Source organism: Myxine glutinosa, chromosome 8 (assembly GCF_964187855.1).
Source record: "Myxine glutinosa chromosome 8, kmMyxGlut1.1, whole genome shotgun sequence".
Classification (NCBI taxonomy): domain Eukaryota; kingdom Metazoa; phylum Chordata; class Myxini; order Myxiniformes; family Myxinidae; genus Myxine; species Myxine glutinosa.
The window spans coordinates 103348981-103485686 of record NC_136268.1 but is presented as its reverse complement, the minus strand read 5'-3'; the positions used below and the strand labels follow the sequence as shown (position 1 = coordinate 103485686).

At 46.4% G+C, this 136706-nt stretch overlaps 3 protein-coding genes and 1 long non-coding RNA gene across 30 annotated transcripts in view; 2 read left to right on the top strand and 2 right to left on the bottom strand.

Moving 5' to 3' along the window:
- Positions 1-7472: 7472 nt before the first annotated feature.
- On the top strand, positions 7473-10114 carry LOC137418159 (uncharacterized). Its single transcript, XR_010982569.2, has 3 exons — positions 7473-7653; positions 8884-9042; positions 9380-10114. It is a non-coding gene; the product is annotated as an uncharacterized LOC137418159 (long non-coding RNA).
- Positions 10115-16005: 5891 nt separating this feature from the next.
- Positions 16006-100875, bottom strand: ODR4 (odr-4 GPCR localization factor homolog). Of its 11 annotated transcripts, XM_078783621.1 has the most exons (15): positions 100776-100848; positions 100140-100255; positions 92867-93026; positions 90780-90923; positions 90552-90647; positions 89596-89702; positions 77177-77213; positions 76452-76589; positions 75866-75961; positions 75537-75611; positions 28944-29072; positions 28082-28181; positions 27119-27289; positions 16679-16789; positions 16006-16588 (listed from the first exon to the last, which is right to left on the bottom strand). In XM_078783621.1, the coding sequence occupies exons 3-15, from the start codon at positions 92966-92968 to the stop codon at positions 16521-16523; spliced, it is 1374 nt and encodes a 457-aa protein (XP_078639747.1). In that variant the 5' UTR covers positions 92969-93026; positions 100140-100255; positions 100776-100848; the 3' UTR covers positions 16006-16520. The 11 variants fall into 11 exon arrangements, with proteins under 11 accessions (XP_078639747.1, XP_067960263.2, XP_078639749.1 ...); XM_068104162.2 differs by lacking the exon at positions 100140-100255 and having other exon boundaries at positions 100776-100875; XM_078783623.1 differs by lacking the exon at positions 100140-100255 and having other exon boundaries at positions 92867-92959; positions 100776-100866.
- A 50-nt stretch (positions 100876-100925) lies between these two features.
- Positions 100926-109519, top strand: NELFE (negative elongation factor complex member E). Its single transcript, XM_068104165.2, has 10 exons — positions 100926-101089; positions 103306-103375; positions 104023-104168; positions 104395-104469; positions 104938-104978; positions 105125-105237; positions 105912-106053; positions 106271-106325; positions 108625-108727; positions 108888-109519. The coding sequence occupies exons 1-10, from the start codon at positions 101018-101020 to the stop codon at positions 108965-108967; spliced, it is 897 nt and encodes a 298-aa protein (XP_067960266.1). The 5' UTR covers positions 100926-101017; the 3' UTR covers positions 108968-109519.
- Positions 109520-120159: 10640 nt separating this feature from the next.
- Positions 120160-136706, bottom strand: part of LOC137418161 (uncharacterized) — a 183314-nt gene continuing 166767 nt past the window's right edge. For 11 of the 17 annotated variants that reach the window (XM_068104176.2, XM_068104175.2, XM_068104168.2 and 8 more), the window contains 10 exons: positions 133978-134608; positions 133118-133272; positions 128949-129230; positions 124267-124374; positions 123329-123543; positions 123040-123174; positions 122794-122932; positions 122624-122670; positions 121342-121405; positions 120160-120617 (listed from right to left, as the gene is read on the bottom strand). In XM_068104176.2, the coding sequence (XP_067960277.2) occupies positions 120511-120617; positions 121342-121405; positions 122624-122670; positions 122794-122932; positions 123040-123174; positions 123329-123543; positions 124267-124374; positions 128949-129230; positions 133118-133272; positions 133978-134608 (1883 nt within the window). In that variant the 3' untranslated portion in view covers positions 120160-120510. The remainder of the gene's footprint in view (positions 120618-121341; positions 121406-122623; positions 122671-122793; positions 122933-123039; positions 123175-123328; positions 123544-124266; positions 124375-128948; positions 129231-133117; positions 133273-133977; positions 134609-136706) is intronic. The other 6 variants (XM_068104171.2, XM_078783614.1, XM_078783616.1 and 3 more) reach the window with 1 other exon arrangement.

Here is a 136706-nt window from a genome sequence, read left to right as displayed (position 1 = left end):
TTTGGTGATTAATTTGTTAAAAGAACCATGTCACTGATTGTCTGTCACAGCAAGAAGTCAACAACAGGATTATAGTCTGACAAGGGCCTCTCACTCACTCACCGCAGGCAGGTTGGTGGTCTTTCCATCTTCTACCGACTCGTCTCTGGCCTTGCCCCCCCAGCTCTCTCTGGGCTCTGTCCCGCAAATATTCCTACAGGTCGCACAAGATCTGCCTGCCAACCCTCTTATGGTTAAACTGCCAAAATCAAGACTCTCTGCTCACCTTCACTCCTCTTTTCTCTCACCTCTGGAACAAACTCCCTCACTCTCTTCAATCCCACTCCACCCTCCAGGTCTTTAAAACAGCTGTTCACCACCATCTCTTATCTTCCCCCATCCAAAACCTTGATCTTTTCTACCCCCGCTAATTTCACCCCAATTCCACTTTTTTGAAATACCAACTTCTGTCCTGGAAGTCCTTGGTGTCCTTGTGTTTTATACTACTCCCTCCCCCCCACCCCCTTCCCACGACTCCTCCCCCCAAGCCCTCTCCCTTCCACACATCTCCCTGCTCTCAAATGTTGTGTTTGTGTGCTTCCCCCTCTCTCCCCATCTTGTCTTCCGCTCCCTCTTTTTATATATTTTGTTTGTCTGGTTGATTTGTTTGTGAAGTAAATGTTAGCTCTTTCACGAGCCTCGATTCAGTATACAAAAAAGAAAAAAAAGAAAAGAAAAAAAAAACCATCACAGGTGGCGTGGCAAAATGTACGGACAGGTGCATTTGATGATTGGCTTCACAGTCAGGTATACAAGGGTTGTTGCGATCTCTATTAGTGGAAAACAACTGCTGCACATCTCCAAAAGTTATTGCCGCTTCCGCTGGAGATGGTCCGTCAACTCGACAATGCTGTTTGTCATGGAGTGGTGGCTTTATGAAATTACGGCATGAAACAGCATGCTATTGCTCGGCAGTATGGCATCACTCAAGGTCAGGTGTCAAAGATCCTGAAACGAAATGCTCAGAGGGGTGTCCCTACTCCAATACCGAGGCCAGGACGTCCCCGCAGAACCACAAGGAGGGATGATCGCCAGCTGCACCGGTTAGTCCGCAATGGCCGTGCCAAGTCAGCTAATCGGCTTAGGGCTGAGTGGCAGCAACTGACAAATGTGCCTGCATCCAGAAGGCTAGTCAACCAACGACTGGCTCAAGCAGGCTATCGTGCCAGGCGTCCCCTGAGAAAGCCACGCCTGACCAGACAACACCGCCAGCGCCGATTGCAGTGGGCCAGAGAGCACCGTCAATGGCAGCCAGGACACTGGAATCACGTGATCTTCAGTGACGAGTCTAGATTTCTGGTCTATCGTCAAGATGGCCGCCTCCGAGTGCGCAGGCAAGTGCATGAAGCCTACAACAAAGATTGTATAGTGCCAAGAGTCCAAGCTGGAGGTGGTGGGGTGACCGTTTGGGCTGCTTTTCATGCAGGGGGCAAAACTGACCTGGTTGTTCTGAATGGAAACCTGAACCAGTTCAAGAACAGGGCCATTCTGGAAGAAACATTGCTTCCATTTACTCGTGCAGCCTTTCGAGGAAACTTTGTCTTCCAAGATGACAATGCACGGCCTCATCGTGCTCGCATGATCCAACACTTTCTTGCTGACCGTGGTGTAGAGCATATGGAGTGGCCTGCCATGTCCCCGGATATGAATCCGATAGAGAACTTGTGGGCAGAATTAACGCGTCGAATCGACCACTTGGACCAACAGCCGACCTCTGTGCGTGAATTGCAGCAGGCTATTGTCACTGCACGGCAAGCGATTCCTGTCCAAACCTTGGCAAATCTCGTGAACAGCATGCCTCAACGTGTACGTGCTCTCCTGAATGCTCGTGGGGGTTACACGAAGTACTGAACTCTAATTTTACTGTCCTTAATCCCAGTCGTAATTTAACTTTTGTTTTTGTTAAAAATATTTTTTCGCTAATGTGCAAAATAAAGAGATACTTCTGGAAAACGTACAGAAGTTTAACACAGAACTGTCCATGAATTGAGTTCGATATCAGTATACATCACTTTCAAGGATCAATTTATTTGTTTCGAAATGTCAAATGTGGTTTTTGTTTCTTTTAAAGGTCACGTTAACAAAATCTAGAATAATTTCAACATAATTCCAATGAACTTTTGGTTCTAAATCATCTTGAAAAGTAAGTTCACCCCCACAAAAAAAATATTCCATATTAAATGCCAAGTCTGTATACAGATACAGAAGCGCCATTTTGTGTAAGCTTTTACGAATCCCTCGTTTTTCAAATGTCTTTTACGCCTTCTTCTTCCTCGCTCTTTTCTCTTCCGGGTCACGATCCGATTTCCTGTCTCATTTTTACCATGAGCGCTTTTAACCTTTTAACCACAATAACCATTTCCCTTAAACAACAATACCCCTAATACTTAGAACCCACAATAATAATAACAGCAATAATAATAATAAGTGCCGAATCCATAACACTTCCCCCCCTCAAGAAAGAAAGTTTGAACACAGCGAAAACTTTCTTTGCCGGCAAACTCTTTATACAAAAAAAAAAAACTCGCAACCCCAAATCACCAATTCCCGTGAGCAACAATTATCAACATCTCAAAAATAAAGCAACAAAATTTTACAACCCACAGAGATTTCCAAGGTTAATTGACTCTGGACAAAGCGTCAGCCACGACATTGTCTCTGCCCTTTACATGTTCAATTTCCCCGTTGGACTCCTGCAAAGCCAAACTCCATCCCATCATCCTCTGATTTTACTTTTCCTTTCTTTTGAATGAAGGTTAAGGGGTAGTACTCAAAAACCCAAAGTCAAGCAAATCTACAGCACTTTTCCCGGGAGGCCGAGCTGAAAGCCAGGTTCCATGGTGGTTGGGTGGTGAGGCCTGGAAGTATTCACTACATGGACGCCTTTAGGAACGTGGAGTTCACGGTTAGTCCGTGCAGGAAAGTTCACTACATGGACGCCTTTAGGAACGTGGAGTTCACGGTTAGGCCGTGCAGGAAAGTTCACTACATGGACGCCTTTAGGAACGTGGCGTTCACGGTTAATCCGTGTAGGAATCTTGGCTCGGCTGCTCCGCAGCATTCAGTGCTTCAACTCTTTCTAACTTTCCTAACAATCACGGTTGGACCACTTGTCACGGTAGTCACATGATTAGCGGTCTCCTTCTCGGCCACCGCTCGGATAATCCTTCCTTCGGGGGCTGCCGTAACTCTGGGAGCCTCCATAATAATATCGATTGCGGCCACCACCAAAACTACGACTCCATGGTCCTCTTCTGTAGATCCCACGACACCTATGAAATGCCTTCCCTACTGTTATGGTCCGACCCTCCAACTCCTTGCTATTCAGATCCTTTTCTGCCTCTCTGGCGTCCTTTGAGTTTTCAAACGTGACAAAGCCAAACCCTCTTGACTTTCGTGTCTCCCTGTCTTTTATCAGCAGCACTTCCAAAAGCGGTCCATATTTGCTGAAGGCAGACTCCAGAACATCTTCCTTTGTTTTGGACTTCAGTCCACCTCCAAATAACTTGCTAAATTTGTCGCCATCCCTAACTGGTGTGGTGTTATTTTCCCTACTGGGCTTTTTAACAACTATCGGGTTACCATAAACTTGACCACCGGCCAAATCATTCCCGATAACAACAGATACTCCCTCTACAGGAAGCGTGGCTTGTAAACCGACGGTGACCGGTCCTGACACCAAATCAGACTCCAAATGGATGACATGAAGTGGAGCTCCAACACAGCCACCAATCCCCTGTAAACGAACACTATCACCAGTTGCCATCTCCTCTGACAATGGCATGATGCCTTCAAGTATTAAAGATTGATGAGCTCCTGTGTTCCTCAATACCCTCACAGGTCTCCGGTTAGTCGAGGCTCCATCCAGTGACACAAACCCCTCTGAAATAAATGGTTGGTAACCCTTTTGAGGGCGATTTCTCACAATGGCCATTGCATTTGGAGTTGTACTAGTCGAACTCCGCTCCTGATTTTCCCTTTTCATGGTGTAACACTGGGACATCAAGTGTCCAGGTTTATGGCAAAAAGCGCAAGTAGGCCCGGAGGAGAACCTCGTGGTCTGCCTCGACCCCCACCGGAGGATACGTCTGCCTTGGAACTGTTGTCTACTGATTTCTAGAAGTCGTGGTATCAGAGTGGTCCTCATAGTCATCTCGAGGCCGCCCCCATGAATTTTCGTTCTCCGCCCCTGATGTACCATAGCTCCCCTGGCTAGGTCTAGGCGAGAAGTTAGGTTTGTGGAACCCCATCCTGTGTGTTAAGGCATAGTCATCTGCCATGGTTGCTGCCTCATACAACTTTGGTACTTTCCTTTCCTCCAGATGTACTTTAATGTCCTCGTGGACACACTGCTGGAATTCCTCCACCAGGATCAATTGTCGCAATAGTTCGAAGTCTTTCCCAACCCCTTTTGAATCACACCACCTATCAAACATGGTTTCTTTCATTCTGGCAAACTCCACATGGGTCTCACTCTCCCTCTTCCTGGCATTCCGGAATTTTTGTCGGTAAGCTTCCGGGACCAATTCATAGGCTTTGAGAATATTTTTCTGCAATACCTCATAATCTGCACATTGGTCAATCGGTAAAGCCGAAAATATATCTTGAGCTTTATCCACGAGAACACTTTGCACTAACATAGTCCAGGACCCCACAGGCCACTTTAGCATTTGAGCCACTTTCTCAAAGTGTAAAAAAAAACTTGGCTACCTCCTTTTCATTGAAGGGTGGAACCAGCCTCACATGTCTGCCAACATCCCAGGTGTTCTGACTAGTTGTCGAACCAGTCGGCATGGATGGTACCTCACCTCGTTCTCTCATTAAATCCAGCTCCTTGGCTTTAATTTCCTGCTGAAGTGCCATTTTGTGTGCCTTTAACTCCCTTTCAGCTTTTTTCTCCTCTGCTTCGAGTTCTCTTGCAGCTCCCCTTTCCTCTGCTTTTTTGTCTTCTAACCTTTCCTGGAGTTCTCTTTCAACTCTCCTTTCCTCTGCTTTTTTCTCTTCTAACCTTTCCTGGAGTTCTCTTTCCTGTACTTTTAACCTTTCCTGGAGTTCTTTTTCAACTCTCCTTTCCTCTGCTTGTTTCTCTTCTCTTCTCTTCTCTCTTCTGATTTCCTTTCCTCTGCTTTTTCCCTTTCCTGGCTCTGTAATTGCATCTCCAGTTTCCGGAGCTCCACCTTTTCTTGTTCCTCAGGTAACCAATCCAAGGCTCCCTCTTCCGATGTTCCTTGTCCCACCAGAGATTGTATCACCACTGTCTGCATCTCTGCCTTCCTCATATTAGTTCGGACCTCCAAGCTAAAATGTTTGGCCAATTTCAAGAGGTCCGATTTTACTAATGCTCTGAACTGTGCTTCACTAGGGGTCACTGCAAACTTCTCTGCGTCAAACTCCATGGTGACTATTGTTAACACCTGTTAACCTTCACACAATAAAAAAAAATTAAAAACAAAATATATTTTTTTGTTTGTTTTTGGAAAAAATTGGGAATGTTGGAACAAGTTCCAAATTTGGGAATTCTGGGAATGTTAGGGAATTCTTTCCCGGACTAAATTTAGGGAATTTTATATCCTGGACGCAGACCCAATTTCGAGCCCACAAGTCAATTGGACGAGCCCCCAATTTCTGTTACGGGGTCCTCTGCAATCTCCTGGTCTCGGTAACCTCCGAACCCCGAGAGGAACCCCGGCAGAAAGATATAGATGTTATTCCGTGTCAAAATCAATCACTAATGAAACCATCCATGAAACCATCAAAGGAAACAATCCAAATCAATAAGGAAACCACACCCGTGGTTGTCAATGCACAAATATAATATTAAAAGCACACAAAAAGAACCATACAACAATGGTGGCAATCAACCCTACAATCAATATCTTAAGATGGTAACCCCAAACTCACGGCACTCCCAGGAAATGGAACCGAGCCCTCCTCAATGTCTCTATAACCCTCCAAGGCGAAGTTGATGCACTCCAGCGATCGTTGGAACAATGTCCGATCAAGAGCAACCGAGGCGTAGACGGTCGAAGCGACACAGAAGTCACGTGGTCCAACACCCAGCAAACTTGCGGTAGAAAGGGAACTCCCAAAGACGCGATCCAGACGTGCACCTGCACCGTTCAATCAGCGAACCGCAGTGCAATCTTCAGATGCCGCTTTATTGCACAGCTGTCCCTGGCAAACCACCGGAGGATAAGCCCAACCGACGCAACAAAAACCTTTTCCGATGAAGGTAGCGCGCGGGGCGAAATGGCGGACAGCTCTCACTCGAGCCGCGGCCTCGCGGCGAAGATTCTCTGGAACCTCACGCCTGTATCTGGCTTCGCAGGCTTTTCCACAATTCCAGCGATAACACCGATCGCCCGAGATTCCTTTCAAGGACTCAAAGTTCCCTCGCCATGTACGCTCGACCACGCTAGGTCCGGAGCTTTTCCGAATCGCTCGTTTTTCAACTGTCTTTTACGCCTTCTTCTTCCTCGCTCTTTTCTCTTCCGGGTCACGATCCGATTTCCTGTCTCATTTTTACCATGAGCGCTTTTAACCTCAATAACCATTTCCCTTAAACAACAATACCTCTAATACTTAGAACCCACAATCTATCTATAATTCCAGTAATCTCTGTGTGTCTGTGTGTCTGTGTGTCTGTGTGTCTGTGACCGCTGTTTCTCGACAACCACGGGTCCGATATACTTGAAACTTGCCAGGTATATTGCTGGGGACCCGAGGATGTGCCTTTTCAAGGTTTCATATTAATCGGACAATTACTTACCGAGCTATGTCCAAAAAACGATTCAACCAATCAGAGAGCAGCGAGCTATCACGTGTGCCGAACGTGGCGATCAGACTCTGCCTCGGACGGCACATTTGACAGCGTATTCATTTATTTCACGTTGGAAAACTATGTTGCCGTTAAACTATGTTTTAAAACGAATTCAAACTGCGATTAAATTAAAACGATTCATCGTAACTGCGATTTGCGAACTTCCGGACAGTGAAGACTGTCCGGCAGCACGCTTTCCGGCAGCCAATCACAGAACGCTTTGTTGCGTAGGCGTGGCCGATGTGAGACGAGCGGAGCTGAGCGCGTTACGAGCTGACCGCCATTACGGTACGTAATTCGATTTCTTATGCGCATTATTTCTCCCAATTCAGTCAGAGCGAAGGGCGGAAGCGAAGAGCGTTGTTTTTTTTGTTTACGGGCGTACGGGCGGGGTAGAGCGTACGGGTAGCGTTTTTTTTTTTTTTTGGCAAGGAACGGGCACCCACGTACGGGCAATGCCCTAGTAATAATAACAGCAATAATAATAATAAGTGCCGAATCCATAACTATGTGTGTGTGTGTGTGTGTGTGTGTGTGTGTGTGTGTGTGTGTGTGTGTGTGTGTGTGTGTGTATATATATCTCTGACCGACTCCTCTCTGGCCTTGCCCCCCCAGCCCTCTCTGGGCTCTGTCCCCCAAATATTCCTACAGGTCGCACAAGATCTGCCTGCAACCCTCTTATGGTTAAACTGCCAAAATCAAGACTTTCTGCTCACCTTCACTCCTTCATTCCTCTTTTCTCCCGCCCCTGGAACAAACTCCCTCACTCTCTTCAATCCCACTCTACCCTCCAGGTCTTTAAAACAGCTGTTCACCACCATCTCTTATCCTCCCCCATCCAAAACCTTGATATTTTCTACCCCCGCTAATTTCGGTCCCCATGTGTTTTATACCTCTCCCCCCCCCCCCCCTCCCCTTCCCACGCCTCCTGCCCCCAAGCCCTCTCCCTCCCACACTTCTCCCTGCTCTCAAATGTTGTGGTTGTGTGCTTCCCCTTCTCTCCCCATCTTGGCTTCCGCTCCCTCTTTTGTATATTTTGTTTGTCTTTTGATTTGTTTGTGAAATAAATGTTAGCTCTTTCACGAGCCTCGATTCAGTATACAAAAAAAAAAAAAAAAAAAAAAAGTGATTCTTCGCCATTGAGTGATAGAGCTAAAACCGATACCTAGCACGCACGATATCTCAAAAATATATGGACGGATTTGGACGAAACTTGGTGGAGAGGTTGGGTGTGTGACAAGGAAGAATTGCTTCAATTTTGGTGAAGATCTGAATATGGATTCGGATATGAGAATTATATAACTTTCATGTGATTCTTCACCATTGAGTGATAGAGCTAAAACCGATACCTAGCACGCACGATATCTCAAAAAGTTATGGACGGATTTGGTTCGGATACATGACAAGGACGAATTGATTCGATTTTGGTGAAGATTTGAATATGGATTCGGATGAGAATTATTTAATTTATCAGTGATTCTTCACCATTGGGAGATTGGGCAAAAAAAACGATATACAACATGATGTCTCAAAAGGTTATGGATGGATCTGGACGAAACTTGGTGGAAAGGTTGTGCGTGTGACAAAGAAGACCAAATCAATTCGATTTTGGTGGAGATCTGAATATGGATTCGGATATGAGATTTATTTAATCTTTAACTGATTCTTCACCATTGAGAGATCGGGTGAAAAGCGATATGTAACATGATGTTTAAAAAAGTTATGGACGAGTTATGACTAAACTTGGTGGACGAGTTGGTTAGGCGACAAGAACAAGCCAATTCGATTTTGGTTCAGGTCCGAATCCAGATCCGGCCTGTAAGTGGGATACAAAACATAAACTGTATAGGCTGGTGGAGGTATGCGCTCTACCGAGTGCCATTCTATTTGTGACTGTCCTCATTCATCCAGTGTCAATGCATCGAGGGCTCCACAAATTACTTTACATCTATGAATGAAATGGTGGTCTGCTTTGCCCCGGAGGTTGGTGAACGCGGCATGGTCAATATTTTTCTTCATTTCAGATGTCATCATGGGATAAGAAAAGTGTGGATGGGGTCATCAGCGCTGTCAGCAAGAATGTAAAGGGATATCTGAAGCCCTCCATCCAATTGAACGTTCCCAAGGCGACACAGAAGTGTCGTGCGAAAGGCATCAGCAATTCAGCCACAAAACCCAAGAAGGTGAGGCAGGTGTTCGAGTATTCAATTCCGATTAACATCTGCAATATGGTGATCATTTTTGGGTTTCTGAATGTCCATCCATACGGTGCAGACTTATTAAATGGCTTACCTGGTCGAGTTTCGTTTTGCAATGATGAGTCTTTGATGGGTTTGCAAAGTTTACATTTTGGACCACACCCAATCCTTAACGTCCAAGATTGGTGGTGATCAAGTTAAAAATCAAATGTAAATCGTCTCCAAAGTATGACCTGCGAGGTATCAAAATGTTTTTGGTCTAAGGACTATGACTTCTTACATTCCAATCACGGTCTCCTTGTTACTACTGTTTCTACTTCAGGTACCTCGGCATTGCAGAACGGTCTTCACAATGGAACAAGAGCAACATATTGTGGATCACATCATAGACATGGAAGCGAGTTTGCATGTTCTCACCACCAAAGACGTGCGCTACATCGCCTTTCACATGGCGGAAAGGAACTACATCCCACATCCGTTCAACAAGTACGTCGGCCTTGCGGGCGAAGATTGGCTGAAGGGATTTCAAAAACGACATCCGAATTTATACCTCCGCAGATCAAAGAAGAATACGTTGAGTATGATGAAAATACGACCTACCGACAAGGAAGAATGTGCTGAGTCACAACAGAAGGGAGAGAAAAATGGCCCCAAACACTACCAGAAAATTTCGACATGGCGCGTGGTGCCATCTGGAAAAGATAACTATTCGGAATCCCAGTGCCTGCACTGTGCGCATGAGATGCATGCAGGAAGTGAGAGGCGTGAAGGTGGCTTCACCTGCTGTCTTTGTTCTTGACGTCGGACTATGATTTTATTTTCTACGCAGTTCATTAATACTGTAATTGGCCAAAACACCTGGAGCATCCACAAGCGTTTTAATATTGTAGTGACGGCGTCATGCCCATGTATTTCTTTGCTGTGCTAAAGTGGAACACTGTACGATCACCAATTAAAATGTGCACCGGTTCATTAACCAAGAGTTAAAGCACAGGAGTAGCCAAACTCCTCTGGGGCCATTCTCTGCTTTGATTAATAAATTATTTATTTGAAATTACACTTGGCACACGTGCAATTAATATATTTGTGAGGGTGGGTGTGTGTGTGTGTTAGAGTGAGGTGTGGGTGCATGGCCTTTTATTTTATTTTTCCAATTCCATATACCTCTGCCAATTGCCCCCAAAAAATGTTCTACTGCATTACTGTCACACGAGGAAGGTCAACCTCACAAAAATTTTCAATTCTTAATCAAATTGAAGTTAAAATAGGAAATGACAGCATTTTGGCTGATCGACCATCGCATGTCGGGTGTCTCCCTTCGGCAGGTAGTCGCTTGGCTTGCCCCTCCATGCTTTGGTGTTGAATGAGGCTGATTCTCTGTGGAGAATCAAACTACCGTACTTGCATTTAAATATTATATATATATATTCCCAAGATGCAGAATATAAAGTAATATACAAAGGATCCAATGTCTCCACAGGACTACAGTGTAAGGAGTGGTCACAGGCTTTTGGCCCGTCATTGCCGTTTTGCACTCCCGAGTTATAAAAAATTGCTACAGCTTCAACGATCACCTTTATATTTTACTAAAATATAACTAACCAGATTTTCATCAGGTAACCCAATTTATTATAGAAAAATAGGACCGCAGTTGCTGAAGCTTACCTGGATTAGGAGCAACAGTCACTCAAACCCCCCACAAACCCTCTCAGACCCTGATATTTTAATGCCGTGAAAAAACTTTGGTACGTCATGGACGATTAACTTTGTAATCAAGTTTCATTGAAATTGTGTGTGTAGTTTTGGAGAAGAGAGCAAATACTTATTTTAGGGGGCAACCTCCTTCCCCCTCCCCCCCCTCCCCCCTCCCTGTAATCCCCCTTAATGAGTGCAGATTTTGATGCGGTTGGTTAATAAACCTTCGTTAGGCATCAGATATGAAGCTTGTGGCCGAGTTTCATCAAAATTGTGTGTAGTTTCGAAGAAGAGAGCAAATACCAATTTTGGGGGAGTCAACCCCCCCCCAACTCCCACAATCGGTGAAGACTGTGATGTGGTTAACACACCTTCGTTGGGCATCATCGCATCACACAAAATATTACCTTCACAACAACTACCTCTGCTATAACAGGATCACTACAGAATAATAAATATTACCTTGTACATATTACCTTCGCACCAACAACTACAGAGTTGGCTTAGCGGTTAGGGTGCCGGCTTGGGATCCTAGGATCCTGGGTTTGAATCCCGGTTGATGGCTGAATTAACGCCAGGAGGGTTGACTCAGCCTGTCATCCTTCCGAGGTCGGCAAATTGAGTACCAGGTCACTGATAATTCCGTGTTTGTCGCAAAAGGCGACTAACAGGGTTGGCGGCAGGAAGGGCATCCGGCCATAAAACATTGCTTCAAAAAGGGGACCACGATGCCCAAAAAAGGCCAACCCCTGGTCTGCAGGGGAAAAATGGGTGAAAAATGGCCTCTAAAGGTGGTTCAACAACTACACCTCCAATAACAGGATCGTTCCAGTAAAATAAATATTACCTTGTACGTATTATCTTCGCACCAACAACTACACCTCCAATAACAGGATCACTCCAGAAAAATTAATATTACCTTGTACATATTATCTTCGCACCAACTACACCTCCAATAACAGGATCACTCCAGAAAAATAAATATTACCTTGTACATATTACCTTTGCACCAACAACTACACCTCCAATAACAGGATCGCTCCAGAAAAATTAATATTACCTTGTACATATGACCTTCGCACCAACAACTACACCTCCAATAACAGGATCACTCCAGAAAAATAAATATTACCTCAACATGAACTTCACAACAACAACAACACGATCACTTTGGCGAAAGAAGCTGTTCGAGGCCTGAAGGCCAAAAGCCTAAGGCCCATATGTGCTATGACAGTGATTCTCAACTCGTTTCAGTCCATGGACCACCAGGCCAATCAAATTTTTTCGTGGACTACCTCCCTCTTGAGACATGACAAAAAAGACAACAAACATTTTAGTTTGAAATCTATTTCTCACGGCATGTGACTTTGGACAATGTTCCTGTGGACCACCGAAAAAGGTCACCATGGATCACCAGTTGAGAACCACAATGCTATGGCCTTCTCAAGGCCCATGATGGCTATCGGCTGCAACCTTTCGATATTATATTTTATAACCCTTGCTTTGCACTGAAGGGAAACAAATGGAAGGCATAACGATTGTGATTACTGCATAATGCTTCTGCAGATGGCTTGGGCCGACCCGAGCAGGAACATGGCGGCTGAGGCCATCTGTGCAGCAAATGGGTATAAGGCAGTCCTTCGATGGTCCGCCCACCGATTTACTAATACATACATACATAGTCCGTCCAAACATCCAATCAAAAACCACAGTTCGACTATTTAGTATATAGATGGGCCAAACTTGTTGAAAATTGGTTGGAGTGATCAAATGAAGATTCTCATCGCTGATCCTATAGACCCAGAGTTTTGATAACACAGTAAGAACAAACGTTTGTAGGGGATAATAGATCTGGGAGGTTTCCTCATTGCACAATGTAAAAATTAAATGACAACATGAATTCGCCCGTCATGTTTTATTTGGTTACATCTCTCAATTTACCGTTAAATAAATAGTGTAAAAGTTTGATGAATAAAAGTATTGTTATGAAAATGAGTTTCTCCATTTGGTTGTGTTTCGCTTTGCCTGAGTGGAATGGCTGTTGTTATGGGACTTAGAATTTAGTACATGCATGATTATTAGGGTAGCACATGCCTTACAGGTTATGGTACCCTACTGATTTTGTTACGCTTATTTTATCTTATTATTCCGCCGTTTTTGGACATTTATTTTCTTTTAAATTCATTTTCTCGGCAATCACTTGAGCGACTACTCATGCAGAATTGCAAATTCCGCAATGTATCCTCCGCAAAGAAAGATGGACCCACCAAGCGGTCATGGAGAAGGCCACACTGCACATTAACCTTTTGACTGTCATGTAGGTGTTCAATGACCACGTGAGGATTTTCAGAGCCCCAGATCCTCTTTGTGCTGGTTGACCTTCCCCGATACATGAAAGCAAGATTTATCTGTGAACATGACCTTTTTCAGGTAATCTTCGTCGTCCTCGATGCGACTGACCATTTCCAAGGCAAACACCTTGCGTTTGTGTCCGTCATCTAGTTTGAGTTCCTGCAGAATCTGCACCTTTATAAGCATAAAGCTTCAGTCTTTTATGCAAAATCCTGTGTACAGTGGTGGTTGGTAGTCCCTGTTCTCTGGATGTGTAATGGATTGATTTTCTGGGACTTTGTTGAAACGATTCACACACTCGTTCATCGTCTGCTGCACTTGTGCTTAGTCGACCGATACTTTTCTGTTTCTGACAACTTCCAGTCTCCTTAAACCTCTAGTACCACTCCCACTACTCATCTGCAATGGTGGATTCCTTCCATACCTTGTATGGAAAGAATGGAAGTGAAGGCAGCGTGAGGAGAGGGGAAGGCAGTGTTAGGGGAGGGTGGCGGAGCGTGAGGAGAGGGAAGAGGAAGGCAGCGTGGGGAGAGGAAAGAGGAAGACAGCGTGAGGAGAGGCGAAGGCAGTGTTAGGGGAGGGTGGTGGAGCGTGAGGAGAGGGAAGAGGAAGGCAGCGGGATGAGAGGGGAGGGGGAAAGCAGCATGAGGAGAGGAGAGGGCAGTGTGAGGGGAGGGGTAGGCAGCGTGAGCAGAGGGGAGGGGAAGGCAGCATAAGGAGAGGTGAGGTCCTCCCACCCCACCCCTTCTCCTCCCTCCACAGTCCCACCCCATTCCTATTCCTCCTTCCACCCATCCCACTCCTTCCCCTCCATCCTCACCTCTGGATTCCCACCTTAGGGGCATATATAATTATTATATTGCAAATAATACTGTCGTACAGTACAGTACAGTATTGAGGTTTTATAAGCACCCCCTTTTTGTAATTGTACAATCCACACTTTGAATCGGAAAATGGGTAAAGTGAAACACGCCCTAACTTCACGATGTAAGAATAGCACTCAAAGTTGAACATCAAAGTCATGTACAATCATCAAAATAAAAAAAGTAAAGCAAATGAAAGGTAAGAGTATGGTGAACAGTGGGATGTTCCATTATGAAACTGCTTGTAGAGTGCTCGCCAAGGAGCTTAAGCACTCGAGCAAGCACCTCCAATGAAACTGTTGAGATGCCATGAGTGTTCAACAATGTCCGAATTCGACAAATGAACACTTTTTTTAAGGAGTCGGAACTGCTGCTAAGGTCAATTCCGGAGTTGAAATTTTGAAATTTGCTTCACGTGAAGAGATTATCAAGCGTATCGCATGCTACATGTAAAACATGTGTGGAAATGAAAGGCACGAACACTGGCATTTATAAGCATTGTGATGTATACAGGAATATAGTGAACCGTTGGTATGACGATCAGCGACAGTACCATTCGTAGATATGAAGCTATTGTACAGAACCGGACCGACCTGTTCTGAGGCAAGTCATATTTGAGCTGAGCGGAAAAAATGGTGGAATTAAGATCCCGAGCTGAACGCAGGCTAACCAAAAGGTAAGCCTGTTTCTAGTTTTAGTGTAAATTTTAGCATAAATTATCTTCAAAAGGGTTATTTTAACACACCCAAACACCCCGTTTTCATTCATGCACTCCCTTGGAGGTCGAGAAGTAGGCATGAGAAGTTTGGGGGCCCTAGGTTTCATGGTTTTGGAGTTATGGAGGAAACTTATTTTATTATTATTATTATTTTGTTTTGTATACAAGATCGAGGCTCGTGTAAGAGCTAACATCCAAAACAAAAAAGGATAAACGGACAAACGGACAATAAAGGGAGCGGTAGACAAGATGGGGAGAGAGGGGGAAGCACACAAGTACAGCAGAGAACAGGGACAACGGAAGATCCGTGGGAGGGAGAGGGCTTGGGGGATTATTTTAATTAACTTTTGGAGTTATCTCCCTGAAGTTAGAAACTGTTCTTATTTGAAAATGGTACAAGTGGTTGGCCGTGCAGGTATAAGCCTAGGCATGTTGGGAGCATGCCCCAACTAGTCAGTTGTCGAGAGATTAAAAAGGTAAATATAAAGGAAGGTGCACACCAGGGAAGGACGGCGCCATTGAGGTCGCTTTGCTCGGAGGGTCGTCATCTGGGTGCAAGCCGAATCGGCCACTCGGCATGCCGTTCATGCGTGGCCTTGTGTGGGTGCATTTCGCACAAAGCTGCGAAACAGAGCACCATTGAAATTCACTGATCTTGTATGTTACGGTTCGTTCTGACATACCACGTGTATGTTCCTTAGAGCACACATCACATTCGTTGCACATTAATATTGTAAAGGTCTCTACTGCTCATTTACACTGTCAAGTTGATCATCACATGCTTGATGCACCATCTCAACATGTCCCCATTCTGCGACTGCTGCTATAGCTTGTGCCACGCATGTTGTGAACTCTTGTTTTTATTCCTCTGTTGACGAAGTCGCCGGAGGCATTATGTTTTCAGGTTGTCCGTCCGGCTGTCCGTCCGTGATAGGTTTTCGTTACCGCGATAACTTGAAAACGGCTGAAGGGATCTTAGTCAAACTTGGTGGAGTTATGTATAATGAGGTAAAGATGAACTGATTCGATTTTGGCTTCACGAGGTCAAAGGTCAGAGGTCATGTCAGGTAAAATGTGATAACTTGAGAACAGCTGCATGGATTTAAATCAAACTTGGTACAAGTATTATAATGACGTAATAATGTGGACGGAGGCATAATCGGTCGACGTCGTGACATCCAAGAGTGTAGTTCTACTTTGCCTTGGTCCCTGTGGGTGGCCACGACCCTTTGAGTACGTAAGACTAGAAAATTGTGGAAAAAGGAACTCGCAGAACAACCTGATAGAGCATACGTGGTGGAGAAACTGAAAGAGTCCAAATAATTCACGTTTTTCTTTATAAACTCTCATTACATTGTGAGAAATAACGAACTTATAGAAGTAACTTTTGACAAAGCAAATACTGTACTAGGCCTTGTTGGAAAGAACAAAATAACACAAAGCAACTGTACTCTTTACAAGCGATTGATCATTAAAATATTACGTTTTCGATAACCCATGCTGGTAAGAGGTAATACTCAAACGTGATGATTTACCATCTTTTCAAATGGAATCTCACATTCTGGAATCAAGACACCACAAACGCCACACGTGCTAGATTGGTACCGCTTAACATTTTTCGATGCTAGTCCTTTGTCTTCCTGTGCTGTATTATCTACGAGCTTCCTTATATATTTGTTCAGCCTCATCATCTCTAGCTTGCAGTGTTAGCACTTTAGGAATCATTCAGTGTGCAAGATAACCCTTCCCCACGTGATGACATCCCGCACAGGTAGTTGAAGACTGGAACAGTATTCCCCACGTGAGGAAATGGAAGGACAAGATCAAATCTTGGATCACTCCATGAAGAACAAGAGAAACAGTCCCATGGCGAGTATGGCTGTCAGCAGTGCGGCCAGGTGTCCTGCAGCGTACATGGCCGCAACCGATTAAAAATGGACAGAGCCAGATGGATCAAAAAGTGTGAAATAGAGTGAAGAGGGGGCTACCTTACCTCGGTTCCTAACAAGTCGCCTGTATGTGCTCAACTTCGGTGGCGGAAAATTGGATCTGGGAAGACAACTGGGCTCAGTGCATTTATCTTCTTGCTCCATGTCTGCCAAAACTACAATACACAAGGACAGATGATTATCAGCTTGATAGACAATCCTGAGTCTTACCTTCTCATGAAACACAGCACAACGCTACAAATACTACTGCAGTCAAATACTATACAGTATGTCAAGGTACTCCTGTACTTTCCCCATTATCGTGGGTTTCCTCTACTTTTAACACACCTAACCTTAATCCGAGTATACATCTAAATTAGAAGGTAAAATTCACGAGGAACGGTCAAAAGGTTAAAAAAAACAGGCATCTTTGCAGATCTTTTATAGGTGTTTGTTTATTCCTTGTCTCAATGAATCATTTCCAAGTATTTTTTTTTCTAAACGAGGCCTCAAACAAATAATTTATCCGTGATTCATCATTAACATATCTGGTGCCAAAAGGTCCGACTAGAACAGTCATTTGGAGTGAGTTCAGGACTATTATTGGCCATTTCCTTCGGGAACCACAACCACATGGTCTCTATAAATGCAATTCTCATCGCTTTGACTCAAACGTGAAGCCCGGCCAGCCGGTTGGTGGAAAAAAACTCAGGGCCAAACTTCCCCCTCGGCCGACACCACAAGATGGGATCAATTGTAGCCAATGAAGTACAGACTTGGCATTTAATATGGAATTTTTTTTTTTTCTTGACTTGGGATTAGTTTCTTAACTCAGTCTATCAATCTGGTGAGTTTCTTTTACGCTTCGGTGATTTCTTTGTTAAAAGAACCATGTCACTGATTGTCTGTCGCAGCAAGAAGTCAACAACAGGATTATATCACAGGTGGCGTGGCAAAATGTACGAACAGGTGCATTTGACGATTGGCTTCACAATTGGGTATACAAGGGTTGTTGCGTTCTGTATTAGTGGAAAACAACTGTTGCACGTCTACAAATGTTATTGCCGCTTCCTCTGGAGAAGGTCCGTCAACTCGACAATGCTGTTTGTCATGGAGTGGTGGCTTTACGAAATTCCAGCATGAAACAGCGTGCAATTGGTCGGCAGTATGGCATCACTCAAGGTCAGGTGTCAAAGATCCTGAAACTAAATGCTCAGAGGGGTGTCCCTACTCCAATACCGAGGCCAGGACGTCCCCGCAGAACCACAAGGAGGGATGATCGCCAGCTGCACCGGTTAGTCCGCAATGGCCGTACCAAGTCAGCTAATCGGCTTAGGGCTGAGAGGCAGCAACTGACAAATGTGCCTGTATCCATGAGGTTAGTCAACCAACGACTGGTTCAAGCAGGCTATCGTGTCAGGCATCCCCTGAGAAAGCCACGCCTGACCAGACAACACCGCCAGCGCCGATTGCAGTGGGCCAGAGAGCACCGTCAATGGCAGCCAGGACACTGGAATCACGTGATCTTCAGTGACGAGTTTAGATTTCTGGTCTATCGTCAAGATGGCCGCGTCCGAGTGTGCAGACAAGTGCATGAAGCCCACAACGAAGATTGTATAGTGCCAAGAGTCCAAGCTGGAGGTGGTGGGGTGACCATTTGGGCTGCTTTTCATGCAGGGGGCAAAACTGACCTGGTTGTACTGAATGGAAACCTGAACCAGTTCAAGTACAGGGCCATTCTGGAAGAAACATTGCTTCCATTTGCTCGTGCAGCCTTTCGAGGAAACGTTGTCTTCCAAGATGACAATGCACGGCCTCATCATGCTCGCATGATCCAACACTTTCTTGCTGACCGTGGTGTGGAGCATATGGAGTGGCCTGCCATGTCCCCGGATATGAATCCGATAGAGAACTTGTGGGCAGAATTAACGCGTCAAATCGACAACTTGGACCAGCAGCCGACCTCTGTGCGTGAATTGCAGCAGGCTATTGTCACTGCATGGCAAGCAATTCCTGTCCAAACCTTGGCAAATCTCGTGTACAGCATGCCTCGACGTGTACGTGCTCTCCTGAATGCTCGTGGGGGTTACAAGAAGTACTGAACTGTAATTTTACTGTCCGTAATCCCAGTCGTAATTTAACTTTTGTTTTTGTTAAAAATAAATTTGGCTAATGTGCAAAATAAAGAGATACTTCTGGAAAACGCACAGAAGTTTAACACAGTACTGTCCGTGAATTGAGTTCGATATCAGTTTACATCACTTTCAAGGATCAATTTATTTGCTTCGAAATGTCAAATGTGTTTTTTGTTTCTTTTAAAGGTCACATTAACAAAATCTAGAATAATTTCAACATAATTCCAATTAACTTTTGGTTCTAAGTCATGTTGAAAAGTAAGTTCACCCCCACAAAAAAAATATTCCATATTAAATGCCAAGTCTGTATTACTGGTAGTAGTAATAGTAGTCTCAAAGCTTTGAGATCGACATATAATGCATGTAAAACAGAGTAGGAGTACAGCAAGAGGAGTAAATAAGAAGAGGTGAATATGGTTGGAAGACAAAAATAAGGTTGAGAAGAGAGCGCATAGGAGTCAGATACAAAACGCAAAGCCATCAGCATCCACTTTGTGCTCAAACAAAACTTGACGAAAACAACAGCTATTGAAAAAAAAAATATATATATATATATACACACACACACACACACACACACACACACACAGACTTGCACGAGCAATAGCACGCTCTTTCATGCCGTAATTTCGTAAAGCCACCACTCCATGACAAACAGCATTGTCGAGTTGACGGACCATCTCCAGAGGAAGCGGCAATAACTTTTGGAGACGTGCAGCAGTTGTTTTCCACTAATTGTCAGGTTCACTATGTTAACAAATATAATTTCTTTCAAAATTTTGGGATTAGCAAACCTGTACATTTTTGGAATATTCAGAGCATGGAGAATCTGAAAATCAATGTTGGCATTTGCACAGACACCTGCATGGCCGCCATTTTGGATTTTGAAAATGGCTGCCATAAAATACATATTTTGCATGATCTCGGCTTCTAGTCAACCTAGAGACTTAATTAAATATGCTAATCCTATGTTTTCTGGGTCAAGGAATCCAATAAAGGCCTCAAAATAGTGCTCAGGATTATAGAAAAGCAACAAACAAAGGTAATTGAAAACCATTGTCTTTATATTTGTGATATAACTGTATTACATAATACATGATATTGCAAGTCCTTTGAAGTTATAGGTTGTTATAGGAAGTTATAGGTAGCATCAGATTGAACTTTAAGTCCTATACACAGGATCTACGAGGTCTATACCGTTCAGGAATATGCTTTTACAGATCTTCATCACTGTCCTGAGTGTCATTTTCGCAAAGGTAAACATTAATTTTTGGATTCCTCATGCTCTGAATATTCCAAAAATGTATAGTTTTGCTAATCTTCCAAAATTTTGAACGAAACAACATAGTGAACCTGACTATAATACAGAACGCAACAACCCTTGTATACCCGACTGTGAAGCCAATCGTCAAATGCACCTGTCCGTACATTTTGCCACGCCACCTGTGATATAATCCTGTTGTTGACTTCTTGCTGCGATAGACAATCGGTGACATGGTTCTTTTAACAAATAAATCACCAAAGTGTAAAAGAAACTCACCAGATTGATATACTGAGTTAAGAAAGTAAACCCAAGTCAAGAAAAAAAAAAAATTCCATATTAAATGCCGTCTATATATATATATATACTACATGACCAAAAGTATGTGGACACCCAAGCATTGAACATCTCATTCCAAAACCATGGGCATTAATATGGAGTTGGTCCCCTCTTTGTTGCTATAACAGCCTCCACTCTTCTGAAAAGGCTTTCCACTAGATGTTGGAACATTGCTGTGGGGATTTGCTTCCATTCAGCCACAAGATCATTAGTGAGGTCGGGCACTGATGTTGCGCGATTAGGCCTGGCTTGCAGTCGGCGTTTCAATTCATCCCAAAGGTGTTAGATGGGGTTGAGGTCAGGGTTCTGTGCAGGCCAGTCAAGTTCTCCCACACCGATCTTGACAAACCATTTCTGTATGGACCTCACTTTGTGCACGGGGGCATTGTCATACTGAAAAAGGAAAGGGCCTTCCCCAAACTGTTGCCACAAAGTGGGAGGCACACAATCGTCTGGAATGTCATTGTATGCTGTGGCGTTAAGATTTCCGATTTCCCTTCAATGGAACGAAGGGGCCCAGCCTGAACCATGAAAAACAGCCCCAGACCATTATTCCTCCTCCACCAAACTTTACAGTTGGCACGATGCATACGGGCAGGTAGCGTTCTCCTGGCATCCGCCAAACCCAGATTCGTCCGTCGGACTGCCAGATGTTGAAGCGTGATTCATCACTCCAGAGAACGTGTTTCCACTGCTCCAGAGTCCAATGGCGGCAAGCTTTACACCACTCCAGCCGACGCTTGGCATTGCGTATGGTTATCTTAGGCTTCTGTACGGCTGCTCGGCCATGGAAACCCATTTGATGAAGCTCCTGACGAACAGTTGTTGTGCTGACGTTGCTTCCAGAGGCAGTTTGGAACTTGGTCGTGGGTGTTGCATCCGATGACAGACGATTTTTACGCGCTATGTGCTTCAGCACTCGGCCGTCCCGTTCGGTGAGCTTGTGTGGCCTACCACTTCGCGGCTGAGCTGTTGTTGCTCCGAGACGTTTCCACTTCACAATAACAGCACTTACAGTTGACCGGGGCAGCTCTACCAGGGCATAAATTTGATGAACTGACTTGTTGGAAAGGTGGCATCCTATGATGGTGCCACGTTGAAAGTCACTGAGCTCTTCAGTACAGCCCATTTTACTGCCAATGTTTGTCTATGGAGATTGCATGGCTGTGTGCTTGATGATATACACCTATCAGTAATAGGTGTGGCTGAAACAGCCGAATCCACCAATTAGAAGGGGTGTCCGCATACTTTTGGTCATGTAGTGTGTGTATATATATATACACACATATACATAATTTCAAAACACACCTGGTCACAAGTGTGCCTGTATGACCGGGTCCTCAGTCGAGGTCCTCAGCATCATCCCGTTTCGGCCCTTCAAGCTCGATACGGTCAACTAAGGTGGGCCAGCAGGGGAACATACACCTCCACATGCAGCAGCTACAACTGGATGCGTACATACCCCACCCCCATCCAGTGAGAATACAGACTACAACAACAAAACCGCCTCCACTCCCAGAATCCACAGCCCCTCATCCACTTACTCACACACCAAAAAGAAAGCCAACAGACCAACTACCCTTACAACAAGCACCACTCAAACAAAAGCACATTCATGCAAAACCATACCCACTCCTGCAAAAAAAAAAAAAAAAAACACACACACACACACACACACACACACACACACACACACACACACACACACACACACACACACACACACACACACACACACACACACACACACACACACACACACACACACACACACACACACACACACACACACACACACACACACACACACACACACACACACACACACACACACACACACACACACACACACACACACACACACACACACACACACACACCTCCATTTCTCTTCCGTGCTCAATCACTACCCCTTTCGGCTGAAATGAACCACAACCTCAACCTTCGACGTGCCTTCATAATCTTCCTCCATATCCAAAGTGAGTCTTTCAAGGCAACCTCCTTCTTTCTGTCCCACACACGCCAAGCCGAGCAAGAAATGCAGAAAAGGAATTGCCAATATACCCTCTACACCCCACCTCAAATGGTTGACAAGAAACTCGCCAACCCTTCTCCCGACACTCTGCCTCCAACTCACTGTACTTTCCTCTCTTCCTCTCATGCACCTTCTCTCATGCATGTTCTCTTCCCAAGGTACAGACAATTCCCCGAAGATGACCTGTTTTGTTGCACCTGACCAGATGACAATGTCAGGCCACAACCTTGTCACATAGAACTCCTCTGGTAATACCAATTGTGGCTTTAGGTCTGCCACCACATGTGAATCACAAGCATCTGACAAACAGCCCTCTTGCTTTCCTCCTCCTCTTCTTTCCACCTTTTACCACTTAGCCCTCTTTGACAAACAACACCTCTCCCCCATTGGTCTCCTTCTCCACTCTTCTCTCTCTCTCGATCTCAGCACTTCTTCTTGCACCATCTGCACCACCACCGCCAGCACCTGATCATGCCGCCACTTGTATCTTCCTGCTGCTAATGCTACTGAACATGCACTCAGTACATGCTGCACCGTTCCCAAACCTCCACACAAAGACCATCTCTCCTCCTGCAACAACCCCCACAATCTCAAGTTTACTGGTGATGGAAGCCCACCATACGTTGCCACAACAGGAAATTCAACAATATTGGCTCTATCCTCCAAATCTCTTGCCACTTCAATGTCCTCACCCGCACACCTTCCCACTGAGTCCAAGCACCTTACTGTGCCTGTCCGACTGCTTTCACATATCTCCCCTCCTCCTCCTCCTTTCTTCTCACCTCCCTCTCAACCATCTTCCTCCTCTCTTTCACACATGTCTTTCCCCATCGCTCATGCTTCATCCACCCCAAGCCATGCTTCCCATGCTGTACCATCCCCACGACCTCCTCCTGTTGCAACCGCTCCTCCATCTCATCCACCTCTGTTCTTGCATTCCACTTCCGACCTCCCTTCTTCTCTGGGAGAGCATTCTTTACCACTGCATCACTTTTTTTTTCTTTTTTTTTTGTATACTGAATCGAGGCTCGTGATTGAATCCCGCAACATCATGAACTCCCACACCCTCACCACCTTAAACTCCTCGGTTAATGATGTCAAGGGAAACTGAAGTTTTCCACCCTGACCATGAAAGGCAATGTTCGTCAAACAGCGTGGCACTCCCAACCACCTCCTCACAAACCCGCTCACCACAACCTCCATCCTCTCCACATGCCCAATCGCAATATCATACATCATCAATGGGCACAATATTCGTGGCATCACTCCAAACTTCAAACACCATACCTTCAACTTACCTGGCAAACCACATCCATCAATCCTCTTCAAACCTCTCAAAAGCTTGTTTCTGACCTCCTCCACCCTTCCGACATCATTCAACTCCACTGTATACCATCTTCCCAAGCTCTTCACAGGGGCCGCCGTCAATGATGGAACCACCTCCCCTACCAGCTCAAACCACAGTCTCACCACCACACTCCTCGACTGTCTTCCTTTAAAGCCGATTCTTGCCCACTGCATCTGCAGGTGACCTTCCAACTCTTCCTTTGGTACCTTCAGTACGCCAGATCGAGACTGCTCTAACAGATCCTTCATAAACCGAAAAGGATTCTCAAAGAACCTCTTTCTCTTCCTCTGCCTCTCCTTTCTTCGCCTCTTCATCCTTTCCACTCTCTTCAACTTCACCAACCTCATCCTCACGTGCTTCGTCAACACCTCAAGCCCATTCCTCTTCCCTTCCACTGCCCTCTTCCATTCAAGCTCCTCAACTCCATTCTCAACTCATGGATCTCCCTCTGACACCTGCTCAAACGTGCCTCCTTCTCACCCCTCTCGACACACTCTTTCACTCCAAATGGGACACACGCATACTCAAACACAATCTCATTCATATTTCTCAATCTATCTTCCACCCTTCCTTTCAACCTCTGAAGTGCCCCACACACCACTCCATCCATTCTCTCCCATACTCCCTTTTCTCCCATAGCTGGCCATTTCACTCTCCTCCTCACATCCTCTCCCTGCTGAAGTAAAACCCCAGGACATACAACACTGTGGCTTGCTCCCTGGCTGTTTCTCCCAGTCGTCTTGCGTGTCCCCTTTTCAAAGGCACTGCGTTGCTGCACCTCCTCCTCGCCCACCTTACACACACAACCCATCTGGATCTGATGGATATGCAACCCTCTCACCAACTCAAATTCACGTCCACACCCACACTTCTCTCGAACCTGCCATGCCTCCTCACGCACACCATCACACCATAGACCAATATCTGTCACACGATCACTCCCACACACTTTCCGGGCCTGATGGATCCTCAACCCTCTGATGGATCCGAACTTACGTCCACACTGGCACCTTACCAGACTTGCATCCACAATCCGTTCTCGCTTGTCAAAATCAGTATGGGGGTCTTTATCCGTTTTACCTGTCCATTTGGGCCCATCTTTCGCCCCACCTCTCGGAGAGCCCTTGGGGTGTTCTCCATTTTTTTTTAACCTAAAAATACCATTTTGAAGGAATACATCTGTGATGATCTGGTGCACGAGAGGATCATCAGAGTGAGATATATATATATATATATAAGTATATATATAAGTATATATATATATATATATATATATATATATATATATTTATATATATATATATATATATATATATACAGACTTGGCATTTAATATGGAATTTTTTTTTTCTTGACTTGGGTTTACTTTCTTAACTCAGTATATCAATCTGGTGAGTTTCTTTTACACTTTGGTGATTTATTTGTTAAAAGAACCATGTCACTGATTGTCTGTCGCAGCAAGAAGTCAACAACAGGATTATATCACAGGTGGCGTGACAAAATGTACGGACAGGTGCATTTGATGATTGGCTTCACAGTCGGGTATACAAGAGTTGTTGCGTTCCGTATTAGTGGAAAACAACTGCTGCACGTCTCCAAAAGTTATTGACGCTTCCTCTGGAGATGGTCCGTCAACTCGACAATGCTGTTTGTCATGGAGTGGTGGCTTTACGAAATTACGGCATGAAACAGCGTGCTATTGCTCGGCAGTATGGCATCACTCAAGGTCACGTGTCAAAGATCCTGAAAGGAAATGCTCAGAGGGGTGTCCCTACTCGAATACCGAGGCCTGGACGTCCCTGCAGAACCACAAGGAGGGATGATCGCCAGCTGCACCGGTTAGTCCGCAATGGCCATACCAAGTCAGCTAATCGGCTTAGGGCTGAGTGGCAGCAACTGACAAATGTGCCTGTATCCAGAAGGCTAGTCAACCAACGACTGGTTCAAGCAGGCTATCATGCCAGGCGTCCCCTGAGAAAGAAACGCCTGACCAGACAACACCGCCAGCGCTGATTGCAGTGGGCCAGAGAGCACCGTCAATGGCAGCCAGGACACTGGAATCACGTGATCTTCAGTGACGAGTCTAGATTTCTGGTCTATCGTCAAGATGGCCACGTCCGAGTGTGCAGACAAGTGCATGCAGCCTACAACAAAGATTCTATAGTGCCAAGAGTCCAAGCTGGAGGTGGTGGGGTGACCGTTTGGGCTGCTTTTCATGCAGGGGGCAAAACTGACCTGGTTGTTCTGAATGGAAACCTGAACCAGTTCAAGTACAAGGCCATTCTGGAAGAAACATTGCTTCCATTTGCTCGTGCAGCCTTTCGAGGAAACTTTGTCTTCCATGATGACAATGCACGGCCTCATCTTGCTCGCATGATCCAACACTTTCTTGCTGACCGTGGTGTAGAGCATATGGAGTGGCCTGCCATGTCCCCGGATATGAATCCGATAGAGAACTTGTGGGCAGAATTAACGCGTCAAATCGACCACTTGGACCAGCAGCTGACATCTGTGTGTGAATTGCAGCAGGCTATTGTCACTGCATGGCAAGCAATTCCTGTCCAAACCTTGGCAAATCTCGTGAACAGCATGCCTCAATGTGTACGTGCTCTCCTGAATGCTCGTGGGGGTTACACGAAGTACTGAACTGTAATTTTACTGTCCGTAATCCCAGTCGTAATTTAACTTTTGTTTTTGTTAGAAAAAACAATTTGGCTAATGTGCAAAATAAAGAGATACTTCTGGAAAACGTACAGAAGTTTAACACAGTACTGTCCATGAATTGAGTTCGATATCAGTTTACATAACTTTCAAGGATCAATTTATTTGTTTCGAAATGTCAAATGTGGTTTTTGTTTCTTTTAAAGGTCACATTAACAAAGTCTAGAATAATTTCAACATAATTCTAATGAACTTTTGGTTCTAAGACATCTTGAAAAGTAAGTTCACCCCCACAAAAAAAATATTCCATATTAAATGCTATATATATATATATATATATATATATATAAAATTAGTCAGTGTTAGCTTCATATTTTCAAAATAAAGGTTTGTTGAAATTTTTATGACAAAAGCTTAGATGGTGAAAAGGTTATGGCCAGGACACTCACACACACAGACACACATGCACACGCGCAAGACTGCGAAACCTCATTTCCGGCTTTGCTGGCTGGCTAACAAGGAAGCAAAGCAGATGTGTGGGTGGAAAAATTCTGCCATCTTGCATTTATAAACAGATGGCCCTCATATTATTACAAGGAATGTACTCGTGGTAAAGAAAACAACAGACGAAAACAAAGCTGACAAGTGATTAAAGGACACATGATGTGTTGTCAAATCAAACGGTTTGGCACTTATTGAGCAGAGTCCTGTGGCTCTCATGCTGACCAGCGAGGGTCTCTGTAGAGACATCCAGCTGTTCTTCAGATACAGGGTGATCTAGCAGTTCTTTCACACGGCTCGTTACATCGGCAAGGCTCTCATCACCAAACAGGTAATCGCAGAACTCCACGTGAGGTGTCGGCACAAAAACACGGCGGGGCATCACGAGGCCTTGCTCTGCGAGCACAACAGTGGAAAAAGACCGAAATGGAGCATTAATTTCATCTCGTCTGTATGTGCTCAATGTTGATGGCAGGAAAGTGGATTGGAAAAGAGAACCAATTTCAGAACAAAATCATTCTAAACTCATCTGGGACACCAAGTTAAAGTTCTCATTAAATCTCGTAAAAAATATTTTTTAATGATCGTACTCGTTTCTGAGGATCATTACCTCATTGGTGTCCATAAACTTATTCTTCTTCTTTCGTATGTAGCAACGGGCTGTGGGTAGCATCATTGGCTGAGGGCGTGGTTGTGCCGCTGATGCAATGCACTCTGTAGGTTTTTGGCAGGAATTTGTTCATGGCAATACCTCACTTACTCTTTGCAAAGGACACCGTGGAGTCTTTAACATCCACCAACTAATGCCGACAGATGGGACACCCAGTTTAACATCCATCCAAGGATGGCACACATACTGATGAATCACTCTACATATGAAACCCAGATGACAGTTTATAGTTGGGTCAGAATTAGAACCCAGATCGGCCAATGGAGAGGCATCCTACCAGCCCTATCAATAAACTGAAAGCAGTCAAATAGTATGCTGAGATAATCACGTTGAGTTAGTTTTAAAATTTTTGGAGCACACGTGATAATCCAATAAGATATAAAACCGAAATGCACTTTGGTTTCCGTCTTTATTGATTTTTTTTTAATTTAATTTGATTTTTTTTAAAGTGCAAGCAGCGAGCACCAGGTGAATAAACTACAGACCTATGAGAGTGCCCGATTTTGTAGTTATCCTACCGAGAGATACATCACGTCTCCCTGATTCGTCGATCAGCAAATCCTCCATTAAAAGCTGGCACCTCGTCCAAAGGCTGCTCACAATGTCACGTTTCAGAGCCTATGGAGGTAAAAGTAAAACCCTCATTTTCAGCAAAGCTCAGCATCTCTCAAACATGATGGTGCTGAGACCATCGCCTCACCAATCAAGCAAAAAATTTGAATACATCTTAAATCTACAGCCAATGATGGAGAAGAAAAACAACAAGAGGTACAATTGCTTTGCAATACCTGTCCTCTACTGGTCCAATGAATGTTCTTGTTCCAAGCACTCAGCGATTGGGGGCCATATACAGTAGGACAAATGGTTTTAGGTATGCACAGCCACAGAATAAGTTGCAGTTTCTGTAACTTATCATAATAAAGCCAGGAACCAAATTTCAGTTTAATATGTTTAAGGGTATAGGGAAAAAGTTTGGAAAAATGACCCATGTATAATATGTGATATTTTCTAAGTCCAAAAAGGGCATAATTCCATGAAATATTGGCGGAATGCCCAGAAACTCAAACATGTTCTGTAAGTTATCAGAATGAAATGTTAAAGGATATGGGAAAAAAATCTGGAAAACCACAGGTGGGACAGACAGATGGAAGGACAGATGGAGAGCAAACCTATAATATGTGATATAATATGTGACCCTCCGGTGAAACTGGTAGTTGACCAATATCAAGCATCTATTCCCAGCAATCCTTTAGCTCGACATTTACTGCAATCACCAAGCACTCGTTGAAAGAGTGCGGCGATAATGACCATCAGCGACGACTTCGCTAACCATAATGGTTGAGAGGGGGAGAGGCACATTGTTGCTGGTTTAGTGAGTACCTTAAGTGCTTCGCCCACACAAGGCTTATGGCAATGCACGAAGGCCCGGCAGTGCAGGGAGCCGGTAAGAGTGAGAGCTCCGTCGTACCATGGCACTGCCTTTTGGCCATCTGCCACTTGTTCCCTTCTCTGAAAAGAAAACGTGGAGAGGGACAGAGGAAGCGGGACATGAGAACGTCGAGAGATTATTCGATTTCAACTGCCACCATTACCAGTCGACTAGTCAAATTTCACAAATTTAAATGTTTACAGATTCTTTTATTTTATACCATCAAGTTTAACGCATCTCAAAAAGAAAAAAATGACGTTCGTATGTAAGCCATCATTCATTATTATCTGTGTGCCAAGTTTGAACAAGGTCGGTAAATGTATGTCCGATAAATGGTTGGGGACTTGTTCAATGTCACGTTTTTTACAAGTAAAATGGTTGCCAGTCAGTCATCTTTGAAAGCATCGTGAAACAAAATAATGTGCATATTGTTGCGGATATGAGATTGGCATCCATCCATATCCGCTTGTAAATATTCCCCTATTTCCTCAGTACTTCCCAACTATCCCCAATTCCCCATTCCCTAGTCCCATTTTCTGTAAACAACACTCTGTAGACCCGACCTTCCCCTATTTCCCCCATTAAATGTCGCATCCAGGTCCACCGCATCTCACGTAGACAACTATAGGACATCTTGCTAGTTATTCTTAATCTATGTCAGTTAAGGACGCGTTTCCATTAATTCTGACTCTTCGTTGCACCAGAATGTGATTGTATGGCACCGTTAGGAAAGTTTAGGACCTCCCAATACCTCCCCGCAGCTCTTCCTCACGGTTCAGCAACAACAACAACAACAGCAACAACAACGGCGGCGGCGCGGGGAGTGCGCGTCCTCACTCCGGCTTGGTTAGCCGCCATCGAACATGTGCTCCGACGGGGTTACCACGTAGGGGCTCGCTGTCAGCTCCTCGTCAAGGGCGGAGCCCGGTAACCCCCCGCACCCAATAGAAGCGGCGGACCGATTCCATCTGGGGCGGAGCCAACGAGCCGAGGGCGTGTCACTCCCCGCTGAGCATGCGCAGGAAGAGGGAGGTGACGTCAGATGCACCCTCAGCAGAGAGAGAAGACGCCACCTCCGAGCGCGGCAATACCTCCCCGCATCTCTGGACTGGACCGAGCTGTATCCTGTCCCTGAGCCAAGGTGCACCTTGTGCTATCGACTGCCTGTCCTTCCCTGCCATCAATCCCTGTGTAAGTCAGTCTTGTTCCGTTTGTCTGTGGTCTGTCGGGGATAAGATAAGACTGTGTCTAAGTGCCCATCTTTTCTGTGCTTTACCTCTTACCTTGTAATCTACCCCTTTTCTGCATCACCAATTATATCCTCCTCCGGAGGTCTTGAGAACTGTACCCCTTGTGTCGTTTCATTTATCCCAGCCGTTGTGTCCTTTCCTTCATTGATTTAGCATAGCGCGACCAGGTCAACGTCGGGTGGAATCGGGTGAGTTGGGGAAGAATCGGGGGAATTGTTAGGTCGCGGAAATACCACCGCTCGGTAAATAACATCAAATCCGCGATCCGTAACAACTGGTGTCGAGGAGTGAGATCGGACCCGAAGCGCGCTTAACGCGCTCAAAATTACAAGTGACCGAAATTTGTTTTGTTTTAAAATAAAAACCCGAATTTTGAAAGTCGCGCTATGGCGGATCAAGACGGCTGGGTTCCGGTAGAGGAGAATGAGGCAGGGTCGATCCAGGACCAAATTGAGGGACAAGAGGAGAGCGAAGCAGTGAGGGCGGCAGGTTCGCAAAATGGCGCCTCGCACATGGCTGCGGCGGCCGCACCCGCTGCACAAGTGGGAGGGATGGCCCAAATGCAGGCCCTCATGGAGCAATTCATGGTGCAAATGCAGGTGTCCCTCAAACTGCAGAGTGAGCAATTGGGGGTAATGGGGAACCGGATGGATGCTCAGGGTGAGCGATTGGAGGGCCAAATGGGGGTAATGAGGGACGAAGCGAGGGGTACCGGTGAGGGGTTAGAACAAAGGATGGGGGCCCAGATCGGAGGTTTAGGGAGTAGAATAGAGGGATTAGACAATAGATTAGGGGAAATACAGGAGGGGTTAATGGGGGTAGAAAACAGAATGGCCGCTCAAGAGAATCAAATGGAAGGGATGCAAAAGGGGTTAGAGGGGTTAGAAAACAGTATGGAAGGCAAATTGAGGGACATGAGGGACCAAGCGGAAAGGGAAGTTAAACAAATGGGGCAGCAGATAGAGGGGGTCAGAATTGGGGTAGAAACTAAATTGGATGCTCACAGGGAGGAAATGGAGCAGATGAGGGTGGCATCTGGGCAGGAGATGCAAGTGATGGGAGAAGAGATCAGAAGAGGGGTGAGTGAGGAGGTCGGAGGAGTGCGCGAGGAGGTGAGGCACTGTAAGGAGCGCATGGAGAAGGAGGTGAGAAAGGGGACTGTAAAATTGCAAGGTGGTATAGAGGAGTTGACGCTGGGAGTAGAACAACTGACAGTGGGACAAAAGGAGTTGGGGGCCCAGGTAAAGAAGAACACAGCGGTAATAGAGGGTTTAAAATCGACACAGAAGGAGATGAAAAAGGACGTAGGGGTAATTAAAAAAGAGTGTCAGACGGTACATGAGGACCTGACGAGGAAAATGAACAAGGTGGTAGAGGTGATGGAGGTTAAAGAGCGGGAGGTGCGGGAGCACATAGAAAAAAATAAGGTGGAGTTAGAGGAAGAACTTAAGGGGGCGCACGAGGAGATGAAGCAGAAATTAGAAGAAGTGGAAGAAGGGGTGAGCGAAATTAAGAAGCGACGGAGAGAGGATAAGAAAGAGATAAAGGAGGAAGTAAAAGAATTGGTCCAAAGTCTGTGTTCGGATCGTGATGATGTGCTCATTAACCGGATGAGGGATTCGCAGGTGATGGAGGAGAAGCGAAGAGAAAGAGGACCCGGTGTAAGTGGTGACCAATATGGTCGTGCGTATGATGCGCCAGGTGATTTAATAAGCTTGGGGGTCGAGATAGCCCCGGATGTTCGTGAGAGGCCAAGAGTGAGGTGTATGGCTGGTCCGGAGGGTATGGAACGAGGGTGCGAGCGAGAGGGTCCGGTGATGGGAGAGGTGCGAGGTGTGGGTGAGCAAGGTTGTGGTGGTATGGAATGGGTAGCGGGTTGCGGAAGTGTGACCCATGCATCGACACCAACAGGGGTAGTTTTTAGAGGGACAGGGGAGGCACGAGAGCCCCTTGGGGGTAATGTACTGTGGGGGCCCGGCCGGTTCGGCCCCGCGCTGACCCCGCAAGGGGCGACGCACGGGGTCCGGCAGGCGGGCAACGACTCGTATACGAGGTGGTCCCACAAGGTCCCACTCGCGCCGTATGACGGTGGGTAAGGGTGGCATCCCTGCCACCCTTCCCATGAATGGGGGCAAATGCGCAATAGTTTATGGGGTGTATGGCAGTGAGAACTAGCCCGGGTGGGTTAGGATATCGTGTGTAGGGCCCTAGAAGATGACAGTAGGTAACGTTAAGGTTTAGATAGTGACTGATACCTGTAGTGGTGACGCAGGTAGTTTAGTGTGGATGATAATGACGAGGGAGCGCAATAGTTTAAAGGGACGACTGGGAAGCGCAAGTTTCAGAGGGGAGTAGTTAGATGAGATGATGCTGTGTGAGAACTGGACAGGTGTGTGGAGCAGTGTGTGAGTAGTGAGTGTTGTGGATCAGCGCGAATGCGCTTGGGGGAGAGAAGGGTGCAGGCGGCACCAAGTATGAGAGCACAGGTGTGCAAGTACAGGTGTGTGGAATACATGGAGTAAGTGGTACGGAGTGGTGTGCATGGTGCGAAGGTGTGGATGGGGGAAGAGTGGACCCCTTTTCACGAGTACCCGGGGAGGGTAGTTTAAAGAATAGGTAGAGGGTATAGGTAAATTGTGGTTGGATATTGGCATTTGTGGTGCGGTTGCAGAATGGTACTGTGGATGGGTGCATTAGTGTTGTGGAAATGGCTGGGCATGTAGCCTGTTAGTGTGTGTAGTTGGTTTGGGCACTCCACCACTGTGAGGATGTCGGCCAGGTGAGGCCGCAGGTGGGCTCTGGGAGCCGTTAGTGTCAGTGGGTGCCTGAGGATCCCGGGTGTGGATCGGGCAGCCCGTGCCAGAGAGGGCACTGAGAGGGTGAGAGTGCGCGAGGGCCTTCCCCAGTTAGTTAGGTTAGGGTGAGGAGCAGGTAAGCTCGGGTGGCAACTACAGTGGTGGAGGTGTGCAGGTGGGTAGACCTGCTGGGAGAGCTACACATCACAGCCCAGAAATTGTGCGAGGGCACCGGGAGATGAATCGGGGGGAGAGAGACCCCAAATTGAGAAGCACCACAGTTTGGTCAATGGGAATTGGTTTTTAGAACCCATAGTGTAAGTTGGCCAATGGATTGGCAGGGAAAGATCCCGGGTAATGTAAAGTTGTTAAAGTCATTTAGGAAATAGTTAGGATTGATGAACCTGTCGCCCCATAGGCAGCCACTTACCTGTGGTGATGATGACTCCACACCTGTGTTCCTTTGTTCTGTGTTGCAGGAAGGGAGAATTGCTGTGTGGATTTGTGAGACGCATCACGACGTGGATGAGACATTGGGGTGATTCCATCTCTCCCTCCTTAGGAGGGACTGATGATGAATTGGTGATGGCAAATTTGGATGTTGAGTTGGAGATGGCAAATTTTGATGAGAGTTGGAAATGGCAAATTTGATTGGTTAGGAGGGAGAGAAGACGAATTTGGTTTATGGGAGGAACGGGGAAGACAGTAGGGACGTTGTTGATGTGTAAAGTAGATGTTTATGGGTAGTGTTGTGTTTTGTGAATACAGTAAGGGGTAAGGGAGGGGCAATGTAGGTTACCTGGTGAGGGGGGGGTGGCGTACGGTAGGAACGTACCTGTCTCACCTGGTTCCCATGTGCCCCTAGTGTGCATTACCTAATGTTGCGTGCACTTTTGCGCCCTTACCACCTTACTCACTTGTTTTCTTTTGTCTCCCACCTCCGAGGATCTGGCTTTGGGGCAGAGAGAGAGGAGAGAGAGGTGCTGGCTCCGCAGTTGTGGGCCTGTACTTTCGCTGCTTGCTGCCTGGATCGATACACCATATGGACCGCAATTTTTGTGGCCGCCCACCATGGACCGCAGTTCTTTTGCGGGCAAGCACCACCCGTGGATGGACCTCTGGGTCAACGTGGCACCTATGCCATACAGGTGAACCACTTATAGTTGGCCCCCCTGACGGCCACAATTTAGAAATGGACGCGGTTGGCGCCTTTCTTTATTTCTAAGGAAGCCAGAAGGCCAAGTGCTCCATGAAGGCAAGACCAGCGGCAGAACATCGGCCGGCTGCGACACCACCGGTGACCATGGACACTTGATTGTGCATTTTTATGAACACTTTATTGGTGCAGCGGATGGTGCTGACTGTACATGATGGGGTGGTGCTTTTGGTGCTTGGATGGGGTGCTCTGCACATTATTAAAGGCCGTAGGGCCACAGGGCACTCGTGGGTTGGTGTATCGATGCTGGCATGCGTGCTCTCTCTCTCTATGCATAACATCTGCATGTGTTCCTCAAAGAACAGGTCCTGGGTCGTAGTGTAAATATCAGTCTTGTGTAAATAATGCTCCCTACCGGCTGTATGTTTAGTTTGAGAATGCTTTCCGCGATTCGGTTATCCTGTGGGTGTGTTTCTGTGAGGAGAAGGGTGCAACGTCGCAGGGGGACATATTTACTCATTTGTGAACATCTGTAAAACTGTCGCACTCAGGGTTGAGTTAATAGTAGAGGGAACTACATCTGAGTGCCACACTAAAGTAAGTAAAAATTTATCGGGTCGGAACGCCCCGAGGTAGAGAAGGGTGCAATGTTGCGGATATAAGATTGGCATCCATCCATATCCGCTTGTAAATATTCCCCTATTTCCTCAGTACTTCCCAACTATCCCCAATTCCCCATTCCCTAGTCCCATTTTCTGTAAACAACACTCTGTAGACCCGACCTTCCCCTATTTCCCCCATTAAATGTCGCATCCAGGTCCACCGCATCTCACGTAGACAACTATAGGACATCTTGCTAGTTATTCTTAGTCTATGTCAGTTAAGGACGCGTTTCCATTAATTCTGACTCTTTGTTGCACCAGAATGTGATTGTATGGCACCGTTAGGAAAGTTTAGGACCTCCCAATACCTCCCCGCAGCTCTTCCTCACGGTTCAGCAACAACAACAACAACAACAGCAACAACAACGGCGGCGGCGCGGGGAGTGCGCGTCCTCACTCCGGCTTGGTTAGCCGCCATCGAACATGTGCTCCGACGGGGTTACCACGTAGGGGCTCGCTGTCAGCTCCTCGTCAAGGGCGGAGCCCGGTAACCCCCCGCACCCAATAGAAGTGGCGGACCGATTCCATCTGGGGCGGAGCCAACGAGCCGAGGGCGTGTCACTCCCCGCTGAGCATGCGCAGGAAGAGGGAGGTGACGTCAGATGCGCCCTCAGCAGAGAGAGAAGACGCCACCTCCGAGCGCGGCAATACCTCCCCGCATCTCTGGACTGGACCGAGCTGTATCCTGTCCCTGAGCCAAGGTGCACCTTGTGCTATCGACTGCCTGTCCTTCCCTGCCATCAATCCCTGTGTAAGTCAGTCTTGTTCCGTTTGTCTGTGGTCTGTCGGGGATAAGATAAGACTGTGTCTAAGTGCCCATCTTTTCTGTGCTTTACCTCTTACCTTGTAATCTACCCCTTTTCTGCATCACCAATTATATCCTCCTCCGGAGGTCTTGAGAACTGTACCCCTTGTGTCGTTTCATTTATCCCAGCCGTTGTGTCTTTTCCATCATTGATTTAGCATAGCGCGACCAGGTCAACGTCGGGTGGAATCGGGTGAGTTGGGGAAGAATCGGGGGAATTGTTAGGTCGCGGCAATACCACCGCTCGGTAAATAACATCAAATCCGCGATCCGTAACAATATGTATAGCACCATGTATTGTCCATGTGCCAAGTATGAACACAATATATGTACTCGTATATATGTCCGAGATATGGCTATGGATGGATGCAAGCACAGACGGACGGATGGCCGAGACCCAATCAAAAAGCCCCCAGTTTGGACTAAGCCCAACGGGGGGAAATGATAAGAGGCAGTGTGTGTCAGTGTGTCTCCTCCATAAATGCAAAACCAAGAAACAAAGTGGCTCCAAACTTTGCATGCATACTTCTGAAACTCAATGAGAGTGCAAGAATGAAAACTCGGTGTTTGGGTGTGTTAAAACACCCTTTTTGAAGATCATGAACCGGCTTATTTCATTAAAACAAAAACACCGTTTATGCTTGGTCAGTCCGCTATCTGTCGCTCCGCGTCATACCTACGAATCCGCTTCATACCTATGAATCGCTGTATACATCACAATTGTAGGTGCTATCGTTTTCAAATTAAGAGCTTCGAGCGATTTTATGCATTATATAATGCGATTTTCCACAATGGCATCTCATGGTTCAATTAAAGTATATAATCAAAGTTTTGATATTTTTAAAAGAGAGCGGGAAATCATATAGATTTATAGCTTTGTAAAATAATGCCACAAAAGCAAACAGTTCCTTATCAACCGATGTTTATAAGCCATGGCAATACATTCGCAAGCGGTGTAATTGACTTTTTATCACAGTGGACGTCATTTTCAAAATTAAAATTACGAATGTCAAGGACAATATTAAGGTGATAAAATAAACGTGTTATTCTTGAACCATTTTGTTGGAGTGCTTGCTTGAGTGCTTAAGTCGCTTGGCGTGTGCTCTGCAATCTGCTTGGTAATGTAACACCACAGATTAACCATTCCCATACCTTTCCATCTATATAATAATAGCGTAAGGACTCGACTTTGTTATCCCTTTTACGCCGCACCCAGTGACCCGATGCCCACGGCACTAATGGATTTACGATCTACGAACCGCGCTCTTTGTTTATCACGTACAGCCATACTCGAAAAATCTGAATTAGCCGACGTTGGGGCCCAAAAGCATCCGATTAACTGCCGATACGACGCCATCTTACGACGCCATCGTATTGGCGTCTGCTGGGCGAAGGCGAAGCGAGCCGTCCGCTGATTGGACAGTCGAGTGGTGTGAACATGGGTGGTGTGAACCAAATGGTCTTTTTATTCCCTTGAACATTTTAAATTAGGATATATAAGGAAACGTCTTTGTCGTCATTTTAATAAAGTTAAATGGAGTGACGTTGCGATACTCGGGGTGCGTTGCATAAATCCTTGTAACTCAGAGAGGTGTAGCAGGTGGCGAGACGTAAGGAAGAGAATCACGGATAACCAAAGCGAGCTTTAACTCCGGGCGTTCAGTTCACATAGCGGACTTTACTATATATATGCGTGGGGGTGGGGGGGGGGGGGGTGAGGGGTGGGAGAAGAAGAAGAAGAAGAAGCGCTTACCTGAGTGATCCGCCGAGCAGTCTTCAAACATGCAAAAGTAACTCAAACGGGAACGGTTTTATAATGCACAAGAAAATAATAAAAGGATTTATTTTTGCAATTGCCGGTAACAAAGAAAAACACGTGATTAATAACTACTGTTCCTCAATGGAGCGCTCCTTCACCAGACCTGAACATACACAAAGGGATAAAATAACGTTGGAAAGGAATTGTGATTATTTAGTGCACTTAGCTGCGAGCGGCTTGTGGGGTCTCGTCAGGGTCGCCAAAAGTCATCCGGGGCGTTGGCGGGAACCTCCGGTCGTTGGCGCAAAGCATGCACGTTGGCCAGAACCAGGCCTCGATGTCCTCACATGCCACGGTGTGGACGAGCCTCTCCCGTCAGTTGCTTCTGTCAATCCCAGATACCAAATGAATAGGGGAACGAGGAGACGAGGCCGGCACACAACCACTTGCGCCGAGGTCCAGAACGCCAAGAGGAGAAGAGAATCATCAGCACACACTCGCAGGCAGGCACCAGAGCAAGAGAGAAAATGTCGGTCTACCATTGTTTTTATAATCCCGGCTCTGACGTCAACGTGCTCCTCCTCTACTCAGCGCAGGCCAGCAGCACCGGCCCAGCGCTCCACCAATGGCCGCGTCGCTTCTCCTTCATGCCATCGGTCCGTAGCCAATAAGCACGTCGCTTCTCCTCGCTCCTCCCTCTACCAATCGGCGGGCTTCGTCCTGCCTCGTGTCTTCCTATTGGTGGTGTCTCGTCCAATCGCTGCCCCTCTGGGTGTGTCTTTTGCCTGCTTGCTCAATGTTGCCATACAAGTTGGTGATGTAGCTGGTGATGTTTAACTGACTTGTTGGGTGGTTTTATTGTGGGGGGGGAAGGGGGGATATTTAATTAGTGTACTTGGGCCATTCTACCGGTATGTGTCTTGTGCAGTGCCATAAGGGACAACGGAATGATCACAAGGTTTTACGAACTGGGGAATTAACATAATCCCTACGATAATTAGCACAAGGGTCATCCTTGTATGATCACAAAGATACACTTACCCGACATTCGGCTAAACAGGTCCCTGACTTATGTACATCGAAGTGGTTCTTTCTACCCACGAACATCGGAGCACCTACCTATGGAGTTCTAGCTGAATCTATATATCACTACCCCAAAATTCATAACAATATTCTTCGATGTTTGGTCGTATGCACGGGAAGGGGTGGGTTGGGAGTCCAGGAGGAGGCAGAGGAAGAGGTGAGATGATGGAGGGGAAGGAGTGGGAGCCGTGGTTCCAGCTGCAGGACGAGTCTCATCTCTTAAGGGAAGTCCATGTTAGAATCTCTTTTAAAATGGTACATGCCGTTTGAAAAAGACGGGTAGTTTGCTATCCTGTTTGAATGGGATATACGGAGACGCTCAGAGACAGTTACACATTTATAATGAGTTTTATCCTTTATTAAAGATTTCGTTGTTTTGCGCCTGTTGTTAAGTTTGCCAAACCCTCATATTCTATGGTGCTGCCTTCGCTTCCCCTCCCCATACCCTGCCTTCTCCTCCCCTCACACTGCCTTCTCCTCCCCTCACACTGCCTTCCCCTCCCCTCTGGCTGCATTCCCCTATCATCATGCTGCCTTCCCCTCCCCTCTGGCTGCCTCCCCTATCCTCATGCTGCCTTCCCCTCCCCTCCGGCTGCCTTCTCCAATCCTCACGCTGCCTTTGCATCCCCTCCCCTCACGCTGCCTTCCCCACCCCTCACACTGCCTTCCCCTCCCCTCTGACTGCATTCCCCTATCATCATGCTGCCTTCCCCTCTCCTCACGCTGCCTTTGCTTCCCCTCTCTTCATGCTGCCTTCACCTCTCCTTATGCTGCTTTCCCCTCTCCCAAGTGACGGGAAAAGCGAGAAAAAGTATCCGTCCCCAGTGACGGGAAAAGCTTAAGTTAATCTATCAATTTAAATAATACTTAATGGTCTTTAAAAGGTCAATTGTGTTGCACTATTGGTTTCGCTCAGAGACAAAGGTCTGAGCTACTTATAAAAGAATTCAAAGGAAGATGATGTCATCACATTGGATCCCTTCCAATGTCAGAAGGTAATTGGAGACGTGGGGTGCTGATTTCTGCATGAGGTTGGCAGAATTTGCCCTTTGTTGGCAAACGCCTTTTGTTTGCATTTCGTTTAATAAATGAGCTGGCATAGAGACTGTGGATGAGACTGCGCCAGTCTGGAGAAGTGGTGTCCTTTGGAAGTGAGTTCGAGTCTGGTTGGGTTCTGGGGCTTGTGGTTCGCCTCTGTTGTCTGCCTGTCTGTCTGATTGTGAAGTCCATGGTGCGATTCCATGGAGGGCCAATTAAGCGCTCAGGTGCTGAAGTGATTTAACATCGGAATGCATCTCTCGGAGGACCACCAGCTGTTCCAGGGAGGTAAGGTGTGAAATATAGTGATGTGATCTTCACTGGAAATGTGGTTGAGAATGGAATGGCAGCAGGGAAGGAATTGTTGTTGTGGTGTGCAATATCATTGTGGAGAACGTCGGGTGGCGAGTGTGGACATGTTAATCGGCCAGGATGTTGCGGATCTCTGTTTTATGTTGTGGCCTGATTGTTGACAACATCATTGTCCCATTGTCAACAGAGGGCATCTCTAGACATACCAACAGAGGAGTGAGAAACAGTGAGTGAGAAACACTTGACGACAGTAAGACATATGAGAACTATTTTTATTTTCAATAAACGGACCAGGTTATTTTTTATTTGTTTATTTACGAAAAATAAATAAATAAAAAGGGGAGGTTAATGGCGGTTTATTGGATTGTTGAAGTAATGCTCCTTGTTCTAGTAGTAATTCTAGTTGAAATTCCAGTTGAAAAATGCTATTTGTCAGAGGGCATTTTTCAATTTTTACATTTTTTCAATCAGAATTTCAATGTAGATATTGGGATATTAATATTGGGATATTGGGATTCATAGTAGATATTGGGCAACTATTGGGCCAGGGATATTGGACCAGAGGCTGAAGCAGGTGCAGGGAACAGGTGGATGAGATGCTGAGAGAGGGATTAGGAAAATTGGTTTGTTTAAAATAATCGTTGGAATAATGGTTTCTGTTGGATGCAACAATTTTGGGCAATTGATTGATCCAAGAGATTGTGCCCGAACCAATAGAAGCATGGCCATCCACACCTTCCAAGCCGGAGACCAGGTGCTCGTGGAGCACTTCACTTGCAAGAACGCCCTGGAACCAAGGTGGACGGGACCATTCCAGGTATTGCTGACTACACCAACCGCAGTCTTTTGCGAGGGTAAGCCTTCCTGGATCCACGCTACGCACTGTAAGTTGGCCATTCAAGCACCAGACACTACACCCCAGTAATGATGTTTTAAGTCACAGGTATAATGCTACTGATAGCGGCAGCATCTATTGGTAGTGCGGTAAGGTGGGGCACAGATCACGAGTGGGACACACAAAACCTCACCGTGACAATGGGACAGGAGATATCATTACCATGTTTTGAGGAAAAATTGCACAAAAATTGGATAGGCGTGAGTTGGACGGTGTTGGATGGAAATCTATGGGAACAGGTACTGGGGAAGCAACTTGTGTCCCTTGGATGGGGCCGAGTCCGCACTAGAGTAGAGGCCCAACCAGGATACACCTGGGGAACACCTGATTTTAGACTACAGACACGCACACACCTAGAGAAAGGCATGACTATGAGGATTCGATGCCAAGCATGGTCTACGTGGTTATTCCGGTATGGCAATATCACGACCATCAAATTCATACTCACACCGCACCCCCAGGACGGGGCCCCAGTAAAAGATGCAAACACATATTGGAAAGTAGCAAGAGAGGTGGCGGCCATTCAGAATAGGACTCAGTGCTGATCATGCATGCAATTTCCCCATACCAGCACCACTGGAATACAAATGATATGGCTACCCTTGTCCCTTAATGATCTTTGCTCCCAGCCTATCGATTCCCCATGTTTAGTCACCACTTTGGAAAGAGAGGGGGTTAATTACGACAAGAGTTGTAATCGGCAGTTTAATTATCGCCCTTCAATGATTGCCCATGTGGCTGAGAGGCCTGCCCCCCGTCTGGGTCAAACCACAGAAAGGGATGGTCTGCCTCCAGGGCTCCGGCCACTTGCTTATGGGGGAATCAGAATGTGCCTACACTCTCCCCGGGAAGTTGGAAAAGGGGAGCACCGGGATTACATGACGAATAGTACAGCAAGATAAACACAACCACAATATAATCGGCGATATCATTTTCTAGGGGGGTTGGTAGGATCAACGGGGTGATAACGGGAATCCAGTGTTTATCCACCCACCTGGTTCCGCCCCATGGGACAATGTTTATATGCGACAGTAAGGCATACCCTTATTTACCAAATAATTGGGGAGGCACATGTTATCTTGGCTCGGTTCTTCCCGACGTCGAGATACTGGATAATCGAGATTCAAGATCCCTGAATATGCGACATAAGAGAGCAGTGTGGAACGAAGACGGAACCACAAAACTACACTGAGCAGGATGGGAAAAGGCGCTGAGTTTCTTTTTCCCAGGAGCAGGCACGGTTATGAATAGCTTTCGGATAGATAAGTTAGCCCTAGCTTTGGAAAAGGTGGCCAACGACACCGCCACTGCCCATGACGAATTATTGGACACAGTAGTTCATATGCGCACAATGGTAATGCAGAATCGGGTGGCTTTGGATATGCTGTTGGTGGAGAAAGGAGGAATAGGCAGAGTAGTAGAAGGAAAATGTTGCACGTACAAACCAGATCCATCCGAAGGGGTGTCAGCCGCGATAATAAGATTGAGAAAGACTAGCCACGCTTTGACTGTTGATCGAATGGCATGTGAAAACTCTGAATGCTGACTGGCTTACCAATTGGTTTACAGGATGGACAGGCACGATAGATAAGTGGTTGTTGACCGCACTTGCGGTGATAATTGGGGTAGTAATTTGGGGGGCACTAATGAAGGCCTTAGTGGTCATGTGTGTAAGCAAATACTTTTCAGGATGGACGTCGAAGAAACCGCCAGCGAAGACCATGGTCCTGGCCGTCGACCTGAACGAGTCCTGGGCCGTCGACCTGAACGAGCCCCTGGGCAACGCTGATGTGTTCGTCGCTTCTGAAGATTGTGATGATTTTGTTGATCCCCTGCAGGAATTAGCTGATGCTTCTTATGTTTTACAAGCTCACAGCTGCGCAACCCCGGTCGACCTGCCTCCGGGTCTGGCTGCGACTCTGGGTCTGGCTCCAGAAGGACCCGAGACTCTGGATCCTGACGCCGAGCACGCGTCTATGGACGACTTTGACACAAAGGAAGTTTCTCTCCTTTCTTTGAATTGTTATGCTCTGTACTCTGACCAGGAGCAGATGACACAAGATATTGATGATGTTATGTATTCCCCAGAACAACAGCATGTACGGGCTCTCATGAACATGGACCTCGATTAACTTCGAAGATCTGCAATGACTGCGTTTGTGCGAGGTTGGGGGAGCCAGTTCCGCAGGGGAGGTTGCTGGCCCTCTGTGGAGCACATCCTCATTCGGACCAGACGTCTTCGTTGCGGATCTGAAACGTCAATGGACTTCCATGTTCTACAACACGCGCGATCGCGACACACCTTTCAAGTGTGCATACGTGGCGCTATGGGCGCGTGGCATGCCCTTGGAAGGACACACATACAACACTATTCTTACTTGCTTATGAATAAAGCCCGCTGAGGCCTTGTCTCTTCGATACGTTGCCTCGTAGAGACAAAATTGGGGAGATGTCGAGATCATGCATTTAGTTATGCCTTTTGACTTATCTAATTACTGTTTGCTTCACAATGAAATGTAGAATTAAGCTTATTATCCTTTTACATGGCTTTTTGATTCGTTTTACAGCCACAACCAAACTTGCTTCATGCTTCAATAATGCTGTTGATTACACTTTCCGAAACTGCTCGCACTGTTGAAAGCCTCCCCCAGAGGACATATCTTTCACAATCCCACCCTTGTTCAAACCAAGGTTCGGGTTAACATCTATGCTCTTCTCCTACATTTTTCCCTTGGCTCAGTATGCCAAACAAGATAGGACAAGGGTGGGGGCTGTTAGTCCACTCTCCCTTTGTTCAAAGTGCTGAGCATGTAGAAATAGCGGAGATTTCTATCTCACTTGAATTTATAGAAGAAACGCCTTGCCGAGTGACTTTCAGAGTGTGTCTTGCACCTTCTCTGCTTGTTTGAGCTTGATGTGTCTTGACCGCTCTCTGCAGCTGTGTATTGTCTTTCAATAAATGCCTATTACTCTTTAATTGTTGTGGAACCTGGTTCGATTCCCAACATCCATATATATACTGTATACAGTGTATATATATATATATATATATATATATATATATATATATATATATATATATATATATATATATATATATATATATATATATATATATATACTACTGTGTTCAAAAAGTATCCGACCTTTATTTTTCGTGCGTAAAAAAAAAGAAGCTAGGGAGGCGTTGATTGGGGCACGTATGTAGGCGATCTTAATGCACACGCGTTAATTTTTTCCCACCTGCAGAAGCTGTCATTCGACGGCAGACCGCCGATGAGTGAGGACATGTAAGTGAGCGCCGTCGGATTTTCGTTTTTGACAAAATGACGGAAAAACTTGAACAACGCTACTGCATCAAATTTTGTGTAAAGCTTGGCGATTCCCAAGTGGAAACGATCCGCAAGATTCAACACCGTTCATTCCATTATGAAGGAGGATTTGGGCTTCAGGAGAATCTCAGCGAAGTTCGTACCAAAGCTGCTAACGATTGAGCAGAAGCAACTCCGTTTGGAGATCGCACAGGACATGCTGGAGACTGTGAACAGCGATCCCAGCTTCCTCAACACAGTGATCACTGGCGATGAGTCCTGGGTTTATGGGTACGACCCAGAAACCAAGTTGCAGTCATCACAATGGAAGCATCCAACATCCCCGAGGCCAAAAAACACAAAATTTGATGCAGTAGCGTTGTTCAAGTTTTTCCGTCATTTTGTCAAAAACGAAAATCCGACGGCACTCACTTACATGTCCTCACTCATCGGCGGTCTGCCGTCGAATGACAGCTTCTGCAGGTGGGAAAAATTCACGCGTGTGCATTAGGATCGCCTACATACGTGCACCAATCAACGCCTCCCTAGCTTCTTTTTTTTTTTACGCACGAAAAATAAAGGTCGGATATTTTTGAACACACTACGTATATATATATATATATATATATATATATATATATATATATATATATATATATATATATATATATATCTCTATATATATATATCTCTATATATATATATATATATATACAGTGATCCCTCGTTTATCGCGGGGGTTACGTTCCAGAACCCCCCGCGATAGACAAAAATCCGCGAAGTAGCGACCATATTTTTATTTTATTATTTATCTATAATTTAAAGCTTTATGACCCTCCCCACACTCTTATTAACCTTTCCCACACTCTTATTAACCTTTCCCATACTCTTATAAACACTTCCTATACTCTTAAACACTTTTTACACTCTTAAACATACGTAATTTTAACAACATATAAAATTCTAATGGGTACTCACCATTGAAGATACTGTAGCGACCCATGGGTCCCCCAAGCAAGACCAGCATCAAAATCTCCTTGCTCCAGCCGGTGACGTCACCGGCGGGGATCCGCGGCGCAAGAGTGGCTGGTCATGTGACCACCAAAGCGTGCCGCGCGTGCGGGTATAATCAGCTACACCTGTTGATCACGTGACCACCGAAGCACGCCACGCTTGAGAGGCGTGGCTTTCGGTTTCGGTTTCTGGTTGTGCTTTATAATGCAGCCCGATAAACGGGCTTTTCAGTGTTCCCGAGTTGGTTTTGAGAATAAATATCTTCTCGGACGAGTTTGTGTCTTGCCCGTCATTTCGTCCGTATCAAGCAAGAGCTCCGGCTCTTCAATACTACAACTTGCGTGATGAAGATGATGATGAATTAGCTGTGCAGTACTGATGACGATGAAGGTGATGACGATGATGAATGTACTGCACAGCCAGAAAGAGCATTACAGTTACCCATTACGTGGGTAACTAGCGCAAGTGGAAGCTGCCGCATCTGCGTTTTCCATACGCACGACTCTTTGTCTCTTTGTCTTCCCTTCTACTGTACACTATGTACAGTATTTTATTTCTTGTAATATGTTTTAATTACTGTATTTTTCTTATTTTTTTACGTTTTTTTATTTTTTAGGCTAGAAAATGCTTATTTTACCACAAAAATATTTAAAATAATAGTATATAAAAATACATTTATACCGCAAAATCCCGCATATAGCGAAAAATCCGCGATATAATTTTACATATACTAGCGAGAAAAACCCGCGATGTACCGAAGCCGCGAAAAGTGAACCGCGATATAGCGAGGGACGACTGTATATATATATATATATATATATATATATATATATATATATATATATATATATATATATATATATATATATATATATATATATATATATATATATATATATATATATATATATATATATATATATATATATATATATTAGGGTGGTGCTCAAAATAATTTTTTTTAAATATTTACTGGGACATGGCTTTATGTTGTTCCTTTTGTTCCAAAATGAAAAGACACCAAATATGAAAGCAATCTGATTTTATTTAGGGGTGCCACATCAGCCTTCAAACTAAAGGTGTCTACAAAACTTTTCTATATATGGATCGAAAGCAAAACCAGAAGTTTGTTTTATGAAAATCCACCCTCCACTCACTTTCTTTGTATTCTAGCAAACACAAGTTACAATAGCTGCACAAATAGCACTATATTGCTATGAAAACTCAAATTCAATGATAACAATCCAAATGTTCAGTTCATAAAATGAAGAGACACCATATCACATAATATTAAAAAACCCAAATATAATGAGAAATGTAACTCCTATTTCTGGGCCTGTTTCACCACTGTTGCCTTCTTGGCATCGGGGTACATCTTCCTGTGAGCAGCAACAACTTGGAGCAGAGCTTGCTTTTGCTCTTCATCCTTTGTAAGGAGCTTATTGTAGTCTTGTATCAATGCGACACCCCTTTCTGCCCTGTCGTTCACCACGACTAAGCCACTGGCGGCTTTCTTTGCTTCCTGAAAGCTGGTTTCTTGCTCCCATGAACCAGAATCCTTATCCATCCAATCAGTTGGGGTCCCTAGGATGCTGAAGAAATGCTTGGTGTGTTTTGTTATGAGGCCAGCGATTGACAGGGCGGTTCCTCGTTTGATAGCTGGTCTCTTTGGAGAGGGGTTTTCACCGTCATTTTTCAATGCTTCAATCATATTGATCTTGCTTTCTTTGTCAATTCTGGTGTCAAAGAATGCAAATGCCACTAGTACTGGGCTCATGTACCACGTGTGGCGGCCAAGTGCCTTCAAGGCTGCCTGAGCCATCTTCTGATTGATTTGTTCAAACTTTTCCAACTTCTTGAAGAGGTTAATGTCATTCAGGGGTGCCTCAATAGCTTGTGGAGCCCGAAACCAAGCCTGTACATACACAAGGCAGACAAAAATGTTGAAGGCTCGGAGTTCTCTCGCCTCTCGAAGTGTCAAGTGGAACTCTGACCGAAACATGAACACCTGTAGTGAATATAGTGCTTTTGCCATCCATCTGGCTCTGTGCATTGCTCCTGGAGCCATGATCCGGCTTCCACGAGGTGGGATTCCTCCCATGTAGATGACAGTCAGTTCTAGGAGTTCACGATAATCATCTCGTGGCTGCTGATCTTTCAAACACACAAGAACGTTTTTGCTTCCAACACAGTGTCTACAGATCCCATTGAAGCCTTCCTCTCTGAGAATTGATCGTGAAGAAACTTCCTGTCCTCGGGGTTGGTGATTATGACCTCCGAATCTGCATGCCTAAGATCAAACGTCTTCCCCAAGGAGGCCTTGAAGGATGCTTCCTTTTTCTCTTGGGTCGCACCACCCCGCTTTGCACCTTTTTGGAGTCTCCTCCATTCTTCATATAGCCTCTCAAAACGATGGATGCAGTGCTGCTTCGTCGTTGTAGGTAGGTGAGCTTTTTCCCAGAACTTCACAACCTCTTCAATGGTGAGGGTTGCACTCTCCCGGGCAGTGCGATTCTCCTTCTTCAGGTGATGGAAAAACAGGACAAGAGATTGCAGTCGGGAGCTTGGCACCTTTGATGGCATCTCCAGAAGTGGACCCAATGAGATACACATTATCCTGAGCCCGAGTTTTCAATGAAACACTGGTACTAGCACATGCCATATCTGCAAAATAAGCAAGAATGTGGGTAAAATCCTGTTAATTCTTACTCCACAGGGTCACTCTCTACAAAAGAGCCACAGTCAATAAGTTAGGCCTACATATTACACACTAAAAAAGCGTACCCCTGACCCCGGGAACCTGTACAAAACATGCATGAAAATTGCCCAGATAGTGATCATAGGAAGTCTCAAAACTGTATGTATAATATATTGTATATATATAATGTATAATGTGTATTTATGTATATTTATTATTTAATGTATATTTACTATATATTTATTTTTAATATTATATTTAATGTATATATATAATTATGTATTTATTTTGATCTTGATCGCCTTGATCTTGATCGCCTTAACTTGATCCCCTTGATCGCCCCAGGTTGTGCCCGTAGATTCCTATTTTTTTTTTTTTTTTTTTTTTTTTTGTGTATATACAGCCCAAAAAATGGGAATTCCTATTTTTGCATGGGGGAAAATTCATCACTGATGTGGCACCCCTAAATATTATTGGATTCCATTCAAATTTGGTGTGGTTTCCTTTGACACCAAAAGGAACAAAAATAGACCATGTCCCGGAGAAAATCTGCATTTTGATTTTTTGAAGCCCACCCTAAATTATATATATATATATATATATATATACAGTGGAACCTTGACTTACGAGTTTAATTCGTTCCGTGACCGAGCTCGTAACTCAAATTGCTCGTATCTCAAATCAAATTTCCCCATTGAAATGCATTGAAATGCTATTAATCCGTTCCAGCCCGCCAAAAACCACACCAATTTTTTTTTAAATATACAGTATATATAAAAATATCTCGCGCTTTATATTTCACCTGTATGCAGCATACAAGTTGGCAGGATGGCCTGGACTGGAGGTACGCACACTTGACTCTAAAGTCTAAACTGTCCAGCCTGGGTTTGAATCCCGACCCAGCTATAACCTGTCATGGGTGAATCACAGGCAGGGTGATTCATCAATGTGTGTACCGCTAAACTGGGCGCCCCGTTTGCGTCCCATTAGTTGTTGGATGTTAAGGATCTCACCGTGTTTTCCACAAAGAGAAGGCGAGCTATCGCCGGCATTCTGAACAAGTTGTGGCCTGGCATGCTCTTCTCCTCTGCCGTTATATACGTCCTCCTCGACACCTCGCTCATGTTTTTCGACGATTGCGTGTTTTATATCCAAGCACATCATCCTCTTCTTCTTCTCAGCACTGCACTTGCCACTCACTTTCTTAGGCCCCATGGTTAAAACTAAGAAATTTTCCGAAATAACCAAAATGCGAAAAAAAAAATGCAGCGCTGTACGACAGAGATACGTACTGTACTTGCACGGCAAGATAACCACGTGACCAGAACCCACCTGGCGGCGTGAACTCGAAATAACCAAAATGCGAAAAAAAAATGCAGCGCGATACGACAGAGATACGTACTGTACGTGCACGGCAAGATAACCACGTGACCAGAACCCACCTGGCGGCGTGAACTCGAAATAACCAAAATGCGAAAAAAAAAATGCAGCGCTATACGACAGAGATACGTACTGTACGTGCACGGCAAGATAACCACGTGACCAGAACCCACCTGGCGGCGTGAACTCGAAATAACCAAAATGCGAAAAAAAAAATGCAGCGCTATACGACAGAGATACGTACTGTACGTGCACGGCAAGATAACCACGTGACCAGAACCCACCTGGCGGCGTGAACTCGAAATAACCAAAATGCGAAAAAAAAAATGCAGCGCTATACGACAGAGATACGTACTGTACGTGCACGGCAAGATAACCACGTGACCAGAACCCACCTGGCGGCGTAAACTCAAAATAACCGAAATGCGAAAACTAAAATGCAGCGCTATACGACAGAGATACTGTACTTGAACGGCAAGATAACCACGTGACCGGGTGGCGAAAGCTCGTAACTCGGATCTCGGCTCGCATCTCAAAGCAATAAACCGCCGGAGCGACAGCTCGTATCTCGAAAAACTCGTAAGTTGGGGCACTCGTAAGTCAAGGTTCCACTGTATATATATATATATATTGTTGCGGATATGGGATTTGCATCCATCCATATCCGCTTGTAAATATTCCCCTATTTCCTCAATACTTCCCAACTATCCCCAATCCCCCATTCCCTAGTCCCATTTTCTGTAAACAACACTCTGTAGACCCGACCTCCCCCTATTTCCCCCATTAAATGTCGCACCCAGGTTCACCGCATCTCATGTAAGACAACTATAGGACATCTTGCTAGTTATTCTCAGTCTATGTCAGTTAAGGACTCGTTTCCATTAATTCTGACTCTTCGTTGCACCAGAATGTGATTGTATGGCACCGTTAGGAAGTTTAGGACCTCCCAATACCTCCCCGCAGCTCTTCCTCACGGTTCAGCAACAACAACAACAACAACAGCAGCAGCGGCGGGCGCGGGGAGTGTGCGTCCTCACTCCGGCTTGGTTGGTAGGGGGTGTTGGGAAGGCACCAGGCCTTTCCAACGAGCCGCCATCGAACATGTGCTCGACGGGGTTACCAAATAGGGGCTCCCTGTCAGCTCCTCGTCAAGGGCGGAGCCCGGTAACCCTCGCACCCAATAGAAGCGGCGGACCGGTCCCATCTGGGGCGGAGCCAACCAGCCGAGGGCGTGTCACTCCCCGCTGAGCATGCGCAGGAAGAGGGAGGTGACGTCAGATGCGCGCTGAGCTTGGAGAAAGAAAGACGCCACCTCCGAGCGCTGTGAGGCCTCCCTGCATCTCTTGGACCGTGCTTGATCCTGTCCCCGAGCCAAGGTGCACCTTGTGCTATCGAACTACCTGTCCTTCCCTGCCATCAATCCCTGTGTAAGTCAGCCTTGTCCCGTTTGTCTGTGGTCTGTCTGGGATAAAATAAGATTGTATTTAAGTGCCTATCTCTTCTGTGTCTTTACCTCACTACCTTGTAATCTACCCCTTTTCTCCCCCACTGTAATTATATCCTCCTCCGGAGGTCTTGAGAACTGTACCCCTTGCGTCGTTTCATTTATCCCAGTCGTTGTGTCCTTTCCAATCATTGATTTAGCGTAGCGCGATTTGGCCAACGTTCGGGTGGAATCGGGTGAGTTGGGGAAGAGTCGGGGAATAACTGTTAGGTCGCGGTAATACACCACCGCTCGGTCGAAATAACATCTAACCGCGATCCGTAACAATATGTATATATATATATTGTTGTGGATTTGAGAATTGTTGTGTTTTTTTTATTATGGCTGTAAGTGTAATGAAGATCGTTGTAAAATATCACCCTCCTTCCTCCATTTGGTGTATAAAGGTCAAAGGTCGTGCCCGTAGTTATTCCATATACAATCACGTAGCAAATCATAGATTTCCTCCTTGTTCAGTAGTTATCTCCTTATTATGTGTATTAGATTAAGGCTTTGTCTTCCATTAATTAACACTCCATTGCACCGAATTCAAATAAGGTAGATTCCCTTCACATTCCCCCTTTGTCATCAATTGCCAACTGAATTGGGCGGTTTTCTGCATTCGCCGCTGCTGCTTTGGGACCGTGTTTTTTCGCTGCAAGACTCCATTGAGCACGAGGTCATCTCGGAGCGGAAGGTGGGAGGAGTCAGCCCAGTGCCAGGAACAAGGCGTGGCCTTGCCAACGCCTCTTCTGGGGGCGGGATCGGTGGGCCAATCAGGGCCGAGGCGAGCTCGCCGATGGGCGTGTCCTGGAGGCCGGCGGCTTGATCGCCCCAGGCGCAATAAAAGCGCGCGCGGAAGCCTTTGAGAGAGAGAGAGAGAGATGCGGCAGATGAGTTCAGAGGCAGTACCACGAGCAGTACCATGCACCTTTGACTCCCCCCAGCAGCTTTGACTCCACCAGGCAGCGTTGGCTCCACCAGGCAGCTTCGACCCGTTACCACGCGGGAACCAGGATCGGTGGCATCGGTGGCCGTCGAGGTCCAGCCCGACGTCCCGTGCGGGATCAAGCCCGAACCATCTGCTTCAGTTGAACCTTCCTCTCCCTCCAGCCATCCACCTCCTGCCATTCCTGTCATCATTCCCCATGTAAGTGTGATTGTAGTCTGTCTTTTGTCTTCTCCTTGGGGTTAAGTAAGACTGTAATAGGTAAGCTAATTTGCACTGTGTCGTCTTCTTCTTCTGTATTTTATTTTTATTATCCTTCCTTCTTCCTTGGTTTCTTTAATTGTGTAAATAGTAGTAATAAATAATATTCGTATTTCCAACCTTTTGCCTTCTTCTTCTTCACATCCGTTCGTCTTTGAGGTTTCCACATTGGACACCTGTGGCACGATTTGGCCAACGTTCAAGGATCGGGTTAGTTCCTTGTTAATAGTTCATGCCGCGGTTGCTAAAACCGCTCGGCAATTAACATCTGTCCGCGGTACGAATGGGGCTGTGCACCTGCCTTTCCGGAGGTAGCTAGGCAGCGTCAGGGACCACGTCGGTCATTCATAAATGAGGGGATTAATCCCCCCTCGATAAGGGGAACAGAGGCCGACGTTGGGTTCCGTAACAATTGGTGTCTGGGAGTGATATTCGAGGCCCGAACCAAATTTTTAAACATCTAAAAAAAAAAATGTGGTCAAAATTTGGAGCGGCCGAGATTGTAATAACATCTAAATTTAAGTCGTGCCATGGATGGTCAAGGCGATCGGATGCCGGTGGGGGAATTAGATGGGTTAGGGGTAACCCAGGACCACAGGGAGGAAATGGAGGAGAGCAATGGTGATGTGGTAGCGGGGGTATCAGGTGCACAAGATGGCGCCCCTCGCACACGTCGTTGGAGAGGCACAAAATGGCGCCTCGCACGAGCGCGCGGTAGCCGAGCCCGCTGTACCAACGGGCTTTGACATGCAGCAGTTCATGGCACGGGTCAGCGAATACATGGCGGAGTCGAAGTGCGACAACGAAAAAAGACACGGAAATGAAAGAATTAAGGGACGAAGCGCGGGGTACCAGTGAGCAATTAAGAGAGGGGTTGAACAACAAATTTGAGGGCCTCGGAAGCAAATTGGAGGGACTCGGAGGCAAATTTGAGGGACTCGGAAGCGGATTAGGGGACAAACTGGGGGGCATGGTTGGCCAAGCCAAAGAAATTAATGAGGGGTTGGAGAGGGACAGAGACCGCAGGTTGGGCGAGCAGGTCCCACGGGTGCACGAGGAGGTAAAGCGGGTCGAGGAGCACTGGTTGGGTGAAGTGGAGAAAAGCACGGGTAAACTGACGGGTATAGAGATCGCGACCCGGGGTATGGGGAAGCCGGCGACCGCTGAGGTACAAGTGGGAATTTTAATAAAGCCAGCGGTCGTTGAGGTGAATAAAGAAAGAGCAATAGTTATGGTTGAAATTGAAAAGACGACGGAGGTAGCCCGGGAATTGAAGGGAGAGATGGATATTGCTCAAAGTCTGAATACCGTACTTGCTAATCCTTATAAAGATTTGCAGGTGCGTGTGGAGAAAAGGATCCCCCAGGTGAGTCGTGCTGTATGTTGTGCGGGTAGATTTTGTAGAAAGGTGTTAAGCGCGAAGAGAATTGTCGCGCGATTGGGATCGATATGGCACCCGGGCGTTGGTGAAGGGTCCCGTGTGAGTAAAAATGGCGCGCTTGTGGAGAAAAAGTGTGCATCGGGGAATGTGCGTGTTACAAAGCGCGAGTGTGAAACCGAGTGCGAGCGGGAATGCACGTCGGGGTGTACGGGGTGTGACACAGGGAGTGAGAGCGAAACGGAGTGTACGTGCAAGGGTGAGAGTGACCCGGAGAGTGAGTTGGTGGTGGAGCGGGTGCGAGGATGCACGCTTGGGATGAGTGTGCGAGGAAGCACACCTGAGTTGGTTGTGGCGCGTGTGCGGGAGGGCACATGGGGTGGATGCAAGTTAGTTAGTGGGTGGATGCAAGAGTGCATGCCTATGCTGAGTGTTACGGAGGACGTAACGGCGGAGAGGTGTGGAACGAAGTGTGCGAACGGCGAGTGTGTGCAAGAAGGTGCGCGGGAGGTGTGGTGTGTAACAGGGAGTGCGTTGGTGGAATGGACGGAGTGTGTGGAATGTATGGGCGGCGTTGGAACGCCGGGTTTTGTGAGTGTCAAAAGGGTCGCGTGTGCGTGTGGGCATGCGAGTAAGGCATCGACGTTGAACGGGGTAGCGTTTAGGGTGACGGATAGCCGACGCGGGCGCTCGGTGGGCTTTGTTGGATGCGAAGCTTCGCGCGGATCGATGCTGCGTCGCCCCGCTTCGGAGCGTCGCGCACGATTCAGGTCGGGCCCGCACTCAATGGTCGGAGCCGCGTCAGAGCGGCGATCGGCGCGATTCCGGGGGAGGGGAGCCGGGTCGGACCTTCGCCCCCTGGCGGGGACGGGGTTCCGACCGGGCGAGCCTCGGTCGTCGGGCCGGAGACCGCAAGGTTCCGCGCCGCGATGATGCGTGGAATCTCAGCCCGAGCATGCCTCCTCCCCAGAATCGTGAATGCCGGACGGATCCAACCGCCGGCAACGAACCACCCGCATTCATTGCTCGACTTGGCGAAGCCAAGTTCTGAGCATGTAAAGACGCACCGAGGCTCGAGGTAAAGGAAATTTGGTAGGGATAGGAAATTTGTGGATGGCAAAAATTGATAGTGAGACATGCCCGATGTGGTGGGATGGCAACTCTGCCATCTCTCACACGGGGGCAAAGGAGCTATAGTTTTATGGGGTTGGCAGTGTAAACTCGCCGAGGGAGGGTTAGGATATAATGTATAGGGACCTAGAAATGACCATAGGTAACGGTAAGGTTAGGTAGCAACATTGGACAGGTAGTGGGGACATAGAGAGGGTAGTTGGATGATACTGACGAGGGAGCGCAATTATGTAAGGGGCGACGGGGAAGCGCGAGTTTTAGCAGGGCACCAGGTAGATCAGATGATGCTGTGTATGTGTGAGTATTGATATCGAGCAAATGAGGAATTGCTAGGCAATGCTCGGGAGAGATGTGTGTGTGAGCGTGGGAAAATCTGGGTGCCTGAGGCAATGGTTTTGAGGATCGAAAGTGTATTGAGCATGGAAGTGTGTGGAGCAGTGTATGAGTAATGGTGATGTGTGTTGTGTTGACTGAATGGTCCTGGAGGAAGGAGGGTGCAGAAAGCACCAGCAGTGATTGCACAGGTGTGCAACTACAGGTGTATGGAGAATGGTTGTGTGGAATACGTGGAGTATGGAATATATGGACTGTGGAATGGATGGTTGTGGAGTGAGTATGGTGGAAACTGTGGAGTGGAGTGCATGGTGCGAAGGTGTGTATGGGGAGGATGGACCCCATCACGAATACCCGGGGAGGGTAGTTTAAGAGTTAGGTAGAGGGTACAGGTAAATTGTGGTTGGATATTGGCATCTGTGGTGCGTGGTGGAAGAATGGTGTTTGGATGGGTGCATTAGTGTCGTGGAAATGGCTGGGCGTGTGGCCTGTTAGTATGTGTAGTTGAATGGGCACTCCACAACTGTGAGGATGTCGGCCAGGTGAGGCCGCAGGTGGGCTCTGGGAGCCGGTAGAGTTGTGGATGGGGCCCGAGGATCCGGAGGACGGACCCGGGTAGCCCAGTGCCAGAGGGCACCGAGTGGGGAGAGCGCCAGAGGGCCTTCCCCAGGTAGATAGGTAGGGTTAAGGAGCAGGTAAGCTCGGAGGCAACTGCAGTGGTGGAGGTGTGCAGGTGGGTAGACCTGCTGGGAGAGCCACACGACCCAGTCCTGAAATTGTGCAAGGGCACAGGGAGTTGAATCGGAGGAGTGAGACCCCAAATTGATGAAGCACCACAGTTTTGTCAATGGGAATTTGGTTCTTAAAACCGCATTGTGTAAGTTGGCCAATGGATTGGCAGGGAAAGACCCCGGGTAGTGTAAAGTGTATTAAAGTCATTTAGGAAGTAGTTAGGATTAAGAATCTCCTCGCACCATATACATCCACTCACCTGAGGCGATGACGTAACTCCACACCATGCCATGTTTTATTATTTTTTTGTGCAAATGTTTGATTGGATTGTGGGACGCATCATGACGTGGGTGTGACATTGTGCTTTGTTGTTCCATCTCTCCCTCCTTATGAGGATTGATGATGAATTGGTGATGGCAAATTTTGGTTTGAGGGATTGTGGGGACGAATTTGGTATAGGGGAAATATGGGGAAGACGTGACGGTAGCGACGAATTTGTAAATGTGTTAGATTTGTTTTGTACATATGGGGTAAGGGCAAGGGTCGAGTAGGTAACAGGGGGGGTGACGTACGGTAGGGACGAGCTTTCTCACTTCGCTCTCCGTACGCACCTCATCTTGCATTGCCTTGTTGATGTATACCCTTGTGACCTTACCCCTCGCTCACCAGTCTTCCCCCCCCCCCCCCCCCCTTGTCTTCCACCCGAGGACTGGGCGCCACTGGGTGCCGAGGGGAGCGTGCGGGAGTCCACCATTGTGTGCCCGAATTCTCCCGCAACCAGCTGTCTGCATCGATGCACCACTTATGGACCACATGTCTGTGGCTGAGCACCACTTATGGACCCCACGGGTTGGGGCATGGCCCCTCTGCTGGAACCGGCCATGATGGCCCGAGATCTTGCTGGCGGACCTTGGTAACATGGCACCTATGCCATACAGGTGAACCACACATAGTCGGCCCTGTGGGCCATAAATAAAAAGAACAGTGGACACGTTTTGTGCATGTGATTTTATTATGTCCAAATAGGCCGCCAGCAAAGAAGAAAGACAACATCTGGAAGAACGACAATGGCCAGCAGAGGGAGCCGAAGAGGAAGACCGGCACCAGGGGTTTGTTGTTTTTTTAAAATTATTATTGAACTGTGGTGACTGTGCACCGATTGGTGCTTGATGGTGCTTTGGTGCGTTTTTGGTGCTTTATGGTTCGTCGATGCAGGGCAGGCTGTCTCCCCCCCCCCCCCAAAGAACAATCACAGGTCCTGGGTTGCGTTTTGTAAATACAAGTAACGTTAACTGTAAATAATGCTCCCCCATCGTTCATGTTGTAGTTTGAAGACAATTCCGCAATTCGGTTAGCTGTGGGCGTAAATCTGTTAGGCAGGGTGCAATGGAGCAGCGGGACATATTTATTTGTTTTAAAACTGTCACACTCAGGGTCAGGTTAAATGTAGAGGGAGCTACATCTACGTGCCACACTAAAGGTAACAGTTTAATAGGCCCGGGACGTGCCTAAGAGGAGGAGGGTGCAGTGTTGTGGATTTGAGAATTGTTGTGTTTTTTTATTTTTTTATTATGGTTGTAAGTGTAATGAAGATCGTTGTAAAATATCACCCTCCTTCCTCCATTTGGTGTATAAAGGTCAAAGGTCGTGCCCGTAGTTATTCCATATACAATCACGTAGCAAATCATAGATTTCCTCCTTGTTCAGTAGTTATCTCCTTATTATGTGTATTAGATTAAGGCTTTGTCTTCCATTAATTAACACTCCATTGCACCGAATTCAAATAAGGTAGATTCCCTTCACATTCCCCCTTTGTCATCAATTGCCAACTGAATTGGGCGGTTTTCTGCATTCGCTGCTGCTGCTTTGGGACCGTGCTTTTTCGCTGCAAGACTCCATTGAGCACGAGGTCATCTCGGAGCGGAAAGTGGGAGGAGTCAGCCCAGCGCCAGGAACAAGCCGTAGCCTTGCCAACGCCTCCTCTGGGGGCGGGATTGGTGGGCCCTCGCGGCCAATCAGGGCCGAGGCGAGCTCGCCGATGGGCGTGTCCTGGAGGCCGGCGGCTTGATCGCCCCAGGCGCAATAAAAGCGCGCGCGGAAGCCTTTGAGAGAGATAGAGAGAGATGCGGCAGATGAGTTCAGAGGCAGTACCACGAGCAGTACCACGCAGCTTTGACTCCCCCCAGCAGCTTTGACTCCACCAGGCAGCGTTGGCTCCACCAGGCAGCTTCGACCCGTTACCACGCGGGAACCAGGATCGGTGGCATCGGTGGCCGTCGAGGTCCAGCCCGACGTCTCGTGCGGGATCAAGCCCGAACCATCTGCTCCAGTTGAACCTTCCTCTCCCTCCAGCCATCCACCTCCTGCCATTCCTGTCATCATTCCCCATGTAAGTGTGATTGTAGTCTGTCTTTTGTCTTGTCCTTGGGGTTAAGTAAGACTGTAATAGGTAAGCTAATTTGCACTGTGTCCTCTTCTTCGTCTGTATTTTATTTTATTATCCTTCCTTCTTCCTTGGTTTCTTTAATTGTGTAAATAGTAGTAATAAATAATATTCGTATTTCCAACCTTTTGCCTTCTTCTTCTTCACATCCGTTCGTCTTTGAGGTTTCCACATTGGACACCTGTGGCACGATTTGGCCAACGTTCAAGGATCGGGTTAGTTCCTTGTTAATAGTTCGTGCCGCGGTTGCTAAAACCGCTCGGCAATTAACATCTGTCCGCGGTACGAACGGGGCTGTGCACCTGCCTTTCCGGAGGTAGCTGGGCAGCGTCAGGGACCACGTCGGTCAGTCGTAAACGAGGGGATTAATCCCCCCTCGAAAAGGGGAACAGAGGCCGAAGTTGGGTTCTGTAACAATATATATATCTATATATATATCTATATCAATATATATATCTATATATATATATATCTATATATATATCTATATATATATCTATATATATATATATCTATATATATATACAATGCATATATATATATATATATATATATATATATATATATATATATATATATATATATATATATATATATATTTATATATATATATATATATTGTTACGGACGCGGTTTAGATGTTATTTTGACCGAGCGGTTGCTATGACCGCGACCGAACAGTTATTCCCCGACTAGACCCCGATTGCACCCAGACGTTGACCAAATCGCGCTATGCTAAATCAATGATGGAAAGGACACAACGACTGGGATAGATGAAACGACGCAAGGGGTACAGTTCTCAAGACCTCCGGAGGAGGGTATAATTACAGTGGTGGAGAAAAGGGGGTAGATTACACGGCAGAGTGAGGTAAAAGACACAGAAGAGATGGGCACTTAATAACCGTCTTATCTTATCCCAGACAGACCACAGACAAACGGAACAAGGCTGACTTACACAGGGATTGGACAGGTAGTCGATAGCACAAGGTGCACCTTGGCTCGGGGACAGGATAAAGCACGGTCCAGTCCAGAGATGCGGGGAGGCCTCACAGCGCTCGGAGGATACGTCTTGCTTGCTCCAAGCTCAGCGTGCATCTGACGTCACCTCCCTCTCCCTGCGTATGCTCAGCGGGGAGTGACACGCCCTCGGCTGGTTGGCTCCGCCCCCCTGGGGCCGGTCCGCCGCTTCCATTGGGTGCGGGGGTTACCGGGCTCCGCCCTTGACGAGGAGCTGACAGGGAGCCCCTATTTGGTAACCCCGTCGAGCACATGTTCGATGGCGGCTCGTTGGGGAGGCCTGCTGCCCTCCCAACACCCCCTACCAACCAAGCCGGAGTGAGGACGCGCACTCCCCGTGCACGCCGCCGCCGTTGCTGTTGTTGTTGTTGTTGTTGCTGAACCGTGAGGAAGAGCTGCGGGGAGGTATTGGGAGGTCCTAAACTTCCAAACGGTGCCATACAATCACATTCTGGTGCAACGAAGGGTCAGAATTAATGGAAACGAGTCCTTAACTGACATAGACTAAGAATAACTAGCAAGATGTCCTATAGTTGTCTTACATGAGATGCGGTGAACCTGGGCACGACATTTAATGGGGGAAATAGGGGGAGGTCGGGTCTACAGAGTGTTGTTTACAGAAAATGGGACTAGGGAATGGGGGATTGGGGATAGTTGGGAAGTATTGAGGAAATAGGGGAATATTTACAAGCGGATATGGATGGATGCAAATCCCATATCCGCAACATTGCACCCTTCTCTACCTCGGGGCGTCCCGACCCGATAAATTTTTACCTACTTTAGTGTGGCACTCACATGTAGTTCCCTCTACTATTAACTCAACCCTGAGTGCGACAGTTTTACAGATGTTCACAAATGAGTAAATATGTCCCCCTGCGACGTTGCACCCTTCTCCTAACAGAAACACACCCACAGGATAACCGAATCGCGGAAAGCATCCTCAAACTAAACATACAGCCGGTAGGGAGCATCATTTATACAAGACTACAATGATATTTGCACAACGATCCAGGACCTGTTCTTTGAGGAACACATGCAGATGTTATGCATAGGGAGAGCACGCATGCCAGCATCGATACACCAACCCACGAGTGCCCTGTGGCCCTACGGCCTTTAATAATGTGCAGAGCACCCCGTCCAAGCACCAAAAGCACCACCCCATACGCACAGTCAGCACCATCCGGTGCACCAATAAAGTGTTCAATAACAATGCACAATTAAGTGTCCATGGTCACCGGTGGTGTCGCAGCCGGCCGATGTTCTGCCGCTGGTCTTGCCTTCTTGGAGTGCACTTGGCCTTCTGGCTTCTTTAGAAATAAAGAAAGGTGCCAACCGCGTCCATTTCTTAATTGTGGCCGTCAGGGGGCCAACTAAAAGTGGTTCACCTGTATGGCATAGGTGCCACGTTGACCCAGAGGTCCATCCACGGGTGGTGCTGGACCGCAAAAGAACTGCGGTCCATTGTGGGCAGCCACAAAAATTGCGGTCCATATGGTGTATCGATCCAGGCAGCAAGCAGCGGAAGTACAGGCCCACAACTGCGGAGCCAGCACCTCTCTCTCCTCTCTCTCTGCCCCAAAGCCAGATCCTCGGAGGTGGGAGACAAAAGAAGACAAGTGAGTAAGGTGGTAAGGGCGCAAAAGTGCACGCAATTCAAGGTAATGCACACTGGGGGCACATGGGAACCAGGTGAGACAGGTACGTTCCTACCGTACGCCCCCCCCCCCCCCACCAGGTAACCTACATTGCCCCTCCCTTACCCCTTACTGTATCCACAAAACACAACACTACCCATAAACATCTACTTTACACATCAACAAACGTCCCTACTGTCTTCCCCGTTCCTCCCATAAACCAAATTCGTCTTCTCTCCCTCCTAACCAATCAAATTTGCCATTTCCAACTCTCATCAAAATTTGCCATCTCCAACTCAACATCAAAATTTGCCATCACCAATTCATCATCAGTCCCTCCTAAGGAGGGAGAGATGGAATCACCCCAATGTCTCATCCACGTCGTGATGCGTCTCACAAATCCACACGGCAATTCTCCTTTCCTGCAACACAGAACAAAGGAACACAGGTGTGGAGTCATCATCATCACCTCAGGTAAGTGGCTGCGTATGGTGCGACAGGTTCATCAATCCTAACTATTTCCTAAATGACTTTAACAACTTTACATTACCCGGGGTCTTTCCCTGCCAATCCATTGGCCAACTTACACTATGGGTTCTAAAAACCAATTCCCATTGACCAAACTGTGGTGCTTCTCAATTTGGGGTCTCACTCCCCCGATTCAACACTCGGTGCGCCCGCACAATTTCGGTGGCTGGGTCGTGTGACGCTCCCAGCTGGTCCGCCCACCTGCACACCTCCACCACTGTTGTTGCCTACCAAGCTCACCTGCTCCTCACCCTAACCTAACTAACTGGGGAAGGCCCTCTCGCACTCTCACCCCCTCAGTGCCCTCTCTGGCACGGGCTGCCCGATCCACACCCGGGATCCTCAGGCACCCCCTGACACTAACGGCTCCCAGAGCCCACCTGCGGCCTCACCTGGCCGACATCTAACAGTGGCGGAGTGCCCAACCATTCACACTCATATTAACAGGCCACACGACCAGCCAATTTCACCACACCAATGCACCCATCCACAATACCATTCTGCAACCGCACCACAAATGCCAATATCCAACCACAATTTACCTATACCTTCTAACTATTCTTTAAACTACCCTCCCCGGGTACTCGTGAAAAGGGGTCCACTCTTCCCCCATCCACACCTTCGCACCATGCACACCACTCCGTACCACTTACTCCAACTCTCTCCACACCACTCATTCTCTGCTCCATATATTCCACACACCTGCACTTGCACACCTGTGCTCTCATACTTGGTGCCGCCTGCACACTTCTCTCCCCCAAGCGCATTCGCGCTGATCCACAACACTCACTACTCATACACTGCTCCACACACCTGTCCAGTTCTCACACAGCATCATCTCATCTAACTACTCCCCTCTGAAACTTGCGCTTCCCAGTCGTCCCTTTAAACTATTGCGCTCCCTCGTCATTATCATCCACTCTAATCTACCTGCGTCCCCTCTACAGGTATCCTTGTCACTAACTAACCTTAACGTTACCTAATGTCATCTTCGCTAGATCCCTACACACGATATATCCTAACCCTCCCGGGCTAGTTTTCACTGCCATCAACCCCATAATCTATAGCGCATTTGCCCCCCACTTTTTGTGAGGGATGACCGAGTTGCCATCCCACCACATCGGGCATCTCCCACTACCAATTTTGCACATCAAATTTCAACAAATCAAAAATTTGCCAATCACTACCCATCATCTGCCAATCATTACTGCCAATCCTTTGCCAATCATCAAATTTTGTTTTTTTCTAATTTTGGGTCCAAAACACTAACCTCATCACCCGTCTACTTATTAGATCCTCTCGGTGCGCCAATTCCCTTCTAAAGCTCGGCTTCGTACAGCCGAGCAATGAATGCGGGTTGTTTGGTGCCAGCGGCTGGATACGTCCCGCATTCGGTGCAGGGAAGGAGGTTTACCCGGGCCGAGGTCCCATGTACCACCTCGGCGTGGAGCCATCCAATGTCCCGATCTCGACCTGCCGGCACGTCTCAACAAAATGTGGTCGCCATGACGACCCTTCCTATCGGGCTGCCCGCTCCGCCTAGTGGAGCACGGACGCGGCCATTCAAAGCGAGGCCCAGCGTGGATCGCGTACGGCGGTCCTTTCGAACCCGCCGTGGCTCGGATCCCCGCTGGTTCTCGCGGCACGTGAAGCCCGGCACGCACCGAGGGCCCGATTCGGCTATAAGTCGCTCTAACCGCTAACCCGGTTACCGTCGATGCCTCACCTGCAGCTGCATGCTTACACGCATACGCTACCCCTTTCTTGCTCATACATCCAGCCGTTTCCCTGCTCTTGGTCATTGCACCTTCTCTTACACACCCAGGTACACTCATTCCACTCACAGACTTGGTCACACACCTGACCACCGAACACCTTGGCACACATTCGTCGCTCGCACGCCTCACCAACACACCTCTTCGCGCCCCCTCCTCGGTCACCTCCTCTGTGATGATCACAGGTGTGCTCTCACTCGCACACCCAACCATGTGCCTCACTACCAATTCCAGCGTGCATTCCCACACACGCTCTACCATTCCAGGTGTGCTTCCTTTCTCACCTGTCACAACCAACTCACGCTCCGTGTCACTCTTACTACTCTCACCTCCACTCTTGACAGCGCACTCACCCTTACTCTCGACAGCGCACTCTTTTCTCATGCACCCGTCCGTTACACACCTTTCTCGCGCACACTCTCCCGTTACACCCTCTGTAACACTCACCACAGGTGTACACTCTTCCTTACTTTTGACAGCGCAGTCTTTCCCCATGCACCCCAGAGTCGGACTTTCTCGCACACCTCCTTTTTCGCACACCAGACCTGTCGCACACTTCACCAACGGCCTCTCACGAACACCCGGGTCCATCTCGACCCCCAAGCTTATTAAATCACCTGGCGCATCATACGCACGACCATATTGGTCACCACTTACACCGGGTCCTCTTTCTCTTCGCTTCTCCTCCATCACCTGCGAACCCCTCATCCGGTTAATGAGCACATCATCACGATCCGAACACAGACTTTGGACCAATTCTTTTACTTCCTCCTTTATCTCTTTCTTATCCTCTCTCCGTCGCTTCTTAATTTCGCTCACCCCTTCTTCCACTTCTTCTAATTTCTGCTTCACCTCCTTCATCTCCTCGTGCGCCCCCTTAAGTTCTTCCTCTAACTCCACCTTATTTTTTTCTATGTGCTTCCGCACCTCCCGCTCTTTAACCTCCATCACCTCTACCACCTTGTTCATTTTCCTCGTCAGGTCCTCATGTACCGTCTGACACTCTTTTTTAATTACCCCTACGTCCTTTTTCATCTCCTTCTGTGTCGATTTTAAACCCTCTATTACCGCTGTGTTCTTCTTTACCTGGTCCCCCAACTCCTTTTGTCCCACTGTCAGTTGTTCTACTCCCAGCGTCAACTCCTCTATACCACCTTGCAATTTTACAGTCCCCTTTCTCACCTCCTTCTCCATGCGCTCCTTACAGTGCCTCACCTCCTCGCGCACTCCTCCGACCTCCTCACTCACACCTCTTCTGATCTCTTCTCCCATCACTTGCATCTCCTGCCCAGATGCCACCCTCATCTGCTCCATTTCCTCCCTGTGAGCATCCAATTTAGTTTCTACCCCCATTCTGACCCCCTCTATCTGCTGCCCCATTTGTTTAACTTCCCTTTCCGCTTGGTCCCTCATGTCCCTCAATTTGCCTTCCATACTAGTTTCTAACCCCTCTAACCCCTTTTTCATCCCTTCCATTTGATTCTCTTGAGCGGCCATTCTGTTTTCTACCCCCGTTAACCCATGTTTCACCCCTTCTATCCCATTGTCTAACCCCTCAAATTTCTTGTCTAATCCCTCAAATTTCTTGTCTAATCCCTCAAATTTCTTGTCTAATCCCTCAAATTTCTTGTCTAATCCCTCACCGGTACCCCTCGCTTCGTCCCTCATTACCCCCATTTGGCCCTCCAATCGCTCACCCAGTCGCTCAATTTGGCTCCCCATACTCATCTGTACAGCTGCCTGTAGCTGCGCAATGAGGGCCTGCATGTCAATCCCTCCCACTTGTGCAGCGGGCGCGGCCGCCGTAGCCATCTGCGAGGCGCCATTTTGCGCGGCCGTAACCTTGTGCGCGAGGTCGCCATTTTGCGAACCTGCCACCCTCACTGCTTCGCTGTCCTCATGTCCCTCAATTTGGTCCTGGATAGACCCTGCCTCACTCTCCTCTACCGGAACCCAGCTGTCTTGATCTGCCATAGCGCGACTTTCAAAATTCGGGTTTTTTTTGTAAAACAAAATCAAATTTCGGTGACTTTATAATTTTTGACCAAATTCTTTTCTAGATGTTTTTTTTTAAATTTGGTTCGGGCCTCGAATCTCACTCCTCGACACCAATTGTTACGGGTAATAACACAATTGGTGTCCAAAATTTGGGCTAAATAAATTTAGTCCCAGGTTCGAATCCCAACTCCTGACACCAATTGTTACGGACGCGGTTTAGATGTTATTTTGACCGAGCGGTTGGTATGACCGCGACCGAACAGTTATTCCCCGACTAGACCCCGATTCCACCCAGACGTTGACCAAATCGCGCTATGCTAAATCAATGATGGAAAGGACACAACGACTGGGATAGATGAAATGACGCAAGGGGTACAGTTCTCAAGACCTCCGGAGGAGGGTATAATTACAGTGGTGGAGAAAAGGGGGTAGATTACACGGCAGAGTGAGGTAAAAGACACAGAAGAGATGGGCACTTAATTACCGTCTTATCTTATCCCAGACAGACCACAGACAAACGGAACAAGGCTGACTTACACAGGGATTGACGGCAGGAAGGGACAGGTAGTCGATAGCACAAGGTGCACCTTGGCTCGGGGACAGGATAAAGCACGGTCCAGTCCAGAGATGCGGGGAGGCCTCACAGCGCTCGGAGGGTACGTCTTGCTTGCTCCAAGCTCAGCGCGCATCTGACGTCACCTCCCTCTCCCTGCGCATGCTCAGCGGGGAGTGACACGCCCTCGGCTGGTTGGCTCCGCCCCCCTGGGGCCGGTCCGCCGCTTCCATTGGGTGCGGGGGTTACCGGGCTCCGCCCTTGACGAGGAGCTGACAGGGAGCCCCTATTTGGTAACCCCGTCGAGCACATGTTCGATGGCGGCTCGTTGGGGAGGCCTACTGCCCTCCCAACACCCCCTACCAACCAAGCCGGAGTGAGGACGCGCACTCCCCGTGCACGCCGCCGCCGTTGCTGTTGTTGTTGTTGTTGATGTTGCTGAACCGTGAGGAAGAGCTGCGGGGAGGTATTGGGAGGTCCTAAACTTCCTAACGGTGCCATACAATCACATTCTGGTGCAACGAAGGGTCAGAATTAATGGAAACGAGTCCTTAACTGACATAGACTAAGAATAACTAGCAAGATGTCCTATAGTTGTCTTACATGAGATGCGGTGAACCTGGGCACGACATTTAATGGGGGAAATAGGGGGAGGTCGGGTCTACAGAGTGTTGTTTACAGAAAATGGGACTAGGGAATGGGGGATTGGGGATAGTTGGGAAGTATTGAGGAAATAGGGGAATATTTACAAGCGGATATGGATGGATGCAAATCCCATATCCGCAACAATATATATATATATATATATATACAGTGTATATATATTGTTACGGTTCTCCGCCGCCCTTCTTCCCCTTACCAAGGGGGGATTAATCCCCTTGTTGTCCCCCGTCGCACAGCGTAGCGAAAGGGGGACTATGGCTTTCCCCTCCGTCCGTGTGTGTGTGTTTGCGTGCGGGCGTGCGTAAGCGAAGGACCGCATTCGAATTTGGTGTGTGGGTGCAACCCACGTCAAAATCCAAGATGGCCGCCGCCATGTATGTCTGATGCCATGTATGTCTTAACCTTGTGAGATGAATATCTTGAAAAATAAGCGAAGTACCAACTTCTAATTTGGTGTGTGGGTGTATCTCGGCATAAGGAAGAACGCTATTGAAAATTGGGTCGCCACGTCAAAATCCAAGATGGCCGCCACCATATATATGTCTGAAACTTGTGAGCGAAATATCTCGAAAAATAAACGAAGTACCAACTGCTAATCTGGTGTGTGGGTGTATCTAGGCACAAGGAAGAACGCTGTTTAAAATTGGGTCACCACGTCAAAATCCAAGATGGCCACCGCCATGTATGTCTGAACCTTGTGAGATGAATATCTTGAAAACTAAGCGAAGTAGTTTTCATCTGTTTGCCGTCTGTGGATCGTCTGTTTGCCGTGTCGCGAGCAAGGCCTTTGCCGCGTCGCGAACGATTTGAAATCGAAGTTAAGTGATTGTTCCCATTTGTATTTTCGTTATAACTGTATTTATTTATGGTGTTGTACGTATATTGTGTCCCGACGAAGATTTTTCGGTGCAAATCTTTCATACCTGTATTGAAAATCGTGTTAATTCGTGTCGTGTCTTGAGGCCTTGTACAGTGTGCACTGTACAACCTTGAGGCTTTGTTTTTCTCTCAGTGGTCCGTCGTTTGTGATCCAATAACTTTCGTTCTCTGTATTCCCAGTCTTTTCACCCATAGCCTACTTCCTTGTGTAAATCTCAACTCAAAAAACAAACAAAAAAAAAAAAAAACAAATATTTCCTTCTCTGTTCTCATTCGTTTATTCATTCTTATTCGTTCGTTCGTTCTTCGACCACGTGTTTCTCCCCCATTTCCACAGATAGTTTTCACTCATTAACCTTCAATGTTTACACTTTCCCCTCAAGTTATGTATTCCGTCGTATTTTATAACACCTTTTTCTTCTTCTTCTTTAAAAGGCTGCTTTCGACTTGCTCACCAAATCAATTCATCCCCAAAAAAATATCCATCTCCTATAGTGCCTTTTTTCTACATTCCCTAAACTCTCCTGCACTCCATCCTCCATCCAGCGTCCTTAAACATATTTTTAACTCGAAGGTCACAAGAAACTCATTTTGCAATAAATGTTCGTTTCCCATAAATCGTACACTTTCAAAAATCCAATCTCACCCCTCCCCTCCAAATCTTCCCCATAACCCCTCCCCTCCAAATCTTCCCCATCACCCCTCCCCTCCAAATCTTCCCCATCACCCATCCCTTTCAAATCTCCCCCCTTGCCCCCTCCCTCCTAAACTACCCCCTCACCCCTCCCCGCCAAGACGCCCCCTCGCCCCTCCCCTCCTAGACTCCTGCCTCACCCCTCCCCTCCAAATCTCCCCCATATCCCATCCCTTTCAAATCCCTCCCCTTGTCCCTTCCCTCCCAAACTCCCCCCTCACCCCTCCCCTTCAAATCTCCCCACCCTCATTGCTTCTCAATTTCCCCCCTCTCACTCCCCCTCCTCAAAGCGTCTTCCCCGCTTCTTCCCCCTTCAAACTCTCACCTCCATCTCCCCCAACCTTCTGCCTCGCTCTTCCCCCTCCTCAAATAACACCTCATTGTGGCTCACCCAATCACCATCAAACCTTTTGTCCGCCCCATCCTTCCCTTTCTCCAAGCTATTCTGAAATTTCTGACACACCTTCATCAGCTCTCCCTACCTCTTCCACCTCTTCCACATCTTACCCTACCCCTCCTCCCCCCTGTTCTGTATCTGATGCTCCCCCTTCCTCTTCATTAACGGTATGGACCTCAAACATCCGGGGCCTTCGTTCAAACTTAACTGATCTCTCCATACAGGTTGCTTCTGTCAAACCAGACGTGATCTGCTTAACAGAAACTTTCCTCCTTTATGATGTCTCTGATTCCATAGTATCTCTCCCGGGCTACTCCCTCCTCCGGTATGATAGACCTGAGCCTCGTCCTGGAGGCGGGGTTGCTATCTTTATCAAAAACTCTCTTCCTCACTCGCCCTGCACTGCACTCTCTCCACCTCACCCCCAGGAATACCTCTGGCTACGGCTTCCCCTTCGCTCCCACCTCTTGTTCATATGTGTGTTGTACCGTCCACCAAACAGTGATGACTCCATCTACATCTCGCTGTCTGATGATATGGACCAACTTCTATCTACTCATCCCAACTCTCTCTTCCTCATATGTGGTGATTTCAACTGTCATCATGCCAGTTGGCTGGGTGTGGGTACCTCTCTCACCAGCCATGGCTCCTCAGCAAAGGACTTCTGCGACTCACTGAGACTGACACAATCTGTCAATTTCCCGACCCGGATCTCAGTCAACGGAACATCTTCTCTTCTGGACTTGGTTATGACTAACTTCCCTGAAAATGTCTGCTGCTCTTCTTCTACTCCGATCGGATCATCTGATCATGTCCTTGTTAAAGTGGACATCTCTCTGACCATCCTCAGGGAGCCTGCTCAGCGTCGACGAGTCTGGCATTTCACTCAGGCCAACTGGCACGGTCTTCAAGCAGCCATCAATCATCTGGACTGGTCTCCCATCTCTACCACCTCTGACATCAACTCATCCTGGGAATTCTTCCAAAGTAAATTGCTCTCTCTCATGCACAGATTTATCCCATCTCGTCTTCAGTTGTCATACCCTTCCTCCCGTCCATGGTACACGGAATCTTGTGGTGAGGCTGTTGCCCAGAAACAACTTGCCTTCGTCTCCTGGAAAGCAAATCCAACGGAAGGAAATCTCATTTCCTTTCACAAAGCCCGAAACAAGTGTGTGTCCACCCTCAGGAGAGCCAGGAAACAATATCTCTCCGTTCTCAAGACCGAACTCTCTTATCTGTCTCCCTCTTCCAAATCCTGGTGGCGTCTGGTCAAATCCGTTTCTGGTGTTTGTTCCCCCTCCATCCCCTCCCTTACCTCAAACGGCTACACAGCTGACTCCGCACGTGAAAAAGCTGAATGCCTCAACTCTGTGTTTGCCTCTAAATCTTGTGTCCCAAACCCATCCCTCTCTGTACCCACCATACCCAGTCGTACCCTGCTGCTCCTGGACTCCGTGTCCTTTCCTCCTGACAAGGTGGAAAAGTTTCTGTCAACCCTCGACTCTGATTCTGCAACTGGACCCGACGGCATCAGCCCACGGGTCCTAAAATCCTGCTCTGCTGCTCTATCTCACCCTCTCTCTGTTCTCTTCACCCTCTCTTTTGCTCAAGGTCAACTGCCATCTGCTTGGAAATCAGCCAACATCACCGCTTTGCACAAAAAAGGTGCAAAAACAGATCCTAGCAACTACAGACCAATCAGCCTTCTCCCAATTATCAGCAAAGTCATGGAATCCATCATTGCTTCGGATATGAAATCTTTCCTCTTCTCCAATGGCTTGATCTCTGATCATCAATTTGGTTTCAGACCAGGTCACTCTACTCTGGACATGCTGCTTCTGCTGTCTCAACAATGGATGGAGGTCCTCAATGCCAAACAGGAAATTAGAGCTGTCTCCCTCGACATATCACATGCCTTCGACACGGTCTGGCACCCCGCTCTGCTCACCAAACTCTCCTCCTTTGGTATCCATGGAAATCTCCACGCATGGCTGGCGGACTTCCTCTCTAGTCGTCGTCAACGTGTGGCCCTGAATGGGTTTCTCTCATCTCCTCTTCCTGTTCAGGCTGGAGTTCCCCAAGGCAGTGTTCTGGGCCCCGTGCTTTTTCTGGTCTTCATCAATGATCTCTCTGACTCTCTCGAAAATCCTCTCTATCTCTTTGCTGATGACTCCACTCTCTGCCGCTCCATTCCTCTTCCCTCAGATCGGCAGTCTGCTGCCTCCTCACTCTCTGAAGACCTGGACAAAATCACAGACTGGTCAAACAAGTGGAACATGTCTTTCAATCCTGACAAATCTCACACTCTTACTATGTCTCTCCGAAAAGATCGACTGGACAACCCTCCCATCTACTTTCTCAACAATCCTCTCCAAGAAGTTCTGTCGCTCAAGATTTTGGTTCTCACTATCTGCCATGATCTTTCTTGGGAAAACCACATTTCCAAGCTGGCCTCCAAAGCCAGTCGCCGACTGGGCATCCTCCGTCATGCGAAGTCCTTCCTCGGCACACCTGAGCTCCTCACCACATACAAGGCTTTCATCCGCAGCTCAATGGAATACTGTTCTCCCCTATGGGCCGGTGCTCCTGCCTCACACCTAACTCGGCTTCACGCTGTTGAAACCAAAGCTTTCAGAATTATTGGAATCTCCCGCGATGAAGCTATCTCTGAGGGCCTTTCACTCACTCACCGCAGGCAGGTAGGTGGTCTTTCTGTCTTCTACCGACTCCTCTCCGGCCTTGCACCCCCAGCTCTCTCTGTGCTCTGTCCCCCAAATATTCCTACAGGTCGGACAAGATCTGCCAGCAACCCTCTGATGGTTAAACTGCCGAAATCTCGGCTCTCTGCTCACCTTCACTCTTTCATGCCTCTTTTCTCCCGCCTCTGGAACAAACTCCCTCACTCCCTTCAATCCCACTCCTCCCTCCAGGTCTTTAAAACAGCTGTTCACCACCATCTCTTATCTTCCCCCATCCAAAACCTTGATCTTTTCTACCCCCGCTAATTCACCCCAGATCCACCTTGTTTGAAATTCCAACTTCTTTCCTGGAAGTCCAGGCAGTGTCCATATGTTTTATACCTCTCCCACCGCCCCCTTCCCATGCCCCCCCCCCCCCCCCCAAAGCCCTCGCCCTCTCTCAGATCTCTCGATGTCTCCATGTCTCTCGGTCCCTGCTCTCAAATGTTGTGTTTGTGTCCTTCCCCCTCTCTCCCCATCTTGTCTACCGCTCCCGATGTTATATGTTTTATGTGTCGGTTTGTCTTTGTGTGTGATTAATGTTCGCTCTTTCACGAGCCTCGATCTTGTATACAAAAAAAAAAAAAAAAAAAAAAAAAAAGTACCAACTTCTAATTTGGTGTGTGGGTGTATCTCGGCATAAGGAAGAACGCTATTGTAAATTGGGTCGCCACGTCAAAATCCAAGATGGCCACCACCATATATATGTCTGCAACTTGTGAGCGTAATATCTTGAAAAATAAGCAAAGTACCAACTTCTAATCTGGTGTTTGGGTGTATCGAGGCACAAGGAAGAACGCTATTGTAAATTGGGTCGCCACGTCAAAATCCAAGATGGCCACCGCCATGTATGTCTGAACCTGGTGAGCGGAATATCTTGAAAAATACGTGAGGTACCAACTTCTAATCTGGTGTGTGGGTGTATCTAGGCATACGGAAGAACGCTATTGAAAATTGGGTGGCCATGTCAAAATCCAAGATGGCCGCCTCCATGTATGTCTGAACCTTGTGAGCGAAATATCATATCATAGCATGTTTTCTGCGTCTTCCACTTTGTCAACTCACATCACTTCACCGACGGGGGACCTAGGCGTAACGCTCGTTCTTTCTGGGCTTGACGGAACCGAGACTTGAAACGTCCCTTCCGGGCAAACGCAAAGTAGGGTTTCAGGACCAACTCTCGCTCGTACCTAATTCCCTGCGCCGCCACGGAAGCGAGGAAGCAAGGATCGCACAAGCCATGTGTGGTTTGGGTACGCCGAGCGGATTGAGTACTACGTGGTCCGTGCAGTTTAGTAGTGGAACCCGATTCGAGTGGTTCTATTCGTACCATGCTTAGCCAATGAGGAAACCACAGGAACGAACAAATGGAAAAAGGAAGAACACAGGTTTAATTATTCCCACACGTATATACAATGATCGGGGACGCAGAGACACAGGGCAGCACTTAATCAGTCTTATCTTATCCCCCGGACTCGGGCCCGTCACACTCACACAGGGAATTGCAGATGGATTGATGTTCAGCCAGACGCGTCGGCGAACAAAACCAGTCATATCTTTTTAACGCGTGGTTCGGTTTTTACAAAATAAACTTTTTCTTGAAGGGCTGAACCGTGCACTCACAACGATACCGAGTTTGACCCTGGGAGAGCCGTTTTGCGCCGGCAAAGGCGCCTTGTTTTCCGTGATGACCATGTCGTGCTGCATAGATTACCATAAATTATAATATATTACCGGCGGCGCGTTCCGTGACGTCACGGCTCACTTAATTGCAATTATCTCTGGGATTCCTTGGCCGAATCGTACCAACTTCTATATATATAAAGCAGTAAAGTATGTTTGTTTGTCCTCTTATAACTCGAGAACTACTCATCGCAGAGAAAAACCAAAGGCATATTCGGAATCAGTACGTCTCAGAGCAACTACAGCACACCTTAAATTTTAAAAAACTTCGGGTTTTAAAATTAGCGTATTAGCGCAGAAGCGCTAGCAGAAGAGGGAGGGAATCGAAGGGAGGGAGCGCAGCGCTCCCTCTAGCGCTTCGCAGCGCCAGCGCTTCTGTTAGCGTAATTAGCGTATTTCGGAACGTTAATTTTTCAGCTTCATTATTCGGAATCAGTACGTCCCAGAGAAACTTCGTAATGTTAATTTTTTCAACTTCATCCGATTGACATGGGACCAATGGCATGTGACAGAGAGTGAAACATACATGCCACATTTATTTGACGACAATGAGTTCCGACTTCCGGGTTCGTGCCGCCAACCCTGTTAGGTGCCTCTTGCGGCACACAGGGAATTACCAGTGAACTGGTACTCAATTTGCCGACCTCGGTAGGATGACAGGCTGAGTCAACCACCCTGGTGTTAAGGGGCAGGAGGGGAGGGGGAAGAGGAGGGAGGGAGGGGAACGGGAGGGGGAGGGGGGGAAGGGGGAGGGGGGAGGGGGAGGGGGAAGGGGGAGGGCAGGGGGGAGGGGAGGGGGAGGTGAAGGGGGGGAGTGGAGAAGGGGGAGGGGGAGGGGGGGAGGGGGGAGTGGAGGAGGGAGGGGAGGGGGAGGGGCCCTTCTTCCCCCGGGCACCCCCACACCCTCCCCTCCCCCATTCCCTTCCCCCCCTTCCCCCTCCCCCTCCCCTCCTCCCACTTCCCCCTCCCCCCCTCCCCCTCGTTCCCCTCCCCTCCTCTTCCCCCTCCCCTCCTCCTCCCCCACCAGCAATGCGGGTACTTCTGCTAGTGTGTGTATATATATATATATATATATATATATATATATATAGTATATATATATATATATATATATATATATATATTGTTGTGGATATGAGAATGGTTTTTTTTTGTTGTTGTTGTTGTGTAAATAGTTGTAAAAATATCGCCCTCCTTACTCCAGTGTTGTATAAAGGTCAAAGGGCGTTCCCGTAGTTAATTCCATAAAGCATACACGAAGGAACCATATATCCATGTTCAGTAGTTATATCCTTATTATGTGTATTAGGCTAAGGATTTGTCTTCATTAATTTGACACTCCATTGCACTGCATTAAATAAAGTAGATCCCTCCGACATGGCATCTTCCAAGTGCCAGGTTTAGCCACTTTGCTGCATTTCATCTGCCGTCCACTTTGCTGCAATTGCCAACTGCATTTTGGGCGGTTTTCTTCATTGCCATTGCTGCCCTTTGGCTGGGGCTAGCGCGAATCGCCCCCAAAACCACCATTGGCCACGAGGCAAGGTCGGGGAAGAAGGGCGTGTCTCCACCTCGTCATAGACGGGAGGAGTGAACCAGCCCTTGCCGACCAACCCAGAACGAGGGGTTGGCTTTAGAGGGCGGAGAGAGAACGTTTGGGGGAGGTTCGCAAAAGGGTCAAGGGTGGGGCTTATATAACCCGAGGCAGAGGCCCCCAGAGAGAGTCGAGGAGGGAGGAGATCAGAACACCGAAAAGCCTGGAAGTTGTTGTTGGACTAAGCAAGAGAGGAAGTTGTTGGACTGGGTTGGACTAAGAAAGAGAGAGGAGAGAACCCGTCACGCCAGACCCCCCACCAGCAGCGTTGGCTCCACCAAGCAGCTCCGACCCGTTACCCCGCGCACACGACAGGATCGGTGGCATCGGCGGCCGTCGAGGTCCAGCCCGACGTCCCATGCGGGATCAAGCTTCAGCCAGCTCCGTGCCTTCCTCCCCCTCCAGCCACCCACCTCCTTCCAGCCAATCCTGCCTGCAATTTCCCCATTCGTGTACGTGAGTTTGTTCTGTGTGTCTTGTCCCAGGGTATTAATTAAGCCTGTTTAGATAAGCTAGCGATTTTCACTGCGTCTCTGAGTTCTTCTGTAAATTATTTTATTATCCTTCCTTCTTCCTTGGTTACTTTTGGGTGTAAATAGAAATAAATTATATTGGTATTTCTTACCCGTTTGTCTTTCTTTCTTCTTTACATCCTTCGCTTTAGTCTTTTCCCCATTGAATATCTGTGGCGCGATTCGGCCAACGTTCAGGAATCGGGTTAGTCGGGGTAACTGTTCGGGCGCGGCGGCCATCCGCTCGGCAAACAACATCCTAGCCGTGTCCGTAACAATATATATATATATATATATATATATATATATATATATATATATATATATATATATATATATATATATATATATATATATATATATATATATATATATATATATATATATATATATATATATATATATATATATATATATATATATATATATATATATATATATATATATGTGTGTGTGTGTGTGTGTGTGTGTGTGTGTGTGTGTGTGTGTGTGTGTGTGTGTGTGTGTGCGTGCGTGCGTGTGTGGTGGAAACAGCACCACCTTTGATGGTAGCCGCTATTACAAATAATCTTCCTTTATCTTATGATGGAGTATATGATGTGTTGTGATCAATAAAATTTCCTTCAAAAATGACAAAAATTAGAAAGTGCTTTTAAAAGAATGTGCCGCAGCACATTAACCACCAAAGGTGGGCCAAGAAGTGCCGCTGGTGCTCATATTGTTTCATACTACAAACGGCAAGCAGAAACTAGCGATGAAAAATGTTTACTTGTGCAGCCATCAGAACGTTTAGTAACACACATTTACTTAGACACACACACAGCCAATGATTTGTTGTTCTTTCAGATTGTATAATTTCAAGTGGCCAAACATCAGTATCCCTATTCACATGTGGATCAAACGCATGTAATTGAGCCTCCGATAAATGCCATTCCACGATTGTTGTTTTAATGGCGGGTGCTGCTCGACTCAGTTACGTCCACATGGACATGCTGTATGAAGTCTCACCGGTGGCAAAAGCAGTGTGACCAACAGGGGGTCAATTGCTCCACTCCTCTTTCCCTTTCCCCTTCCTGGCTTCACCTGTCACGTCACACAGCAAACGAGGTTAAAAGCCCTCCATAAAAGGAAGTACACACACATGACACGTCGTGATATAGCTTATGTAGTTGCTAATTCCAGCACAAAACTAGCGGTCTTTGTTGGTGGCACAAGATAATACAAACGAAAGACTAAAATGGTTTGAGGTAAACATTTTGTTTTATCGATAGCATATGAAATATGGTAATGTATGCTAAACTGGTCAAACGATGTGTGTTCTGTTTTCTTGAACTCACTTGAGCTCCTGTGAGGAGATCATCGTCAGAACGGTAAGAGCCATTAATGAGGCAAACACCTGCCATGACATCATGTGCCCAGGCCCGCAGCCCAGTCTGGTGAAGGAACAGCAGCAATGGATGACCGGCTACAAAAGGCTAAATAGATATATCTACCGGTTCACTGCATGAGTTTATTCCTTAGTCTTGTTTGCCTGTCCTGGTGCACCTACAGAATAATGTTTGCATGAATGCGCGCAAACACACTACTGCCAGTGTCAGCATCTCATCCTGAATCTTTGTTTACAACGTAGCCTTTTGTGTTTAAATACCAAAAGTAAATTTGAAGATATCGATTCAAATCGAGTTCAGTTACGATGAGCAAAGTGAAACATCGCGTTTCTGGTACGGAGGATGGATGAGATTGAAATTTAACATGGGTGTGATGTACACGTGAGCACGGGCATGGCCCAGCCGGGATGCAGGAATGGAACGTAGTCCGGCAGAGATGCATTAACATTTCGAAATGCACAAATAAAGTGTAAATGAAGGTCTGACAGGAGAACACCAAAGGATAACTAGATCATGAAAGGAGCGAAACACACACCTTCAGGTCTTGATTGATGTTCGAGAGACAATGGCGGTTACAGGGGATCTGCAGGTGAACCCTCAAATTGCAATGAAGTTCTGTACCACGGGAAGCATGTAACGACTGAAATTTCCACTCCGCTGGACACGCATTGCACTGCGCAACAAACAAAGTTACAAAACAACATGAAATCAAAACATCCCACAATAACCGTCCATCGTCATTTCACTAAAAGTGACAAAACCGTGCTGCCTAGTTTCCCCGCACATTAGGCCAAAGCAAGCCTTTGTACCCTAAACAGCCAAAAGGACTCTCTCACTGCCTTCAACGAGGTAAAGAGATCTGTGGTGTACCATCCCAACTTTCCTATGGGGTATCAAATCATTCCCTGAGGGTGCCAACCTAAATGGACCACAACATACAAACTACCACCATTTTGTTGGCCAGACCAGGCAGGTAGGTAGGGGGTTGGTTGATCCCATACTTTTGACGGACTGTCGGGGCACTGACAACAAGTGCACGGCTAGAAACGGATCCTCGACAGGTCACCCCTCCATTGCAGGGTATGGAAATATCCACAGAGCCATGTAACAGTACCTCAGTAGCTTAATTCATATACGGCTGACTGATCACAACAATAAGGTTTCGTTGTGTACATGTGTGGAGATGCTTGAGCTGGTGATACGTGCATTCTTCAAAACACAAACAAGATGTACAAATATCGGATTTAATGAAATGCTTACTTTGGGATCACTGATGTCATACGAACGAACCGTGATTCTGTCAAGAGTAGTTAAGGACCTCGAGTCAGGGGGTTCCACATTGAGGTTCCAACTTTACCATGAGATCTTAAGGCTGATGGTGTCGAGGCAATTAAATAAAAAAGTAAATTGCGGCCAATGCGGCATTAAATCGAGACTTGGAGGAGGCAGAGTGAAACCTCGAGTCTAATAACAGACCTTAAAACTTTCAAGCAATTACTACATTTCGTGTAAATATCATTATTTGTTAATTATGTACTAAGAGGGCTTCACATGAGATTTTCAACCAAGCAGGACAAGGAGTTGTTTTCCTCAAACGAGTTCTTAAAGGGGGAAGTTTAAAAAAAAATCCTGTTTTGCTTTAAATTGAGCTGCATGGTACCAGGAAGTCTGTGTGTTATCATGTAGATTGTAGATGGACGGTAGATGCAAGGCAAGTTGCCTTGCTGCTGCACCTGTACTGTATTGGCTAGAGGCAATACATATTAGTTGGTAGATGTAAAGGCCCTAACCAGTGTTGCATCAAAGCCGGAAATGCAGCATCATTCAAAAGTTCACAATGAGACACAATTCTAAAGGACGTACCGCTTTGCCTTGTGGTAAATTATGCACATACAGGTTTTAAGTGTTCATTTCAAGTTTGGACAAGCCATGCCATTACTTTTGGTAACACTGTACATGTCATCCATATATAATGTAGGGGATATGTATGTGTATGTTGTATCTATTCCGAGTGGATTTGACCAAGGAAGCTGAAATTTACAGGGATTAATGAGGGCACCCTGAAGTTGTGTACGATTCGCTTCATTCCATCATGTTTTGGAAAAATAAATTCGCCCATCTTGGCAATTTATTCCTTTGGGGTAGACGGGGATGCAATCGGAACTAGAACTGCACTTAGTAGAGCGGATACCTCTGCCTGACGGAACAGTTTATGTATTGTATCCCAAAGAGAGGCCGGATCTGGATCCGGACCTGAACTAAAATATAATCGCTTGTGTTTGTCTCCTAACCAACTCATCCATAGTTTTATCAGAATCCATCCCAGACAACATTTTGAAATATCATGCTATATTTCGTCTTTGGCCCTATCACTCAATGGTGAAGAATCACTTAGAGAATTAAAAAATAAATCTCGTATCCGGATCCCTATTCATATCCGGATCCCTTCACCAAAATCAAATTGATTCTTCCTTGTCACACACCCAACCTGTCCACCATGTTTTGTCCGAAACCGTCCTTAACTTTTTGAGATATCATAAGACATATAGTTTTTTGGGCCTATCTCTCAATGGTGAGATCTCAATGGTTGGGCCTATCTTCCTTGAGATCTCGCGAGATCTTGTCGGGGCAGTCACGGTTTTTCGAAGCTGTTCCACGATCTCACGCACGCTCGAAGTTAAGTAATTGTCACATTTGTATTTTTGTCGAAACTGTATTTATCTTACGTGTGTGTACCTTTTGCGTGTCCCTCGAAGATTTAATTATCGGTGTTAATCTTTCATACCTGTAAAAAATAGTCGAGTATTTCGTGCCACGCGGCCTAGTTGTTGAAGCTTCCGACCTTGAGGCTTTTTTTTTTTTTTTTTTTTGTATACAAGATCGAGGCTCGTGAAAGAGCGAACATTAATCACACAGAAAGACAAACCGACACATAAAACATATAACATCGGGAGCGGTAGACAAGATGGGGAGAGAGGGGGAAGGACACAAACACAACATTTGAGAGCAGGGCCGAGAGACATGGAGACATCTGAGATCTGAGAGAGGGCGAGGGCTTTGGGGGGGGGGGGGCATGGGAAGGGGGCGGTGGGAGAGGTATAAAACATATGGACACTCCCAGGACTTCCAGGAAAGAAGTTGGAATTTCAAACAAGGTGGATCTGGGGTGAATTAGCGGGGGTAGAAAAGATCAAGGTTTTGGATGGGGGAAGATAAGAGATGGTGGTGAACAGCTGTTTTAAAGACCTGGAGGGAGGAGTGGGATTGAAGGGAGTGAGGGAGTTTGTTCCAGAGGCGGGAGAAAAGAGGAATTAAAGAGTGAAGGTGAGCAGAGAGCCGAGATTTCGGCAGTTTAACCATCAGAGGGTTGCTAGCAGATCTTGTGCGACCTGAAGGAATATTTGGGGGACAGAGCACAGAGAGAGCTGGGGGTGCAAGGCCAGAGAGGAGTCGGTAGAAGACAGAAAGACCACCTACCTGCCTGCGGTGAGTGAGTGAAAGGCCCTCAGAGAATAGCTTCATCGCGGGAGATTCCAATAATTCTGAAAGCTTTGGTTTCAACAGCGTGAAGCCGAGCTAGGTGTGAGGCAGGAGCACCGGCCCATAGGGGAGAACAGTATTCCATTGAGCTGCGGATGAAAGCCTTGTATGTGGTGAGGAGCTCAGGTGTGCCAAGGAAGGACTTCGCACGACGGAGGATGCCCAGTCGGCGACTGGCTTTGGAGGCCAGCTTGGAAATGTGGTTTTCCCAAGAAAGATCATGGCAGATAGTGAGACCCAAAAGCTTGAGCGACAGAACTTCTTGGAGAGGATTGTTGAGAAAGTAGATGGGAGGGTTGTCCAGTCGATCTTTTCGGAGAGACATAGTAAGAGTGTGAGATTTGTCAGGATTGAAAGACATGTTCCACTTGTTTGACCAGTCTGTGATTTTGTCCAAGTCTTCAGAGAGTGAGGAGGCTGCAGACTGCCGATCTGAGGGAAGAGGAATGGAGCGGCAGAGAGTGGAGTCATCAGCAAAGAGATAGAGAGGATTTTCAAGAGAGTCAGAGAGATCATTGATGAAGACCAGAAAAAGCACGGGGCCCAGAACACTGCCTTGGGGAACTCCAGCCTGAACAGGAAGAGGAGATGAGAGAAACCCATTCAGGGCCACACGTTGACGACGACTAGAGAGGAAGTCCGCCAGCCATGTGTGGAGATTTCCATGGATACCAAAGGAGGAGAGTTTGGTGAGCAGAGCGGGGTGCCAGACCGTGTCGAAGGCACGTGATATGTCGAGGGAGACAGCTCTAATTTCCTGTTTGGCATTGAGGACCTCCATCCATTGTTGAGACAGCAGAAGCAGCATGTCCAGAGTAGAGTGACCTGGTCTGAAACCAAATTGATGATCAGAGATCAAGCCATTGGAGAAGAGGAAAGATTTCATATCCGAAGCAATGATGGATTCCATGACTTTGCTGATAATTGGGAGAAGGCTGATTGGTCTGTAGTTGCTAGGATCTGTTTTTGCACCTTTTTTGTGCAAAGCGGTGATGTTGGCTGATTTCCAAGCAGATGGCAGTTGACCTTGAGCAAAAGAGAGGGTGAAGAGAACAGAGAGAGGGTGAGATAGCGCGGCAGAGCAGGATTTTAGGACCCGTGGGCTGATGCCGTCGGGTCCAGTTGCAGAATCAGAGTCGAGGGTTGACAGAAACTTTTCCACCTTGTCAGGAGGAAAGGACACGGAGTCCAGGAGCAGTAGGGTACGACTGGGTATGGTGGGTACAGAGAGGGATGGGTTTGGGACACAAGATTTAGAGGCAAACACAGAGTTGAGGCATTCAGCTTTTTCACGTGCGGAGTCAGCTGTGTAGCCGTTTGAGGTAAGGGAGGGGATGGAGGGGGAACAAACACCAGAAACGGATTTGACCAGACGCCACCAGGATTTGGAAGAGGGAGACAGATAAGAGAGTTCGGTCTTGAGAACGGAGAGATATTGTTTCCTGGCTCTCCTGAGGGTGGACACACACTTGTTTCGGGCTTTGTTAAAAGGAAATGAGATTTCCTTCCGTTGGATTTGCTTTCCAGGAGACGAAGGCAAGTTGTTTCTGGGCAACAGCCTCACCACAAGATTCCGTGTACCATGGACGGGAGGAAGGGTATGACAACTGAAGACGAGATGGGATAAATCTGTGCATGAGAGAGAGCAATTTACTTTGGAAGAATTCCCAGGATGAGTTGATGTCAGAGGTGGTAGAGATGGGAGACCAGTCCAGATGATTGATGGCTGCTTGAAGACCGTGCCAGTTGGCCTGAGTGAAATGCCAGACTCGTCGACGCTGAGCAGGCTCCCTGAGGATGGTCAGAGAGATGTCCACTTTAACAAGGACATGATCAGATGATCCGATTGGAGCAGAAGAAGAGCAGCAGACATTTTCAGGGAAGTTAGTCATAACCAAGTCCAGAAGAGAAGATGTTCCGTTGACTGAGATCCGGGTCGGGAAATTGACAGATTGTGTCAGTCCCAGTGAGTCACAGAAGTCCTTTGCTGAGGCGCCATGGCTGGTGAGAGAGGTACCCACACCCAGCCAACTGGCATGATGACAGTTGAAATCACCACATATGAGGAAGAGAGAGTTGGGATGAGTAGATAGAAGTTGGTCCATATTATCAGACAGCGAGATGTAGATGGAGTCATCACTGTTTGGTGGACGGTACAACACACTTATGAACAAGAGGTGGGAGCGAAGGGGAAGCCGTAGCCAGAGGTATTCCTGGGGGTGAGGTGGAGAGAGTGCAGTGCAGGGCGAGTGAGGAAGAGAGTTTTTGATAAAGATAGCACCAGCACCTGGATGAGGATTTGACAGCTAGAAGTTGGTTGCCATTCGACGTTTGTTTGAGAGATACGATAAATATCTTTTGCAGGGAAAGGAGGGGTGAAGGGAGAGAGGGGCGACATTGGGGCGAGAGGAGGTGGGGCAAATATATTTTGTGCCGTGGCTAATAATACCCCCGTCTGCAGCAGGGATCAGTAAACCACATGCGCTGTGGCATGTGTACAGACAGGGTGGGAGGGGGGAGAATTGTGCTCATAACCTGACCCTGGGTACGAGCAGCATGCATGCATACCTTGGTGGAGGTGGAGTGAAAAGAGAGAGGGGAAAGAGACAGTGGTGAGAGAGGGGGAGAGACAGGGAGGGGTGGTGGGGGAGAGACAGAGAGGGGTGGTGGGGGAGAGACAGGGAGGGGTGGTGGGGGAGAGACAGAGAGATGGGTGGTGGTGGGGGAGAGACAGGGAGGGGTGGTGGGGGAGAGACAGGGAGGGGTGGTGGGGGGAGAGACAGGGAGGGATGGTGGGGGGAGAGACAGAGGGGTGGTGGGGGAGAGACAGGGAGGGGTGGTGGGGGAGAGACAGAGGGATGGTGGGGGGAGAGACAGAGGGATGGTGGGGGGAGAGACAGAGGGATGGTGGGGGGAGAGACAGAGGGATGGTGGGGGGAGAGACAGAGGGATGGTGGGGGGAGAGACAGAGGGATGGTGGGGGGGAGAGACAGAGGGATGGTGGGGGGAGAGACAGAGGGATGGTGGGGGGGAGAGACAGGGAGGGGTGGTGGGGGAGAGACAGGGAGGGGTGGTGGGGGAGAGACAGGGAGGGGTGGTGGGGGAGAGACAGGGAGGGGTGGTGGGGGAGAGACAGGGAGGGGTGGTGGGGGAGAGACAGGGAGGGGTGGTGGGGGGGAGAGACAGGGAGGGGTGGTGGGGGGGAGAGACAGAGGGATGGTGGGGGGGAGAGACAGGGAGGGGTGGGGGGGAGAGACAGAGGGGTGGTGGGGGTGAGAGACAGGGAGGGGTGGTGGGGGAGAGACAGAGAGGGGTGGTGGGGGAGAGACAGGGAGGGGTGGTAGGGGAGAGACAGGGAGGGGTGGTGGGGGAGAGACAGAGGGATGGTGGGGGGAGAGACAGAGGGATGGTGGGGGGAGAGACAGAGGGATGGTGGGGGGAGAGACAGAGGGATGGTGGGGGGAGAGACAGAGGGATGGTGGGGGGAGAGACAGAGGGATGGTGGGGGGGAGAGACAGAGGGATGGTGGGGGGAGAGACAGAGGGATGGTGGGGGGAGAGACAGAGGGATGGTGGGGGGAGAGACAGAGGGATGGTGGGGGGAGAGACAGAGGGATGGTGGGGGGAGAGACAGAGGGATGGTCTCCTTGGTTCTCTTGGTTCTCTCCGGGCATCCAAAGCGGTTATTTTTTCATTCCTGTGTTTGTCAAATTTCAACTCGTTATTTTATCGTCCATGCGTTATTGTTTGTTTATAGTTAGTTTTGGTTTGAATTTCCTGTAACTCGTAATTAATTAATCATGTTCTGCTCCGCGTGTGCGGCCTTGTACCCCCGTCGGTGTTTGTTAACTTAAGTCCCCTACATCGTGTTTTGCTTGGCTCTTAGTTTTTTCCCTTCTACCCCGAACATAATACTCTTTGTCTAACGTTTTAAATCCCCACCCCTCCCCCCAAAATAAATAAATAAATAAATAAATAACCAAAAACATTTATTTTCCTTTCTCCACGTGTGCTGTTTGTCTCATCCTGTACTTTCTGTCCAGGTGTGCTGTTCGCCCCGCCCCCATTATCTCCTTGCCATCCACCTTTTTCCCTGTTCACGCGACTCGTGGTGGTCCCTCTCGGCTCTCCCCCCGTTGGTATTTTGTGCATATAGGATTGTTCACGGTTCTGTTTAAATATTATTTAAATATGTTTAAACTTTCCCCTTCAGTGTTTTATTCAGTGGTATATTACAACACGCTGTTTTTCTTCCTATTTAAAAGGCTTTTCTCAATTTCCTCTCCAACTCATTCCACGTCAAAAAAAAGAAATTCAATCTCTTATACGTCTACCTCACTACATGGTCTAAATTCACATTCATTCCACCCCTCCTCCATCGTTCTGAATCGGATTGCTAACTTGAAAATCACAACAAACCCAATTTGTCATCAATGTTCATCTTTCATTAATCATCCACTTTCTAAACTCCCCTCCAAATCCCCCCCCTTGCACCTACACTCCTAAACTCCCCCCTTGCCCCTCCACTCCTAAACTCCCCCCTTGCCCCTCCACTCCTAAACTCTCCCCTTGCCCCTCCACTCCTGAACTCCCCCCTTGCCCTTCCCCTCCTAAACTCCCCCCTTGCCCCTCCCCTCCTAAACTCCCCCCTCACTCCTCCCCTTCAAAACTCCCCCCAACCCCTCCCATTCAAATCTCCCCCCATACCATGCCTCTCCAATTCTCCCTCCTCCCCCCTCCTCCTCAAAGCTGCCTCCTCCCCACTTCGTCTCCCTTCTATCTCATACCTCCACCCCCCCCCCCCCCCCCCCCGACCTTCTACTTTCCTCTGCCCCCCCTCAAACAACGCCTCACTGTGCCTCATCCCTTCACCATCAAACCTTTCATCCTCCTCATCCTTCCCTTTCTTGGAACTCTTCTGTAATCTCTGACACACTATCAACTGCTCTCCCTACCTCCCCCTCTCATCCTTCATCTTACCCTACTCCTCCCCTCCCCTGTCCTGTACCCGATGCTCCCCCTCTCTCTTCATTAACGGTATGGACCTCAAACATCCGGGGCCTTCGCTGAAACCTGACTGATCTCTCCAAACAGGTTGCTTCTGACAATCCAGACTTGATCTGCTTAACAGAGACTTTCCTCCTTCAAGATGTCTCTGATTCCTTAATATCTCTTCCTGGTTACTCCCTCCTCCGGTATGATATACCTGAGCCTCATCCTGGTGGTGGGGTGGCTATCTTTATCAAAAACTCTCTTCCTCACTCTCCTTGCACTGCCCTCTCTCCTCCTCACCCCCAGGAGTACCTCTGGCTACGGCTTCCTCTCCGCTCCCACCTTTTGTTCATTTGTGTTCTGTACCGTCCTCCAAACAGTGATGACTCCATTTACATTTCACTGTCTGACAACATGGACCAACTTCTATCCACTCATCCCAACTCTCTCTTCCTCATATGTGGTGACTTCAACTGTCATCATGCCAGCTGGTTGGGTGTGGGTTCCTCTCTCACCAGTCATGGCACCTCAGCAAAGGACTTCTGTGACTCACTGGGATTGACACAATCTGTCAATTTCCCGACCCGGATCTCAGCCAATGGAGTATCTTCTCTTCGAGAGTTGGTTATGACAAACTTCCCTGCTAATGTCTGCTGCTCTTCTTCTGCTCCAATCGGTTCTTCTGATCATGTGCTTGTCAAAGTGGACATCTCTCTGGCCATTCTCAGAGAGCCTCCTCAGCGTCGACGAGTCTGGCATTTCACTCAGGCCGACTGGGACGGTCTTCAAGCAGCCATCAATCGTCTGGATTGGTCTCCCATCTCCACTGCCTCTGACATCAATTCTTCCTGGGAATTCTTCCAAAGCAAACTGCTCTCTCTCATGCACAGATTTATCCCATCTTGTCTTCAGTTGTCTTACCCTTCCTCCCATCCATGGTACACTGAATCTTGTGGCGAGGCAGTTGCCCTGAAACAACTTGCCTTTGCCTCTTGCAAGGCTAATCCAACTGAAGGCAATCTCAGTTCCTTCCACCAAGCTCGGAACAAGTGTGTGTCTACCCTCAGGAGTGCCAGGAAGCACTATCTCTCCACACTCAAGAATGAACTCTCAAACCTGTCTCCTTCCTCCAAATCCTGGTGGCGTCTGGTCAAATCCGTTTCTGGCGTTTGTTCCCCCTCCATCCCCTCCCTTACCTCAAATGGCCACACAGTTGACATCGCACGTGACAAAGCCAAATGCCTCAACTCTGTGTTTGCCTCAAAATCTTTCATCCCAAACCGATCTCTCTCTGTTCCCACCTTTCCCAGTCGAACCCAACTGCTCCTGGACTCTGTGGCCTTCTCTCCTGACAAGGTGGAGGAGTTTTTGTCTAACCTCGACTCTGATTCTGCAACTGGACCAGACGGCATCAGCCCACGGGTCCTAAAATCCTGCTCTGCCGCTCTATCTCACCCTCTCTCTGTTCTTTTCACCCTATCTTTTGCTCAAGGTCATCTGCCAGCATCCTGGAAATCAGCAAACATTACCGCTTTGCACAAAAAAGGTGCAAAAACAGATCCTTGCAACTACAGACCAATCAGCCTGCTCCCAATTGTCAGCAAAGTCATGGAATCCATCATTGCTTCGGATATGAAATCTTTCCTCTTCTCCAATGGCTTGATCTCTGATCATCAATTTGGTTTCAGACCAGGTCACTCTACTCTGGACATGCTGCTTCTGCTGTCTCAACAATGGATGGAGGTCCTCAATGCCAAACAGGAAATCAGAGCTGTCTCACTTGACATATCACGTGCCTTCGATACGGTCTGGCACCCAGCTCTGCTCACCAAACTCTCCTCCTATGGTATCCATGGAAATCTCCATGCATGGCTTGCGGACTTCCTCTCTGGTCGTAGTCAACGTGTGGCCCTGAATGGATTTCTCTCATCTCCCCTTCCTGTTCAGGCTGGAGTTCCCCAAGGCAGTGTTCTGGGCCCTGTGCTTTTTCTGGTCTTTATCAATGATCTCTCCGACTCTCTGGAAAATCCTCTCTATCTCTTTGCTGATGACTCCACTCTCTGCCGCTCCATTCCTCTTCCCTCAGATCGGCAGTCTGCAGGCTCCTCACTCTCTGAAGACCTGGACAAAATCACAGACTGGTCAAACAAGTGGAACATGTCTTTCAATCCTGACAAATCTCACACTCTTACTATGTCTCTCCGAAAAGATCGACTGGACAACCCTCCCATCTACTTTCTCAACAATCCTCTCCAAGAAGTTCTGTCGCTCAAGCTTTTGGGTCTCACTATCTGCCATGATCTTTCTTGGGAAAACCACATTTCCAAGCTGGCCTCCAAAGCCAGTCGCCGACTGGGCATCCTCCGTCGTGCGAAGTCCTTCCTTGGCACACCTGAGCTCCTCACCACATACAAGGCTTTCATCCGCAGCTCAATGAAATGCTGTTCTCCCCTATGGGCCGGTGCTCCTGCCTCACACCTAGCTCGGCTTCACGCTGCTGAAACCAAAGCTTTCAGAATCATTGGAATCTCCCGCGATGAAGCTATCTCTGAGGGCCTTTCACTCACTCACCGCAGGCAGGTAGGTGGTCTTTCTGTCTTCTACCGACTCCCCTCCGGCCTTGCTCCCCCAGCTCTCTCTGTGCTCTGTCCCCCAAATATTCCTACAGGTCGCACAAGATCTGCCAGCAACCCTCTGATGGTTAAAGTGCCGAAATCTCGGCTCTCTGCTCACCTTCACTCTTTCATTCCTCTTTTCTCCCACCTCTGGAACAAACTCCCACACTCCCTTCAATCCCACTCCTCTCTCCAGGTCTTTAAAACAGCTGTTCACCACCATCTCTTGTCTTCCCCCTTCCAAAACCTTGATCTTTTCTACGCCCACTAATTCACCCCAGATCCACCTTGTTTGAAATTCCAACTTCTTTCCTGGAAGTCCTGGCAGTGTGCATATGTTTTATACCTCTCCCACCCCACCCCTTCCCATGCCTCCCCCCCCCAAAGCCCTCTCCCTCCCACAGATCTCTCGATGTCTCCATGTCTCTCGGTCCGTGCTCTCAAATGTGTTTGTGTCCTTCCCCCTCTCTCCCCATCTTGTCTACCACTCCCGATGTTATATGTTTTATGTGTCGGTTTGTCTTTCTGTGTGATTAATGTTCGCTCTTTCACGAGCCTCGATCTTGTGTACAAAAAAAAAAAAAAAAAATCACTTAAAAAATTATCCGATCCAGATCCAGATCTTCACCAAAGTCTAATCATTTCATCCTTGTCACATGCCCAACCTCCCCCAAATTTGGTCTGAATCTGTTCACAATTTTTTGGAGATATCCTATTCACAGAAAAAAGGAAACAGACAGGAGTGAAAACATAACCTCCACCCACCTTTTTTGGTGGAGGTAATTTTCTGAGCTATACAACTACGATGGAGCGAAACATCGGTTGTGCTTGCTTCAGCGAATACTATATGCACATAAACAGTACACATGTGCTTGCTTCATATACATAACCTGGGGGTTTTTCAAATTTATTTTCGGGAGTAATCGAGGCTGCGGCCTGTTGCCCATCCACCACCTAAACAAATAGAAGATCATGTTGCACGCTTGGAACAATATCACTTTTAGAGGAGTGAGTACTCTGCTATGGTATATCGATAATCATCTTACTATAATTCACCAAATTGTCGCCTTTTACGACAAGCAGGGAATTACCAGTGAACTGGTACTCAATTAGCCGACCTCCGAAGGATGACAGGCTGAGTCAACCCCCGTGGCGTTAATTCAGCGATCGACCGGGATTCGAACCCAGGATCCTTGAATCCTAAGCTGGCATCCTAGCCACTAGCCCAACACCAGGGACTAAAAAAAAAAAAAATGGCCTCTAAACGATGGTTATAATTCACCAAATGTCCGTCCGTCTGTCCGTCCGTTCGAAGGTACCGCAAAAACGGCTGAAACGATTGCAACGATATTTTGGGTGGGTAATCCTGGGATCTCCTGGAGTAAAATAGGGTATATTGTTTTTCCAATTTCAGCTTTGGCCTCCAGCATTTTCAGGTTTGGACTCCCGCATACCGTTATTTTCCCGGGTGCCGCACAAACGGCTGCACTGATCGCTGCACAGCTGCACCGATCAGACCCGGTGACCTCGGACAAAGACATTTTATAAGGACATGGGTTGAATCCCTGCTTGAGAGAATGCCAACCCCCTCCCCACCATCACGGTCGTCTCTCCAACTCACAATCCGACGAGATATGCGGAAAGGACAACCCAAAACCAATTATCTTCTTTTTGATTCGTATATAAACATCATTAAAAGTAAATAATGACCTCGGCCAAAGTTTAAATGACGTGGGTTTAATCTCTACATGAGAGAATTCCACATAGCTATTTGGGCAGTGTATAAGCTAACAGATCGCTGTCTCCATCGATCTTGCCAAGGCCGTAACACCTATCGGCTCAAAATTCTTTTAACTGTTGTCTTGGTAGTTTCTACAATGAAGGAAACATTAATAATGTTGTTAAAAGTTTATTTTGTGATTAATTTGTGGTTGGAATGAAAAAAGAGATCGAGTTCAAGTGAATGACGACATGCCGTGATGGTTTCTACTTTCTGAACATGAACTTCGCGGATCGCAATATGCAGATTCGCCACGGACCCACAATCGATGTTTCTACACATGAACGTACCCGTTTGTTTGCAAATGGGTACGTTTTTCATGGAAGTCCTTCACGAACTTGCTGTCCATGTCTGACGTGCGACTGAAGGTGCGACAGGAATGTGGAATTTATTGGTTTCATGCTTTAGCATTCGCCGTATCTGCATTGCCTGTTTGCTTCCGGCCTACAACCTGTGCGTAGCACGGGTATCTCACTCGTAAAGAAAATGACAATACCCTACCCCCTCGCCCCAGCCTCTCCCGGCTGCTCACATCGGGAGCAGGTGCTTCTAGTTACAGCAATGCTGTGTGAGGAGCTTATTTTTGGTCAATCAAAGTGAAACAACAATGGAAAAATAGAAGGCGATAACAATATTCAAACTCGTGGTGCCAGGTTGAGATGTGCTTGAGAAGAAAAGGTGTGACGAGAGCACAAGAAGCATTGCACAGAAAACAAAGACAGAGAAGCAAAGCAAATCGGTATTTAAGGATACTTCTTGCTCTTCGTGCAGAGGTGCATCGCCACTCTCTCTTGCACATCGTCATCTCCACGTTTCCAAAGGGAGTTTGCATTCACTGCATGTTCCACTGCAAACAACATCTGCACAAAACGGACAAGCATATTCACAAGAAATGAAACGGGAAGCAATGACTTTACATTTCCTCAAAGCAATGCCATCAACACCAAAAGTTTGCTGCTTAACCCTGCGTTAGTGCTATGAGGTATCTCAAGCCCCTTTTGCATGTTACCAACCATGTGCAAGGCCCTTTTCCTTTTATTTATTTATTTTTTTTATTATTATTATTATTTATTTTTTTATTTTTTTTGTATACAAGATCGAGGCTCGTGAAAGAGCGAACATAAATCACACAGAAAGACAAACCGACACATAAAACATATAACATCGGGAGCGGTAGACAAGATGGGGAGAGAGGGGGAAGGACACAAACACAACATTTGAGAGCAGGGACCGAGAGACATGGAGACATCGAGAGATCTGAGAGAGGGCGAGGGCTTTGGGGGGGGGAGGGGCATGGGAAGGGGGCGGTGGGAGAGGTATAAAACATATGGACACTGCCAGGACTTCCAGGAAAGAAGTTGGAATTTCAAACAAGGTGGATCTGGGGTGAATTAGCGGGGGTAGAAAAGATCAAGGTTTTGGATGGGGGAAGATAAGAGATGGTGGTGAACAGCTGTTTTAAAGACCTGGAGGGAGGAGTGGGATTGAAGGGAGTGAGGGTGTTTGTTTGCATGAAGGGATATTTAAAGAATTAAGGTACAAGTGGTTTGTATAACGTGGAATGTACGTGGATGATGGAATACCACAGATACTGCACCAAAGCTGACAATGATTGAGAGCAATTTGTCAATCAAGTTATGATATGGTGCAGTGAAACATCAAATACATTCAAGTCCTGTGCATTGTAATGCAAAAGAAGGCATTCTTGCCTTTCGCAGTGCGCCCTGCACGTCTTCCTCCATTTCTGAAGCGCACAAAAGGAATACCCCAATGACACACAGACCTCCCGGCAACATCCTGGTCAACTGGAGGAAAAACATGGCAGTTTGCTTCGAGCGAAGCACATGGGGGGCAGCATGTGCAGAGAGGTAGCTGTCAAGGATGGGTGGATGATGGTGAGCGAGGAGTGTCATTGATCTCAGAAAAGAACAACTGACCTGTCTCGCATGCCCGACCACCCACTCGGTCTCCTTCTTCTGCCACTTGCCCAAACTGGCTTCACCTACGCCGGGATCATTCTCCGACATATTCAGGTTTGGTGTGCAGGCTGCGTGGAAGATGTAATCCTTTTGGGGAGAACACTGTCACAACACCAAAACAAGAAGAGCAATCAGAGATGGCAGACCCTTGCCAGGACATGTTTTTAGTGTTTTTTAAAGGCTTTTGTGTTAAAACAAATATGGCGGCCGAACCACGTGGCTGATGACGTCATCAATTTTTTTTCTCCACCAATTTATCCGAAGCGTTCAACAAATTTCATTTTCATCGGATGAAGTTTTGCACTTGTCGAATTATGACGTCATAATGGAAGCACGCACCTATGACATCATCATTAACATATGTTATTCCCCATGAAGAGTTCTTCACAATGAGCCATGTCTCAGTTCTTTTCTATTCAGCGCATTCGGAGATATAGAGGTGCAAGTTTTTAGGTTTTTCCAAGATGACGCACGTACCACGTGACCTATAACATCATAATTATCATTTTAAAATTCTACAGGAGGAGGTGCACCGATTGTGAAAATTTCCTGTCAATTGGACCAACAGTTGTAGAGAAAATCATATTTATTCTGTGTGGAGAAACAAACAGACAAACAAACAGACAAACAACCAGACAGACAAACAAACAGACAAATAAACAAACAGACAAACAAACAGACAAAAAACAGACAAACAGACAAAAAACAGACAAACAGACAGACAAACAGACAGACAAACAGACAAACAAACAGACAAACAAACAAACAAATGAAAAATCGGTCAGAGACCGAGGACTTGCCGGAATGTACATTTTTTTTTGATTTGCCAACCACTCCCGGCCATCACGGTCATCTCTCCAACGCACAATCCCACGAGATATGCGGAAAGGACGACCGAAAACCAATTATCTTTTTAAGATTTGCTTTTGTTAAGGCTTTTGTGTTAAAACAAATATAGCGGCCGAACCACGTGACCGATTACGTGATCATTATTTGTTTTCTAAACTAATTTATTCCTAGATTATGCTCAATAAATTTCTTCTTGATCGGATGAAGTTTGTACTTGTCGAATTGTGACATCATAATGGAGGCACCTATGACATCATCATTAACATATTTTATTCCCCATGGAGAGTTCTTTACAATGAGCCATGTCTCAATAGTTTCTATTCGGCACTTTCGGAGATATAGAGGTGCAAAGTTTTTCAATTTTTTCAAGATGGCGACCGAACCACGTGACCGCGATGACGTCATCATTATTTGTTTTCTAAACCAATTAATTCCCAGATTATGCTCAAGAAATTGCATCTTGATCGGATGAAGTTTTGTACATGTCGAATTATGACGTCATAATGAAGGCACCTATAACATCATCATTAACATATTTTATTCCCCATGGAGAGTTCTTTACAATGAGCCATGTCTCAATTTTTTCTATTCAGCACTTTCGGGGATATGGAGGTGCAAAGTTTTTCGGTATTTCCAAGATGGCGGCCGAACCACGTGACCGATGACATCATCAATTTTTTTTTCTCCACCAGTTTATGCTGACATGGTGCTCAAGAAATTGCATCTTGATTGGATGAAGTTTTGTACTTGTCGAATTATCGAATTTTGACGTCATAATGGAGGCCTTAGGCCGAGAGAGTTAAAAATTGGGCACAGTCTATTCCAGGGCAAGACAAATATGTGTGTAAAGTATGGCGATTCTATGTGCAACGGTGTAGACGTAGTACTGCGCACAAACAGACAGACAGACAAACCAACCAACCAACATACTTGCCGGAATTTTTTCCGGCAAGTAACAAACAGACAAACAAACAGACAGACAGACAAAAGGACTCAAATGCAATACCCTCTCCTCTGACGAAGGTAATAAACAGCACTATACACCCAGATTGTGGCTTCAGGCTTCAGGATGGCTGAACCCCTTTACCCCGGCATCCCCCTTTCCTTCCCCAATCAACAATACAAAGTGAAAACATAACATTCCCACAATATTCACACTTAAGGGATTCCTTTGTCCATCTCTCCCTGAGACTCACTTGACCAACAAACAGGCCGGCCTGTCTCTGGATTCCGTCCTCTTTTGCGGCTCGAAGCAGGTACTGCCGGAGCTCTTCTTCTGCCAAATAGCTCTTAACCATAGTGGGAGTAGAAGGGAACGATGCTCAACCAAACACCCAACTCAGACAGCGCCGTGACCTTGGGCAACATAAAAGTTAATCATCAGTAGCCACAGACATTTAATCATCAGCAAGAGAAAGGTTAGGATGAGAAAATGATTGGAGAGAGAGCCTGGAACAGGGACCTGCACCCAAATGTTGCAGGAATTGTGTGAACCAGCCAAAAGGCTTTATCAACCTTTCAGTAACTGTGAGTTTTGTAAAAAAAAAACAAAAGGTTTTCAGATTCACAAGTGTATGGAAGACTCACTGTGTTGGCCTGATGAAGCCCCAACAAGGGCGAAACCAGGTCGGTAACTGTGAGTTTTGTATACACTTGTGACAGTATCTGAACAAAGATCTAAATTATGACGCACTGCTGGATAGGCAAGGCGTACTTACGTGGTGGTGACGTCACGGCATGCGCTCATTAGGTTGGAGAACTGAAATTATAGATTCTGATATATATACAGTGCATTCAGAAAGTATTCAGACCCCTTCACTTTTTTCACATTTTGTTATGTTGCAGCCTTATGCTGCAATCGTTTAAATTCATTTTTTCCCTCATCAATCTACACTCAATACCCCATAATGACAAAGAGAAAACAGGATTTTAGAAAGTTTTGCAAATTTATTAAAAAGAAAAAACTGAAATATCACATTGACATAAGTATTCATACCCTTTGCTATGACACTTGAAATTTAGCTCAGGTGCCTCCCATTTCTCTTGATCATCTTTGAGATGTTTCTACACCTTGATTTGAGTCCACCTGTGGTAAATTCAATTGATTGAACATGAATTGGATAGGCACACACCTGTCTATATCAGGTCTCACAGCTGACAATGCATATCAGAGCAAAAACCAAGCCATGAGGTCGAAGGAACTGCGTGCAAAGCTCAGAGACAGGATTGTGTCGAGGCATCTCCTTTCTCTCATCTCCCCTTCCTGTTCAGGCTGGAGTTCCCCAAGGCAGTGTTCTGGGCCCTGTACTTTTTCTGGTCTTCATCAATGATCTCTCTGACTCTTTTGAAAATCCTCTCTATCTCTTTGCTGATGATTCCAATCTCTGCCGCTCCATTCCTCATCCCTCAGATCGGCAGTCTGCAGCCTCCTCACTCTCTGCAGACCTTGACAAAATCACAGACTGGTCAAACAAGTGGAACATGTCTTTCAATCCTGACAAATCTCACACTCTTACTATGTCTCTCCGAAAAGACCGACTGGACAACCCTCCCATCTACTTTCTCAACAATCCTCTCCAAGAAGTTCTGTCGCTCAAGCTTTTGGGTCTCACTATCTACCAGGATCTTTCTTGGCAAAACCACATTTCCAAGCTGGCCTCCAAAGCCAGTCGCCGACTGGGCATCCTCCGTCGTGCGAAGTCCTTCCTTGGCACACCTGAGCTCCTCATCACATACAAGGCTTTCATCCGCAGCTCAATGGAATACTGCTCTCCCCTCTGGGCTGGGCTCCTGCCTCACACCTAACTCGTCTTCACGCTGTTGAAACCAAAGCTTTCAGAATCATTGGAATCTCCCGCGATGACGCTATCTCCGAGGGCCTTTCACTTACTCACCGCAGGCAGGTTGGTGGTCTTTCCGTCTTCTACCGACTCCTCTCCGGCCTTGCTCCCCCAGCTCTCTCTGGGCTCTGTCCCCCAAATATTCCTGCAGGTCGCACAAGATCTGCCTGCAACCCTCTTATGGTTAAACTGCCAAAATCAAGACTCTCTGCTCACCTTCACTCCTTCATTCCTCTTTTCTCCCGCCTCTGGAACAAACTCCCTCACTCTCTTCAATCCCACTCCTCCCTCCAGGTCTTTAAAACGGCTGTTCACCACCATCTCTTATCTTCCCCAATCCAAAACCTTGATCTTTTCTACCCCTGGTATTTCACCCCAAATCCACTTTTTTGAGGTGACTTTTGTCTTCTTTCCTGGAAGTCCTTGGTGTCCTTGCGTTTTATACCTATCCTGCCTCCCCCCAGGCCCTCTGCCTCCCACACATCTCCCGATGTCCCTGCCCTCAAATGTTGTGTTTGTGTGCTTCCTCCCCTTCTCTCCTCATCTTGTCGACCGCTCCCACTTTTATGTGCTTTGTTTACTTGTTTGTTTGATAAATGTTAGCTCTTTCACGAGCCTCGACTCTGTAATAAATAAATAAATAAAAAAACTTGTAGATGATCTTCCGGACAGTCGAATGATTGATTTCAAATTGTTTGGAGATCTTTTTAAATCCCTTCCCAGACTCGTAGGCATCTATAACCTTCTTTATGAAGGCCTCAGAGAGCTCTTTTGATCTATGCATGGTGATGCCACACACTTCAACAACAAAGAGCAAACCAAACTTAATGTCTGAGGTTTAAATAAGACAGGTTCTCCAAGATCCTCTCCAACGATGTTCTAGTCATTTGCACTTGAGCTGGTGCACCTGATTCTAATTTTAGGTATTTGAAATGATAAATGTAGGGGTGTACTTACTTTTTCCACATGCGAAATTTGCATTGATGTTTATTTTAATTATACAATGGACTACAAAATGTAAATGTTTCATGGTATTTGTTATATTATATCATCTTTATCTATCAATATTGTTGAAATGAAGATCAAATAGCTGTATGTTGAAATATGTTGAAAAAGTCAAAACTTTACTTACTTTTTCACGTGACTGTATATACAGACTTGGCATTTAATATGGAATATTTTTTTTGTGGGGGTGAACTTACTTTTCAAGATGACTTAGAACCAAAAGTTCATTGGAATTATGTTGAAATTATTCTAGATTTTGTTAATGTGACCTTTAAAAGAAACAAAAACCACATTTGACATTTCGAAGCAAATACATTGATCGTTGAAAGTGATGTAAACTGATATCGAACTCAATTCACGGACAGTACTGTGTTAAACTTCTGTACATTTTCCAGAAGTATCTCTTTATTTTGCACATTAGCCAAAAAAAAATTCAACAAAATCAAAAGCTAAATTACGACTGGGATTACGGACAGTAAAATTACAGTTCAGTACTTTGTGTAACCCCCACGAGCATTCAGAGGAGCACGTACACGTCGAGGCATGCTGTTCACGAGATTTGCCAAGGTTTGGACAGGAATCGCTTGCCATGCAGTGACAATAGTCTGCTGCAATTCACGCACAGAGGCAGGCTGCTGGTCCAAGTTGTCGATTTGACGCGTTAATTCTGCCCACAAGTTCTCTATCGGATTCATATCCGGGGACATGGCAGGCCACTCCATATGCTCTACACCACGGTCAGCAAGAAAGTGTTGGATCATGCGAGCACGATGAGGCCGTGCATTGTCATCTTGGAAGACAAAGTTTCCTCGAAAGGCTGCACGAGCAAATAGAAGCAATGTTTCTTCCAGAATGACCCTGTACTTGAACTGGTTCAGGTTTCCATTCAGGACAACCAGGTCAGTTTTGCCCCCTGCATGAAAAGCAGCCCAAACGGTCACCCCACCACCTCCAGCTTGGACTCTTGACACTATACAATCTTCGTTGTGGGCTTCATGCACTTGTCTGCGCACTCGGACGCGGCCATCTTGACGATAGACCAGAAATCTAGACTCGTCACTGAAGGTCACGTGAATCCAGTGTCCTGGCTGCCATTGACGGTGCTCTCTGGCCCACTGCAATCTGCGCTGGCTGTGTTGTCTGGTCAGGCGTGGCTTTCTCAGGGGACGCCTGGCACGATAGCCTGCTTGAACCAGTCGTTGGTTGACTAGCCTTCTGGATACAGGCACATTTGTCAGTTGCTACCACTCAGCCCTAAGCCGATTAGCTGACTTGGTACGGCCATTGCAGGCTAACCGGTGCAGCTGGCGATCATCTCTCCTTGTGGTTCTGCGTGGACGTCCTGGCCTCGGTATTGGAGTAGGGACACCCCTCTGAGCATTTCGTTTCAAGATCTTTGACACCTGACCTTGAGTGATGCCATACTGCCAAGCAATAGCACGCTGTTTCATGCCACAATTTCGTAAAGCCACCACTCCATAACAAACAGCATTGTCAAGTTGACGGACCATCTCCAGAGGAAGCGGCAATAACTTTTGTAAACGTGCAGCAGTTGTTTTCCACTAATACAGAACGCAACAACCCTTATATACCCGATTGTGAAGCCAATCGTCAAATGTACCTGTCCTTACATTTTGTGAAATGTCCCTGTCCTGTCCTGTGATATAATCCTGTTATTGACTTCTTGTTGCGAAAGACAATCAGTGACGTGGTTCTTTCAACAAAGACATCACCGAAGGGTAAAATAAACTCACCAGATTGATATACTGAGTTCAGAAAGTAAACCCAAGTCAAGAAAAAAAATATATTCCATATTAAATGCCAAGTCTGTATAAACGCGAGTTGTCTGTGTGTTTGTCCGCGTTTTATTCAGAGATGGCTGAACGGATCTTCATCAAACTTTCAGAGGCTCATCAGTGAGTGTCTGGGAGTATTTTAGGCAAAAAAATAAAATAAAATAATAATTTAAAAAATTGAAGAAAAAAAAGTTCGTTTTTTTGGAGTTAAAAAAAAAAGAAATTAAAAGAAAACGCTCGATAGTGCCGAAGCCTTTTTAAATTGATGACAGTTCTACACAAGTACACATTCACATAAATAAATACAAAACAATTACCAGACATTTGAATGCACATAAATCAAACAATTCCAGAAGTGTACGAATTTGGTAGTACAGCTTCTTGTTCCTTCCTTATCGGCATCACACTTAACTCAGAAACGTGCGCCACATTCACTCAGAAACATGAGCCATTCCCCTTCCTCTTCTGCCCAGGCCCAGAAATTGTAATCCAGACTTGCAATGGAAGAGTATGCATGTAAAACATACCCGTTTTTCATAGCAATGTACAATTAGTTGTATGGTGTACATCTAAACTATTCCAAATTACATACATGTACATAATAATAATAACAATGATTGATCGATCGATCGATCGTTTTAAGGCCATTTTCCCCGCGAGAGCGGGGGTTAGCCTTGCGGGCCCCATGACAATCATGGTTCCCTGTTTGAGGCAATGTTTTTATGGCCGGATGCCCTTCCTGACGCCAACCCTTGGTCACGCTCTTACGATGTGCAGGGATACGGTGTACCTATTCTAAATCGGGGTACACACCGTGATCATTCATCCCAGCAAGCTGGTACTCAATTTGCCGACCTCGGAAGGATGACAGGCTGAGTCAACCCCCCTGGTGTTAATTCAGCGATCGACCGGGATTCGAACCCAGGATCCTAGGATCCCAAGCCGGCACCCTAACCGCTAAGCCAATAATAATAACAATAATGACAGTATTTATATAGCGCCTTAGCATGAAATGAACAAAGCGCTTCACAACATATCTTGAAGACTACAACTTACATTACACAATCTTAGAAGAATAAGACTTAAAGCTACTTTTCAAAAAATACAATTAAGTTACTTTGGAAATAAATGTGTTTTGAGTTTTGATTTGAAAGTTTTTATGTTGTGTGAGGTCCGAATAGTTACAGGTAGTTTGTTCCAGAGGGCAGGTACCGAGTTGCAAAAGGCTTTGTCCCTGTATGGCATACGAGTTCTATTACAGACAAGGAGAGTCTTATTAGCGTGTGATCTTAAGTATTTGGCGTCATTAGAATGAGTGTGAGTATTAAAGACAATACTCACATTATTAAGTATTATTGAAGACAACAAACAAAGCGAGACAATAAAATAGAGCGTTCCTCGTATGTATTCAATGCAAGGCCAGAACACGCGAAGATCGGACAGGAAACAACATGGCGTCCACAGACCACGTGACCAATTTTTTTCGGACTCTTCATGTCGCAACTCTCTCTATACAGGGACTCTATCCCCCCCTCCCCTCCCCTTGTCCCCCTCTCCCCTTTTCCTCCCCCCCCTCCCCACCCCTTTCCCCCCCTCCCCTCGCCCCCTCCCCTTTCCCCCCTCCCCTCGCCCCCTCCCCTTCCCCCCCCTCCCCTCGCCCCCTCCCCTCCCCTCCCCTTTCCCCCCCTCCTCCCCTCCCCTCCCCCCCCTCCCCCCCTCCCCTCCCCTCCTTTCCCCCCTCCCCCCCTCCCCTTCCCCCCCCTCCCCTCGCCCCCTCCCCTCCCTCCCCTTTCCCCCCCTCCTCCCCTCCCCTCCCCCCCCTCCCCCCCTCCCCTCCCCTCCTTTCCCCCCTCCCCCCCTCCCCTCCCCTCCTTTCCCCCCTCCCCCCCTCCCCTCCCCTCCTTTCCCCCCTCCCCCCCTCCCCTCCCCTCCCCCCTCCCCCCCTCCCCTCCCCTCCCCTCCTTTCCCCCCTCCTTTCCCCCCTCCCCTCCCCCCTCCCCCCCTCCCCTCCCCTCCCCTCCTTTCCCCCCTCCCCCCCTCCCCTCCCCTCCTTTCCCCCCTCCCCCCCTCCCCTCCCCTCCTTTCCCCCCTCCCCCCCTCCCCTCCCCTCCCCTCCCCTCCTTTCCCCCCCTCCCCCTTCCCCCCTCCCCCTTCCCCCCCTCCCCCCTCCCCCCTCCCCCTTCCCCCCTCCCCCTCCCCCTTCCCCCCTCCCCCTCCCCCCCTCACCCCTCCCCTCCCCTCCCCTCCCCTTTCCCCCCCCCCCTCCCCTTCCCCCCCCCCTCCCCTCCCCTTCCCCCCCCCTCCCCTCCCCTCCCCTCCCCTTCTCCCCTCCACTTTCCCCCCCCCTCCCCTCCCCTCCCCTCCCCTTCTCCCCTCCACTTTCCCCCCCACTCCCCTTTCCCCCCCCCTCCCCTCCCCTCCCCTTCTCCCCTCCACTTCCCCCCCCCCTCCCCTCCTCCTCACCCCCCCTCCCCTCCTCCTCACCCCCCCTCCCCTCCTCCTCACCCCCCCTCCCCTCCTCCTCACCCCCCCTCCCCTCCTCCTCCTCACCCCCCCTCCCCTCCTCCTCCTCACCCCCCTCGCCTCCCCTCCCCCCCATAACCCTCCCTTCCCCTCCCCCCCCGTAACCCTCCCTTCCCCTCCCCCCCCGTAACCCTCCCCACCCCTCCCCCCCCGTAAACCTCCCTTCCCCTCCCCCCCGTTCCCCGCCCGGCAACGCCGGGTACTTCTGCTAGTTATTAATAACTCGAAATTAATATTAACGAACTCTCTCCAAATTATTATTAAGATTATTAACATCGGTACACACAAAGAACCCTTTCTTTCACCGTTTTGTTCTTGCTTTTCCCGACATCGGCTCTAAGATGTTATGCAACAACTCCCCGCAATGCCGGAATCGTCGTTCCCCCGAATCGTCCTGAGATCGCCGCCGCTGGTAATCAATCTGGACGAGGCAGCGAAGTCAGTTAACCGGCAAAATAGCGGCAGGGCTAATTTTACCGGTACCTGACGAAATACGTGCTGCTTTTTCTTAAAGTTTCTGTGTCATCCATTTGCATTTAGCAGAGAGTAAATTAAATAACGAATCGGGGAACCCATTATATATACACCGCCACTCAGGGCCTTGCCACACCGCCGTTTACATCACCACATTCACCAAATTTAAATAATCGCAGAAAAAGCAAAAACAAGAGGGAAGAGAAAAATATCAATAATAATTAATAATGAACAATCAAGTGACTGGAATACCACACATCTAAGGAATCATGGAAGCGGAAAACTGTTTTGGGACTGGGCATGGGCCGAGTAAATCATCTCGAAAATTCTGATACAAAGACGCTGCTCGAAATATTTTGGACAATTATTACTCCAAACAGACACGAATATATCTGCACAAAACGCACAACATCGAAAAGCTGTAAAATACCTCAGAAACGCAGACAAAACTGTGGAACTTCACTTACTGGTAACAATATTTACGTTCTTCTTCCTTCCTCTTCTAAATTTCGCTCCGAAACCGATAATCCTGACGTGGGTAACTGTTCTGCAAAGTGCAACTGCCCCTAGGGCATACTGTACATCGTGGTAAGACCAGTAATAATGCATTCTGCCCTGAGGGCGTTTGTAGATTCTGAGATTTGTATGCTTTGGAGTTACAGTGCGTTTGGTGCTGTATTGTCGTTGTGGAGCTGGAATCTCAAGCAACATGTTGATTTCCTGTCCCCTGACAGAGGAGGAGGAGGTCCTGCAGAAGAAATTCGCTCGGCTAAAAAAGAAGGTAACGAGAGCCCGTCAATCAATGACAATGTGTTGTCAACCCCAACTCCAACCCCCATTTATCTTCCATGAGCCTCGCTCCTGTAAAGAAAGAAATACCTGTAGGCCCTACCTGATGCTTATCTATGTGTTTGTATTATCTTGAGACCTTCGGATCTCTAGTTGAAATGGATGTCGGTTAGGTCAATGTTGTTGGTGCTCTTTGGTATTCTCATCTGAGCATGAAGCTTATGGTCCTAGGTTCGAATCTCTGATGCAGTGCATTGATTTTGTCTAATATCTACCGAGGTCCTTGTAATTCGTATCCCAATCCCAGTACACTGATGTCTCTCCTAGTAATAGTATGTGATCCTAAAAAAACATAAATGAATGTTAACATTCGTTTAAAGAATCGTTTAATGAAAGTCAACTCGCAGCACGAATTGTCATGTTTCAAACCACGCGTACCCGCCTTAGGACGGTCAACACGTTCTGACGCATACCGTTATTTGGGTGGTGTATAGGCAACTGACAGCTGCTTCAATCGCTCCTTAAAAAATATGTTGGTGCATGAATGCAAAAACATGCCTCCTGCTTATAATTCAAAACACCTCACTGCACTAAAAAACAAGTGTGGGAAAGTGTGGGGAAAAAGAAGTGTGGGGAAAAGAAGTGTGGCACTGGAAAACGTGGGGACAGGAATACTGTACATACTGTAAAAGGTGGGGACTTGTAATACCCTCTCCCACCTCGAGGTGGCGCTCACACGATACACATTTACGTAGAGAATTGGCCTCTCCCTGCTCACCATCTCTCCCAAGACCATGGGCAAAGATAAAAACATCCATGTACACTAATTGGAGTCATGCTGTTCCTATGTAGCAAATCTGGATGTAATCGGCCCAAACTGTAGGAGAAGTAGCGTGACAAACAAACACACTCCGTCCAGTTGGTGAATTATAGGCATAACAGCAACTGTTTCTACACTTTGGATCCAGCACAGTTAAGAGATGAATGATCCCATTCAGAAAAGGAACAATATGGTCGAGCAGCTTAGCAAATGGATGTGGGCGTTCTGGACAAAAGCACTAAATTTTCCCCACATGCTACCCATAGCTTTAGCTTTCCATTTTTGGTAGGAACCACTTCCTCCGAATACATTATTTATTTTTTTTGCAGTATTTTCAGTGACTATGGTGACTCGGATTAACAGTATTCCGTTTTATTCAAGTTTTATGTTCAGTTTTTTTTTTTTTGTTAATAAAAATCGTCTGTTGCTTTTCTAAATGGTATAGTTGTATTCCTTGACCCAGAAAATGTGTGTTTAGACACCAACATTATGATCCTAAGTGGCTTAGAAGCTGACATATTGGTAGATATAGGTTTTTACATTGTGGCCATCTTGAAAATCCAAGATAGCCGCCATAATGTATTCGGAGGAAGTGGTTCCTAATCCTATCAAAAATGGAAAGTTAAGGTAACGGGGAGCATGTGGGAAAAAAATTGCGCTTTTGTCCGGAACATCCATATCCATCTCAAATCCGGTCCTAAGCTGCCTGACTAATAGACTGAAACAGTGATTCTGCTTTTAGGGTAACAAGTGTGCTTTCAACTTGAATAATTCTCATGATTCTCCGTCATGGCCATAGCCCATAGGCTCCCTAGACTCCTAGAACATCGGCCACAGATGCATATTGGGTCGGCCACATGTGCAGATTAGCGGGAGAGGTCATACTGTGAGCAAAATGAACAACTTCACCGCCGGTGACGGAGAATTAAACGATCCACACTCGATTTGTTGAGTCGCCATGCCAGTAGACCTTTTGGCACCGCGTAATGAGGGAGCGGTCCAGCAGAACGCCATGGCAGAAAGTTTAGGTAATAGTGGTTAAGTTTAGTGCTGGCAGGATAGCCTGGAGATCGACATACTTGCCTTCGAACCATCTAGCCTGGGTTAAAATCCTGACCCAGCTGTACACTGTCATCCTGGTGTTTAACCTGCGAGCGACACGTCAACGTGTGCGCCTTCCATCGCCATTTTAACACAAATCACAAGGACATTATCAGGCAATGGACGAACGTGGTTGCTATATGGGATTTGATCCAGGGTTCCCGGTATCATGAACCAAGCAGGGTTCAGATGTGAACGGTCGACCATAACAATGGAATTAAAATATTTCATGTTGATCAAGCAACGATTGTGTGTCCATCGTTTTTGCTTGCGGTATATATTTCCAGAAAAAAGCAGCAGTGGCTCTGAAGAAGCAGAATGCAGTCAATGCGAATGCTCAGACCGGAATTAAACGATGTGAGTAATACGCTCAGTCACTCCTTTCTCCAAGCCATCTCTTTTATCCATCGGCTTTCCACTGCCTGCTGTCCCGTTATTTTCTTTTCTTTGGTGGTCATGGCCTAATTTTACTTTTGTTCTTTTTATATTCCGTTTGCCATTTTCCCACGTTCATACTATTACTCTTTCTTCTTCTTCTTAAACGGCTTCAATTATTCACATTTGTTGTAGGGTCAGCCAGGAACGTTATTATTATAATTTCTTTGACTGAAGTCTTTCACGAACCAGCTGGCCAGGTCTGACATTCAATGGAAGGTGATTTGGGTGATTTGTAATTCGTTCAGGGACCCGGCGATACCACACCTACTCTTCACGAAAGACACCATAGGGTCTTTACTATCCAAACATCGAATGGCAGCAAACGGGACACCCAGCTGAACGTCCACAAGAGGGACGGCATACTTTGTGACGTAAGGCCCTGTCTGTTAAACACCAATCGGATGGTTTATAGTCGGATCAGGAACCGAACCCAGACTAGACCGCTCGGCGGTAAGCGTGCTACCTCTGCACCATCCGATCGGTCATGTTCCTCATAATACAACTTTGCCTTTTTTATCCTCCGAGTACCATCTTTCCACAAAGACCTTATACCCTTGCCTTTGCAGCATTGTCTGACCAACCGATAGTGGACAGCGCTACAGCGACAGAGCAGGCCAAGAGGCTTGTGAAGAGTGGAGCCATTAGTGCAATTAAGGTCGAAAACAAGAGTTCTGGTTTCAAACGCTCTCGCATGCTCGAGGGGAAACTAAAGGTATGTTGGGAATGTCTATTCTCACTTTTCATCACCACACCACTTTCCACTTGAATTTTAATCTCATGGCTATTTGGATTGCACTCTAAGGTCCCATCACATCGCACCAGCTTCCAGCAAAATGCCGGCATTTTTGGTGTGAAAATGCCTTATAGCTTATCTGCTCATTTGTTGATTTTTATTTATTTGTTTTTTAACTCCATACCTCGTCCGGTTTACTTCGCAGGATCCGGAGAAGGAAAAGGCGCCGACGTTTCAACCCTTTCAACGTGTCGTTTCTTCGGAGGATGATGCATCGGAGGTTTGTTCAGTGTGCAGAAGGGTCAGGGGAAAGGGATGGAATAAGTGACAAGGAGGACTGAGTTTGAAGATGGGATACAAGCAAAACTTACACAGTTAATCGCACGTGAAAATAAACTTGGGGGAAAGCAGGTGGGTTTATATCGCAATTTAAAGGTGCACTTTCGGCTCGTTCCACGTAAGAGTTACTTGAATTTTGGCGGAACACGTGCAATGCACAACTGTATTCGTGTTCATTAGACCGCCCGTCGACCTTGGTGATGTCAATTTGTGTTTATCCCACTCTTGCAAGCTCCGTCCGGTTGGATTGGTTTGGTAAGCCGTGTGCTCAAATTGCGTGTCCAACTGCTTAACAACGACAGTAAAAATTTGCAACGGGGTAGCTCTGAATATCTGTCAAAGGGGGATTGTGAACTTTTCCATAGAATAAACTTTATCACCTGTTTTGTATTTATTTATTCTTACTTAGAGTGCGTCACGGAAACCTCAGATGAAGAATTTGTATGACAGGTGAGCCATAAGACTTGTGTTCATCCCTACCTGGTACATGATGGTATATGTAATCTCACCAGCGTCTAGAAACAAACATATTTTGACAACATTAACAATGGGAAACCTTATGATCTGAATATTGTTTTTGTTTTATTACTCGTCAGCTTTGTAAGTGCAAGTGGACAATCTCAAGGTGACGGTCCGGGAGAAAAACTTCAAGATGTGGACACCGAGTCCGAACGCAAGTGGCAGCGAGATCACGACCCTCCGTTCCGCTGTGGGTCCTAACCTGCCTGTGCACCTGGATTTGGGCAAGAAATGTCGATAAAATAATAAATATTGGCGTTACTTATTTATTTATTTAAACACTTATTTATTTATTTATTACAATTTATTTATTGGCGTTACAAAATCTGGGCTGCCCTATTTGCCGTTTCTTGAGCAATGAACACAGGACGTAGGGATCTCAAATTCCATAAACTAGATTTAGCTGTCGTCTGTTATCCTTGCAAACTACAGGGTGGCCCAAAAAGTGGCCCCTGGGAAAAGTTTAATAACTTTCACAGTTTTCATTCAATTTCCTTCATTTTTTCTGGAGGTCTGAACTGAGTTAAAGGAGAGTGTATCTACCGAGTAGCTCGAATCTAACATTCAATACGCCAGGTAGTGGACACCTGAAGAAATGTCATTTTCTGTATACCACTACAACTATATGTTGAAGTATTCCCCGGGACCACTGTTTTGGGATCATCCTGTACATCGACGTCTCCTGCCGCCCTTGTCCAGCATGTCCAACTTGTGTATATGTTTGTTTATGAGGCTTAGATGAACATTGTTTATTTGGAAAATCGAGTATAATTAAATAAACAATTGTTGGAATTGCTTCAAACACTCTGAACACGACCCTGTCAATACCAATACCCCTCACCCCCTCATTCCCTACTACATCAGCGTTCTCGTATTCAGAACGTAGAGAGCCCCGTCGAGGAAACACCATCTATGTTTTTGGACGAGGTATCACTACGGAGATCCTGCAATCCACTTTCTCGACATTCGGGAACATCCTCAACATCACGCTGGAGCGTGGAAAAAAGTTTGTGCCTCCTCACATTTTCATTTTGAACGCATTTATCTCGCTGTCTTTCCTTGCTGTTACATTTATCTGATCTTCCTTTACTCCATTACCTCCTCCTCATGGTGGTCCCTATCGTTACGCATTTTCCCAATATAATTTTCACAGTTGCTGGATGTCGTGATTGTCCTGACACTATTTAATCCAGCCCACCATGCTCGCCCCTCTCCCTCCCCAGCACGGGCTTCGTGACATTTGATCGCACTGAAGCAGCAGATCAGGCCATCCGTGAGGTGAGCTTGTAACTGAGCGGACGGTCTCAGGTCCATCTGATGGTCTATGGAGTGCTATCCTTTTCCTCTTTTTTTCGGGATCATTGTGCCCCATCCTGTTTTTTGTTGGAGTAGTAGTAGTAACTGCGATGTCACATGGTTGCGAAGCCGATGGACCTAAGGTATCTGCCAACATCAACCAGTTGCTCCGAGAGATCCTTTGTGGATGTAATGTTGAAAGATTTATCCATTCTGTGCGATGCAGGTGATGGAGAGATTAAGTGAACTGTGGTGTGTGAAGTGGTGTTGCAGTGTAGTCATTGTGGATACTGTGTTGGTAATATTGGAGATATGATGGAGTGGGGGAAAGGGGAAGTGGGTGTGGGAAGGAGTGGTAGTGTTGGATTGTGGAGGAGGGGAGAGGAATGTTGTTGAATAGGTGGGAGTAGCGGTGAGCTGTGGAATCTTTTTGACTGAGTAGTTTGGAGGTGTTGTTTTTACAAGGAGTGTAAGGGAACCGAGTGCCTCACACGTTGAGGTGATCCTGGATTGGGAGTATTTTTGTTTTGATGTGGTGATGGTGGACATTCATGTATTTTGTGTATCATTGTGATCCCGAGGGCCTAGTTTTGAATTACTACCACGAACCACTAGTTTGCAGCAAATAATATGCGAGTGGGTGTGGAGGGTGGAGGGAGGGATGAAGAATACCCAAGTGGGTGTAGAGGGAGGGATGAAGAATACCCAAGTGGGTGTGGAGGGTGGAGGGAGGGATGAAGAATACCCAAGTGGGTGTAGAGGGAGGGATGAAGAATACCCAAGTGGGTGTGGAGGGTGGAGGAAGGGTGAAGAATACCCAAGTGGATGTGGTGAGTGGAGGGAGGGATGAAGAATACCCAAGTGGGTGTGGAAGGTGGAGGGAGGGATGAAGAATACCCAAGTGGGTGTGGAGGGAGGGTGAAGAATACCCAAGTGGGTGTGGAAGGTGGAGGAAGGGTGAAGAATACCCAAGTGGGTGTGGAGGGTGGAGGAAGGGTGAAGAATACCTAAGTGGGTGTGGAGGGTGGAGGGAGGGATGAAGAATACCCAAGTGAGGGTGGAGGAAGTGTGAAGAATACCTAAGTGGGTGTGGAGGGTGGAGGGAGGGATGAAGAATACCCAAGTGGGTGTGGAGGGTGGAGGGAGGGATGAAGAATACCCAAGTGGGTGTGGAGGGTAGAGGGAGGGATGAAGAATACCCAAGTGGGTGTGGAGGGTGGAGGAAGGATGAAGAATATCTAAGTGGGTGTGGAAGGTGGAGGGAGGGATGAAGAATACCCAAATTTGTGTGGAGGGTGGAGGGAGGGATGAAGAATACCCAAGTGGGTGTGGAGGGTGGAGGGAGGGATGAAGAATACCCAAGTGGGTGTGGAGGGAGGGATGAAGAATACCCAAGTGGGTGTGGAGGGAGGGTGAAGAATACCTAAGTGGGTGTGGAGGGTGGAGGGAGGGATGAAGAATACCCAAGTGGGTGTGGAGGGAGGAGGGAGGGATGAAGAATACCCAAGTGGGTGTGGAGGGAGGGATGAAGAATACCCAAGTGGGGGTGGAGGAAGGGTGAAGAATACCCAAGTGGGTGTGGAGGATGGAGGGAGGGATGAAGAATACCCAAGTGGGTGTGGAGGGAGGGATGATGAATACCCAAATTTGTGTGGTGGGTGGAGGGAGGGATGAAGAATACCCAAGTGGGTGTGGAGGGTGGAGGGAGGGATGAAGAATACCCAAGTGGGTGTGGAGGGAGGGATGAAGAATACCCAAGTGGGTGTGGAGGGAGGGTGAAGAATACCTAAGTGGGTGTGGAGGGTGGAGGGAGGGATGAAGAATACCCAAGTGGGTGTGGAGGGTGGAGGGAGGGTGAAGAATACATGAGTGGGAGTAGGTCGGTAAAATGGGAAAGCATGCACTTATTCACTTTGGATTAACAAAGATGGCAACTCAGGACATGAATCAAGAGTCTCCCATGATACTTGAGACTCGACTCCGTGCCCAGATCTGCCATGAGCGTTCATGCTAGTCTTGGTGGAAACTTCTTGTGCATTTTACAGTTTGGCACTAAGTCTTTCCTTCAAATCTTTCCACCATTGGCATGGAAGGAAGAAGGCCCACAACTCTGACATCAAAAACAGAGTAGGAACTTCTTCTCATAGCATTCATCACCAATCCCAGGACTGTTCCTTAATTCCACCATCGATGGTTTAAACATGAATTGCTGTGTGAAGCACAAGTTGAGGGTGCAGATTGGTTTATTAGTTATTATTTATTTCTCTTCTGTGTTGTGCAGATGAACTGGACCACCGTGAAGGGGATCGAACTGAAGGTGTCAATGGCACGGCGACAGCCCCGAATAGACTCGGTCACGACTGGTTCGCCGTGGAGCTCATTAGGTTAGCCTCTCGAGCTCGCCTTATCGCCATCCGCATTCCCACTGCAACATCCTGTAATTCCAAGTTACAGGTCATCAGCTGAATGTTTTTTTTTTTTTCTATCTCTCTCTCTCCAGTTGCTTGTAACTAACCACCCACACACCTCTCGCTTTCCCAACAGCGGCGAGTCACAACGTGAAAGGCTCTCATCGGGACCGGAGGACCCAAGTAGTGTACGATAATGAAGACATATTTAGTTGATCCAGGAGGCGTCATTCCTAAAGCAGAACACCTTGGTGTACCCTGACATGGCTGCCCCGACTATGATCACAGCGTGTTGAGGGAAAGCTCACATCGTTGTTTTTCTCTTTGTCTCATTTGTCCAGGTGTTCTCCAACATCACCTCATTCGTTTGTAAAGACAAAGTGAGATTAATTTCTCCCAAACCCCAGTCTCGGAACTTGCCCATTCCCCACTCCTGGAATTTCCCTTCCATGATCACTTCAGTCGTGCCCTACCTTTGTCTTTTAAAAGGTCCTCGTCAGCACCTTCACTGCACTGCCCCTCTATGAGTTGTTCTACACCTCAACCTTCTGTTGCATCGTGATATTTTTATCGCCACCTTGTATCTTGTGTATATACTTATTGCCGTGTGTTTTTATTCTTTGATTTACATGTTTTTGTAGTCTCTTTAAGCTCTTGAACCTTGAACGATGTTATTAAAAAATCTTAAATGGAACATTTACGGGGTTGTTTACTCATGCATGCTTTTTAATGAGCTTTGCCTGGATGGAATAAACAGAAGAGATCATGCCTAAGATGTGTATTTTGCAAACGGTATGAAACCAGATTAGTACTTTTACAGGTGTTAAGTTGACTGTTGCCAATTGTGACGTGGGCATCAAAGACCCAGCTTTCGCAAGGGTAGGCCTTCCAGGCTTGCAGCATTCGATGCCATTGTGATGGGTAGTGGATATTAAGGAAGTGTGGCTATGGAAGGTCGGGTGAATTACTCGTCTAACTTTGTTCTCCTCCTGGTGCCGAGACAAGTGTGGTGTGACATCACGCTGCAAGTAGATGGAGCATGACGCCAACACTAACGGACAAACCCTAACTCAGGAGCAATATTGGTAGCTTTTGGTCAAGTTTCCACTTTTCTCGTTTTTAACTTTTGCCAAAATCAAGCTGCTATATTCCAATTTTGTCATCCATATCACAATTAACTTTTGCTCGATTCCCAGCCTTTGACAAATGGAAGTGAACCCAAATTAATCTCCGTCTCCTCATCCCCTTTCCACATGATGCACTCGTGTACAGCTGTACGGAACGCATGCATTTGAGTAACTGTTGATACAAAGGAACCACCTTCAGAGGCCATTTTTCCCTGCAGGGCAGGGGTTGGCCTTTTTTGGGCACTGTGGTCCCCTTTTTGAAGCAATGTTTTACAGCCGGATGCCCTTCCTGTCGCCAACCCTGTTAGTCGCCTCTTGTGACACACAGGGAATTACCAGTGAACTGGTACTCAATTTGCCGACCTCAGAAGGATGACAGGCTGAGTCAACCCCCCTGGCATTAATTCAGCGATCGACCGGGATTCGAACCCAGGAACCTAGGATCCCAAGCCGGCACCCTAACCGCTAAGCCAACACCAGCCTTTAACTGTTGATACAAAGGCTTTTTCAATATCAGAAACACTAACATTTCAGGTATATTAAAGTGGTTAGAATAGCATGAATCCTTTTTTATTTTGGAACAATTACAACAAAAGGAAAATTTAATTGCTAGAACCCCTGCCACTCGATCTGTATTTCAATTCACACAAATAAAGCTTTATATCCCCAAAGTTGTACTGGTGTTGACCCACAAACTCTGTGCCAATTACAAGTTGTCCCATTGCAGTACTGTATATGATTTAGTGCAATGTATGAACTCTATGGTATTCATAGAATTCTTATCCTGCACAGTCAACTTGGTGCAAGCCAGCTCTTCTGTTTTTGAGGGTTTTTCTTTGATCCAATATGGCTGCCAGATCACGTCAGCGATGACATCATAAATTTATATTCTCTAATATAAAATTTCAAGCTGGTCAGACTAAGCGTTATACTTGTCGAATTATGACGTCATAATTAAGGTACGGATGACATCATAAACATATCTTATTCCCCGTGGGGAGTACTTGACAATGCACCATGTTTAACTTTTTCCATGGAGCAGTTTCGGAGATACAGAGGTGCAACGTTTGTCGATTTTTCCAAGATGGCACCTTTACCATGTGACCTATGATGTCATAATTATCATTTTAAAAAATTCTAAAGGAGGAGGTGCTCCTATGGTCAAAATTTCGTGTCCATCGAACTAACAGTTGTAGAGAAGTTTTTTTTTTTTCATACAGATCAGATCAAGCGTTGTACTTGTCGAATTATGATGTCATAATGAAGGCACCGATGAAATCATTAACATATCTTATTTCCCATGGGGAGTTCATCGACTTATCTTATTTCCCATGGGGAGTACTTGACAATGAGCCATGTTTCATTTTTTTCCCATTGAGCACTTTTCTGAGATATAGTGGTGTAATGTTTCAACATGATGGCATCTGTACCGTGTGACCTATGTATGCATCTGTTGTATGCAGATGATCTGGTGTTGATTGCGTAAAGTATGGATGGACTGAAGGAAAAGATGAACAAGTGGCAGGAATGTATGGAGACAAAAGGTCTGAAGGTGAATATCGGAAAGACGAAGGTGATGGCAAGTGGTAAAGCATGTGGTGAGGTGGAAAGAACTGGGAAGTGGCCATGTGCTGTGTGCAGGAAGGGTGTCGGAGTGAACTCCATTCAATGTACAATGTGCGCTGAGTGGGTTCATCAAAAATGTAGTGGTCTGAGAGGGTCATTTACCAGTGTGGAAGCAACATTAAAATGTAAGGTGTGCACAGAGGGAGCTGCAGATGGAGGAAATGTTGAGTTGGATCTTGGAGACGGCGTGAAGCTGGAAGGTGTGAAAACATGTTGCTACCTCGGAGACATGCTGAATGGAGAAGGTGGATCAGACTCGGCAACGGTTGCTAGAGTGAGATGTGCATGGAAGAAGTTTCGGGAACTGAGTGGCATGCTGATGAGGAGGGGAGTGTCGTTGAAGCTGAAGGGAAAGGTGTATGCTGCATGTGTGAGAAGTGTTATGATTTATGGGAGCGAGACATGGGTAATGAACGTAGAGCAGCAACGAAGGCTGGAAAGGGTGGAAATGCGAATGGTTCGGTGGATGTGTGGAGTATCGTTGAGAGAGAGGAAGACAAATGATGAATTGCGAAAGATGATGGGAATAGAGCCTGTGATTGATGTTGTGAAGAGGAACAGGTTGAGATGGTTTGGTCATGTGTTGAGGAAGGATGAAAGTGACTGGTTGAGAAGAGTGATGGAAATGAATATGGAAGGAAGTAGAGGACGGGGAAGACCGAGAAAGACTTGGCTAAAGATGGTGGAAGAAGAAATGCGGGCAAGGGGGTTAACAAGGAGGGTTGCAGAAAACAGGGCAAAATGGAGAAGATTGTCATGGGGACCGCAAGGCTAACCCCTGCTCTAGCAGGGAAAATGGCCTTAAAATGCATGTTGTTGTTGAGCACTTTTCTGAGATATAATGGTGTAATGTTTCAACATGATGGCATCTGTACCGTGTGACCTATGACGACATAATTATGAATAAAAAATAAGACAGGCGGAGGCACTCCTATGGTAAAATGTCGTGTCAATCGGATCAACGGTTGCCGAGAAAATGAATTTCAAAAATGCAGACACGCACACCACGTACGCATGTACACTGCACTAAAGCAAAGTTGGAAGATGGCAGAAAGTTTCATCAGGAGTGACCCAATATCAAATCCTTAGTGGGAAAAATCTTCAGTTTTGAATCCTTTGACCCTAAGTCCCCATCCCTGTGGGCATGAAATTGGGGTCAAATCCCCAAAAATCATTACATATTTATACGTCCGCCAATGTTGATTGCATTTACAATGTTTCATAAAAAATGTTTTTTTAATGTGCCCGTAATTGCATTTTTTGGTACTTGACCTTTTGACCCCGCCCTAGGGGGTGACGCCAAAAATGAAACTACTCTCACACCTTATTGCCATGTATTGATCATAACTACCAAGTTTGGGGAAATTTCTGCACAACCGTTGAGGAGGAGATAGTGTTACAGACAGCCAGATGGAAAGACCGAGCCAATTACAATGTCCCCCTGTTTTTTTGTTTTTTTTAAAGCGTGGGGAAAACAAGAAAAAGAGCAATCAGAGAATGCAAACCCTCGCCAGGATGTATTTTCAGTGGTTTTAAGCCTTTTGTGTTAAAACAAATATGGCGGCCGAACCACGTGACCGATGACGTCATCATTTTTTTTTCTACACTAATTTATTCCTATATTATGCTCAAGAAATTTCATCTTGATCGGATGACGTTTTGTACTTGTCAAATTATGACATCATTCACAGACGTTATTCCACATGGAGAGTTCTTTACAATGAGCCATGTCTCAATTTTTTGGGATTCAGCGCTTTCGGACATAGAGGTGCAAAGGTTTTTGGTTTTTCCAAGATGGCGGCCGAACCACGTGACTGATGACGTCATCCTTTTTTGTTTTCTCCACCAATTTATGCCGACATGACGCTCAATAAATTTCATCTTGAACGGATGAAGTTTTGTACTTTTTTTTTTTTTTTTTTTCCATACTGAATCGAGGCTCATGAAAGAGCTGACAACCGCGAGGGAAAGACAGTACAGGGGGACCACGAGGGAAAGACAGCACATGGGGACCGCGAGGGAAAGACAGTACAGGGGGACCACAAGGGAAAGACAGCACATGGGGACCGCGAGGGAAAGACAGCACATGGGGACCGCGAGGGAAAGACAGCACATGGGGACCGCGAGGGAAAGACAGCACATGGGGACCGCAAGGGAAAGACAGCACATGGGGACCGCGAGGGAAAGACAGCACATGGGGACCGCGAGGGAAAGACAGCACATGGGGACCGCGAGGGAAAGACAGCACAGGGGGACCGTGAGGGAAAGACAGCATATGGGGACCGCGAGGGAAAGACAGCACATGGGGACCACGAGGGAAAGACAGCACATGGGGACCGCGAGGGAAAGACAGCACATGGGGACCGCGAGGGAAAGACAGCACATGGGGACCGCGAGGGAAAGACAGCACATGGGGACCGTGAGGGAAAGACAGCACATGGGGACCGCGAGGGAAAGACAGCACATGGGGACCGCGAGGGAAAGACAGCACATGGGGACCACGAGGGAAAGACAGCACAGGGGGACCGTGAGGGAAAGACAGCATATGGGGACCGCGAGGGAAAGACAGCACATGGGGACCACGAGGGAAAGACAGCACATGGGGACCGCGAGGGAAAGACAGCACAGGGGGACCACGAGGGAAAGACAGCACAGGGGGACCACGAGGGAAAGACAGCACAGGGGGACCAAGAGGGAAAGACAGCACATGGGGACCGCGAGGGAAAGACAGCACATGGGGACCGCGAGGGAAAGACAGCACATGGGGACCGCGAGGGAAAGACAGCACATGGGGACCGCGAGGGAAAGACAGCACATGGGGACCACGAGGGAAAGACAGCACATGGGGACCGCGAGGGAAAGACAGTCAAATAAAATACAAGACAAATACAAGACAGTCAAATACATACTTGTCGAATTATGACGTCATAATGGAGGCACCTATGACATCATCATTAATATATTTTATTCCCCATGGAGAGTTCTTTACAATGAGCCATGTCTCAATTTTTTTCTATTCAGCACTTTTGTAGATATAGAGGTGCAAAGGTTTTCGGTTTTTCCAAGATGGCGGCCGAATCATGTGACCGATGACGTCATTTATTTTTTTCCCCAAATAATTTTCCTCGATTATGCTCAATTAATTTCATCTTGATCGGATGAAGTTTGTTCTTGTCGAATTATGGCGTCATAATGAACACCTATGACATCATTAATATATTTTATTCCCCATGGGGAGTTCTTTACAATGAGCCATGTCTCAATTTTTTTCTATTCAGCACTTTTGTAGATATGGAGGTGCAAAGTTTTTCGGGTTTTCCAAGATGGCGGCCGAACCACGTGCCCTATGACGTCATAATTATTAAAAAATTATACAGGTGGAGTTGCACCTATCGTGAAAATTTCCTGTCAATCGGACCAACGGTTGCAGAGAAAATCATATTTATTCTGTCCAGACAGACAAACAGACAGACAGACAGACAGACAAATGGACTCAAATGCAATACCCTCTCCTCAGGCGAGGGTAACAAGTAGAAAATAGAATTTCACACGAATGCATCAATGTATATGCCTCCGCCCACAATATATGTCAACCCACTGTTACATTTGATCTCGATTAAATGTCACGTGAAAGAGATTAGTAGAAAAGAGGTTATTGTGGACTTTATGCAATACCCTCTGCAATACCCTCCCCAAACATTGGGGAGGGTATTGCAATACCCTCCCCAAAGACTTTCAATTGAAGGTCAAATGGCCATGGACCTCTTTTTTTTTTTTCTTTTTGTACACTGAATCGAGGCTCGTGAAAGAGCTAACATTTACTTCACAAACAAATCAACCAGACAAACAAAATATATAAAAAGAGGGAGCGGAAGACAATATGGGGAGAGAAGGGGAAGCACACAAACACAACATTTGAGAGCAGGGAGATGTGTGGAAGGGAGAGGGCTTGGGGGGAGGAGGCGTGGGAAGGGGGGGGGGGCGGGGAGGGAGAAGTATAAAACACAAGGACTTCCAGGACAGAAGTTGGTATTTCAAAAAAGTGGAATTGGGGTGAAATTAGTGGGGGTAGAAAAGATCAAGGTTTTGGATGGGGGAAGATAAGAGATGGTGGTGAACAGCTGTTTTAAAGACCTGGAGGGTGGAGTGGGATTGAAGAGTGAGGGAGTTTGTTCCAGAGGCGGGAGAAAAGAGGAATGAAGGAGTGAAGGTGAGCAGAGAGTCTTGATTTTGGCAGTTTAACCATAAGAGGGTTGCAGGCAGATCTTGTGCGACCTGTAGGAATATTTGCGGGACAGAGCCCAGAGAGAGCTGGGGGGGCAAGGCCAGAGAGGAGTCGGTAGAAGACGGAAAGACCACCAACCTGCCTGCGGTGAGTGAGTGAGAGGCCCTTGGAGTTAGCTTCATCGCGGGAGATTCCAATGATTCTGAAAGTTTTGGTTTCAACAGCGTGAAGACGAGCTAGGTGTGAGGCAGGAGCACCAGCCCAGAGGGGAGAGCAGTATTCCATTGAGCTGCAGAGCAAAGCCTTGTATGTGGTGAGGAGCTCAGGTGTGCCAAGGAAGGACTTCGCACGACGGAGGATGCCCAGTCGGCGACTGGCTTTGGAGGCCAGATTTGAAATGTGGTTTTCCCAGGAAAGACCATGGCAGGTAGGGAGACCCAAAAGCTTGAGTGACAGAACTTATTGGAGAGGATTATTCAGAAAGTGGATGGGAGGGTTGTCCAGTCGGTCTTTTCGGAGAGACATCGTAAGAATGTGAGATTTGTCAGGATTGAAAGACATGTTCCACTTGTTTGCCCAGTCTGTGATTTTGTCCAGGTCTGCAGAGAGTGAGAAGGCTGCAGACTGCAGATCTGAGGGATGAAGAATGGAACGACAGAGAGTAGAGTCATCAACAAAGAGATAGAGAGGATTTTCAAGAGAGTCAGAGAGATCATTGATGAAGACCAGAAAAAGCACAGGGCCCAGAACACTGCCTTGGGGAACTCCAGCCTGAACAGGAAGAGGAGATGAGAGAAACCCATTCAGGGCCACACGTTGACTACGACGAGAGAGGATGTCCGCCAGCCATGCGTGGAGATTTCCATGGATACCAAAAGAGGAGAGTTTGGTGAGCAGAGCGGGGTGCCAGACCGTATCGAAGGCACGTGGTATGTCAAGGAAGACTGCTCTAATTTCCTGTTTGGCATTGAGGACCTCCACCCATTGTTGAGAAAGCAGAAGCAGCATGTCCAGAGTAGAGTGACCTGGTCTGAAACCAAATTGATGATCAGAGATCAAGCCATTGGAGAAGAGGAAAGATTTCATATCTGAAGTGATGATGGATTCCATGACTTTGCTGATAATTGGGAGAAGGCTGATTGGTCTGTAGTTGCTGGGATCTGTTTTTGCACCTTTTTTGTGCAAAGCGGTGATGTTGGCAGATTTCCAAGCAGATGGAAGATGACCTTGAGCAAAAGAGAGGGTGAAGAGAACAGAGAGAGGGAGTGAAAGAGCGGAAGAACAGGATTTTAGGACCCGTGGGCTGATGCCGTCAGGTCCAGTTGCAGAATGAGAGTCGAGGGTTGACAGACACTTTTCCACCTTGTCAGGAGGAAAGGACACAGAGTCCAGGAGCAGCTGGGTATGACTGGGTACAGAGAGGGATGGGTTTGGGACACAAGATTTAGAGGCAAACACAGAGTTGAGGCATTCACCTTTTTCACGTGCGGAGTCAGCCGTGTGGCCATTTAAGGTGAGGGAGGGGATGGAGGGGGAACAAACACCAGAAACAGATTTGACCAGACGCCACCAGGATTTGGAAGAGGGAGACAGATAAGAGAGTTCGGTCCTGAGAACGGAGAGATATTGTTTCCTGGCTCTCCTGAGGGTGGACACACACTTGTTTCAGGCTTTGTGAAAGGAAATGAGATTTCCTTCCGTTGGATTTGCTTTCCAGGAGACGAAAGCAAGTTGCTTCTGGGCAATAGCCTCACCACAAGATTCCATGTACCATGGACGGGAGGAAGGGTATGACAACTGAAGACGAGATGGGATAAATCTGTGCATGAGAGAGAGCAATTTACTTTGGAAGAATTCCCAGGATGAGTTGATGTCAGAGGCGGTAGAGATGGGAGACCAGTCCAGATGATTGATGGCTGCTTGAAGACCGTGCCAGTTGGCCTGAGTGAAATGCCAGACTCGTCGACGCTGAGGAGGCTCTCTGAGAATGGTCAGAGAGATGTCCACTTTAACAAGCACATGATCAGAAGAGCCGATTGGAGCAGAAGAAGAGCAGCAGACATTTTCAGGGAAGTTAGTCATAACCAAGTCCAGAAGAGAAGATGCTCCGTTGACTGAGATCCGGGTCGGGAAATTGACAGATTGTGTCAGTCCCAGTGAGTCACAGAAGTCCTTTGCTGAAGAGCCATGGCTGGTGAGAGAGGTACCCACACCCAGCCAACTGGCATGGTGACAGTTGAAATCACCACATATGAGGAAGAGAGAGTTGGGATGGGTAGATAGAAGTTGGTCCATATTATCAGACCGAGATGTAGATGGAGTCATCACTGTTTGGTGGACGGTACAACACACATATGAACAAAAGGTGGGAGCGAAGGGGAAGCCGTCGCCAAAGGTATTCCTGGGGGTGAGGTGGAGAGAGGGCAGTGCAGGGCGAGTGAGGAAGAGCGTTTTTTATAAAGATAGAAACCCCACCTCCAGGACGAGGCTCAGGTCTATCATACCGGAGGAGGGAGTAACCTGGGAGAGATACCAAGGAATCAGAGACATCATGAAGGAGGAAAGTTTCTGTTAAGCAGATCACGTCTGGTTTGTCAGAAGCAACCTGTATGGAGAGATCAGTCAAGTTTGAGCGAAGGCCCCGGATGTTTGAGGTCCATACTGTTAAAGAAGAGGAAGGGGGAGCATCGGATACAGAACAGGGGGTAGGGTAAGATGTGGAAGAGGAGGAAGAGGTCGGGAGAGCTGTTGAAGGTGTGTCAGAGATTTCAGAATAGCTTGGAGAAAGGGAAGAATGGGGCAGACAAAAGGTTTGATGGTGATTTGGTGAGGCGCAGTGAGGTGTTATTTGAGGAGGGGGAAGAGTGAGGCAGAAGGTTGAGGGAGATGAAGGTGAAAGTTGGAAGGGGGAAGAAGCGGGGAGGACGCTTTGAGGAGGAGGGGTGAGAGGGGAGTCTAGGAGGGGCGGAGCGAGGGAGAGTCTCGGAGGGGAGGGGTGTGGGGGGAGTTTAGGAGGGAAGGGGCAAGGGGGGAGATTTGAAAGGGATGGGTGATGGGGAAGATTTGGAGGGGAGGGGCATGGGTGAAGATTTGAAAGAGATGGGTGATGGGGATGATTTGGAGGGGAGGGGTAAGGGGGTAGATTTAGAGGGGAGGGGTGATGGGGAAATTTTGGAGGGGAGGGGTGATGGGGAAGTTTTGGAGGGAAGGGGTGATGGGGAAGATTTGGAGGAGAGGGGAAAGGGGGAAGATTTGAAAGGGATGGGTGATGGGGAAGATTTGGAGGGGAGGGGCAAGGGGGAATATTTGAAAGATGGGTGATGGGGAAGATTTGGAGGGGAGGGGCAAGGGGGTAGATTTGGAGGGGAGGGGTGATGGGGAAGTTTTGAAGTGGAGGGGTGATGGGGAAGATTTGGAGGGATGGGGTGATGGGGAAGTTTTGGAGGGAAGGGGTGATGGGGAAGATTTGGAGGGGAGGGGTGAGATTGGATTTTGAAAAGTGTACGATTAATGGGAAACGAACATTTCTTGCAAAATGAGTTTCTTGAGACATTCGAGTCAAAAATACGTTTGAGGACACTGAAGGATGGGTGGAGTGCTGGAGAGTTTAGGGAATGTATGAAAGAGGCACTGTAAGAGATGGAATTTTTTTTTGGAATGAATAGATTTGGTGAGCAAGTCGAAAGCATCCTTTTATAGAAGAAGAAGAAAAAGGTGTTATAGAATACGACAGAATACAGTTCTTCAGGGGACAGATTAAACATTTTTTAACAACGTGATCACGTCATCACGAACAACGTGGTTGAAGAACGAACGAACAAATAAGAACGAACAAACGGATAAGAACAGAGAAGGAAATATTTTTTTGGTTTTTTTTTTGAGGAGATTTTAAAACAAGGAAGTATGGGGTGTAAAGACCGGGAAAAACAGAGACCGAAAGTAATTGCAGCGCGATCGAAGAACCGCTGAGACAAAAACAAAGCCTCAAGCAAAGGTCGGACACGGTAGCCTACGACACTAGGCCTCAGAATACGCGACACAAACTAACCGACAATTCTTACACAGGTATGAAAAACCAACACCGAGAATCCTATTAAAGACACACCAATAGGTACATACACCGAAAGAAAGATACAGTTTCGACAAAAACACAATTGTGAAAAATTCCTTAACTTCGAAAGCGTGCGCGCATGGACAGCTTTGAAGAGACGTGACCTCTAATCTTCAGACGGACCTCTGACCTTTTGAGGCCAAAATCTATTCAGTTCATCTTTGCATCATAGTACACACCTGTACCAAGTTTGGTCAATATCCTTTCAGCGGTTCACAAGTTATCGGAGTAACGAACATCTACGCATGCACGGACGGAAAACCCGAAAACATGCCTCCGGAAGATTTGGTTGTGGAGGCATAAAAACACACATACCATGGGCCATTTTCTAACTTTATGTACACTGCTCATTTCAGGTATATACAACATGCTTGCACACCGCAAGCAAAGCATTCAAACTGCATGTACACCCAAAACAAGTAAACGGAAACATAATCTTACAGTCACAATACTGCATCCGTATCCAAACCGAACAACTGCGTTGTTTCAAAAATACATTTCTCACGGAAGCGGTTCCATATGCAAACCTTGTAGTCTTTTCTTTGTGCACAAATGCTTGGGCAGACTAACTGCGTCCATAATACTTCTGCATTTAAAACACTACGCATCAAGAATGCTATGCAGCGAGAATACTGTTCAGTTAGCGGGATGCACATGGAGCGAGCGGCGGTTAATCTTGCTGGAACTCGAGACACAACTGCATGAAAGCCGAAGAGTCAGAAGTGCTGGGAATGGAGCTCATCAGGGAAGCTACGGAGGGGCTGGCAGCACCTGAAGCTGCATGGAAGACACAGTGACTTGGATTAGTACCAGAACTCTGGCTCCGTCCGGTGTTCACACTTCTGTTCTGATGCTCAATTAAATGTTCTTTTTTACTGGTTCTAAGGCTCGTGGAGGAGCTGCGTCACAAATCACGCGGACAGATAGATGAGACAACGACACAGACATGTTTTTTTTTTACCCAAAACCCAGTCTTGTCACAAAAGCCTGACGTCACTTCCCAGTGCACTCGTAAGTACCAGTGACGGTATCTTCATGACATCATTTTTCTCTTTACACTTAGTGGGGCAATCAAGAAGGAATTTCCTCCTGCCTATGTACACCAACCTACGGGGGTTTTCTGTGCTCTATCTTTTAAATGCTGAACGTCAAAGCAAGGAAGCAGCATGTACCATATTTTTGGTATGCCTCAGCTTATGTTTGGTACGAGTCTTTGGTATGACTCAGCCGGGGTTCGTACCGCCAATCTCCCAGACTGAGAGTGGACGCTCTATCCATAAGACCACTAGCATCTGAGTTCAGTTGGAGATGGATGTTAGAGAGGTGCCAATTGATTAGCAGAACCAAGCCAACCATTCACCCTCCAGCCCCATAAATAACTGATTTTTTGCATGGGACTTATAGTTCACATCAACACCATTTCTAAGAATCATGTTGTAACCAGAGAAATCCACAGCAAACCACATCCATGGCCCCACAAGAGGCTGTGGATACAACAGACCTGCTCGAAAGCATGAAAGAGAATCGACGCGGCTTTTCCCTGGTGGCAAGGTTTGGTGCCCAGGCTCCAGGGAGGCAAGGGAGGAAATAGAAGGTACAACAGCAGGGAATAAAAAGGAGAAATAGGAAAGTTTGGAGTAAAGTCATAAGCCTTCCACAAGAACGGCACCATGTGGGAAATGCAACGTGGATAACAGAAATGGGAAAAGGAAGAAAAGACAAAGATTCGGCAAAGCAGAAGGAAAAGCATCGATTATTATAACCTGTTATTTATGCGGAAACATTTGTTATCACATGCAGGTGCCGTCTGATCCAGAGGTCGGATATTATGGAACCCCGCTCCAATCTACACTGCTGTACAAAGGTTTAGACATTTCGTGTTTTTCTACTACGGATCAGATCATTTCACGTATGGTTGATTAAAATTTGTTTGTATCTTGCTGCGGTCAATATACCATCAATTTTCCAACACCACTTGAGGATATGCACCCCCAAACTTGAATTGAACCTCCTCAATGCTTGATGGCTTTAAGTGAGGCTCTATACAAGTTTCAGTTTTCATCGTCTCAAATAGACTACACCCAAATAACCAAAACTTTGACTCATCTGTCCAAAACACCTTCAGCCATTGTTCCAAAGTCCAATTTCAGTGTTCTTGTGCATATTTTAGCCTTTCAGTCTAGCCTTTCAGTCTTATTCCCCTTTATTAAAAGAAGTGTTTTTTTTTTTTTGCCTTTACGTCCTTATTTCAAAAGTGACCTCCGTACTGTTTATGGACAGACGACACCTGAGCCTTCTACCTGTTCTGTTGTCAACTCAACAAGTTTTCAACTTTCTATTCCTCAATTATTTTCAAATATTGCTCAGCCTTGTAAGACAGATTTTTGGTCTTCCAGTCCTGGGTTTATCAATTAGAGATAATGTTTCTCTGTGCTTGTTGATTTTGCTTCAGTTAAAGTGGTTAAACAAACACCTTGAAAATCGAGTGATGCGAGCTATTTCACTCAATATTTCTTTCTTTATACAGAAATACAATTCTATAGTGATCTTCTTAAATTTTAGTCATTTTCCTTTAAGCTAACAGTTAATCATGATAGATCAGCATTCTGAAGTTTCAAAAAGTGGGTAAATTGGTGATTCTCATAACATCCCATATATTGCCTTAGACACTCCTGAATGTGTCTTTAAAAAGATTTTTGCATAGCAGTGTATGTTCAATAGAACCAAAATAATGTTTAACGAGGAACCAAAAGCAGGGTTTGCGTTAAGAAACCAAAACTTACCTCTAAGTTACACCGGGCGGTGCGTAGAACATCGTGCGTCAGGGTCACTGTGAGAACACAAGGTATGCATTCCACATTTAAAAAAAACAAGTCTAAAGAATAAGAAAAAGAGATCTCAGGAGTTCACAAGACACACTCCAAAAGACAGATCGAAATGTGTCGAGACTCACATTGACGGATAACGGTCTTCTCTATACTGTCCTTGAGCTGGTTAGAGGCACGCAGGCGACTCACGGTACACTGCAACATCTTCTCCTGCTCCGAGAGTTTCATTCGCAGGTGTGAGATGTGGTCTGCTTTATCTCCATCCTGCGGTAGACATCAGTTCCAGGCCAGATCCCCTCATATTGTGTTTACAAGTGCAATCAGTGGATGTGCTGAGCATCGGGGTTGGGCCGTCAATCAAGCACACTTACCTCCAGGTAGCCAGAGGGACCCTCAGGCAGTGATGTGCGCCAGAAGAGCTTGAGCAGCCGAGCAGCATTATCGAGTTGTCCTTTCATCGTGTTCACACTGACACAAAGCCATTTCGAGACCCGCGTCTCAGGCTCCTGAGTGAGTGAACAAGTCAATGGATGGTAGGCGGTGTGCAAATAGACATTACCGCATTGTATTACAACAAATTACTTTTACTGCAAAGGCAACACCCCACCAAAGGGTATCGCTGCTTACAGACTAGTAGGCCACATGTCCACAAAGCCCTACCTTGTGACGAGCGAGGCGATCTCTGAGGCGGGACTCCATGGCTCGAACCAAAAGCCGAGCCTCGGCCAGCTGCTGTCGCACACGGTCGTAATCTCCGGCCAAGGCAAGAACATGGGTTAGCACAACAGACGGGGCAGACTTCATGCCATTCTCTTTCGGCGAAGGTGGTCTGTCCGCACCGGTCTTGGATACTTCCGGTTTCAAAGGAGGAACTTCTGCAGAAACGAGTGCACACACAGGTTAACGTGTGCAGACAGATGTGTGCAGACAGTATGGATACAGGGTTATTACTGGTGCTGTTACTATTCCAAAGTGACAAATTGTGTTCATTCCAGCACGAGCTATAATATAGATGTTGAAACAAACAGATCAACAAAGTTCTGAAACTGATATAAAAACTCTGCTGGCCGCAATCATGCAATACATTTCAATTGGTTGATTATGGCTGCCTGGAAACTGTAAAGTACCGTTCCTCAAAAGGAATACGTTTTTTGACGAGGTAATCATTGACCAGAATTTAAAGTACAGTTAAAGAGTAAATTGGAACAATCATGGCATCATAAATCTTTAATGCAGGGTTGTGCAACAAAGCTCCAAACACATCTTCGATTGCTAAATTATTCTGAGAAACTTTTTGAATTCAACATATAAGACCACATGCCAATGCGATGTTTTGCAAAATTTAAATACAAAAACATCAATCGTCATGAAAGTCAGGCAAAACATCAGATTCAAAGTGTATTGTCCTTTGGTGAAAACTACTTTGTGCTGATTTTCTGTGAAATTATTTAGTGACAAAATTGGTTCAAAAATAGCGATGAAACCGAGTCAGGAAGGAAGAAAACAACGAAGGTGGAGTTGTGTATCGATGTGATAATGAAACAGAGGAAAGGGATCATGGCAGACAATGCCTGTAACGGTGTGACGCCAGCTCACACCTGGTGTGCCATCGAGCGCCGGACACGAGGAAGCCGAGCTTGGTGGAGTGGGGTAACTCTCCATCACGGGTGCTGTCTCTTTATGCTGGCTGCTTTCGGGGTGTGAGTCTGTTAAGAGGGTGTAAACCAATCACCATTAACTTAATCCGGATAACCCGATTGATCTCGTAAAAGAAGCAGCAAGTCAAGTCCCAGCAAAGTAACGTTCATGTTTATTTTAGTGCATCGACCGAAGCAAGGAACATAGAGGAGCTTGTACAAAAATCACCTGCAGGACAAAGATATTAAAAGACAATAATATACTTCAACATGAATTACAAGGACGTTTGTACACATCAGATAATTACATATGGTACATATGGGATTTTAACCTGTGTTCCCTACACCAAGATGCTCCCTCCAAAGGTTATCAGGCTCATGTAAAGACCATTTCACCAATCACCTGTCTGTGTGCAAATTATCTTACTATAATTCACCAAATGTCCGTCTGTCTGTTCGTCTGTTCGAAGGTACAGCAAAAACGGCTCAACCGATCGCAACGATATTTTGGGTGGGTATTCCTGGGACCCCTGGGAGTAAAATAGGCTCAATTGTTTTTCCAATTTTTCCAAGTTTTCCAATTTTCCAGTTTTTCCAAACACGATGGAATAATATTTACCGTTATGAACAGTGATGTGGCTTTTATTGAAATTCTACAAATACTGTTTAGATTTTGATGACAATTATGAACCTGCCACGAATGTGGAAGTGGACAGATGATGGCAATGCGCGGGTTTGATAATATCCAAATACAACCGTCATTCAATCGTAATGTTAAATCGTTGAACATTAATCGTATTAATCGTTTTGTTAAAGTATCAATTGATAATTGGAATTGAGTGAATACAATTACGATTTTTAATTCGTAATTGTATTCACCCAACCGTACGGAACTTCACATCAGCATTTAAATATTTGTTTATGTCAGGAATGTTGTTAAAAGTTTATTTTTTATATTAATGTTATTTAATTTGTGATTGGAGTTATGCTGTTTGGAATGAAAAAAGAGATATCGAGTTCAAATGAATGACGAAATGCCGTGACGGTTTCTACTTTCTAAACGTGAATTCGCGGATCGTCATATGCAGATTCGCCATTGAATGGAAATGGAACAAATGTACCCGTTTGTTTGCCAACGGATATGTTTTTCATGGAAGTCCTTCACAAACTTGCTGTCCATGTTTGACGTGCGACTGAAGGTGCTACAGTAATGTGGAATTTATTGGTTTCATGCTTTAGCATTCGCCGTTTCTGCATTGTCTGTTTGCATCTGGCGTCCCACCCATGCAAAGCATGGGTATCTCACTAGTAAAGATAATTACAAAAAGTGGATTTAGCCAGGATAATGGCACGCAATGGCCTACGATTTTCAAAAAATACCAACTGGGTCTTTGGCATCCACAACCTAAATACAGACAAGACAGCAGACTCATCTCATTATCTGACATCATGCTTCTAGATGCAGCTCCCCCAAACTGGCGTTGCACCAGAACAACATTTTCGACATCAATTGTATTCTGTTGAGACTCAACACGTAAGGCAAACTAGAGAGTTCAGAGAACACTTTACCCCAAGCAGTGTTCAATTATATACTTCAATTTATATAAAATAATGATTTTAAAGGTCGTATAAAAATTCCAGAAGTTTAGTGCCCTTGATGCAGTCTTATACACCACCTTATTTACATGTTCAGGTCCTGTTAAATGGAAGGGTTTTGAAAGTGTCAAAAAGGCGATTTGTGTTCTCCAGTGTTCAAGTATATAATTCAAATGAAATGAGAAGAAAAAGACATGAAATGTCATAGCCCCCGTGGTTAAATAATTTTGCTGTACGGAGTTAAAGGTTGTCGGTTGGCCATCTTTGGTCAGATTACAAAACAAAATCTTCTGCATATGTATACTCATGTATTCTCTTTGTGCCAAGTTTGAACAAAATTGAACCATGCATGTTCAATAAATGGTTGGGGACACGTTTAAGTAACAAAATGGTCGCCAGTCGGCCATCTTGGATCTGATCTCGAAAAAAAAAGACGTGCATATGTAACGCATCATTCATTATCTGTGTGCTAAGTTTGAACAAGATCGGTAAATGCATGTCCGAGAAATGGTTGAGGACGTGTTCAACAACGGGTTTTTTACAACTAAAATGACCGACAGTCTAGCAGTCAGCCATCTTGATCAGGTCACAAAATAAAGTGAGGCGCACGTGTACGCCGTCATGTACTCGGCTTGTGCCAAGTTTGAACAAAATCAGACCATGAATTTTCAAGAAATGGTTGGGAACATGTTTAAGTAACAAAATGGCCACCAGTCGGCTATCTTGGATCTGATCTCGAAAAGAAATGAAGTTCATATGTAAGCCATCATGCGTTATCTGTGTAGAAAGTTTGAACAATATCGGTAAATGCATGTCCGAAAAAGGGTTGAGGACATGTTCAACAATGGGGTTTTTACAACTAAAATGGCCGACAGTCGGCCATCTTTTATTGCATCATGAAACAAAATGATGTGCATATGTACACAATCAAGTATTGTATTTGTGCCAAGTATGAACAAAACCAGTCCATACATCTCCAACTGGATAAGCTATATTTAGACTCCAATTTAGACCCATTCGAAATATGGTTGCGGGTACGCGGACGCACACACGCATGGACAGTCAGACGGACAAGACCCAATCCCTGTTTTGGACCAAGTCCATCAGGGGCAAAATAAAATAGACTTCCAAGGTCATTAAAAAATTAATAAGTCTATCGGTGTTGACACAGTGTCTTTTACACCACCTTATTTAACATGTTACATTAGTTATTCGTGCCTGTTGTTTATGTCCTTTGTGGTGTCCGATTCATGTTAAAAATATAACACTCAATTGAAATCAGGTTGTTCCTCCATCATAAACTGACGTTTGTAGACAGAAGGGCAGGCAAATGTTTAATGTGCCTAGACAGGCAAAAGTGAACCAATTTCGTAACACTACCTTTCGCTTCACATGTGGGTGGTAACAACCCTGTGGCAAGTGAGCTACCAAGTGATTAATTCTGCTGCACCCAATCACCACGTTTATTGCCCCGATCTAGTGTGTGAAGTGTGGGAAAGAATGATCAATGTTCGGACCTTTTCATCAGAAGAAGTTTGATTTTATAACACGTGTACATAACACTCGGATATGTCGCATGTTGATTTCACCAAGTTTGAAGCGATTTGTGTCCTCAGACTATAGGAAGGTTGAAACTAAACAACAGACACGAATAACTTCCACACTATAGGAAGGTTGAAAAACCTAACATGACTGAAAAATCAAAATCAGCTTCAACACACCTGCAATGGAATCATTTTGATATGTAATCTTTAGTCTTGTTTTATATGCATCACCAAGATAAACAAGTGTGGTGATCATGTGCAATTCCTCAGACAGGATGAAAAGCCGATGCACATTGTCATTCTGCTACACATTCAGAAGAGATTCTACATCCTTTTATTCCCATCATGCACTATTGGCTAACCCATAATAATTTGCACCATTCTTTACAAAAATTGAGAAAAAAAAAAGACAAATTTGGCCTTAATTTCCCAAAACAAATCAAGTTGCACTCCGGTTCCTCTGGCGAGGTCACGTCCTTCCGAGCTCTCCACGTTCTTCCGAGCTCTCCACGTCATCAAAGATAAGTGTCTTCCCGATTCTATTTTTGTCAAACTTCTACTGTTTATTTTACTGTGTATGTGTTTACTGTGTGTTTATAATTAGATCTTGTTTTGCAAATCGTGCAAACTTGTGTGTAATCGTCGTTCGTGTATGCGCTGCGTTTTGGGCCTGTCCCTCGAGGCTTCCCGTCTCTCGGTCTTTTGTTTATTTATGTTTGTTCTTTCGCTGTATTGCCTTCTTCTTTGTTTTTCTTTTCATCCCCTACTTCACCCAAACATCTTACCCTTTGTTTAAAGTCTTAAATACAAAAAAAAAGTAAAAAAACAAAACAAAAAAAAACCTATCCTAATAATAATTTCCTTCTCTCTTACCAGCTTCCCCTCCCCCGCCCGTGACCACCTGCTGGCTCGCCCCGCCCTTTTCTCTCCTCCATTTTTCTCCTTCCTTTCTAGCCGATACCTTTACCATTCTAGTTTCCACCATACTCCTTTAACCTTTCTTCTTCTTTCTCAGATCCACTTTCACATAACCCTCAGAAAAATAATAACATTGAAGAAATTAAAAAGGAGGCCCCTCCTCCCGTACTAACAAATTGTTCATAAACCAACCTGTTCCTTTGTTCTCTGCTCATCTGGCTTGTTAATCTCCTATTCTTCAGGGAATTTCCCAGATAGCTTTCACGGTTTTGTTTTAAAAAGTTTAAACTTTCCCCTGCAGTCCTGTACTCAGTTGTATATTATAACACGCTCTTCTTCTTCCTCTTTAAAAGGCTGTCTTCAATTTGCTCATGAAATCATTCCATTGTTCTCCACTGTTGTTGTGCTTGTATGCTTTCCTCTCTCTCACCCTCTTGTCTCTCACTCCCTTTATTGTTTGTTTTATGTGTCTGTGCATATTTTCATGTTTAATGTGTTAGCTCTTACACAAGCCTCGATTCTGTATACAAATAAAAAATAAAAAAGTGAAAAAAGCGGGAATGGGATCCACCAATTGAGCCGTACCATACAGACATGATGGCACATTGATATTTTCTGCAATGATGGGTGCAGATCTCTGAGGCGATCTCCTGGTTCCTGTCTCGCTCCCCGTTTGAGTCATTGGTGGTGACCCTTGAAGTTGCAGCTCAAGGCGAACCCGTAGTTCATGGTTTGCTCGTTCACTGCGATCCAGCTGAACGCGCAGTTTGCGCATTTCCAGCAGAAGCAGATGCAGCTCGTCGGTGTGCAGGGGCGGTTCTGAGGCTCGTGTTGACCAGGAATGATGTTTTGCTGTCCTAGCCTTGCCTGGATAATCAAGGAATATAAACAGAGATGAAACAAGAATGACTGCACTGTGGTCACAACCTGCCGATTGGGAAACACATTTAAAGCACTCTTCAAAGATGATCAGCGTGATTGGGAAACACATTTAATGCACTGTTAAAAAATTAACTCGACACCTCTGATCCATGTCACCCTCTCCACTGATATATCAGAACGAGCTGATTCATCACATGGTCAAGAATTGCTTCACCCCAATATGGGGCCATTCAAAAATTACATGACGCAATGTTTTTAGTAATTTGCACAACATAACACTGGATTACGTAATGTAACTAACGTCATGTAATGCTCGATTACTGTGCGTTCTGATGTACCGTGCGTTTTGATAGACTTCATTAAATCTTACTATTATTCGACATATGATTAGATTTTTCGGGATCCCTCCTCGTCAATAAGACTCGACCTAAACAAAACCAATGGTTTTATTAAATTGTATAACATAAAGCTTGATTACGTAACACAACGCTTGATTACCATGCATTCTGACCTATTGTGTTTTCTGACCTACCGTGCATTCTAACGGACTTGATTAAACCTTACTATTACTCGACATACAGTCGTGGCCAAAAATAATGGCACCCTTGCACTTTTTTCAAATAACTTACAAACAACTCACAAATAACTTTCAAAGAACACACATCTCTAAAAATAAGTTGAAATTGATAAAAGTATTTTGTCTCTTTTTATCACTTTTTACTTTTAAACTTTTAAATCAGAAAATAAAAGGAAATGGCATTGACAAAATTGTTGACACCCCAGACTCAATATTTGGTAGCAAAGCCTGTGGACAAAATAAGTGCAGTCAAGCACTTCCTATAGCCATGAATGAGCTTCCAAAACCTCTCTACTGGCAGTTTGACCCACTCTTCTTGTGCAAACTGCTCCAGTTCTCCCAGATTTGAAGGGTGCCTTCTCCCAACTGCTGTTTTCAGAACTCCCCACAGGTGTTCATGGGATTTAGATCTGGACTCATTGCTGGCCACTTCAGAACAGTCCAGCGTTTTGTCTTGAATCATCCCTGGGTGCTTTTTGAAGTGTGTTTGGGGTCACCGTCCTGCTGCAAGACCACTGACCTTCGATGGAGACCCAGCTTTCTGACACTGCGTTGAACATTGCACTCCAAAATGCCTTGGTAATCTCATGATTTCATGATGCCATGCACACATTCAAGGCACCCAGTGCCAGAGGCAGCACAGAAACCCCAAAACATCACTGAACCTCCTCCATGTTTGACTGTAGAGAAAGTGTTCTTTTCTTTGAAGGCTTAATTTTGTTTTCTGAAAACATAGAGATGATGTGCTTTACCAAAAAGCTCTAATTTGGTCTCATCTGTTCACAGGACATTCTCCCAGAAGGATTTTGGCTTGTTCAGGTGTGTTTTGGAAAACTCCAATCGGGCTTTCTTATGTCTCTCTCTCAGCAGTGGGGTCCTCCTGGGTCTCTTACCAGAGAACCCCCTTTCATTGAGTTGTCGACGGATGGTGCGAGTTGAAACTGTCGTACCTTGTGTCTGAAGGTCAGCTTGAATCTGTTTGGCAGTTGATCGAGCTGCTTTCCCCACCATTCAAACAATTCTTCATTGCAATCTTCAATCAAGTTTTCTCTTGCGGCCACGTCCAGGAGGTTGGCTAGAGCACATGGGCCTTAAACTTCATGAAAACATTGCATACGGTGGACATAGGAACATCAAGGTCTCTGGAGGTGGACTTGTAGTCTTCATTGTCCATGCTTAGCTACAATCTTGTGGCTGACCTCCTCAGACAATTCTCTGGTTTTCTTTCTTTTCTCCATGCTCATTGCGGTGGACACAGTGCCACAAAACAGCAGAATGACCCCTTTTCTCTCTTCAAACTGGTTCAATGAGTGATTTTTAGCTCACCTGGAACAAAGCTCAGGGGAGCTTATGCGATGGCGCATCGTCCATCAGTCTGTAAACACTTGAAACTTCTTCTCCGAAATCACTGATGGGATTGCGACCAAATTTGGCACAAATGATATTTGTTGTGTTGTGACTAAGGTTTGTTCACGGCATAACAAAAAAAAAAAAAATCGGGGTCTCAGTGGGTCTACCGGGGGTCAAAGTGGATCCAGCTTTGACCCCCCCAACATAGGAATTTGCTTTTTCCTCTGAACCTACACCAACATTTTGATGAAACTTCACCACAACCTTCATCATCCATGATGTACCAATGTTTGTTAAAGGCATTGGAAAAATTGAAAAAGGCATTGGTTTCACCACCAAAATAGGTTTTTTGTTTGTTTATTTAAAGTCTTATGATTATGTTAGTATTTTTTTTTTTTTTTTTTTTTTTTTTTTTTTTTTTTTGTATACAATATCGAGGCTCGTGAAAGAGCGAACATTAATCACACAGAAAGACAAACCGACAAACCGACACATAACCGACAAACCGACACATAAAACATATAACATCGGGAGCGGTAGACAAGATGGGGAGAGAGGGGGAAGGACACAAACACAACATTTGAGAGCAGGGACCGAGAGACATGGAGACATCGAGAGATCTGAGAGAGGGTGAGGGCTTTGGGGGGGGGGGCATGGGAAGGGGGCGGTGGGAGAGGTATAAAACATATGGACACTGCCAGGACTTCCAGGAAAGAAGTTGGAATTTCAAACAAGGTGGATCTGGGGTGAATTAGCGGGGGTAGAAAAGATCAAGGTTTTGGATGGGGGAAGATAAGAGATGGTGGTGAACAGCTGTTTTAAAGACCTGGAGGGAGGAGTGGGATTGAAGGGAGTGAGGGAGTTTGTTCCAGAGGCGGGAGAAAAGAGGAATGAAAGAGTGAAGGTGAGCAGAGAGCTGAGATTTCGGCAGTTTAACCATCAGAGGGTTGCTGGCAGATCTTGTGCGACCTGTAGGAATATTTGGGGGACAGAGCACAGAGAGAGCTGGGGGTGCAAGGCCGGAGAGGAGTCGGTAGAAGACAGAAAGACCACCTACCTGCCTGCGGTGAGTGAGTGAAAGGCTGATTCTACATGCTGCCCTGTCTTCCAACAAGCATTGATATTGGTTTAAAATACCTTCAGTCAGTGCAGTATACTGTTGAGCGCCAGGGGTATTGCCCCTATGTTTATATTCACCACAGATGAGTTAAATTCCAAAGTAAAGGAGAATCACCTGCTTGAAATCTAATTATTTTTAACTTCTACAAGGTGCCAATAATATTGTCCAGGCCATTGTACGATTTCTGTGTGGAACAAGCTGAGATTTAGTCATTTTTAAAGCTTTTATTGTTTTGTTCCACTGCAAGCCAAAGAAATACATTTGTGGATACCAAAATATTTTTTAATTTCAACAATTTTCTGGAAGAAATAGTGCATTATTTGAAAAAAGTGAAAGGATGCCAATAATTTTGGCCACGACAGTATGATTAGATTTTTCGGGGTGCCTCATCGCCAATAACACTCGACCCAAACAAAGCCAGTGGAAATCTGACACAACAAACCCGGACAGTGGCTACAGAGGCCACTACAGAGGCCACATCAGCAGAGGACTACAGGCCTAATGTGTTAGGCTCATGCTCATCAGAAAACCAAGATGGCGGCCATATCATTTCATCTCATCTCGGTGCTATGGTAGGTGATGTCCAACGACAGCTGTGGTTGTGATCCGGCAGCTGTCCGACCAATGGGTTTACTTTTCAAAAATCAACCCCCAATAAGAAACTCTACAACAGCAATGCGAAGCTCTTATAAGACCTGCGACATGTCACAGGTAAAAATCCATTGACTACGAAGTCGAGCTTTGTACATACAGACCCTCCACAGTGCAAGTTTTGTGTGAGCAGATTAGAGAGTTGGGAGTTTTCAGAGCAAGATCTAGTCTCACCTAGTGACGCCTCAGGCGAGGCGAGCGAGGTGGGTTTGGCATCGCCTCCTTGACCTCCTAGGCGTTCATAAAAATGCAGCTGGATCCGAAGGGAGTGCAGCATTTGGTTTGTGGCGGCAAGCTGTTGTGCTAGGCCGGTAACCTCTCCCTGCAGCCTGCAAAAGCAGGCACGGCACAGAGGCACAGATCCGCAAATTAATGACCATAATTCAAACAGAAGACGACATTGATGATGGGTGGCAGGGTCCTCACAGTAGTTTCTTACTCCAACCATGTTCACTTTATATCATCACCATCATAATGTGCCATACTCTACACAGAGTTGGTGCTGCCGAAGCTGTTACTCGGCTACAACCATGGTCGGGTAGCGACTCCGGCTCAGAAAGTCAAAGTAGGAATTTGGAATTTGACCATGGTGCTGGTGATAGCTCGCCTACTCTTTGTGAAGGACACCGTGGTATCTTTAATATCCACCAACTAATGCCGGCAGACAGGATGCCAGTTAATCGCGGGAAGGCACACATTGATGAATCACCCTGCCTGTAAAACACTGGGATGACAGCTTATTGGGATTGGGATTGGGATTCATTGGGATTCGAATCAGGGTTGGGATTCGAACCCAGGCAGGACAGTTTAGCAGTGTGTGCATACCTCTAGAGTCTAGAGTCTAGACCATCCTGCCAGCCCACACTTGATATAAATATTCATTACATTCTGCATTTGGAGTGAGCTATATAAGGAACATTTTTTTAAAGACTCAGTAAACGAGAGCTCTAATGGCTACACTGCTTACACAGCATTTGGGAGAAAGGATAAGAATAAGGATCAGTCGGGTCATGAGTCAGATATGCACATCTCACCTCGTTGCTTCTTCCCGACTCGCACGCAGGTCCTCACTACATCGTCGCATTTCGTCCTTTTCTCTCTGCAGCTCTTTCTTCTTGCTCTTCAGGTCCTTTTTTTCCCAATCAAGCTTTCCCTTGTCTCTCTCCATCTCCCTTCTTTCACCTTCCAATGTTCCCTTATCGATTTCCAAGTTCCCTTTTTCTTTCTTCAGCAATTCGTGTTCCCTTTGCTGATCTTCCTTTACTGCATGCACATTGCGCTTCTCAAATTCAAACATTCCCTTTTCCTTCTTAAATTCTGCCTTCAGCATACCCAGTTCCACTTTTTTCTGCTCCAAAATATTAGATACTGCCTCCATATCTACATTCTTTTTGTCCAACTCCACCTTTTTCCTCTCGATTACCACTTCCTTCTTCAACAACTCTTCCCAGATTTTCTCAAACCCCTCGATACGGTTTTCGATGCCAACATTCCTCACACCAGACTTCGGTTCACCCGCGGTGTCTAAGGTGAAACCTGCAGACTCCCATGTCTCCTCCTCTTTGTTCATATTCCAAAGCCCCAAGCTTCTGTGGAAGCGACTGTCCCATTTGGCCCTCTCTCCCTGCCCTCTTTCATCCACATTCTTCGTACTTTCATGGTTATCTGAAAATAAAAACATAATAAAAGTGAGAAAAATAACAATATGAGAAACTTTGTAGCTGAAGCTCAACAAGGTACAAGAAGACAAAATTCTGCATTTAATTCATTTTTTCCCACAAGCAAATTGAAGGAGAACTTGCAGCACTTGAAACAATTATTAAGGGCGATCCCACATATTGGTATTTGCGGTGTGAAACACTATGAATGCAACAATTCAAAGAGATACCAAAAATGGATTCGAGAAAAATGGCGATTCACTTCCTTATTATCAACAGAGACCAAAACGTTATTGTGCCAGTAAGAACTATCGAGACATAATTAGACGTAGCGATGTAGACCAATATGCCTCTGCCAACATTAAGTCTTTGCTTACTCTATCTTTGACCAAAAACCTCAAGATCATTTGACCAACATATGTAATAAGCTATATATATATACACAAATATATCATGGTACATGTACTTAGTTTAGTTCAAATCCCATAGCCAATGGTATCACATTAACATAAGTTTTAATGTGATCTATAACCTTTGACCTTTTAGTAACAAATTAATCTATCATGGCTGGACGCACTGACGGACGTTTATACATACGTGTACCAAGTTTGATTAAAATCCCTTTAGCTGTTCGCAAGTATCACATTTCTACCTGATATGACCTCTGACCTTTGACTTCTTGACCCCATAATGTTAGAGTTTTGTCTTTACATCATTATATATACTTGTACCAAGATTGACTTGGATCCCTTCAGCCATTCTTAAGTTATCGCGGCGGCACGGACGAAAGCACAACCCGAAAACATACCTCTGGCGACTTCGTCATGGAGGCATAAAAAGAGGAAAAAAAGAACAACCTAAACAAGCAGCCTAAATCAGTGACCCATTCTTCAAAAACCAAATAGTTGTTTGGATTGATTGGAAGTTTAATACGATGTATTAAACGAAGAACGACGTTTAATACGAAGAACTTCCCTGCAAATGCCTGCTGCTCTTCTTCTGCACCAATCGGTTCTTCTGATCATGTGCTTGTTAAAGTGGACATCTCTCTGACCATTCTCAGAGAGCCTCCTCAGCGCCGACGAGTCTGGCATTTCACTCAGGCCGACTGGCACGGTCTTCAAGCAGCCATCAATCGTCTGGACTGGTCTCCCATCTCCACTGCCTCTGACATCAATTCTTCCTGGGAATTCTTCCAAAGCAAACTGCTGTCTCTCATGCACAGATTTATCCCATCTCGTCTTCAGTTGTCTTACCCTTCCTCCCGTCCATGGTACACTGAATCTTGTGGTGACGCAGTTGCCCTGAAACAACTTGCCTTTGCCTCTTGGAAGGCAAATCCAACTGAAGGCAATCTCAGTTCCTTCCACAAAGCTCGAAACAAGTGTGTGTCTACCATCAGGAGTGCCAGGAAGCACTATCTCTCCACACTCAAGATTTGAACTCTCAAGCCTGTCTCCTTCCTCCAAATCCTGGTGGCGTCTGGTCAAATCCGTTTCTGGTGTTTGTTCCCCCTCCATCCCCTCCCTTACCTCAAATGGCTACACAGTTGATAACGCACGTGACAAAGCCGAATGCCTCAACTCTGTGTTTGCCTCAAAATCTTGTGTCCCAAACCCATCTCTCTCTGTTCCCACCTTTCCCAGTCGAGCCCAACTGCTCCTGGACTCTGTATCCTTCTCTCCTGACAAGGTGGAGAAGTTTTTGTCAAACCTCGACTCTGATTCTGCAACTGGACCAGACGGCATCAGCCCACGGGTCCTAAATCCTGCTCTTCCACTCTATCTCACCCTCTCTCTGTTCTTTTCACCCTCTCTTTTGCTCAAGGTCATCTGCTAGCATCTTGGAAATCAGCAAACATTACCGCTTTACACAAAAAGGTGCAAAAAGAGATCCTTGCAACTACAGACCAATCGGCCTGCTTCCAATTATCAGCAAAGTCATGGAATCCATCATTGCTTCGGATATCAAATCCTTCCTCTTCTCCAATGGCTTGATCTATGATCATCAATTTGGATTCAGACCAGGTCATTCTACTCTGGACATGTTGCTTCTGCTGTCTCAACAATGGATGGAGGTCCTCAATGCCAAACAGGAAATCAGAG

Excerpts from the sequence above, each read along its gene's own strand:
- ODR4 (XM_068104161.2), bottom strand. The coding sequence starts at position 92,968 with ATGGTTAAGAGCTATTTGGCAGAAGAAGAGCTCCGGCAGTACCTGCTT. Across the intron at positions 29,073-75,536 it reads TCACACTGCTTTTGCCACCG|AGAAGGGAACAAGTGGCAGA; the intron begins GTGAGACTTCAT and ends TTTTCTTTTCAG. Across the intron at positions 27,290-28,081 it reads GAGACGTGATGTATCTCTCG|AGCAAGGCCTCGTGATGCCC; the intron begins GTAGGATAACTA and ends TTGTGCTCGCAG.
- NELFE (XM_068104165.2), top strand. The coding sequence starts at position 101,018 with ATGTTGATTTCCTGTCCCCTGACAGAGGAGGAGGAGGTCCTGCAGAAG. Across the intron at positions 103,376-104,022 it reads TCAGACCGGAATTAAACGAT|CATTGTCTGACCAACCGATA; the intron begins GTGAGTAATACG and ends TTGCCTTTGCAG. Across the intron at positions 105,238-105,911 it reads TCACGACCCTCCGTTCCGCT|CGTTCTCGTATTCAGAACGT; the intron begins GTGGGTCCTAAC and ends CTACTACATCAG.